The 143,801-nt window shown below is 45.9% G+C and overlaps 3 protein-coding genes across 7 annotated transcripts in view; all 3 read left to right on the top strand.

Moving 5' to 3' along the window:
* The window catches only part of prpf3 (PRP3 pre-mRNA processing factor 3 homolog (yeast)), a 25,253-nt gene extending 24,278 nt beyond the window's left edge, over positions 1 to 975 (top strand). Inside the window, exon 16 of the mRNA XM_041179788.1 lies at positions 1 to 975. This exon is cut by the window's left edge and continues 797 nt beyond it. The gene's annotated coding sequence lies outside the window, so the exon portion shown is untranslated.
* A 6,259-nt stretch (positions 976 to 7,234) lies between these two features.
* Positions 7,235 to 73,799, top strand: LOC121272909 (regulation of nuclear pre-mRNA domain-containing protein 2-like). Of its 4 annotated transcripts, none has more exons than XM_041179767.1 (12): positions 7,235 to 7,549; positions 40,668 to 40,797; positions 48,213 to 48,313; positions 50,273 to 50,311; positions 50,402 to 50,470; positions 51,584 to 51,636; positions 55,699 to 55,825; positions 57,419 to 57,594; positions 58,813 to 59,101; positions 60,919 to 61,137; positions 65,378 to 65,596; positions 69,145 to 73,799. In XM_041179767.1, the coding sequence occupies exons 1-12, from the start codon at positions 7,252 to 7,254 to the stop codon at positions 72,180 to 72,182; spliced, it is 4,758 nt and encodes a 1,585-aa protein (XP_041035701.1). In that variant the 5' UTR covers positions 7,235 to 7,251; the 3' UTR covers positions 72,183 to 73,799. The 4 variants fall into 4 exon arrangements, with proteins under 4 accessions (XP_041035701.1, XP_041035702.1, XP_041035704.1 ...); XM_041179768.1 differs by having other exon boundaries at positions 60,922 to 61,137; XM_041179770.1 differs by lacking the exon at positions 65,378 to 65,596.
* A 21,411-nt stretch (positions 73,800 to 95,210) lies between these two features.
* On the top strand, positions 95,211 to 136,671 carry LOC121272915 (threonine--tRNA ligase 1, cytoplasmic-like). Of its 2 annotated transcripts, XM_041179775.1 has the most exons (19): positions 95,211 to 95,358; positions 99,655 to 99,735; positions 99,970 to 100,160; positions 101,760 to 101,883; positions 103,037 to 103,158; positions 104,010 to 104,127; positions 104,226 to 104,290; positions 106,839 to 106,917; positions 112,282 to 112,428; positions 115,312 to 115,410; positions 116,191 to 116,357; positions 118,154 to 118,316; positions 121,649 to 121,786; positions 124,486 to 124,563; positions 125,217 to 125,317; positions 128,375 to 128,479; positions 128,711 to 128,783; positions 134,488 to 134,602; positions 135,275 to 136,671. In XM_041179775.1, exons 1-19 carry the CDS (start codon positions 95,269 to 95,271, stop codon positions 135,421 to 135,423), a joined length of 2,205 nt encoding a protein of 734 aa, XP_041035709.1. In that variant the 5' UTR covers positions 95,211 to 95,268; the 3' UTR covers positions 135,424 to 136,671. The 2 variants fall into 2 exon arrangements, with proteins under 2 accessions (XP_041035709.1, XP_041035710.1); XM_041179776.1 differs by lacking the exon at positions 128,711 to 128,783.
* The last annotated feature ends 7,130 nt before the right edge of the window (positions 136,672 to 143,801 follow it).

A 143,801-nucleotide genomic window follows, 5' to 3' on the forward strand; every position in this document is an offset into this window, starting at 1 on the left:
TGGCGCGTGGGCAGTGAGGGTCGGCAAGCTGTTCAAGCGTGTGTGCCTCGTACTTTATCCCCAGCTTGCCCTCAGCAGACATCTGCATGTGGGCATGGCGTCGCGATCGAGCCCGGGGTGATTTTTCACACTCCTGACAACCCCAAAGGTGCCGAGGGTAAATTGTATCGCGTGCAGCATCTGCTTCAGCTGAGATTGGTTGGCTAGGCTCCAACCCAGGCCTGGTGAGCCCCATGTTCGATTCGCCCTCTGAGGGGTGAAATCAAATGTAGAAAGTTGATCATAGAGTTTACCTTTTTCAAAAAGGGGGGCTGGTCAGTGCTGAGACCCTTTCTATAAACGATTTCAGCAGTGAGTGCGGTTCTTTAAATCTGGTACTTCTGCCTACAGTATCTCTGTACTGTCCTTCCGAACCACAAGATAAATGCAGTTTGTGCAAAGTCTGATATGACAAAGTTCTGCTAAAAATGCAGTGTTTTTACTTCCAGGTCAGTCTGTCTCATTATTTTATTTTCTCCGTGTGACCCTGCTGCCTCTACACGTTCTTGTTCTTGTTGCATTGTATGCCAGTGAGTGGAGGCTCAGTTACAGAGTGTGCAGTGGTGACAATGCTGTTTGCCCAGGGAAGGAACTGGGATGAAAATCTTTCACCCTGATAGCTTGTAGGGTCCCCAGGTTTGAGGGCAATCGCAGCCCTGTGAGGTTGGGAATTTTAGCACAAATCAGCATGGCCCACAGACGTTTGTGTTCGAGCTCTAAATGTCACAGTCACATTGTTTCCGATGCTAAGGCTAAGGCAGGTTGTTCAGGCAGCATAGGAAGAGCTTTAATTGACCTGGGAATGTTTCATGTAGGGGGAGCTTTACTCTATCTAACCCCGTGCTGTACCTGTCCTGGGAGTGTTTGATGTGGACAGTGTAGAGGGAGCTTTACTCTGTATCTAACCCCGTGCTGTACCTGCCCTGGGAGTGTTTGATGGGGACAGTGTAGAGGGAGCTTTCCTCTGTATCTAACCCCGTGCTGTACCTGTCCTGGGAGTGTTTGATGGGGACAGTGTAGAGGGAGCTTTACTCTGTATCTACCCCGGTGCTGTACCTGTCGTGGGAATGTTTGATGGGGACAGTGTAGAGGGAGCTTTACTGTATATCTAACCCCGTGCTGTACGTGTCCTGTGAGTGATGGGGACAGTGTAGAAGGAGCTTTACTCTGTATCTAACCCCATGCTGTACCTGTCCTGGGAATGTTTGATGGCGACAGTATAGAGGGAGCTTTACTCTATATCTATCCCCATGCTGTACGTGTCCTGGGAGTTTTTGATGGGGACAGTGTAGAGGGAACTTTACTCTGTATCTAATCCCGTGCTGTACCTGTCCTGGCAGTGTTTGATGGGGACAGTGTAGAGGGAGCTTTACTCTGTATCTGACCCCCTGTTCGCTGCCTTGGAAATATATTATACTGGCCTTGGGGAACAAGAGGAAAGATGCTTAATGTAGAAAATTGTTCCAGTTCTGACACGTCCTGAGTTTGACGAGCAGAGAATTGTGTACTCTGAAGATTGTTGGTATTACTATGTGGCCCTTAAGGTGACCCTCCCATTGTTTCCTTTTGTCCTGTGCTCTACCTGAATAACCTTCACATTAACAGCCAGTTGTTACCTTTAAAGAGAACACCTCAGGGTGTCAACAGCCTGTAAAAAGACAAGGAGCTGCTCAGATGTGATTTCAGTGCTGTAGAGGGTTACAGCTTGGAGTTCCACAATAAAGACTAATTATTTTTTTGTAAAGTGACTGTGTGGTCTTTTGAAGGTTGTGTGGTTCATCACAGTTGCATCATACCTGAACCAAAAGTAAATTTCAACTAGTCCTTCAGCCACAATTTCATTGGATCTTGTACCTTGACCTCATTCATCCGCCTTGTTTCTGCGTTCCATAATACTCTCACCCGACAAAAATCCATCGACCTCAGCCTTGAAAACTTCAGTCGACTCTGAGTTGATCAGAACGATCCCAAGTTTGATCCTCCATCTGTGCTGAATTAGCGCCAAGCAAGTTTTTAATGAGGATGCTATGTCCATGGGTGAGGGGGTGGAAGCACAGTACAGTGTGCGGTGGCTGAATAAGACACAGGTATGACCAGTTGGACCAGGACAATTTGTGCCTGTGGAGCATCCTGAGAATGATTTAGTTTATTATATCTGCCCTTCTGTGATATTTTAGTCTGAGCTGACTCGGGTTCAGGGACCAGAATGGTATTTCTCTGGCAGCTATCAAACTAGCCGTCAGCCCCTCATTTTGTCTGACCTTGTCCACACGTGTGTCAGATGGTAGCAGTCTTGCCTCTTGAGTCAGAAGGTTATGGGCTCAAATATGAATGGGCTGACACACACACTGCAATATTGAGCGAGGGTCAGTACTGAGGGAGCGCCTAGATGTTGACAGGACCATGCAACAGTCAGTCCAGTCCTGGCGCTGGTGTGTAGATTTCGTGCTCAAGTGAGACTTTACTTTTAATATTTGCTTGGCTTTACAGCGCTTTAGGGTATCCTAAGGTGCTACAGAAAGTCAGCTTTTATTTTCATGGAGGCCCACAGGACCTTACACTCTTTCCCCCATATCCAGAACATATCAACTCCCAGTAGGATCGGCAGTGATCCTTCCTCTCCAACCTAGCTCAGTACATCTGCAGGTTCAGGACCAGTGTCCTCTCTGATTTTAACTGACTCAGCATGAACTGAATGTAGAACCTGGTACTCTCCACATCTGGCTGGCTCAGTCCCACACAAGCCCACAGAAATGATTGGGGGAACCTTTAGTTTTACTCCGGTTCCCACAAATCACATGGATCAAAAGTATTAAATACCAATAGTTGACATCAAATGGGTAACCTTACTACAAGGTGCCTTCTTTGGAAACCAATAACTTAAATTTACATAGTGCTTTTTGACAGAACAAAAGTATCTCTGGTATAATGAGAATTATGTTGTGTCTAAGGCTGGTTAGGAAAGATTCTTTTTCTCTACATCTAACATAAGTTTTACTTGAACTAGGACTGCTTGTGTTGAAATACATCTGTATAATTCTTTTTAAAAAATTAACATCGTCACTCACTTCCTGTTAACTTCTTCCATGGTGAATGCTCGTGCTTGCAATGGAAACTTCGTGAACATGTCACATTGTCGTTACACCCTCCTGCCAGAGGTGGGGTGCTAACACTTCAAAGAGAGAAAATTGCAGGGCTGTGCAAGAGGAACTAATTGGACAGCTTTTGCAAAGAGTCAGCACGGGCCGAATGGGCTAAATGGCCTTTTCCTGTGCTGACTGAACAGCTCCTCAACCTATGCAGCAGAGAACCTTCTGTGTTGCAACCATCTCTACTTTCCAAATTGTTACACTATATATAAATAATACCAAATATTACATTAAAAATTAAGGTCAAAATAAAAAAAAGGCAATGGCAAAAGACCCAGAGTTTTTTTAAGCACAGTGAGTTGTGCTCTGGAAGGTGCTGCCTGAAAGGGCGGTGGAAGCAGATTCAATAGGAACTTTCAAAAGGGAAACTGGATAAATACTTGAAGGGGGAAAATTTGCAGGGCTTTAGGGGAAAGAGCAGGGGACTGACTGGATTGCTCTTTCAAACAGCCAGTACTGGCATGATGGGCTGACTAGCCTCCTGTGCTGTATCATTCCATGTGCGATTTCAAACTGGGCACAAATTATGCCACGTTCCCTGGTCCAACTGCTCTCTAACGATGGATGCTACCTGAAAACTAGATGTCATCTTGATTACCCTTATATCGTTAAAACCGGCTAGTTGGGTAGCAAAGATTTAAAATGCTTCCAGGAATGTCACAGGATACTGCAAGGCTCCAGTTCTACAGATAGTGGGAGATAGGCCTACTGTGTGGATCCTTCTGTTAAATACCCAATTTCAGGTGGTACTGGATGCCATTTTGTTGTAACTATCAATAAATGTTTTTTTGTATATGTTTTATTTTCATAAAGTATAAACCTAGTTGGTGTGAAATCTCAAAAAAGGCAGAAGCAAGGAGTAAATACATTTACCAAAGGATTATGGGGCTCATGCTGGTAAAAGTTGAGGTACAAATTGAATGATGCAAGCATGCTCAATGGTCTTTACTGTTCCAATGTTCCCCATTGAGCTATACAGACCAGGATGTCTGTTTAGAGGGCATGGTAGTGTGGCGGTTATATTGCTGGACTAAAATTCTGCAGATCGTGAGTTCAAATCCCACCGTGGCAGTTTCAGAATTTGAATTCAGCGTTATAAACACTTAAAGGGGGGAAATCCTGCAGGGTCGGGGGGAAAAAGGCAAGAGCGATGGGACTCATTTTATAGCTCTTTTAAAGAGCTGGCACAGGCACGATGGACCGAACAGCCTCCTTCTGTGCTTTATCGTGCTACGATCAAACCGTGTTTGTCATTGAATAAGTAAATGGTACATGTGGCATTTTCCACAGTTGACTTGAATATTTTGTGACACAGGGCGGCACCAGAGATCACAAAAATGCTCCATTGTACTAGCCATTGGTCAGAACCTTCGGCTGCATCTCTTGTGAAATACGTACAGGATTTCCAGTCCCAATATTCACACAGAACGCTTCAGTATTAAACATTGACAAAAACACAATCACAAATCATGACAACAGGAAATAGGTGAATGCTTTTTATGTTTTATTTGTTTTTACAGACACGGCTGCTGTTATTGTTTTTATGCGATTTCGTATTTCTGATGATATGTCCTGCTAAACAGGTAGAACAGAAACGTAGAAAAGAGGAGCAGGAGTAGGGCATTCAGCCCTTCGGGCTTGTTCCACCATTCAATATGATCATGGCTGATCCTGAATGGTTTGAAACTTTCTTTCACAGATCTCCTCTTCACGTAATACTGCCCCTTGTTGGGGGACAGTTCTATAGACATTCTGGTCTCCTCCAGCAGCTCGTCCAAATGACCATTCTCTGTGTGCTTGAGGGGTTCCAGTCTGACACTATGCTCAAACCTGTGTTTCTTTTCTGTACACATAGTCCAATTCCCCATTTTAAAGCTGTCCGTTCATGTACATTACCATATATTCACACTTATCCACTGGAAATGGAATATGTAAACCTGTCATTTCCGGCACACCAAAAAGCCATTCACCTGAAATGTTGGCCGCTTGCTTATCTGCTGCCTGACGTGGATTACGGCACAGAGGATGGTCCATTGGGTCCCTGCTGGCCAAAGTATCATCATCTGGCCAAATCCCACCTTCCCTGTAGGTTTATGGAGCCTCAAAGGCAAATCCAAGTGCGTTTAACAAAAACGCGAGGAGGGGTTTCTGACTCTACCACCCTTTCAGGCAGTGAGTTCCGGAACACCCCCCATATTCTTAGGTGACTTGTTGCAACAATTTCCTGTCTAGTTTTTGCAGGGTGTCTGTAGGATGAAGGGTGCAAATCGTTAATAAAAATCAGACGGTGAGAATGCACAAAGGGAAAAGGCGACTGCCAAGGAGTGCAGGCAGGAGGATTGACAACTGTGATTAAATGTATTCCTGGATGCTTCATCACATACCCTGCCCCCCACACTCCAGACTGACACATCCATCCTTGTGGCACACTGCCTTCCCATGCTAATTGGAAAGCAAAAAGACTCAGATGCTTGACTTTCCACCCCATTTTAAATATTTTTATATCTGGTAAAAGAGATGTGCTGTTGAAGCTTGCACTCATCAGGACAGATTCGCAAGAATACCAATTGCAACGGGAACAACAATTTGTACTGCATGGGAAGAGAAGCTGATTGGGTATACTCAAGCTCTGTACTACCAAACAACTATTTTTATATCTGGTAAAGAGAAACGTTCAAATATAGTGTAAAAATAAACTATCTTTCTTTACGTCCCGATGATTTTTCTCCAGGGTCGCACTCAGCAATGCCCTAGAGTTTGATCTTCACTGCCTGGAAACTCCAGGCCAATCCTGGAAGGATGTTTTGAAAAGTTCCATCCGGGTGGTTGCGCCTTGTGAGTCACATGACCCTCGCGTTTTTCAGGGGCACAGGCGCCGTGTCCGGCTCTGACCTCGCGGGGGCGCCATAGATCGGGGGGGTGGGGGGCATACCATCAGCCTCAAACAGAAGGGTGTTTCTCCGCATTTCATCCCTTCCCCCCACCCCACCCCCTACGATAAGGGCGCGGATGGTGTGGTCGAGGCCGCCTTTTACACCCCCACCAGTCCGCGCATGCGTCCTCCCAAGGTAAAATGGCGCCGCTCCGAGTCGGGCTGTCGGCGCCTCGCAGTCCCTGACGGCAGCGGGGAGGGTTGAGAGGGAAGCGGGCGGGAAGATAAAAAGGAATCGCGACTGGAATTGCCGCCGGAAAGAAAGGGGGAGAAATACACAAATACTAAATATAGCCAGCCAGCCAGCCGCAGCGGGGGAAAAGAGAAAAGAAGCCACGGCGAGGGGTGATTTGAGAAGGAGTCGCAGGAGAGCGCGCGCTCGGCCGGGCTTTGCCTCCTTATTTTCTCCCTCACCTGTTAAATAAAACAAAATTTCCTCAAAAAAGATCAATCAATCCGCTGTCGCCCACCGCAGGCATCTTTAAAGCCCCCCCCCCCCCCCCCCCTCCAAGTTCCGACTGGTCGTCGTCGTCCTCTCCAACCGCCGTCGGTTGGCGCTCGCCACCAGCGTGTTGTTGTTGTTCGGGGGGGAGGTGGGTGCTGCTGCGGTGGGCATCGCGCATGCGCCAAGTGTAGGTGGGGGAGGGGGGGTGTGAAGGAGAGCGTCCCGCCCCCATTCACTCGCGTGCGCAGGCGCGGATTGAAACCCCCTCCTTACCCCCCTTTACGGTTTCCCCTTTTTTTCCCCTATCCGCTCGTGAAGCCATTCCAATTGGGGCGGCCCGACCAATCGGAAGGAAGAACCGTCGTCGGCTCGAGCGCGGTCCGTTGGGGTTTTTTTTTCGGGGAGGGAGGGAGGGAAGGGAAGGGGCTGGCGGGGAGGGTCACGTGATTGCCTGGCCTCCGCCGCCTCTTCCTCTTCCTCTAGGCGCTGCGTCACCGCCTTCGGCGCGTATCTCCTCTACGCGCGCGCTCCTTCCCGCCCCACGCCGAGTGCGCGCACGTATAGCTGCGTCCCGTCCTGTCCCTCCTTTCCCCCCCCCCCCCCCACCCCAATTCCAGGTGACGCGCGCCGCGTTTGTCGGAAGCGGGGGGGGGGGGGGGGGGGTGGGGGTTAGAAAAGGGAGGAAGATGGCGGCTGTCGCAGCAGCAGCGGCGGCGGGAGGAGCAGGAGGGGCCGCTGTGGCCGGTTCGTCTGCCTCTTCCACCACCACCACCACCTCCACCTCCTCCTCCTCATCTTCCATCACCACCACCACCTCCTCCACCACCTCCTCTTCCTTGGCCGCCCTGGAAGCGACGCTGGAGAAGAAGCTGCTGACCGTCACCAACACGATGGACGGCATCCAGGGCCTGTCCTCCTGGATCCTGGACAACAAGAAACACTACACCTCCATAGTCAAGCACTGGATGAAGTGCATGAGGAAATGTGAGTGCAGAGACCGTGTGGAGATTATTAGATTGTCTCCGTGTGAATGTAACGTACGGATAGATGCTCGTATTGTGTCAGACCCTTGAAGATCCATCTATTTTTAATGCTCTATCAAAGTTTTTTCTCTCCCCCCCCCCCCCCCCCCGCATCTGATTGGCTAGTTACCTGTCACAAATTGTGTTTCCCCGAGCCAGTTATTTCTTGCTAAAAGAGAAGCAAAATACTGTGGGGTGCTGGAAATGTGGGGGGTAAAATAATCTGAAATAAGAAAACAGAACCTGCTGGAAAGACTCAGCAGGCCTGGCAGCATCTGTGCAGAGAGCAATGGGTTTTGCGTTTATCGTGGAGTTGACGTTTCGGGCCCAATCTCGAGTCTCCAGCTGAACATCACAGTCCTGGTGAAAAGTCACTTTAGGCTTGAAACGTTAAGTCTGTTTTTTTTCTCTCTCTCTCTCTCTCTCTCTCCACACTCGTATTGGACTCGACCTCGCTGAGCGGCCAGGCTATTAAACACGAGGGGGCCAGCAAAAGCAAGGAATAACTGGAATAAAAGCAGAAAATGCGGGAAAATCTCAGCATAAAAGCAAGTTACTGTGGATGCTGGAGACCCGAAATAAAAACAAAAAAGTGCTGGAAAAACTCAGCAGGTCCGGCGCCGTCTGTGCAGAGAGAAACAGAGTTAACGTTTTCAGGCCAGTCTGACTTTTCAGAACTCCAGTTGTACATCAGTTCTGATGATGAGTCACATTAGATTCAAAACATTAACTGTTTCTCTTTCTCCACAGAGGCTGCCAGAGCTGCTGAGTTTTTCCAGCGTTTTCTGATTTTTATTCCAGTTATTTCTTGCTTTTGTTCCCCATGTGTTTATAACTGACCTCTCTAAGGTTTGCAAACACTAAAAGATGTACTAAAGTAAAATACTGTGGATGCTGGAGATCCGAAATAAAATTAAAATGCTGGAAAGACTCAGCCAGCCTGGCAGCATTGGGGGAAAGAACGTGTTAACGTTTCGAGTCCAATAAGATATCTGCAGAAGAATTCCTTCGCTGTCACTGGGTCAGAATCCAGGAACTCCCACCCCAACAGCACTGTGGGTGTACCTGCACCACATGGACTGCAATGATTCAAGAAGGCAACTCACTGCCACCTTCTCAAGGGGCAATTGGGGATGGGCAATAAATGCTGGCCTAGCCAGTGATGCCCACATCCCATGAATGAATAAAAACTGTTTCTCTCTCTCCATAGGCGCTGCCAGATCTGCTGAGTTTTTCCAGCACTTTGTTTTTTGTTGTGTTATTAGATTTACAATTGGCTGCCAGTCTGTGGAAACCAGCTTTAACTGACTTCAGGGTGTGTCTGTTTAGACAGCTCTACCCACTCCCCCCGCACCCGGGCTTCCTTAATAGTGGGTGAGATCAGATTGAAAGACACCTCAATATTCAGCAGCTACTTGAATGTCAAACCACAAACTGCATGTGAGCGATGTTATGGGAAATCAGTACTTTCCAACAAAGCTTTGATTAGCTGTGTTTCAAGAAGTACCTGTCCTTGGCACGCACAGGGTAAATAAATGTCAGTGGAAACAGTGCATAGTAAGAAAACTGTTTTTAAAAATTGGATGATTGGATACCAAAATCATTGTTAGATAGGGAAAACTGAAATGTTAACGTTTTGTTAACAGCTTTACTTCCTAGTGCGGTGTCCAGAGTCACAGGTGTTTTGTGGTTTTGTCACCGGTGGGAATTGCAGAAATCTCACTATAGTGAGCACATTTGCAGAATTTCTACACTTTGTAAGCTGTCTTTGGTCTATTCGAGTGATGTTTTAAATGTTGAACAGGTAAATCCCTGATGTCAGATCTGATTTACGCAAGTGATTGCGACGAGATGGTTTCTTTTATGCTCCTTAAATTAAAAGTGATTTCTCCTTTTTTTATATTGGTTGAGGCTCATGATCTGCAGTCACTTCTCACTGCATGAGTCTCATGGCGCTGGCAGTAATACAAAAGTAGACATACCAAATTTGTGAAGGCAGGTGTCTGGGAAGTCCTGTGTTTTTATTTAACTGGGTCTTGCTCGTGCTCTACCTTAGTGATTTTACTTTGGTGTTAGCTTGGTTGCATGAGACCTGCTTGTTGAGAATTGATAGCATTAAACAAATACAAAGGCACCTTTAAGTTGCCAAGTGTGATAACCTGTCCCAGTGGCTATGCTATTATATAATGGCTTCATGTTTATAGGTTAGGGTGATATGCCCTCTAGTACTCCCATTCTCCATATGAAGTAATTTCTTTACCATCTGATAGAATAACTAGATCTGAAGATAACCAAGTTGAGCATTAGGACTTAGATTCTCCATATGCTGCGTTGCACTGGAGTTATGGTGCTTTTAGCAGCTGTAGACTCATACTCTAATCTCCCACTTTTCTTTAGAAATAGCCCCATTTCAATGGTAATGAATTGACCACAAGTTGTATATTTGGCTGAGAGAAAATGCAAACAGCCACTATCATCATTATGATTTCGGTAAAATATAACATTGAAATATTTGTGCTATGCCCAATTGAACTCTACAAAACACTCAGATGTAAAGTTCAATAATTTCTCTTTGACACTAGTGTTTGGAGAGCATCTTTTGAGCTGGACAACCCTAGCATGAAGTACCATTATCACCCTTTGTATCACACATGGGAGTAATTTGTGCTTATTAATTGAAAGCTTATTGATACATTAGCTTGATAATGTGGTACCAATGTGCTACATGAGCCTAATGACAATACCTCTGTAAATAGTATTGTATAATGCTGCAGTGGGTTTGCCATGGTTTTGTATGCTGAATTATGCACTGCAGACAGAAAGTGATGTCTATTGTGAGCATTTAGAACGGTGTTCTCAGAGTAGTTTTTTTTCCATGGGAGCTGAAGGAATTTTTACAAGAGGGTAGTGCAGTGGGACACGACAGTTGGCATTAGTGTATCAGGGATAGGGGAAGGTGAAAATTATTCAGTGATCCTGCTGAACAGTTGCACATGAGAATAGACTTTGAATGAGAGCTGATTTGTACTCGGCTGTGATATCTCTCTTCATTTGAAGAGCATGTTATTGCTCCCCATCTGGGTCTCCTTATTAAGATGTTGGTTATTGGCACCAATAAATTTGTACCCCAACTTAAAAGAAGACTTGCATTTCTACAGCGCTTTTCGTGACCATTGGCTACCTCAAAGCCACTTTAAAGCCAATGAAGTACATTTGGTAGTGTAGTCACTGTTGTAATGTAGGAAATGTGGCAGCCAATTTGTGCTCGGCAAGCTCCCACAAAGATTAATGTGATAATGACCAGTTAATCTGTTTTTGTGATGTTGATTGAGGGATAAATATTTACCATGACACCAAGGCTAACTCACATCCCTGCTCTCCTTTGAAATAATGCCATGGGATTGTTTACATCTAGCCCAGCAGGCAGGTGTGGAGCCCCAGTTTAGTATCTCATCTGAAAGAAATTAAAGGTATTTTGCTATAGAGTTGTTCTATTTCTTCAACTTACCTCAGGACTGTAAAATTCCACCGCTCAGTGTGTGCTCATGCTACGTACCTCCTCATACTTTTTCTCCTTGGTTTATGGTTACCCAATGTGCATCTCCGACAGTGCAGCACTCCCTCAGCAATGCACTGAAGAGTCAGCCTTGATTTTTGTGTTCAAGTCCCGGAATGTGACTTGAACCTGGAACCGTGTGATTCAGATGCAAGTGCACTATCGACCGAGCCATGGCTGACGCAGTCAGTATCTTTAGGAGAGAAATGTGGGGGCCAGGAAAGACAGCATGCTTTCTTGAGTTAATTGTGTAAGTTCTCCAACCCTATAAAAGGATACTGACTAGATTTTTTAAAAATACCCAGCCGTTTGGACTGAATGGCCTCTCTCTCTCTCTCTCTCTCTCTCTCCCTCTCTCATTTGTGTGTCGCTATGGCTCTTGACATTTATTGAAAGAGCTTGTGTTCTTACTGTTTGTCAATAATCTTTCTAACACAAGCTCAAAGTTGCTGCAAGTACAGAGGAGTGAGCTATAATCAGCTAGAATTTGGATTTGCAGCTCCCTCACATAACCCCATAGTCCATCACTAAACTGAGAGACAGACAAACATCTTTTATAGTAGTGAGTTGAATCTGTTGCTGTACTTCCGAGCAAAATAACTCAGTGCATGTGGAAATTCCCTGTCAGATTTTCAGCAGCCAACAATTGTATCAGCTCTCAGCAAAATGCATGTTAACACACAAATGAAAGGACTGATTGGAAATAATGTTTTTAGTCACTGTGATAGTGTGAACACTGCTGTAGCCTACAATTTCAGAATGTGCGCAGCGTTCACAAAGGGCAGTACCAGGGATTTGAGTTAAAATCAAATGGTACAGGGGAATTGGGATGTGTGGGTTTCTTTTGAAGACCTGAATCCAGTCTTGCCCTTCAGTTGACCTGGCTGTTCTAACTTTTCGGTATAGTACAGGCAGGTACCCATGGCTACATATTACCCCCGTCTTTGATGACCTCCATTGGCGCAACATTCTCTAGAACGGCCGACTTCAAAATCTTTGTTCCCGTTTACAAATCCCTGCATGCTCTCTCTCTGCCCTATCTTTGCAATCTCCTCTGTCCTCTCGCCACTCTTCTGACTTGTCTCCACCCCATTGAACTTCGTTATCAGTGGTAAAGCCTTGCCATCAGACAGCTGTGATCATTTGCCTAAGCTACCTACTGCATCTCTTCTTGTCAACATTCCCAAAACCTACATCTTCCTTCCCTCCGCCCTGTACAATTCTCCCCACTCCCGCCGCCACACTGCTCATCTGCATCCTGGCCAAATTCCTATTTGTGAACCTTGAATGCTTTGCGAAATTAAAGGCGCTTTGCGAAATTAAAGGCACTTTGCTATAGAATTGCAGTGTATTTCTTTAACGTGCCTCCAAACGTTTCTCCACTCGGTCTGTGTTCATGTGACAGACCTCTTCATACTCTTTCTCATTAGTTTATGGTTACCCCATGTGCTAAGCCAAACATCAGAGGCACTGGTTCACAAATCATGTTCCTGAAATTGGCCTCATGATTGTGATCTGAATCTTAATTTAGCTTACTTTTTTCTTTGGGTGAGGGGGTGCTTCGCACGTATGGGTGGGTGCTCCATGCATGCATATGTGGGTGGGTGGGTAGGGGAATGCGCAGGTGGGTGAGTAGGGGAATGCGCAGGTGGGTGAGTGGGGTTGTGGGTGGGTAGGGGAATGGATGGGTTGGGGAATGCGTGGGTGGGGGTGTGGGTGGGTTGGGGAATGCGCGGGTGGGCGGGGGTGTGGGTGGGTAGGGGAATGCGCAGGTGGGTGGGTAGGGGAATGCGCAGGTGGGTGGGTAGGGGAATGCGCAGGTGGGTGGGTAGGGGAATGCGCAGGTGGGTGAGTAGGGGAATGCGCAGGTGGGTGAGTAGGGGAATGCGCAGGTGGGTGAGTAGGGGAATGCGCAGGTGGGTGAGTAGGGGAATGCGCAGGTGGGTGAGTAGGGGAATGCGCAGGTGGGTGAGTAGGGGAATGCGCAGGTGGGTGAGTAGGGGAATGCGCAGGTGGGTGAGTAGGGGAATGCGCAGGTGGGTGAGTAGGGGAATGCGCAGGTGGGTGAGTAGGGGAATGCGCAGGTGGGTGAGTAGGGGAATGCGCAGGTGGGTGAGTAGGGGAATGCGCAGGTGGGTGAGTAGGGGAATGCGCAGGTGGGTGAGTAGGGGAATGCGCAGGTGGGTGAGTAGGGGAATGCGCAGGTGGGTGAGTAGGGGAATGCGCAGGTGGGTGAGTAGGGGAATGCGCAGGTGGGTGAGTAGGGGAATGCGCAGGTGGGTGAGTAGGGGAATGCGCAGGTGGGTGAGTAGGGGAATGCGCAGGTGGGTGAGTAGGGGAATGCGCAGGTGGGTGAGTAGGGGAATGCGCAGGTGGGTGAGTAGGGGAATGCGCAGGTGGGTGAGTAGGGGAATGCGCAGGTGGGTGAGTAGGGGAATGCGCAGGTGGGTGAGTAGGGGAATGCGCAGGTGGGTGAGTAGGGGAATGCGCAGGTGGGTGAGTAGGGGAATGCGCAGGTGGGTGAGTAGGGGAATGCGCAGGTGGGTGAGTAGGGGAATGCGCAGGTGGGTGAGTAGGGGAATGCGCAGGTGGGTGAGTAGGGGAATGCGCAGGTGGGTGAGTAGGGGAATGCGCAGGTGGGTGAGTAGGGGAATGCGCAGGTGGGTGAGTAGGGGAATGCGCAGGTGGGTGAGTAGGGGAATGCGCAGGTGGGTGAGTAGGGGAATGCGCAGGTGGGTGAGTAGGGGAATGCGCAGGTGGGTGAGTAGGGGAATGCGCAGGTGGGTGAGTAGGGGAATGCGCAGGTGGGTGAGTAGGGGAATGCGCAGGTGGGTGAGTAGGGGAATGCGCAGGTGGGTGAGTAGGGGAATGCGCAGGTGGGCGGGTGGGTAGGAGAATGCGCAGGTGGGTGGGGTTGTGGGTGGGTGGGGGAATGGGTGGGTTGGGGAATGCGCGGGTGGGCGGGGGTGTGGGTGGGTTGGGGAATGCGCGGGTGGGTGGGTTGGGGAATGCGCGGGTGAGTGGGGTTGTGGGTGGGTGGGGGAATGGGTGGGTTGGGGAATGCGTGGGTGGGCGGTGGTGCGGGTGGGTTGGGGAATGCGCGGGTGGGTTGGGGAATGCGCGGGTGGGTTGGGGAATGTGGGGGTGTGGGTGGGTTGGGGAATGTGGGGGTGTGGGTGGGTTGGGGAATGCGCGGGTGGGTGGGGTTGGGGAGTGGGCAGGGGTGTGGGTGGGTTGGGGAATGTGCGGGTGGGTTGGGGAATGCGCGGGTGGGTTGGGGAATGCGCGGGTGGGTTGGGGAATGCGCGGGTGGGTTGGGGAATGCACGGGTGTGTGGGGAATGCATGTGGGTGGGGTTGTGAGTAGGTTGGGGGATGTGCAGGTGGGCGGGGTTGTGGGTGGGCAGGGGAATGCGCAGGTGGGTGGTGGGTTGTGGGCGGGTGCACATGTGGACGGGTGAAGGTAATGTGTGTGCGCGCATGCATGGGCGGGGGGCTGCTCTGTGCGCGTGCGTGTGTGAGGGGGTAGGTGAGGGGGTGTGCGTGTGTGAGGGGGGTAGGTGAGGGGGTGCGCGTGTGTGAGGGGGGTAGGTGAGGGGGTGCGCGTGTGTGAGGGGGGGTAGGTGAGGGGGTGCGCATGTGTGCGGGGGGTAGGTGAGGGGGTGCACGTGTGTGAGGGGGTAGATGGGGTGGTGCACGTGTGTGAGGGGCTGCACGTGTGGGGGGGGGGGGTTGCACGTGTTGTGGGGGGGAGGTGGGTGTGTGTGTACGCCTGAGGTAGCCTGGCCTTTTCCCTTCATATACTTTCTGTTCAGGAGCAAATTGAAAATATTCTTTAAACTCACCTTTCTCTTTAATTGTGTCATTATATGGACATTGACATGATTAGGAGAGGTGGGTTGGAGTCGGTTTTTAACTGCTTTCAGATAACACATGCATAAACAAAATGGAACTGCAACGGTGAAGGTTACAATTGTGGTCTGATTTTTCCTTTCTCATTTCAGCAAAACTTCAAAGATGCACAAATTGTTGTTGACATTCCCCATATCTTCATGGCATTAACTTGGGGCGTGTTTCTCGGTATCACTCTTGCCCGGGCAGTTCATTGTGAAGCACTTTAACCCCCTCAGCCTTTCCCCTTTCCATTCTGCAGCCTTTTGGAACTTTGAGTCTGATGTGCTTTGCTCCTTGGCCTTTACTGGAATATTTCAATGTTTTTAAAAAAAGCTTTACAGAAAAATCTTGTCCTGCTTTCATTTTAAATTTGTCAGTAAATACATGGAATTTCAAGTAGACACCTGGTAAAGATAGAGAAAATGAGACATAAGTTTATATCAGGCAATTTGTAAGACAATTTTTGACTGAATTGGATAGTGGGTTGGGGAGTGAACCATTATTATGGATTTGGAGGAAGAAGCTGCAATAGAGATCACGTGAAAAATGACTGCCACGTTTTATACCGACTTTACAAATGGTATCAGGAAGCTTATCCATGAGTACCTGAGCCACACAGGCAAAGATCATCCCAAATTGAAATACTGTCATGTAATGAGGCCAATTGTCATGCCCAACTGCTGCTTAACAGAGATTAGCTTATTGCACTGACCAAGAATTAAACCAGGGACGACCTCATTTAAATTGCTCAGCAGCTACTTTACCAACTGAGCCACTAGAGAGGTTTAGTTTCGGGTGCGTACAATCTGTAATCACTTGAGTGTTCTAATAGCGAGGTTCTGAAATTTAACTAATTTGCACAGAGCATAATAAATTTGAAAGATAGAGGTGCCAAAGCTGACAGGTGTAGAAATTAATAATATTAGGACATTGCCAAAAAGAAAAGTTTAGAGCCTACCTGATAGATTAATGGGGAGGCGGTGGCGTGGTAGTTTGTCACTGGACTCATAGTCAAGACATAGGGCAATGCTCTGGATACATTGGGTTCGAATCCCATCACGGCAGACAAAGCCCCACCTTCTCATTGAGGATACCCTCCATTGTGTTGTGTGGCACTACCACTGCTAAATGGGATAGATTTCAAACAGATCTAGCAACTCAAACCTGAGCGGCAGAATTGTACTGGACCATAATCTGTAACCGCATGGCCGAGCATATCCCCCACTCTGCCATTATCACCAAGCTAGGGGATCAACCCTGGTTCAATGAAGAATGCAGGAGGGCATGCCAGGAGCAGCAACAAGTGTGTCTAAAAATGAGGTGGCAACCTGGTGAAATGACAACACAGGACTACTTGCGTGCCAAACAACATAAGCTAGACAGAGCTAAGCAATTCCGCAACCAACGGATCGATTTAAGCTCTGCAGTCCTGCCACATCCAGCCATGAATGGTAGTGGACAATTAAACAACTCTCAGGAATAGAAGGCTCCACAAATATCCCCATCCTCAATGATGGGGGAGTCCAGCACCTCAGTGCAAAAGTAAGGCTGAAGCATTTTCAACAATCTTCAGCCAGAAGTGCCATGTGGATGATCCATCTCTGTCTCCTCTGGAGGTCCCCAGCATCACAAATGCTAGTCTTCAGTCAATTCAATTCACTCCATGTGATACCAAGAAATGGCTGAAGGCACTGGATACTGCAAAGGCTTTGGGCCCTGACAATATTCTGGTAATAGTGTGGAAGACTTGTGTTTCAGAACTTGTCGTGCCCCTAACTAGGCTGTTCCAGTACAGCTACAACACTGGCAACTACCCAGCAATATGGAAAATTTGCCCTGGTATGTCTTGTACTCAAAAAGTAGGGCCAATCAGTCCACGCTCCATCATCAGTAAGGTGATGGAAGGGTCAGCAACAGTGCTATCAAGTGACACTTGCTTATCAATAACCTGCTCACTGGCGTTCACTTTGGGTTCCACCAGGGCCACTCAGCTCCTGACCGACCTCATTACAGCCTTGGTTCAAACATGGACAAAAGAGCTGAGCTTTCGAGGTGAGGTGAGAGTGACTGCCCCTCATATCAAGGCAGCATTTGACTGAGTGTGGCATCAAGGAGCCCTAGCAAAACTGGAGTCAATGAAAATCGGGGAAAACTCTCCACTGGTTGGAGTCATACCTAGCACAAAAAAAGAAGGTTGTGGTTGTTGGAAGTCAATCATCTCAGTTCCAGGACATCACTGCAGGAGTCCCTCAGGATAGTGTCCTTGGCCCAACCATCTTCAGCTGCTTCATCAAAGACCTTCCTTCCATCATAAGGTCAGAAGTAGGGATGTTCGCTGATGATTGCACAATGCTCAGCACCATTCGTGACTCCTCAGATACTGAAGCAACTCGTGTCCAAATGCAGCAAGACCTGGACAATATCCAGGCTGGGCTGACAAGTGGCAAGTAACATTTGCACAATGACCATCTCCAACGAGAGAGAATCAAAGCATCGCCCTTGACGTTCAGTGGCATTGCCATCATTGAATCCCCCACTATCAACATCCTGGAGGGTTACCATTGACTAGAAACTGAACTGGACTAGCCATATAAATACTGTGGCTACAAGAACAGGCCAGAGGCTAGGAATTGTGCAGCGAGTAACTTGCCTCCTGACTCCTAAAGCCTGTCCACCATCTACAAGGCACAAGTCGGGAGTGTGATGGAATACTTCCCACTTGCCTGGATGAGTGCAGCTCCAACAACACTTGAAGCTTGACACCATCCAGGACAAAGCAGCCACGTGGTTGGCATCCCATCCACAAACATTCACTCCCTCCACCACCGATGCACAGTGGGCAGCAGTGTGTGTACCATCTACAAGATGCACTGCAGGAATTCTCCAAGGCTGCTTTGACATCACATGACCGCTGCCATCTAGAAGGACCAGGGCAGCTGATGCATGGGAACACCACCACCTGGAAGTTTCCCTCCAAACCACACACCATCCTGACGTGGAAATATATCGTTATTCTTTCGCTGTCACTGGATCAAAACCCTGGAACTCCCTCCCCAACAGCACTTGTGGGTATACCAAACCACATGGCCTGCAGCAGTTCAAGAAGGCAACTCACCACCATCTTCTGGAGAACAATTAGGTATGGGCAATAAATGCTGGCCCAGCCAGCGACACCCACATCCCATGAATGAATTAAAAAACTGCACTGTGTTGTACTCTATAATGTTGATGAGGCGTATCCAAGATCTGACCCATGGTCTGAACCAAGCTAGTTGGCCTAAGCCATGGAGGCATTACAATTGGCTTTTGTTCCTGAGCAAAATTTTGAAAAAACCACATGGTGTTTCTACTCATTATTGTTGGAAACTAAATGCTGGTACTGATCCCAGTTTCATCCGATGTCCTCCATGGCCTCAGAAGGAAGAACAGGCAGGGGAGTGGCACTAGGGTAAAACGCTCCTGCAGAGAGCTGAACAGACATGACAGGCTGAATGGCCTCCTTCTGTGTTAAGTAACTCTTTACTGTTCATCAGCTAGGCTCGATGATATACTGGGTGGCAACCGGTGCCTGTGAAGTTGTACCATGGAGGATAGGGAGAGAAAATTGTGTGAAATGGGAACACCATAAATGAGGTCACAACATTATACCAGGCAGGGGAAGAGATTAAAAACACTTTAAGTCAGAAAATGGATCATGACCTTGGGATGAAGTTGATTTCTGAAAGAACTGATGCTGAGTAGCAAAGCAGCTAACAAATTGGATTAGTGTCAGAGTATAGCCCTCCTTCACTTACAGTAATGCTGCTGGGCTCCGCGTGAATTCACAGTTTGAGTAGCAACCCCTCGATGGAAAGTTTTCCAGATAGAGGTACAAGTGATGATGCTGTTAAATAGATAAAGATTAAGCTGGTGGCGAGGCTCATTTGTGCTGTCTTAGTCTGATGTTTAGTGGGATACTCTTTATTCTCCTAATTACCTGAAGCCAGAGCTCTGTAGGCATTGCTTATTCTTTCATTGCTTTCCATGTGGCCATTTTTCCATTTAATTCTGGTGGATATTAGACAAGCCTGATCCCATGTTGGATGAAAGTGCGTTTTCCAGCAGGGGTCACCAGATAGCTGTTATACTTCTATCCTGTTCACTGCACCAAGACTACTTGTAACATCCTAACCAATGTCCTCAGTAAAATGAGTTAACTTAGCAGAGGCAGGAAATTGGAGCTAGGACCTACTGGCCTGCAAGTTGAGTGGTGCTTTCGCACTGCACGCATTGAAGAGCTGGGATATGACAATGTATTGCATAGAGAGTAACATAAGCACAGTGTTCCTTCAACTACTGAAGAGCTTCTTAAAATTTTGGGGGGGTGGTGGTCAGCATATGTTGTATAAATTAAAGATTGATTTCCAATTTTAAAAAGAATGCATTGCATTGTATCTGGAATATGGTGTGCTGCATCAGTTCTTTGTATGCAGAAACTATGGTAGCTTATCCTAAAATGGTTGTTTCTCTACTGTGTACAACTGTGAAGAGATTATATAAGTTATTTTTGGCAGTATTTAGATTTTTACGGCAAATAAATGTTTATACAGATTTAAAACAAGTTAAGTCCAGGGAAAGTACTTTATATAAAAAAAAGTATTCCCCTACTTTATACTGGAAAACAATTGGCTTCTCAAAATCTGATCCCATTTTTAAGTGTTAATTTTCTTGGGAGTAGAATCCCTGTATGAATTGTCCTATTTAATTCCTGGGCATAGGGAAGTCAATTACAGTGCCTCCTTGCCTGGTAGGTTGCTCGATGATGTCACTGATGGGGAATATCCCAGAGTGACTGCATTGGAAACAATGGGGACAGGATCCTACAAAATTGCACTCTAAGGATAGAATGCATGGACATGTATTTATATGACACTTGATCCCTCGCACCCAAGGTGCTTTCCAACTAATGGATCTCTTTTTGAAGTATAGCCAGGTCAACTGAAGGGCAAGACTGGGGGTTCATATCTGGATAGAGTTGTTAGTACATCATGGTTCTCTGCTGGAATGCTGATCCACTCAAATATCAACATCAAATGGTGTAAATTAATTCTTGGAGATTGCATATTGTTATGGTCTATTGCCAGTGCATATTTTGGAGTTATTTCCCATTTCCCTCTTCAGCTCTCCCTACAACATGCAGCTCTCTTTCGGTGACCTGCCTTCAGGCATATACATGACATCTCCTAAAGTTGTGCAACAAAAATTGGGAAATTGCTGCATGTTGGATTATGTGTATTAATCCGTTTCTGAATTTATGTTGACGTGTGCATTTAAGCACCAGTATGATAGCTGTTTTTGAATTTTAAACAGGGATTTTTTTTTTAAGTATGAATGTTATGCTTATTGAAGAGAGGGATGTCATTTACTGGGGAATTTTCATTTTGAACAATTTGGTGTCAGCAACAAGAACTCCTAGATCAATTATATAATAGTTAGTGTCAAGTAAGTCTTTGCTTATCTATCCCAACAACGTGCTTCAGCTTCAACAGAAGATCTTGTGGGGAGTGAATTGCCTGTTCTTCACAGATTTAATGTAGCCACATATGTATGCTAACACCGCCAATCTCTAACTCTCTGCTATCTCCCTCTAACCTTCCATTGTGTCTGAGTTGTCAGATTGCTAGGCTGCTAACCTGTCTTGGATGAGCTGCATTTCCTCCTGGTAAACATTGGAAAGAACAGAGCCATCATTTCCGGCCCCATTGGTGCTTTTGCCACTGATTTCATTCCCCTCTCCGGATGCTGATTGAGGCTCAGTTAGACTGTATGCAATCGCAGTGTCCTCTTTACCCTGAGTTGAGCTTCACTATCACAAAGACTGCTTAGTTCCACCTCTATAACATTACTGATATAGTGTATATGCTGCTGAAATCCTCACCCATGCTCTTGTCACCCCCAGGCTTGACTGTTCCTCTGTAAACCTCACTTAATCCGAAATTCTACTGTCCGTAACTGACCCTGCATATGATCCTGTTTGCCCATAAGTCCTGTCCTCTCTGACCTACATTGTCTTCAGTTTCCACCAATGTCCCTGATTTAAAATTCTCGCCCTGGTGTTTGAAACCGGCCTTGCCTGTCTCTGTAACCTCCTCCAGTCCCTCTTCCTGACTTACGCTTCTTGTGGAATTGCCCCACCCCACTTTATTATGCCTTTGATGGCCTAGGCTTCTTGCCCTGAAATTCTCTGTTTAAAACCATTCTGCTTATCCACCTGCCTTTCCGCCTTTAAAACCTGTTGAAATAATTGTTCTTCCAGCAGTTAGCTTTATTATTCTGTTTATTATTTTTAATTCATTACCCCAAATCACACCCTTCGCTACTGCTATTAAGGACAGAAGTTCTGTAACCATCAGTACCTCAATCTGTTGCTGTATAGATCAAAATGCTCTGTCCTGACCCCATGAAAATTTTAAAGGGCAAAATTTATAATTGGACTGCTGCTCTTATTAAAATCAAATCAGCTTCACTTTTCACTATCTTGGCTCCCTGCTAGAAGCTAGATCTAATGCCCTCCTACTGAAACATGGTTAATTGGAATCACAGCCATGGTATCCTTTGTAGTTGGAATAACAAAAGCAGAAACTTGCATTTTATATAGTGCCTTAGAAACCATTCTAAGGTGCCTCATTAAAGCTTGATCAGGTAAAGAGCGCTGCAGCAAAATAATTGATACTGTTGGAGTTTTTGGGATGGGTTTGATAGGCCAGTGGAGTTTACAAAGATAGGCTGACACAAGGGTACAAAGGGATTTAAGCTAAGGACACTCTCCCTCTCTTGTTGATATTATCAGGTTGAATGCTCTTCTGAACTGCTCTCTATCGTTCCTCTTGTAGTCCCAGTACACAATCCAGCTCTCTATTCCTCCTGAGTACAAGTTTGTTATATTGAACTCAAGAATTGTCAAATAGGTATACTCTAACCTCTATAGCATGAAATCCCTTTGCCTCACTTTTTCTGTAATCTACAATTCTTAAAAACAAACTTGATAATTAGTGGTTTCTTATTTGCCTTGTCTCTTTTTTTTTTGCTGCTTATCTATAATATGAAAAATTATTAAAATCAAAATTGTGCAACCACAATTATTCTTTGGTCCTTTCCTTTGCTGGGTAAGGTTCTGTGGTCTTTGACACCTTTTGGTACCTCATCCAAGAGGCTATTTTCCTTGTACGAGCCTGAGCAGTGCATCCTCTGACCTGCACAGGCTGTTCAACTGCTGGAGAGGGTTAGGATTTACTGCCTGATCCTATCCCTCCCTCTGTCAGTGCCTTGCTTACTCACTTTCAGCAGGATAATGATCATGAATGGGAACTAATCAATCTTCCCCCCTCCCTAAACCATGAGCCTTAACACTGATTATCACAGCCATGGCTGACTTCAAATGATTTGTCAGACTGGCGATTGAATCATATCTAATTGAGCTATTTGATGTTTCCACTCATTGGGAAAGCCAGTATGATCAATTTCAAGAGTTTTTTTGATAATGTATGCTTAGTGTGAGTGCCTTCTTCCCTCTTGAATTTGCTTTCACCACATAACTGCATAAGCTGTTAATTGACGTTTGTTACTTATCATTGCCGATTGCAAACTATTACCATAAAATGTTTAAATCTCTAATTTGCTTAGTTTTTTTGTGATAGTGTTGGGAGAGCTCAAGGATGATTATGTTTAGCAGTTGTTGCAGAAGTGTAGTTAAATGCACCTTCTGACGAGTGGCAGGTTTAAATCCACCAAATCAGGAACCTTTTGTCTCAAAAAATGCATATGGCCATTTGTTTTTACCACCTCGTAGCATCACGGACAACCTTGCTGCTCTAGGCTGCCGTGTCTGCCAGTCAATATATTTCTTGAAAACGGCTGCAGAGTTTAGTGCTTTTTCCTGGTAAATGTTGACATTTCTGCATCTCCAGGGCAACTGCATCAATCTTCAGGATCTGGGCCTACATTTTGAAGACTTTTGTGCCTTTTTTTAAAAAGAAACTTCTACCACCATGCAATGAATGGTAGCACCAGCAATGCAGAAATAAGCAGATTAATCAGGACTTTGTAAACAGTTTTTTTAAAAAGTGGCTGTTAGCATTCATGAAGACTCTTGGAAAGATTAAAGTTGAATCAAAATACTGAATTGGAGAAATAGGGACAGTGATGAGCATAGATAAAGAGTTGATGTTATGTAGAATTGTATTTTAGGTATGCGTTTGGCGTCGTATACCTCAGCAGTTTTGTTACTAGGATGGGATTTTTTTTAAGTGCCATGGGTTTTGTACTTGATAAAACAATTCCCCCAGTGAAGGAGGCAGTTCCTTGAATCTGCTGACAGTCTAAAAGTGCTTTTGCATTTCAATGCCAGTTTTGAAGGGTGGTACTCTGAGCCTCTTAGTTATGCTCTCCCCATTAACATTTTTGTCAGATCCTGGGCTGCAAGTAAATTTGATGTTGGGCTTTGAAGCCCACAAAAAGTGAGTCTGTCTTGTCGTTGGAGCTCGGGAAGTCAGCAAGATTATATCAACTTATTTGCTACAGTCAGCAGTAAAAAAAAATGCCATATGAGTTAATTCACCTCAGAACAGACTGAACGTCAGGAAAGATATATAAGGATTCAAAATTTTGGTGCTTGGTACCTATCCTCTGACTTGCTTTTTATATCTTTATGATACTTAAACTTGAAGTTATCTGATCACCCACTACACGATTTATACCTTTCTTTTTCCCGGTTTGTAATGATGATAGTGTCCTGAATTGTAGGGCTTGGTCCTCCATATAAGTTTTTAAAAGTAGGAGATGCAACTGAGCATTTCTGGGGCAATGTGGACCCCTTGGAATTATAAACAAGTCGTTTTGCTCGATTTTCTTTGTTCTACGTGCTGATTTTTCTGATTCTGACATTGATACCTGTTATGATACAGCTCCCACCTGGTACTTTGCCCAGGTGTCCATTCTTAATGTTGTTAGTTGTTAATTTACCCTTTGCTTTGGGAGGCATGTAAGCTAAGGTCTGACCTACCTTCACCTGATGTATGCACAGTATACTTTCCAACATGATTCTTTGCATAGTGATCAGGAGCAGAGCCTGGATGGTTACCTTTCACCTCCTTCCCTGCACCCCCAGATGCGCACAGGCAGGCACAGATACACACGTAGTGACAAACAAACGCATGTACATGCAAAGTGCTGCTGAGGCAATTTTTCTGACAACTGGCCTGGGTCCTGTTAGATCAAGAATTGAATATAGGATCACTTTCAACTAGGGGGCTTCCTAGAGTACTTGTTTTTTTTCGTTGCTATGAGCAGTGGGATGTAGACAGTTTTCTAGATGTGAAATAATGGATGTCTGTAATAACAATGAAGACTTCAACAGGGAGCAGTGGTGCTGTTTTTGAAGTAATGTGTGGCATCAGTGATTTTTGATGTAAGTTTTAAGTTACAAATGCTGTCATGTATTTATATGGGTACTGCACCAATGTAATTAGTTATAAAGCTGCTTGGCCCCACAAATATAACAAACTTGCTTCTGTTGCACTCTCAAAATATTTGTTCTGAGAGAAATTATTTCCTTTTAATTTATTTACGGGATGGGGATATCGTTGGCACGGCCAGCATTTGTTGCTCATCCTTAATTCCTCTTGAGAAGATAGTGGATGGTGGAGAGCCAGCTTTTTAAATGGCTGTGGTTCGTGTGGTGAAGGGACACCAATGGCGCTGTTAGATAAGTTCTGGAATTTGACCCAATAAAGATGAAATGGAGATGTATTTCCAAGTTGGGATGGTGTGCGAATTGGAGGAGAGCTTGCAGGTGATTGTGTTCCCAAGCGCCTGTTGTCCTTCTAGGTGGTAAAGGCTGTGGCTTTAGGAGGTGCTGTCAAAGAAACCTTGGTGAGTTGCCGCAGTGCATCTTGTAGGGGGTAGTCATAGGGGGAGGGACTGAATGTTTTGGTTGGTGAATGGAGTGCCAATCACATGGGCTGCTTTGCCCTAATGTTTTGAGCTTTTTGGGTGCTGTTAGAACTGCACTCATCCAGACAAGCGGGAGTATTCAATCACACTCCTGACTGTATATATAGTGGAAAGGCTTTTGAGTCAGGAAATGAGTCATTTGCCACTGAATACCCAGCCTCTAAGCTGCCCTTGCAGCCACAGTATTTAGGTGCAAATCCAGTTTAGTTTCTGGTTAGTGATGACCCTGAGGAAGTTGATGGTGGAGTATTCAGCAGTTGTAAAACAATTGAATGTCATGAGGAGGGGTGTAGCCTTTCGCCTATTGGAGATGGTTATTACCTGGCACTTGTGTGGCATGAATATTACTTTGGTGCTTATCAATGCAAGCTTAAATGTTGTCCAATCTTGCTGTCACAGGTGGCTTCATTACTTAAGATGTTATGAATAGAACTGAACCCTGCAATCATCATCATCGAACGTTTTCACCTTATTAAAAGTTTATACTTTATTGACTTGCAAGAGAATGTAAAAGTTGTGATTTGTTGAGCAATTTTCAGGTCTCAATGGTGAAAAATAGCATGACAGCATAAAGCCGTATCGAAAAGTTAGAATCCCTTCTTATGATTCAAAAGGTTGAGGGTTCAAGTCTCACTTCAAGAATTGAGTACGCATTCTGGGCTGAGATTCTCGTGTAGCACCTAGGGAATACCGAAGTGTCAAAGGTGTACTCCTTTGGATCAGATGTTAAACCAAGGCCCTGCTATGCTGGTTCATGTGTATCTTGTAGCAATATTTAGAGTAGGACTTAGAATTCTTCTGGTACCCTGGATGACATTCCACCCTTGAACAGAAGTAAGCAAACTATTCATCCCTGTCCTTGCTGTTTGTAATATCTTGCTTTGTGCCAAGTAGCTGCCATGTTTGTTTACTTAGCAACCGCCACTGCATTTCAAAGTAATTTGTTGGCTGTCAAGCTCTTTGTAATATTTCTGAGACTTGATAGAGTGCTATAGAGATGCAAGTTTGTTTTTACTCTCTCTCTGAGTGGGTCACATCTCAGTGACCAGGTTTCTCTGTCTGTACCATGTAAGAATACTTCATTAGCTGTAAAGTATTTTTAAATGTCTGAGATTGTGAAGGGTACTATATAAATGCAAGACTTTTTATCCTTGAAGATAATTTTTACAAATTTTGAGATTTTGTGAGGAATAATATTCTCTTGGCTCTAGGATTTCCGTGGTTTGAGAAGGAGATTTAATTAATTATTTATTTAGCGTGTGTCCACAGTCACAGAGCCAAGCAATAGCTTCGTCAATGGCTAGATGGAGTTCTTTAATTCCACCTTGAAGTTTAGTCAGTGGATGAGAGTCGTCATTTGGACTCATTAGAGTCCAATTTGTAGTCATTGTTTTGGCAGCCGAAATGGCCTTGGAGACCCCACTAGTGTTGGGCGGCTGCACAGAGACTTTGGCTAGTCCAGAGATGGTTTAAAAAGGCCCACTGTTGGTGTTTGAGATCAAAGCTGGTTGGATGAGTAGTGTGGTTTCTGGTGGATGTTTTCTTCTGCCATTGTCCTCAACTGTTACTCCTTGGCGAGTTGGGTTTAACCATATGGGGTGGCATGAGGGTAGGCATACTGCTGGTGGTTTGAGAAGGTCCTTGAATGTGAATAAGGAAGGGTTGGGTTGGAGTAGACCTTCTCCAGTAGCTTGCCTGTTACAATTACTCTCCTGATGTTGGGGAAGGGCACTGTTGCTCAGGACTGGGAGCCGGGAGAGATGAGTTTGTCAGAGTTACTGTGCTGATGTGCATTGTTGAGTTACACATTGATAAGTCTGGTGTGGGCAGATTGGTACCCTATTGATACACAGTACTCTGCAGTTGAGTACTTGAGTACTGCAAGAGCAGAGGGTATTGAGAGGGAGAGAGAGGGATCCATAAGCTTGCACCCCCTTCTTAACTCCACCCTGCCCCCATTTTTCTTTTTTTAGAAAAAGTCAATGTAACTTTAAAGATGGTGCTGTAAGTACATCAGTGACCCATGGATTTCTGTGACTTGCTTTTTATTAGAGGATGCTATGGTTCAATGAGTTTTAAAAGCCTTGATTTGATATCACTTACTCATGTATTACCGTCAAATCACAGTCACCTAATATTCATTATGAAGGCTGATTTTGAGATTTGGGTTGCTGTCTTGTGCTTTGGATCTATTTAATTTTTATTAAAAAAAATGGAATGGGGAGAAAGCTACTGTATGGAACACCACCAGCATTGAAAGGGGAAGGAGATGAACCTGGATGTCATCCTTGTGATGCTAAGCTTGGATTTTAGAAGCCTTTAGAATATTGTAGGATGAAGGTAAAGAGTTGAATAATTTTGGATAGTGGCAAAGGATTAAAGGAGAGCAGGGCCAAAGAGGAAAAAGTGGATGATGAACTGAGAAACCAAAGGGGTGTAAGGTTGGGAGAAGGGGGAAGCAAGTTAAAGTTTGAGAGTAATGATAGCAAGATAGATGGGGGAGAGGAGATTGAATGACAAGGCCCAATAGCTACTTCATACAGGAACATCCTTGCTGAACTTGTATTTTAAGCACAACAATACAGCTTCTCTCTCTTTGAAAAAGAGCAAGCATTTGAAACTCTTGATTTAAATTCTTGGCAAGCACAACCAATGTTCAGAAATTGAGTGAAATTTGATGGAGTTCACAGAATCTGGCCTTTTCTTCAGTGAATTCTGGCTGTGCATCAAAATGTCCATGATATAGCATTATTCAAATTAGCTGAAATGTTGTTAATTTAAAATGGCTGAAGGATTTGTTCCCAACATTCCAAACCACAAGAACAACTTCTATTTTAATAACACCCTGACATTGGTAAGTAATTCACACAGGGAAGCAGAGATTGTGAGGGGGTGGAGGCAAACTTAGAGCATAGTGAGATCTGACATGGAAACATTCTTTATTAAGAGTATGAAGTTCTTGAAAACATATATGATCAGTGTCTGTAGAAAGAAAATACATTATGATACCTCAGGTGTTTTCTGGCTGCTTTCAATTTAATAGTTTGTAGGTCATTTAACCCAACAACACCACCTGTGAAGTTGCATCTGTTGACTCCTCCAGCTTTTCCCCTCTCCTCCTCCTCCTCACCCCCCGCCCAGTCTGTCTGCTCTCTCTTCCTCTGTTCCCTCTCTTTTCCCCACCCCTCCCAACCCCACCAATCTCAAAGTTTATTAAAATATTTGTCTTCAATACTAGCAAGTCAAATGGTTTTGAGAGTGTGTGTCAGGGGCTAAACTCTGTGAAAGGCAAAAAGGTGGATGCTCGATACAAGCTATAATCAAATGTTGCAGCAATGCCCAATTTAAAAAAAATCACTTAGGTTAACTTTTGTCATGATGCTAGCTGTGAATTAGCTGCTGCAAGGCTATAAATCATTTTTTGCCAATCAGATGAGCCAAATGTGAACCAAAATACATTCCGTACTATGTCTGATCATTGTTTAATTTATATTGAATTGCGAGTGAGTGAAATAAATGGATGGAGTAACACAATAATGTGAATAGTGTTAATTGCACAGCATTTGAGTTAGACTCAATAACACCGTATGTGAATATTCCAACTGTTCTCGGTATTTCTATGAGAAACTTTGGAGCTGTTTGCACCAAAAGTACTTAGTAACTTTAGTCACTCATCACCGCAAGTTAGAATTTTTAAATGGTTGCCAATTCCACCTAGAGGGCTGCAAGTATAACTGAAAAGCTGCACCCTCTGTACATCCCTGAGTGCTCAGTAAGTTTCTGCTCTGAGTGGCTAAGTCACGTAGACCAAGAAGACTTTTGGATTTGATTCCTGGTCTTTGCTGTGTTCCTAATCTCACTCAACCAGTGCAGTGACATATTTAGTGTTGATTATGAAGAGAAAGCCAACCGCTGTTATCTCTGGGTCAATGTCCAGTGGCTCCTAGTGTGGATGTTTGGTGAAGGAAGACAGGATTGCATTTAGCTGGATTAGTCTGCTGACCCTGCTGTAAAAGATTTGTGGAAGCAGAGCACTGATTAGTCATCCCAGCATAATTGAGCAACCTTAAGGGGGGAGGGGGTGAAAATTGAAGAAAATGAGAAAAATAGAAAATGGTAAATTATATAAATTATGGTAAACCTGTACAAAGCACTGGTTCGGCCTCAATTGGAATATTGTGTCCAGTACTCTTTAGGAAGGATTTGAAGGCACAAGAGAGGGTGCAGAAAAGATTCACAAGAATGGTTCCAGGGATCAGGAATTTCAGCTGCATGGATGGATCAGAGAAGCTAGGGCTGCTGTTCATGGAGAAAAGAAGATTGAGGGGAGATTTGACCGAGGTCTTCAAGACCTTGAGGGGTCTGGGCAGAGTAGAAAGAACTAAACCATTGTGGTTGACAGAAGGATTGACTGCAACGATTTAAGGTTAATGGCAAAAGAAGTAGTGGTAATGTGAGGAAAATCTTTTTTGTGCAGTGAGTAGTTAGGATCTGGAATGCACTGCCTGAGAGTGTGATAGAGGCAGATTCAATTGAGACACTTGATAGAGAGTTGGATAATTACCTGAAAAGAAAAATATTGCAGGGCTACAGGGAAAAAGGGAAGAGCGGGATCAAGTGAGTTGCTCTTGCAGAGAGCCAGCACAGACATGACAGGCTGAACGGCCTCCTTCTGTGCTGTAACCATGCTATGATTCTATCTAATTCTGTAGAAGCAGGCTGCAAGTCGTCAGTCAACATCTGAGGAGACAAAACTTTTCCAGAAGTGAGACTGAAGATGGATTAGAAAATATTTGCATAGCTAGTGTCTCAAGAGAACAATATCCTCAGACCTCTAGCATTAACTGAGAAAACAGCGTATTCAGGAATGAGACTTCAAGAACTGTAGACAATAAATAAACCTCCTGAAGTTAGTTTGGCGCCAATACAGATAAACATGGTTTTAAACAAATCTTGGACATGGATCCAGGCCACAGGGTGAGCAAAACTGGATGGAGATCCTTTCCTTCATTCTCTCCCACTACTGGTGTTGGGAGCAATTTGAGGTGATAAAATTAATGCGTACAAGATGCTTTAAGTCTGGTTGATGTGTTGCAGAAACAGTTTTCTACAATTGGCATGTTGATGCAGACAATATATTTAACAGTATTTACTTCTAGTGGTGCAGGAGTGAGCCATGGTTTAGATCCTGTGGTGGAGCATAGTTTCTTTCAGCTATACTTGAATCACCTGGAAATCCATTCTGAAAAACCTTCACTGCACAATGGCTTTGAAAAGGAAATCATTTTCATGGCCAGTATACTGCAATGTATTTGTGTGTTTTTATTTGGAGCTATCAGTAATATTTGGTTCCCTGGGCCAGAAAAGAGGAAGATCAGCTTGGCATCTGTCACCTTTTATACCTCCTGGTTTTTTGTAGCTGTTGGATGAGCATAGAATAACACTTGTAGGAAGAGTAAATTAGAAGTTAAATTCCCTCATGAAACAAAAATACTCATTTAAATTTTTAAGTTTTACTTTCATTGTTAATGGTGGTTGATACGGATCTTCAGAGCTGATCTAAAGTAGAATTCATGATCAGTATATTGGCGGGGCAGTGCTTTCACTGGATTTTAGTTAGATAAATGTCACTCCTACACATTTGTCAGCCAGACTTTTGGGCTTGATTTTCCCTGGTGTTTCAGTAAAGAGTAATAATAAAGTTAGTAGCATGGAACTTGAGTCCACTTTAATTTAAACATCCAACCCAACAGTTGTAGAACAGAAACAAAATACTACGGGATGCTGGGATAAAATCAGAAAATGCTGGAACTAGTCAATAGGTCTAGCTGTGTTAATGGTGCAGGTCTGTGATCTTTCAGAGCAGCAATTGTAGTCTTCACATTTAAATTGTGTGTGAAGTGAGCGGTTGAAGATGAATTCAAGTATCACATAAGTGCATTGCACAGCTATTAAAATGTGATTTTTATGAAACATATGTATTTATGGCAAATAAGCGATTGACAGAAATGGAAAAGTACATGTTGTTGCTTAAAGTCCTTGATAGAATTAGGGCAATATTTTAAATGCAGATTAAATTTTTGCCATACCTGACCTAAAATGCATTTACCAAGGGCACCAGTTTTTATCAACGAGTAAGTAGTTTTCTTCAGTTCAGTACCACGACCACTAATCCAGCTATGTATGGCCTCTAGTTGAATGAGAATTCGGGTCATGCTGCAAGATAAATTACTAATTGTTTTTTATGTAGGACTTCTCTTGTTCTGGTAATGCCTTAGGGCATAAACCCACAGCTGCTGGTAGATCTTCGTAACTATGCTTAGCAGGACATCTTTCCTCATTTTTGCCCAGCCTGACCAAGGGCTGACATCTTCTAATTCATCTCAAACTAGGATTGAACTTTGAATCTTGTCTGAATAGCTGCACTAACTATATTGTTGGGGGGGTTCTTTGAGGTGGAACTTGGAAAATTAGGGACTCTTTGATTTTACCATTGATTTACCAGTAGAAGTATATAGTGAGTGAAAATATTACCCGTACAAAAGAATGGAATGTAATTTTCAGTGTGGAGGTAGAGCTGGAATTTGGAGTTGAGTAGTGCTAGAACCAGTCACAAAATATAGCCCTATCAAGAAAACTGAGCCAGAAAGGATTGGTGACTGAAGAATAATCAATTTTTGCATCTTCAGGCATTTTAGAAAGTTGCTCATCTTTTCTGCTCATGAAAGCTGATGAGTGAGTAACCCTCCCTTGGCTCTGACTGCCTGAGTAAATAAACTGGCCAGTGTACTATGAACAGTGTACACTGAACCATGCGCACTATAATACGATGTTTTGTCTATATGTGGAGTTAACGGCATCGACTCGAGCAGCAGCAGATGTTACGTTTGGCCTTTGTTTCTCTGTGCTGTGAGAAAAACAAACTGATTCAGAATCTTGTCAAATTATCTCTCTTTCACATGGGTTACACCTTTTGGCGCTATTACACTAATTGTCAAGTACACAAGGGGAAAAATGTCTTTTGTGTGTTCAATGTAACCTTGTTCCCCTTGTTCCCAGTTTGCTGCAGGACAGATTTGAGTGACTAAATTGTGTCGTCACTGAGTTGGCAATAGGTTAGTTTAATTGGATGAAAAACATTTGGAGCATGATGCGATTAATTGTAAAAACATCTTTATTGTTTCCCTTACTTAAGACTGGTGCTATCATTTTTCAAATTCTCAAGCAAAGTGGATGGTCTCTGCCCTGGTCCAAAGCAAGTTCAGGGTTATTGGAGCAGAAAAAAACATGTTCTGGCAATGACATGCTCTTAACCACAACCAGTGCAGATTTTACATTTGAGCCAGCCATAGTCTTTTAGGATTCTTTATGTTCAGTTTATTTTATAAGCTTGTTTAACATATTGGTGGAAAAATTGCTCTTCAGCCAGCTGGCCTTCATGCATGATGTGTACCATTTTGAATTTATCATATTAAATTGACCCCTTCATTGCCACTAGCAATGACAAAGCTGTAACCACAAGTGGCTTCACATAATTGCTGCACAGCTCAAAGTGCTCTCTCTGGTCACAATCCCAGTTTGAAAGAATACCATTTAAATCTATTGCTAGGGTGTTCTCAGTTCAAGTAGTTCAAAAATAGCAATCTCACTCTTCTGTTTTAGTAACTTTAGTGTTGATACATGGTGATGCGAGTGAAGTTGTACCATGAATACATTAGGCATTGTGTAACCTTTGCCCCCCATTGTTGCTGGTCTTGGTTAGCTCTTAAAGTAGTAAACAAAATTTGTGTCTCATAAGGTGCCCCCTTACTAAAATTGGATTAGGACAGGAGCAGACAGGATTCAGCCCATCAAACCTGCTCTGCCATTTATTACAATCATGGCTGATCACCTACTTCAATGCCTTTTCCCCCTCACTATCCATATATCCCTCTCTGTCATTGGTATTTAGAAATCTGTCAATCTCGGGGCTTTAAACATACTCAGGACTGAGCTTCCATAAGCCTCTGGGGTAGAGAATTCCAAAGGTTCACAACCCTCTGAGTAAAAAAAATTTTCCTCATCTCAGTCCTAAGTGGCTCCTCTCTTATTTTGAAATTGTCCCCGGATTCTAGACTCCCCACCTAGGGAACATATCTTACCTGCATCTACCCTATCTATCCCTTTAAGTATTTTGTAGGTTTTGATGAGATCGCCTCTCTTTTTTTGAAACTGTAGAGAATACAGGCCCAGTTTCTCCAGTCTCTCTTAGGACAGTCCTGCCATCCCAGCAACAAGTCTGATGAACCTTTGTTGCACTCTCTCTATGGCAATAATATCCTTCCTAAGGTAAGGACACCAAGTGCACAGTACTCCAGATGCGGTCTAACCAAGCTTCTATACAATTGAAGCAAGACCTCACTACTCCTGTGCTCAAATCCTCTTGCGATAAAGACTAACATTCCATTAGCCTTCCTATTTGCCTGCTGCACTTGCATTTTAGCTTTCAGTGACTTATTGAGGAAAACATCCAGGTCCCTTTGTATATCTACACTTTATAACTCTTACCATTTAAGAAATACTCTGCACATCTGTTCCTCCTACCAAAGTGGATAACCTCACATTTTTCCACATTATATTTGATCTGCCATGTTCTTGCCCACTCACTAAGTCTGTCCAAATCCTCTTGAAGCTGCTTTGTAACTTCCTCACAGCACACATTCTCACCTAGCTTTGTGTCATCGTGAACTTGGAAATATTACATTTGGTTCCCAGCTGGGACCCAAGTACTAATCCTTGTGGTACCCCACTAGTCACAGCCTGCCAACGCAAGAATTACCTGTTTATTCCTACTCTTTGCTTTCTGCCTGTTAGCCAATCGTTAATCCATGCCAGTATATTATCTACTATCCCATGTGCTGTAATTTAGCTAACCAACCTCCTGTGGGGGACTTTATCAAAAGCCTTCTGAAAATCCAAGTATATTACATCCGCTAACTCCCCTTTATTAATTCTGTTAGTAACATCCTCAAAAATACTCCAACAGGTTTGTCAAGCATGAGTTCCCATTCAGAAATCCACGATGACTATGCCTAATCAGATCATTGTTATCTAAGTGTCAATTTATCGCATCCTTTATAACAGATTCCAGCACTTTTCCTACTACTGATGTAAGGCTAAGAGGTCTGTAGTCCTCAGTTTTCTCTCTCCCTTCCTTCTTAAATAGTGGAGTGACATTTATTATCTTCTTATCCACAAGACCCATTCCAGAATCTGTAGAATTTTGGATGATGATTGCCAGTGCCTCCACTACCTCCATAGATTAATACTACAGTTGTCTCTCCAGCATTCCCATAGCAGCCTCTAGTTCTGGAAGTTAACCAGATGAGTAAAGCAGTGCATTGCAGCCAGTGGCAGAGGCAAAGTAGTGAAGGAGTTAAAATCGCTAAGCAAATTAAGAGAAGCTGATTACAGAACAGTAGAATTTTTTGTGGTTCTTGGAGGATGTTTCTGTGGTTTCTGTTCTGACTGGATAGTTAAGACCATTTGGAGTGTAGCTATTTCTTTTTTGGGCGTTGCAGCATTATCAGATAAAGCCACACTGAGGGGCACAGTTAGCGAGGTCCGGTGGCAGTGCATGTGTAACGAGCCTCTGTGTGTCAACATCGTGGACTCTTAAGCAAAGTACAACATTGATCAGAGGCATGTTAGTGGGGGAACTTTACCCTGCAGTCAAGCCCACCCAACTTAGCCACAGTGTAAAGCTCCCTTTACACCAGTGACATCCAAGCTACGGCCCAGAACCTCATGCAGCCTACAATTCCCAACACACCTGCCCACTTAACCTGAACAACTCTGTTCCATTTCCACTTATGACTTGTTGTTTTGAATATTGTGGTCCTGGTGGTTTGGAAAAAGATGCTTTTCCTTAAAGGCTGATAAATCCTGATCCAGATCTGTGAATACCTGCAGCTTGAATGGCATATACTACTGTGGGAAGGTTGATTTAATCTTTACATATGGCCTGTGATTCTTCATGTTATGCACTGAAATGGCACGGTAAGACATAAAACCCGATTATTGTACCTTTGCCATACTCCAGTGCAGTACTGAGAGATTGCTGCAATGTCAGAGGGGTTAGCCTTTTAGTTGAGACATTAAACTGAGGCCCCTCTGTGCCCTCAGGTGGACATAAAAGGTCCCATGGCACTGTTTTGAAGAAGAGTAAGAGGGTGTTCTTCCTTATGTTCTGGCCTATAATTATCTTTCAACCAATATCGCTAAAACTGACTATCTGGTCATTATCTTGTTGCTGTTTGTGGGACCTTATTGTGCACGTATTAGGTGTTGCATTCCTACATTGGACCACATTGCACTTCAAAAAAGTATTTCATTGACTGCAGAACACTTTGGGGTGCACTTGGGTTTTAAAAGGTTTCATCTAGATATAAGTCTCCTCTCAGTAGAGAGCCTCCTGTTGTAACTGTCCAAATTTTTCTATTTCACTCATTTGTTGTATCTTGGAATTGTTGTTTTTGGTTCTAAATGAAAATCGATGCCCACCAGGATCTGGGTTTAAGAGAACTCTTGCATCTAGTAGAGACTAATCCATCACTCTGAGCTGGATTTAACTCCGGTTACAGAGGTGAAAAGCCAGCACCTAAACCACTGAGTGTTGCACCTATTCCTAGCTCCATTTTCATTTTGACAGAAAATGCTAGAGAAACAGCTGGTCAGACTGCACTCTATGGAGAGATGTGGGTTAACTCCTGCCATTTAACTATCTCTTGTCCTCCACTTCGTCACAGACCATTCGTTTTGCTTTTTTACTCTCCACTCCCCATTTTCATTCCTCCTTATAAGCTGTTCACCTGTAATGTTTTTACTTATGATTTAATTGAGCTGAAATATTCACCATACCCTCCTCTACACAGATGGTGCCGGGCCTGCTGTGTTCCATGTTTGTGCATGGATTTCTTGGGGGGGGGGGGGGGCATGTTTAATTAACTTGGAGTTTTTTGAAGAGCTGACAGAGAGGGTGGATGAGGGTAACGCTGTTGATGTGGTGTACATAGACTTTCAAAAGGCATTTGATACAGTGCCACACAACAGACTAGTGAGAAAAGCTATAGCACGTGGAATGAAAGGCACAGTAGCACCATGGATGCAAAATTGGCTGAGTAATAGGAAACAGGGGGTAATGGTCAATGGATATTTTTCAGGCTAGAGGAAGGTTTATAGTGGAGTTCCCTAGGAGTTGGTATTGGGACCCTTGCTTTTACTGATATGTATTAATAATCTAGATCTTGGTGTGCAGGGGACAATTTCAAAGTTTGCGGATGATAAACTTGGAAGCATTGTAAACTGTTAGAAGGGCACTGTAGAACTGCAAAAGGACATGGACAACTTGGTCAAGTGGACAGATAGGTGGCAGATGAAGTTCAATGCAGAGAAGTGTGAGGTGTTGCATTTTGGTCAAAGGAACATGGAGAGACAATATAAAATATGGGGTACAATTCTTAAGGAGGTGCAGGAGCAGAGGGAGTTGGGTGTATATGTGCATAGATCATTGAAGGTGGAAGGACAGCTGGGGAGAGCAGTTAGTAAAGTGTACAGTATTATGGACTTTATTAATAGGGAAATAGAGGACAAGAGAAAGGAGGTTATACTGAGGGCACTAGTTAGACCTCAGCTGTAGCCACACTATAGGAAGGATGTGAATGTATTGGAGAGAATGCAGAGGAGGTTTGCAAGAATAGTTCCAGGGATGAGAAACTTCATTTATGGGGATAGATTGGAGAAGTTGGGACTGTTCCCCTTGGAGAGGAGAAGGCTAAGAAGAGATTTGATAGAGGTGTTCAAAATCATGAGGGGGCTTGATAGAATAGGGAGAAATTGTTCCTGCTCATGAAAAGCTTGAGAACGAGAGGGCACAGATTTAAAGTGATTCGCAAAAGATGCAAATGGGCTGTGAGAAAACACTTTCACGCAGAGTGGTCCGCGACTGGAATGCACTGCCTAGGAAGTGTGGTTGAGGCAGGTTCAGTCGAGGCATTCAAGAGGGCATTAGGTAAATATTTGAATAGAAACAATGTGCAAGGGTACAGGGAAAAGGAAGGAGAATGGCACTAAGTCATAAAGCTCATATGGAGAGCTGGTGCAGACAAGGTGGGCCGAATGGCTGCCTCCTGCGCCGTAACAATTCTGTGACTGTGATTTCAGCTTTCAGGTGCCTGGCCTGCAGTAGTAGTTTATTGGACTCAGTTTATCTTCATGCAGATGTAACCTAACTTTCCCTCAGCAGCTTTGTCAAACTCACTGTGGATCATTATTCTCAACTTTCAAAGACTCACCTTTAGATGGGTATATTTTACAGAACTTTGTCTTGTTTCTGGAATATGACCATACATCATTCCCTCTTTTCACATACTTCGTGGGATGCTCGGCTCTATAGCATTGTAGGACCACATTGTATATAGGTACCAGTTCCAAGAAAATTTGCATCTGTGAGCCTGCATTTATTCTAATTAAGCAATTGGCTGTACTCCAGTTTTTTAAAAGCAGCTATCGTTACATCTCCAGAAAAACATTAATAGGTGTTCTTCCCCCATTCTAAAGGAAACTCCTGGTCATAACTGCAGCCTGGTTAAACTGCTGGTTCTTTGTGCACATAAACTTATCTAGTTGTAATGGTATGCTCTTTTCCCATTCACAAACTGGACACTGTACTTCTGTGGATCTTAGGTTGAACCTGAGTATAATCTGCTGTTTATTCTAGCAACATAACTGCCAGTTGAAATTGAGGATGGGACGTTCCACCTCTTGTGCTTCACTATTAGTGATGCTAAATAATTTCCAGCTAATTTGCCTGAAAGTCTCATGTTCAGTGGTGGATCTAACACTTTTCATGCCTCCATTTTCACCTTGACCCTCAGCAGACATGTATCTCTGCACTCCTTTGGACTTCTATTTATGACTGCAGCTTGCTGTGCACTGGGATTATTGTTCTTCCTTCTCCTTTTTCATGCTGTCTCACAACAGAAGGCAAGGTAATGCCTGCTTAAGGAGGCTGGGCATCCATACAAATGAAAAGACGCAATTAAGATAATAGACTAATAAAATTACTCTCCTACAGTTCTATTTCCTCCTTGGAGATGCTCAGTGACTACCCATAGTGATAATTTAAATAATGGTATAGGAAATTGCAAGTGCAGGCCTATGGCCCAGCTCTGCAGTGAAGCGTTACATCATTTGAGTGAACCTTGATCCAAGATGTTGGTTACTTGGCCCTTACCAAAAAATTAGTTTTTCTATATTCTGTCAAACAATGCTAAATGGAAGCTGAGCTGTTTGGATGTTTATGATTTAGTTATTATACTAGATGATTCATTTACTTAGCTGTCGGGCAAATTGCTTAAGTGGTTGTATTTAACTAGTGCTAGTCTATATCCTATAGTTAAGCACACTGTAACAGCTTAATTAATTATTCTGTTAATTTTCCTTCTTTCCCTTGGACTCAGTGCAGGACTTGGCTTTCAAGTACCATTTCCACAAGCAGCTTTGATGATTTTAAGGAAGTTTTCACCTTGTGAAATCCTGGGTACAAATCTGCATCCCGAGCATTTAGACGTGATGCATTGCAGGATACTACAATACTCACAGCAGGCAGCTGCTTCATACTTGTTTCTGTAATCAGGGTGTAGAACAGAACAATGTGATTTTTAATTTTAGAGGCTGTGCATTTACAATTGAAAGTATGTAAAAATAGTTTGAACACAGCAGTTTCAATAATCTGTTCTGAATTTCTGATTAGCAAGTAATGTATTGTGATAAACGGTTCATATTTTATAACTTGAATTATTAATCTGCATTGTACAGCTGTATCTAAACTTAAACACAATTTAATTGCATATATACCCAGGTACAGGATTAGAAATTTAGGTCACCTCTTGTAATGTGGGTGGGGGTAATGGTGGTGCAGTGGTGTGAAAGTAGGGGGAAATGTAGATGAATCATGTTGGTTGGTTACATAATTACATTATTATATTCTAAATTCTCCCTCCTCCCCGTGTCCTTCCATTTTAGCTTTTTTTTTTGTAAAACTGTTTTTCACCTGTTTCATCTCTTTCTTTTTCTTCCTTCATGTCTCTAACTCTCCCCACTGCCCCCCAGGCAAGCAGCTGCTTATTGTATACTGAGCAGCAGCTAAAAGGGAAATAAAATATTTTAGAACGGGATTAGGGAACAGAAGGCTTACAACTTTATATACTTATCTGACAATTTAACTAACAGTAAAGGGGTGGTTATAACTAATTGCGTTTGGGTTGAATGACAGTGGTTGCTATTCTACTGCGGTTTGCAACAGGTGACTTGTATTTAAAATTCCAGTTGCTGGCCAATCAGTCCAGTTCACATTGTAATCTAATGGTTTCTTCCTTATTCCAAATCTAACAGCTTCAGTATTTGAAGCTACTATCAAAATAGGTGGCTGTCAGACATCCTGATGAGTGAATATTATGGTAGGGCTTAGATTTTGGTTGTTTTACATTTGACAGAGTCTTCAAGTTTGTTTTTTAAATCTAAAAGAGCAACCTGTTTTAAATGGGTTTTGCAATACATTTTGATGTATTGAGTTTTCCCACAGTTTTCCATTTCTTCATCTGGGGTCGATGGTGCTTTACAACTGCTGAATGTAAGAGCCTTTTGCAGCAATAGCTTTTGGTGCATGCACTTTTAAAATCTGTGGTGATCTGGGCAAGGCAATCATATCGACAGTCCGAGGGGATTTGGGACAGGTGACAAAACATTAAAGTAGCTGCTACAAGTTATGACTGGAAATGCACTGGAAGAGTGGTGGAAACAGACTCAACAATAACTTTCAAAAGGAAATTAGCTGATTACTCGAAGGGAAGACATCGTTGGAGCTCTGAGGAAAGAGCAGAACCTCATTAAATAACTCTTCAGAAGAACGCGCATAGGCACAAAGGGCTGATGAGCCTCCTTCTGTATTGTATGATCTTATAGAATGTGTCGTGGGATTTTAATGCTTTAAAAGTCTGTCCTTGTGGAATCCACAATCCTATTGACCCATAGGAAGAGTGAGCTCAAAGCAAATAGAAGTCTAAAATGGCAAACACTTGTAAATTAAGTACTAAGTAGCTAGTTAAGGAAAGAAAGACATTTGCGAAGAATGCAATAAGTTCAACTCAATTCCTGTGCAAAGACTTTGGCTATGACTGTCACCTGTGGATTACCTTATAAGCTGTCGCTATGCCAATGAGAGGGACAAACCAGAATCATTCTGATGGATAAGTGCAGTCTTCATCTTAACAATTATTATTGTTAGGTGCCATATGAGTAAGGCTTGAAAATGTGTTTGTGTAACTAAATACCAGAGCTTTCTGTGGCTCTACTTTAAATCTTGGGCTTGAAAACACATCAAATGAACCAAGCTTGTTATATACTAAACATAATTTTGTGTGTAATTGAAGATTGAAATTGTTAACCACCTGTCATTTACTACCTGTGCCACAGGCTATTTGTGTTTCGTGCCTGTGCTGGCACTGTCTGGTGTAAAGTATTTTGGTAAATTAGGAAATTGCTCTTCTCAATGTAATGTACTTTCACAAATTAATAAAGCTTTCTGTTCTCTCTTTAATTAGCTTCAATCCCTCATCGACTGAACCTTTTCTATGTTGCCAATGATGTTATTCAGAACTGCAAAAGGAAGAACGCAATTATTTTTCGAGACGCTTTTTCAGAGGTTCTGATTGAAGCAGGCACGTTGGTGAGGTAAATGTTGCTTTTTATTTTGTAGGGTGTTATTAGATTTGTGGGGGAAAATTTGAACTTTCTTGTGCTTGTTTGACCCAGAGCTTGCTGCCTATGAGGGTGGTAGAAGCAGAATCAATCAATGATTTTGAAAGGAAATTGGATGGGCACATGGAAGGAAGTAAACTTGCAGGGTTACGTGGATCGCGCAGGGGATTGGGATTGACTAGCTTGCTCCACATAGAGCCAGCATAGATTCGCTGCGCTAAGTGGCCCCCTTCAGTGCAGTAAATGACTCTGTGCCTAATTTTGCTTGATTGAGTATGTTGCCTGTATGAAGCACCCTTCCTCCTTGCTATGTGAAAGGTATCTGTAGCCTGCAAATAACTTTCTTGTAGGGTTCTTCCAGTTTTCCCCCTTCTCGTGAAGGTGCTGAGTGTTGCTGGGGTATAGTTTCGGAGGGGGCTGACCACCCTCCACTACTTCACCCAAGTCACCTTTGTTCATGCGAGTGAGTCTAAGCAGATTGTGTTGGCAAGCTGTTTAACTGTAGGGGACATCATAGACAAACTTGCATCTGCTCACACATGACTTCTACATGTGCTCACTTTTCAGCATGGGTAACTGAATGGGGATTGGTAGCAGGAACCTTGAATGTTTTTTCTCCCTTCTGCATGAGAAGCTGTCCCAGCCACTGGATTCAGATTCTGTTCCTTCTCCCCTGCACGCTGTGGCTGCAATATTTATTATCTACAGTATGTCCTGCAACAGCAAGCCAAGGTCACTTCAGTGGCCTTTCCTTGCACCCCAGCAAATGTAGCAGTGTTATGGGAACACCATTACCTCCAAGTTCCTGTCCAAGTCTCGCACCATCCTAACTTGGACAAAGGTTGCTATTCCTTCGTTGTAACGGAGTCGTTCCCTGCTGGGAACCATCACCACAAGGACTGCAATGGTGCACTACATCCTCAGAGCATCTACAGCAAAAAAAAATGAGATCTTGCTAGTGTTAGCTCCGGCGTTAAAAAGAATGGAAATACTGATGCCAACTGTAGTGTCCTTACTGCCTGAGAACCTGCTAACTCTGCAGAGATGAGGGATTGAAGTTGGGGCCTTCTTGGTTTGTGTGACTTAGCCCTGGACAATGCAGTTACCTGCTATGCTAAGGAATTTAGATGGATCTCTGAATGGTATTATTTGGAATTATTTCCTGTTTTCTCAGACATATTATAAAAAATGAAGAGTTTCTGAAGTTTTTTAAAGTTGCCATTGGGACAGATTTGCAAATTTACAAAGTAAGATGCTTAAAATTATAAGAGCACTGAACAAGAACCGATTGGGATGTTATAAAGAGTAGAGTGGATCAGCATTTGGAGTTTGAGGTATCCTCAGCAAAGACTGTTTGTTGATTTGAGGTTATATTGTATCCTGTGGGCAGGCTTTAAGTTTGCATGCCCTTAGACTACAGTGGTTATATCTTAGTGTTCTTGCAGTTAGGTAATTTCACCCTTTGTCAGTTTTCTTGCCTCCTCTCCTGAAGGTATTGAGTTCTGATGGGTTCAGTCCTTGTCATACCATTGTTGTCTCAAGTAAGGGTCATTGGATAGAAAGGGTGACTGATTTTCTCTGTCCCTTAAGTCATCAGTTATTAGTTTGCAGGTGATAGAATAAAGATGAAGGCCCCATGTTTGATTCTCAGCCTTTGTTGATCTAACTGATCTCAGCTGGACTGCCTTTGAGAATGCTAAGAAATAAGAAGGGTGTAATTACATTGCTTGATGTAATATATAGACCACCATCTAGTGGGAAGGATATAGAGGATCAAATGTGCAAGGAAATTACAGAGAAGTGTAAACTTCATAGAGCTGTTATAATGGGGGACTTTAATTACCTGTATATAGACCAGGTTAGTGGTAGTGTAAGGGGCAGTGAGGGACAATCGTTCCTAGATTATGTTCAGGGAAATTTCCTACAGCAATATGTGTCCAGTCCAACAATAAAGGCATTGCTAAACCTGGTTCTTGGGAATGAGGTGGGCCAAGTAGATCAAGTGATAGTGAGGGAACATGTAGGGGACATTGATCATTGTATCCTAAGGTGGAAAATGACATTGGTCAATCCAGAGTAAGAATAATCAACTAGCAGAAGTGGACTTCAATGGGGCAAGAACGGAGCTGGACTGGATAGACTGGAACCAAAGGTTGGCGGGAAAAATAGTAGCTGAACAATGGGCTACCTTCAAAGAGGAGATAGTTTGGGCACAGTCAAGGTATGTTCCCTCAAAAGGGAAGGGTAGGACAAACAAATCCAGAGCTCCCTGAATGATAAAGGAGATAAGAATTAAGTTAAAGAAGAAAAAGTGTGCTTACGACAGCTATTAGGTAGCAAATACAGTTGAGAACCAAGCTGAGTTCAGAAGGGATGTGAAAAAGCAAAGAGGGATTATGAAAAAAGACTGGTAGCTAACATAAAAGGAAACCCCAAAGTATTCTATAAGCACATCAATAGTAAAAGGGTGGTAAAAGCACAAGTAGGGCTGATTAGGGACCAAAATTAGGGACCATGCGGCAAGAGGCATAGCTGAGGTGTTAAATGAATACTTTGCATCTGTCTTTACCTACGAGGTAGATGCTGCCCAGGCCATGGTGACAGGAGAGGAAACTCAGTCACCAGAACGGTTTAAAATAGATAAGGGGGAGGCATTGGATAAGCTGTTTGCAGTTAAAGTTGATGAGGTGCCAGGACTGGATGAGATGCATCCAAGAATATTGAAGGAAGTGAGAGTGGAAATTGCAGAGGCACTGGCAATAATATTTCAATGTTCCCTGGATTTTGTGGGGGGCTGTGTGGATACAGGCCAGTCAGTTTAACTTCGATGGTGGGAAAAGTTCTACAAACAGTTATTCAGGATAGAATTGATAGTCACATGGCAAAATGTGGATTGATTCAGAAGAGTGAGCATGGATTTATTAAAGGAAAATCATGTCTAACTAACTGGCTGGAATTTTTTTGAAGAGGTAACAGATGGTCGATGAGGACAAGGCCTTTGATGTGGTGCATATGGGCTTCCAAAAGGTGTTCGATACAGTGCCACACAACAGACTTGAGCAAAGTTACAGGTCATGGAATAAAAGGGACAGTAGCAACGTGGATACAAAATTGTCTGAGGGATAGGAAACAGAATAATGGTTAATGGGTATTTTTTGGGCTGGAAGAAAGTTTGTTGTGGAGTTCCCCAGAGGTTGGAATCGGGGCCCTTGCTTTTCCTGATATATATAAATGATCTAGATCTTGGTGTGCAGGAGACAATTTCAAAGTTGGCAGATGACACAAAACTTGGGAGAATTGTAAACTGTGAGGAGGACAGTGTAGAGCTTCAAAAGGACATCGACACGTTGGTGAAGTGGGCAAATAGGTGGCAAATGAAGTTCATTGCGGAGAAGTGTGAGATGAGACACTTTGATACAAAACATGGAGAGACAGTATAAAATAAAGGATACTATTCTAACGGGTGTGCAAGAGTAAAGAGACCTGGGTGTATTTGTACATAAGTCATTAAAGGTGGCAGGACAGGTAGAGAAAGCTGTTTCTAAAGCATACAGTATCCTAGACTTCAGTAATAGCGTCATAGAGTATAAGAGCAGGGAGGTTTTGATGAACTTATCTAAGACATTGATTAGACCTCAGCTGGAGTATTATGTACAGTCCTAGGCGCCACACTTTAGGAAGGATATGAATGCATTGGAGGGAGTGCAGAAGAGTTTTACGAGAATGGTTCAAGGGATGAGACACTTCAGTTGTGAGGAAAGATTGGAGAAGTTGGGACTGTTCCCCTTGGAGAGGAGAAGGTTAAGAGGAGACTTGATAGAAGTTTTCAAAATCATGAGGTCTGGACAGAGTAGATGGGGAGAAACTGTTCCCGCTCATAAACGGATCAGGAACCTGTGGGTACAGTTTTAAAGTGTTTTGCAAAGGAAGCAAATGTGAGGCATGAAAAATCTTTTTCATACAGCGAGTAGTTGGGGTTTGGAATGCAGTGCCTGGAAGTGTGGTGGAGGCAGGTTCAATTGAGGCATTCAAGAAGACATCGGATATTTATTTAAATAGAAACAACGTGCAGGATTAAGGAGAAAAGGTAGGAGATTGGCACTAAGTTAAAATGCTCAGGGAGCCGGTGCAGCTGTGATGGGCCGAATGGCTCCTGCACCATAACAATTCTGTGGTTTCACCTGACCACTCGGAGCAAGGAGGGATTTGAACAAAACATCCACAGTTCCCACTCATGAGCATTATTACCTAGTAGCGAGTATGCGTGTGTGTGTATGTGCGAACACATCGATTGGGAATAATACTGCGCTTGAATCTGACTCACCACCTAGACTCTTACTTTAAGGACGGTCCCTTGGTCAAGTTGTATTTGGCCTGCCGCTTTTTTGTGCATGTGTAGCCTGGTACCAGTCAGCACCTTAGGGAGAAGAGAGGAAATTGGAGTAAGGCAAGGCTTCAACTATGTACATTAAAGAGCTGCCTCACACAGTTGAACTGGGCAGCACTGCATTTGGATGAATTAGGAATATTTTAAATCAGTCTGTTTATTTGCTGTAATTGCTGTTTCTTGACTGTAGTGATCGGTATTTTTTCACTCTAGTAAGCTGGAGATTTGTCACTTGAACTTAATGAAATCAAGTAAAGATTATATTGCATTACTACAGAGAGGAAAAGTAACTTGTTTTAAAGAGCTTAAGTCAGAATGGGATTGTTCAGTTAGTTTAACATTAGAATCCCAGGTGTTTGAAAGGTCAAGTATCTTAAGAATGGGTGTATTTTATTAAGGAACTGAGCTTATTAAAATTTGGCAGTGTTTCTTGCTAAACTGGGCTTTTTACATCTGCCCAAGCTGCTTGCCTCCGACATGACAAGTTGAAATATGTATTTTTTGAGTATTAATCTAACAACGTTGTCACTGAGATTTCAGTGAAATGTAATGATCATGTGTGAGAGAAAGTATCCAATAATAACCTTTGACTTTTCAAATGTTATGACAGAAGATGGGCACTTGAAGCAGGATACCAACTCTTTTACGTTGCTGCAGCATCTGAATCTTGAAGAGATGTGCCACTAGCCTACCCTATTTGAGTAATTTCAGCTTCCACACACACAGCACCCCCCACCCCCCAAAAAACAAACAGCATCCCACCAACCCACTCAAAGAAACTTGTCTGTGTGTATGGGTTCCTTGAGCTGGTAGTATGACCCGCTCAGCACGGTGACTGCATGGCTGTGAATCTGATTGCTAGTCCTGTGCATCCACATTCTTATGTCACAGATGAAGGGAAGGCAAGTGGATGTTCGAACATCAATAAGCAGTTAGCACAATGAACAGCCTAGCACCAAAAAAGAAAGATGGTGTCTTTCATGTCCCCAAACTACTTTACAGCCTATGAGGTATTTTTGAATTGGAATCACGGTTCTAATGAAGGAATTTGGAGATCTCGTGATGGACCAGAAACTTACAACATTGCATTAAAAGCATTAAAAAAACCAATTGGAAATTGGAAATCATTCCCATTATAAGTTGTAAAGGATGATTAGTAATTTAATGTGCTTGGGGAATAGAAGGGAACTGGTTGATGTGATAAACTGTTACACGATGAGGTTTGAATATTATTTCAATGAGCCTGCCACCTTTAGTTAAATTTGAGAAGCTTGTTTGCCTTTGCATGTATATATGCACCTTAAGCTTGACAATGGCAAAATGAAGTTTGAGAGGTTCCCTGCACAAGTGATAGCACCTACACAATGATATGGCAGATGGTGTACCACGAGCTGAATTACCTCCTTGTGTGTTATGGTATCTGTGATTTAAGAAGAGTAGGACCAGCCTGAATCCTGTAGCCAGACGGTAGCAGAAATGAATTATGAAAACACGTTTTTGTTTTCCCTGTATTGAGCTGGTAAACATGTTGTTGAATTTCATCCCTGCATTTATATCAAGTATCTTCTATTAGCCAGTGGAGCACTTCTCATACTGTGGCCACCTATTTGTCAATTGCGCATTATGTTAAACTATTAATGTTCTCTCAAACTTTTCTTAGTTTGCTGCACCCCCTAAATTCATCTTCATTGTTAACAAACTTGTTCCTTTTCTGTCTATGTCCAACTTCCATTTGTAAATTGCAACAAGGAGGTCTCAAAATGGGACAGATTACAGTCTACCTCACTTTATTTCCAGTCCAGTGGCTATCTCAACCCATTTGACTACGTTCCCTTGTCACTTTTTGTGACAAGTCTTTTAAATAGCACCATATTAAATGCCCTCTGAACATCCATTGCCTTCCCTTCATCTGTACGCACCCATTCCCTGAAAAAAAATTCAATCAGCTTAGTGGTCTGTTGCAAATCTATGCTAGGTGCCCCTGACTAGGCCATTTCTCTTCAAATGTTCATTAATTCTACTGTGTAATAATGGTATCTAGAAATATGCCCAGAACCCAGGTGGGAATAACTGGCGGGTCCCTTTCCCCTCTTTTGAATGGGGTGTACCATTTGCTACTTTCTTATTTCTGCGATTCATGGAATTTATAGAAAATTGAAGCTGCACATGCATGGATAACTGACATAATTGCTTAACGTTACTTTTTTTAAGAATCAAAGCTTGTCAGGGGTTGGAGCAAACATAGAATACTTGGAGAGAGAAATTTGGGATATTTTAAATAATGTTCAATGAACATGCCTACCGCATAGAGTGCTGGCAACTGCTTAACTTAACATAGCTCTGAAATATATATAAATATCTTGCAGTGCTGGGCTTAAGTTTCACGTACCGTTTGTACTGTACTTTCTTAGTGTTATTCTAAACTGGGCCAAGGCACATGTACTGAAATTAAAACAGAAAATGTTAGAAATGCACAGCAGGTTAGGCGACATTAAAAGAGAATTTTTAAAAATGTTGTGTTTGGGTGTGCACCCTTCATCAGAACTGAAGCCTGAAGATAAACAGGCTCTTTAGGAAGTTTGTAGGATGGTGGGGCAGGGAAGGAGGAAGAGAATATGGTGGGGTGGGGAGAGAGAGAGAGAGAGAGAGGTGAGCAGATCCACTACTCTCCAAGAGGGTGTTAATGAATGAGTTGATCTGTAAAATGTGGAATAGAAAGTGAAAGATCATTAAGTGCAGAGATATAGAAAATGAGAAAATAATGTGAAAACGAGGGAATAGCGTCAGGACAAGAGAGATCAACACAAACAATGTGCACATCCTTTTGCCCCTGTGATAGCAAACATGGACACAACACTAGATGAGTCTATGACAAAACTCCAATAACAAATTTTAAACCTTGTTCAGTTGCCAAGTGTAAAAAAAAATCTAAATAAAACATTTTGTGGTCCAAACCTAGCACCAATTCACAAATATCCTCTTACTTTTTGGCTTTCTTTAGGGATCCTTCCATTCGTAAATCAGTGGAGCGGATATTCACAATATGGGAGCAGAGGAGCGTCTACCCGGAGGAATTGATTGTGGACCTGCGAGCTGCTCTTGGTGAGGGTCACCTGTAATGTGTAATGAATAAAGACTATACTGTGTTAATTTAGCAACGTTAAGATGTTTTTCAAAAGCAGGCTACATCACTCTAAGCAGTAACACACCTCAGTTATTCAAGTCTATTCTTACAGCTGGTGAGCATTACTGTAAGCTTGTACTCCCTTTATGCTGTTTTCTGATCCCTTTCACTCCTCAAGTAAAACCCCGTTTCCCAGAGAAGATAACTGAAAGGTGACAGTGGAAGGTACAAGCAACCTCATGCCATGTGGCAAAGCAAGTATTTTACCAGTTTGTTGGAAGCTACATGTGACTATTCGGCACCTGAGCTCTCAGCCCAGCTACCTTATTAAATAGGTGTTTTGCATGGACATAGTTCCGTTATAATACTGTACTCTGGAGGATGCCATGGTCGAGAGTTCCATGTCTTTCAGTAATGTCATGGTGTGGAATTGTAGCACACCACACGCTTTCTGGGATTCGGCCTTTAGAACTTTGGACCCATCCTACATCAAAACCTCTAACCCTGAGTGCCTGTATGTTTGGAACTTGGCCTGTAGGAGTTACTTGTGTTCTGGAGTGCAGCTAACACTTTGAAGTTTGTGCGTACACCAGCTGATGTGTTGCTAACTCTCCTCTGGTGCTCCTGGATGTGCATGTTATAATGCATTTTATGTTCTCAAAGGTCAGAACATGGCAGTCGCAGTTACTCGTGGGAAGATCGCAATTCGTCATGAAGATTCCTTAATCCCTAACATTCCCCACCTCTACCTTAGCCCATCTGCCATTGAAAACGTCACGAGTGCCTTTTATTCCTCGAAAGTGAAGTACTCCATTGCTCTCTGGCTGGGCTCACATGCTCCACCCATCGTAAACTTCACCCTATCTTTGTAGCTTCCTCAAGGTCTATACCTGGCTCCTTCCAATTCTTTGTTACACTGATTGTGGCCTCTGAACATTCCTCCCCTCCCTCCTCTCCACCCATGACAGTTACTGAAGTTTGTTCTGATGACTTTTAACCTTGGGGAAAATTCAAACTGCAGCAGATTACATATTTTTCCAATGTCACTTGTCTGTGAATTGCAAAAATGCCCTGGAGTCTCCACTACCCCAGCAGCTGTGCATTTTATCTCCCCTTAAATGAAGCTGTGCAACTCATTTCAAAACATCAGCCACCAATAAGGGTGCAGTTTATACATGAGTTAATTCAACCATTTTTATTTCATCCTCAAGGTGCTGATTCTGGCTGGGAAATGGCATAACAGACCCCAACCACCCTTGAGTATTTCCCCAAGGGGTCATTCTTCTTTCCTGACCCTAGACTGTGAGCATTGACAGGCTATTAGACTGTGGAGGACTTAACAGCTGAACCCAGGCAAGACTCAACTGACCCTGTGCAGCTTCCTGATCAGGAATGAATTTTCTTCTCTCCTTTCTCATGCACCCTAGAGGCCACTTTCATGTGTAATTGTGATTGAAATTACCCACATCAACCCAGATTGGGTGCGGAGGGGACATACTAGGTTGGGTTCACCCACAGGGCTATTCCTTTTTGGTTTTGAAATTTTGTGAGAAAGGAAATATTGCACTTTGTATATAGGACTCAAGAGGGCATCGAGCTGAACAGAATTTTGTGGACTAACTGTAGGAGCAATTGAAGACCAGCCTGTGCAGACTTTGTATATTAACAGGGGAGTGGCGTTTATTTAAAAATGAATGGAGATGGTGGGGGTGAATGGAGATGGTGGGGGTGGCCTCCTCTTTTTGCCAGTCTTCAACAGTTTAAACCGTTTAATGAGGCCCGTTGCTTTGCACAAAATGCTTTTAGTAGTTGGCATTTCCCTTACGAACGAATGCAAATAAACCATATCACCATGCCGTCTGGAGCGATAGTTGCAAGGGCTTCAGACTAAGCAAACAGGAAATTCACTATTTTTCACTTGTTTCCATTCATTTTAGTGGGACGAAAGCCAGCTGAATTTACAAAAGTGAAAACAGGTATGGAACACATTTTGGGCAGTGGGAAAGGTGTGTTCAGAATCTCACGATTATTTAATAAAACACCACTTAATCTTTTGTGACTTTCAGACAGTACCCTACTTGTACATTCCTCATGCACTCACAGTGCTGATGGACGGAAGTCAGACATCAGGCATTGTAAGTGCACCGGGGATCTTATTCTCCTATCTTGTTACAGCTTAACCTGGTGAAGTGTCTGTTCATATATATTTAAACCTTTGGCTGTGGGTAGTTAGTTGAGCATTCAGAATTGAACTGTTATCTGATAACCATGCACCTGTGCCTGTCTAACGTGGGGGCATTCAAGCTTTACAGGGAAGCTGTGCAATATATGGACACGCTCCAGGAATCCATTGTACTAATGCCCAAAAGACATGGTCAGTGGCTAAGGAAAAATTACTGCAGGGTTTTTCTTTGACTGGTCAGCAGAAATAATAGAGAATTGTCAATGCTCAGCTCTGTGCTCATTATCTTCGTCATCCAGATCACAGGCGCTCCAGCCTGTTGCAGGTCAAGGGGTGCCCCTGGTACCTCTGTCAAATGGCCATTGCCCTTGTGAGAGCCATGGGTACTGGTGTAGGATATCCATTTTGGGGGTTGCAGGGGTTGGGGGGGGTGGGAAACCTGTCCTCTCCTGACATCATTTTGGGAGCACTTTGCTGCAGGAGATGCTGGGTGTTGGAGCAGCAACCTAGGTTAACTTGCATCCTCCTTCATAATCCATTGGGGTCAGGTGAAACGCACCTGCTTCCCTGGTTTTGATCCAGGAGTCTCAAATCTGTGACCCACTGCAAAATCATGGCTTTAACACAATGCTAATGCTGCAGTGTATAATTTTATATTTATATTTTTTTTTATATATGTATATATAGCAAAGATATGCTAGTATGTCAGTAACAGAGCAGCGGTATAGACATGGGTTTAGATAACATCCAAACCACAGGAACTGAGCTTCGTAGACAACTTTATATTCACTTCTGAGCCCTGGGGCAAAGGTGCTGCCATCTATCCGTTATTTTTTTCAGAACTTCGTATTGTGAAGCTTTGCTCTCATTTTTGGTCGACAGTATTTCTCGCTACGGATACCAGTGAGTGGCTGTGCATAACCTGCGCACCAAAAGATAAACACTGGTGATGTATTTGATGTGCCCGCTGTTATAATTCGCTGAAATCCTAGTAGAATCCCTGCAGAGTGGTGCATAGGTGAAACTACTGTCCACACTGCTGACTCCATTTTCCCTTTCTTTACAGTGAGCAACAAGACACGAGTTGTGGTAAAATCCAAGATACTCGCTGAATTCAGGGTGAGTGCTTGTGTTTTATTTTCCCTATTTTCTGCCCTTTTCACCCAGCTGCTGGGATACGGTTTCCAGTTTCCTCTGGTGCCATATGTGGTGTGCAAACCTAGACGGCCAATGCCACTGTTGGACCACGAGGGACATCGCAGCTGAGCCTAACCCTGTCCTCCCCAGAAACCCACTTTCTGGTTGGGGGTTGCTGAGTAATGGTAAGGTGAGGCCAGCTTTTGTTGCCCATCCCTAATTACCCGAGTGGTTTGCAAGGCCATTTCAGAGGGGCAGTTAGAGTCAACCACATGGCTGTGGGGTCTGAAGTCACATGTAGGTCAGACCGGGTAAGGGCAGCAGATTTCCTTTCCTAAAGGGCATTAATGAACCAGATGGGTTTTTACAACACTTGATGATAGTTGTCATGGTCGCCACTACTGAAACTAGCATTCAATTCCAGATTTAAATTCCACCAGCTGCCGTGGTGGGATTCGAACCCATGTCCCCAGTACATGGGCCTCTGGATTACTATCCTGATGACATTACCTCTACGCTACTGTTTCCTCCTTAATTTTTCTTTGAATAATTGGTCACTTTTCTAATCCTGGGATAGAGAGATGGATTTGTAACATCCTTACCCACCCTTCAGCTGCAGATCAACTAACTCAGAGCAGCCCAGAGATGGAAAATGGGGATAATTCTGATTTGTGTAGCCAGTGTATCTCCCTGAACAGCACAATTATTCACTTGGCCATGTGGTTTTAATGTGACTTGCAGGAGGGACTTGTTCTTTTTCTGTTTCAGTCTGTATGGACACTGAAGAGGGATTGATCACTGACATCCCTCACCTTAACACAAAATTCAGAGCCCTGTTTTTAAAAAAGGTCACGTGTAGAAATTAAGAATAGATTTTATGTTTAACTCCCCTCAATCACTGAAAAGCGCATTCACATAATGATCTTGAAACTGCCGATTTGTTATAAAGATATCTGGTTCACTGATGTTCTTCAGGGTAGGAAACCTGGCCTATAGGTGACTCCACACCAACAGCAATGTGGTTGATTCTTAACTGCCTTCTGAAATGGTCTAGCAAATCAGTCAGTTGTGGGCGACTCACCACCACCAGCTCAAGGACAGTTGGGGATGGCCAATAAATGCTGGTCTTGACAGCGATGCTCATGTCCCCAAAACAAATGTATTTTTTTTAAAATCCTCCCCAGCCTCTCCCTGCTTCCTTGATGACAGGAGTAAAATAGCCCAGCTTTTTTGTGGTTGAAATTGTGCTATGCAGTGTTTGTGGCAAGTGTTTGCAATGAATGTATTGTCATTTTTTTTAGTATTAATATTCCCTCATCTCGCTGCCTCGCGCACCCCCCCCCCCCCCCGGTCAAACCCACTGCCCACCCCACCTCTCCTCTAGTGATACAATTTGATGCAGCTTCATTAGTTCTGGAAGCCCCTCATACCTTGCCTTACTTGACTTGTGACTCTAATCAGTGGGTCTTGCCAGGCTGTTTATCAGTAGAGCCTGATCCTACCTTCACCCCTACACCCACACATGAGTGTCATTCCAACAGGGATTAGGAATGGGAATTGAGACTGATGTTCTTTCCCCCTTACCCTCAGCCCAGTGGCATTGAGGCCAGTTATTGACCCCTGTTGCTTGTGCTTGAACTCAGGGCAGGGAGAGCCTTGACCTTCCTGGCCTGTATAATGTGGAGCCACATCTGGGGGTATTCCAAAGCACTTTACAGCCAATGAAGTACTTTCTGAAGTGTAATCACTGTTGTAATGTGGTAAACACTGCAGCCAAACTATGCTGCTACTTGACTCAGGAAGCATTATTTCACACAGAGGCATATCACAGAATAGTTACAACACAGATGGAGGCCATTCAGCTCTTTGTGTCTGTGTTGGCCCTCCGAAGGAGCAATTTATCTAGTGCCACTCCCTGATCTCCTCCCCATGACCCTGCATATTTCTTCTTTTCAGATAACAGTGCAATTCCCTCTTAAGTGCCTCAATTGAATTGGCCTCCACCACAGGCAGTGCATTCCAGATCCTAACCACTCGCTATGTGAAGAAGTCTCTCCTCGTGTCTCCATTGCTTCTTTTATCAATTACTTTAAATCGGTTCCTTCTTGTTCTCGATCCTTTCAAGAATGGGAGCAGTTTCTCCCTATCTACTCTGTCCAGACCTCTGATGATTTTGAATATGTCTATTAAATCTCTCAACCTTCTCATCTCCAAGGAAAACAGTCCCAACTTCTCCAATTTAAATATGTGACTGAGATTCCTCATCCCTGGAACCATTCTCATGAATCTTTTCTGCACTTTCTTTAATACTTCACATCTTTCCTAAAGTATTGCTGAATAAAGACGTTTTGTGGAAGCTTTTTGTCTTGCACTCATTAGGACAATCGTAAAAATACCAGTGTGGGGGGAAGCAACAGCTTTATACTGTATGAGAAGAGAATGTTGATTGGTTGGCAAGTGGGTCTGGTAGAGACGTTGCCGTGGAGAATGCACCAGCTAATGGTGACTGACCATTAACTGCCAAACATTGTTTGGTACTTAAATCAGGCATCTTGACTGTGGTCAAGGCTTTGCCCTGAGGAATGAACCAGCGAATGGCAGTCACTTATCATGTTTAGCTGAAACAGGAGCAATGTGTGTACATGTTCTTTCTGTCTACAAAGAACAGGGCCCTGTGTATTAATGTACGTAACTTCCAGTACACGCAAATGCACCACATTGCGAGCCCGACTGACAATGTTAGATTGGTTGTCAGTATAGCACACTGAGGATTATTTTTAGCACACTGAGGATTATTTAGTAAATGTTGTCCAATCAAGGAATCACATCTAATGTTGGACACTGTTTTGAGTTTTGCAATTACGTGCTGTACCTTGCCCATTGCAAACAGTGGAAGGGACATGCTGTTTGATACAATCCGCCAGTCTTTGGGACATACAACCTACATACCTAGCATCACGCTGCCACTGAAATTCGAATACCTCATTACTCATTTGTGTGTTAGGCAGAACGTCTCATTGGCTTGACAGCAGCATCCTGTTGGTGGCGAGTAGCACTCGTGTTGCTACTGCATAGTGGCAGCGTGAAACTCTGTCACCATTAACTGGTGTATTCTCCATAGCAACGCCTCTACCAATCAGCATCCACTTGCCTATCAATCAGCATTTTCTTCTCATACAATCTAAAGTTGTTGCTTCCTCTGACATTGGTATTCTTGTGATTGTCCTGATGAGTGCAAGATGAAAAGCTTCGACAAAATGTCTTTCTCAGCAATGCTCAAGCTTTGTGCTACCAAACAACTTTCCTAAAGTGCGGCACCCAGAACTGGACGCAGTACTCCAGTTGAAACTGAACCAGTGTCTTATACAACTTTAACGTGACCCCCTTTGCTATTAATAAAAACTAGGATGCTTTATTGCTATACACAACTTTTTGAAAAGCAAAGCTGATGAAACTACTCTTCATAGTGAAGAATTTTATTTGCCAATTTGTGCACAGCTTGATCCCAGAAGCAGTGATGTGATAATGATCAGATAACTTTTCCTTTTAGTGACTTTGTTTGAGGGATAAATATTGGCCTCGGGACAATGGGGAGAACTCTCCCTGCTCTTCAAAACTAGTGACATATGATCTTTCTCGAGCACCTAAGAGGACAGACGGGGCTTTGGTTTAACATCTCGTTTGAAAGGCGGCACCTCGTACAGGGCAGCGCTCCTTCAGTACTGGCGCAGTGTGTGTTAGTCTAGATTGAATGCTCAAGCCTGAGTGGGATTTGAACCCACGGCCTGTTGACTCCGAAATGAACGCTGCCACTGAGCCATGGCTGGCAGATAGGAAAAAAAATAAACTTGATGAGTGTCCTTTTGTCAGCAGCGTGCATTTATTGTTGCAATTTTCCTTTACTTGTACTTGATTTTACTATCACATTGTAGTATTTAGTGTGCATTGCAGTTTTCCTTGAATGTAAATGGTTCTGGGGAACAGTGGGAGTACAGTCTCAACCTCCACAGAACCTGACTGTACACTCCTCATTTTCCACTGCAGCCGCAGGCATTGATTGATCAGCTGGGGTCTTACAAACAAGCTGAGGATGAGCGAGAGTTCAAAGAGAAGCAGCTTGGGACCCTCCGTGTGGATGTGTGCAGCACAGAGACGTTGAAACGATTGAAAGGTAGAGTATAGAAATAAACATGCAGCTGGCAATGAATACTTGGGAGGGGGTTTGGACCTTACTTATTTCACGAGCTACAGGTGTGCCTTTTTAAAAAAAAAAATTTTAATAGACTAGGAGTTGTCTACTGTTGCATTGCTTGCTGTGTCTGGATACAGTGGGATATGGTGCTACCCAGTGGCTGCAACCTGCAATTACAGTGTCACTGAGACCTCTTGAAGAATTGCAGTTATAGAGCACTTTACATCACCTCAGTACTTTCCAAAGTGATTCACAGCCACCAAAGTACTTCTAAAGTGAAGTCACAGTTATAGTGGCAGGAAAAATGGCTCCATATTGATATAAGCATGACCAGAAGTCATAACAGTAAGTGCTGATTAAGGACAATAAATGTAGACGTAGCAAGGTTTTACATCTAATTTATATAGTTAGAAATAGTTATTTGGGATCTGTGTACTTGATTTTTAATTTGTTTTTTTTTTGGAATAATCTTGAATGAGATTTTATGTGTTCTACATACAGACATACGAATTAGGAGCAGTAGTAGGCCATTCAGCCCCTTAAACCTGTTCTGCCATTCAATAAGATCATGACTGACCTAATTGTGGCCTCAACTCCATATTCCGTCAACCCCTGAAATCCTTCAACTCCTTTGTTAGTCAAGAGTCTATCTACCTCAGCCTTAAAAAAAAGACATTGACCCTGCCTCCACAGCTCTCTGAGGAAGAGAGTTGCAAAGATTCATGATCCTCAGAGAAAAAACGTCTTCCCATCCTACTCTTAAATGGGAGATCCCTTATGTTTAAACTGTGCACCTTAGATCTAGTCTCTCCGTCAAGGGGAAACATCCTTCCAACACCCACCCTGTCAAGCCTCCTCAGGATCTTATATGCTTCAATAAGGTTACCTCTCATTCTTCTAAATTCCAATAGATACAGGCCCAGCCTGTCCAACCTTTCCTCAGAAGATAACACCCTCATCCCAGATCTTGGCAGGAAAAATGTGTTCATCCATCTAGTCTAACCTTCTGATCCTCCGGTTGGCCTTCATACAGTAATTCTAAATTAATAGCCCTGTGTCTCCTTTCCTAATAGTAGTTCATCCGGTCCTTTTTTTTTAATGAAAACAAAAATGCTGGAAAAACTCAGCAGGTCTGACAGCGTCTGTGGAGCGAAAGACAGAGTTAACGTTTCGAGTCCGTATGACTCTTCTTCAGAGCTCTGAAGAGACATTTGGACTTGAGACGGTAGCTGTCTTTCTCTCCACAGATGCTGGAAAAACTCAGCAGGTATGGCAGTATCTGTGGAGAGAAAGACAGCTTCCGTCTCAAATCCATATGACTCTTCAGAGCTCTGAAGAAGAGTCATACGGACTCGAAACGTTAACTCTGTCTTTCGCTCCACAGATGCTGTCAGACCTGCTGAGTTTTTCCAACATTTTTGTTTTTGTTTCAGACTTCCAGTATCCGCAGTATTTTGTCTTTATCTTACTGTTTTTTTTTAAACTCCGCTGTGATTCCCTGTTCCATGACTCCAGGTAATTTGTGCAGGCCAGACAGTTCAATCATAGGAACCCCTCATTCTCTTTTTGTAGATCGTGCTGGAGGCAAACGATTTTCTAAAGACTTTGAAGAATCTAGCTCCAAGTTGGAAGACTTCTGTGCTGAGCTCGAGAGGGAGGTGAAGAAGACCCCACCATTGATTGAAGCTCTCGAAAATGCAGAGATATTTTACGAGGCTCAGTACAAGGAGGTGAAGATCGTAGCAAATGTAAGTGCCTTATCTTTCTTTAACTCAGACTTCTGCGTGGGGACGTGGGCCGCATTTGTGTTCACGTTACCAGAGGATTCGCTCAAAAATGTCTCCTAAAACCTGTCGGATTACCTCATGAGACCAGTTCCTATCTGCTCCATTGTTCTTCCCTGGTAACTTATTCTATAGCTCTGTCACCCTTCGTGCAAAAGTTAGTTCTGCCTTGCTCCAGGGGTCTTTGCTCTTCACCCAAAACCAAAATACTGCGGATGCTGAAAGTCCGAAATAAAAACAGAAATTGCTGGGAATGCTAAGCAGGCCAGGCAGCATCTGTAGAGAAAGAAAAACAGTTCATGTTTTAGGGCGATGACCTTTTCATCAGAACTGGGGATTAAAGCGGGTGAAAGGGTGAGAAAAATAGCGAAAGGGAAGGCATGTGACAGGGTGGAAGGCAGGAGAGATGAAATCAGTCCGGAAGCCGGCCTTATTGAAAGATGACATGCTGTTCCTCGAGCTTACTTTGAGCTTCATTGGAACACTGCAGGAGGCCAAGGACAGAGAGCTCAGTGTGAGAGCAAGGTGGAGAATTAGATTACCAGGCGAACAGAAACTCAGGGTCTCTTTTTTTATGGGCGTCGCTGGCTAGGCCCAGCATTTATTGCCCATCCCTAATTGTCTTTGTTTAAGAGTCAACCCACTTTGCTGTGGGTCTGGAGTCACAGGTAGGCCAGACCAGGCATGGACAGCAGATTTCCTTCTCTAAAGGACATTAGTGAACCAGATGGGTTTGTTTTATCACCAATGGTTTCATGGTCATTATCAGACTTTTAATTCCAGATTTCTATTGAATTCAGATTTCATCATCTGCTATGGTGGGGTTCGAACCCAGGTCATTAACCTGGGTCTTTGGATTACCAGCCCAGTGACAATACCACTATGCCACCGCTTCTCCATCTTGTGGACTGAACAAAACTGTTTCACAAAGCGGAGACCCTGGAGCTGGTAGAACTGGCAGAGGATGACTGTGTCCGTCCTGTTTTCTGCTCTTCTGCTCTCACCCTTCCCCTCCCTCCCTCCCTCTCAGAACCAGGATAGGGTTCCCCTTCTTCATAGCTTTCGCCCCACTAGCATGGACTGGTTGGGCTGAATGGCCTGTTTCTGTGCTGTATATTCTATGTAATTGTGTGTGTTTGTTTTTTGATTTGATCACTAGTGCCATTGACTATTTTCTCACAGGCATACAAGACATTTGCAAACAGAGTCAACAACCTGAAGAAGAAGCTGGACCAACTGAAAACCACCCTCCCAGATCCGGATGAGTCTCCTATTCCGTCTCCCAGCATGGATGCTCCGTCACCAACTGGCTCCGAGTCCCCCGTTCGGCCAGTAGAGGATGTGGTTGTGGAGCCGAAGAAGGTAGAGGAGAGCCCCGGGCCGCCGACACCGGAAGCCTCGGGCGATAACTGTGATGTCGAGGACATGGAGCTTTCTGATGACGAAGCTGCTGGAGCAGTAAACATCATAGGTACTCGGCTTGGAAATGGCAGCAAGTTGTGGTTCCTAATTCAAGGAATTACAGAATCACAGCACAGACTCAGGCCATTTTACCCAGCTAGTCTGTGCTGGTCTTTATAACTCCACAGGAACCTCCTCCCATTCCATTTACCACCTCTCAGCCTTCCAGAATACCTTTCCTATCTCTTTTCTCTTGTATTCTTGTCTAGTGTCCTTCTAAAAGCATCTAAAATTGTTCCACACACTAACCACCTTCTCAGTAAATTAGAATTCTCCTCCTCTCCCTGTCGGATTTATTAGTAACTGTCCGGTATTTATGGTCCCTAATTTTGGATTTTCCCACAAGCGGAAACATCCTCTCCTTATCTACATCCCATTCAGAATTTTATTGACCTTGACCGGGCCACTTCTAGCTCTTCTCTTTTCTAAAGGGAAAAGCCCCAACCTGTTCAATCTTTCCCAATCACTGTACTATCTCAGCTTTGGTATCATCCTTTGTAGATCCCTTTCTTCGCTTTCTCCAGTGTTGCTGTGTCCTTTTTACAGCATGGAGATTGCAACTGTGCGCAGTTATCCAAGTGCAGCCTGACCCACGGCTCCTGTACAAGTTTAACAAAGCGGAGTTAACATAACCACCGCCGAATTCTACACCGCGAGAAAGGAGGCTGTGCTTTGGTAGAATTGTTAATTGTTTTTCTGACCTGCAATGCTGCTTTTGATACAAAAACAGAAAATGCTGGAAAAACTTAGCAGGTCTAACAGCATCTGTGGAGAGAAAGACAGAGTTAACGTTTCGTGTCCGGATGACTCTTTACAGAGCTTTTTGCTTTTATGTTGCTTTTTGATGACTTGTTCACTTGTGTCACTCATAATTTTACAAGATTATTTTATTCCATCATAAATTATGATCCATTTTAATATGTGCTTCAAATAAGCCTTCTATTTTCAAATGAAAATGTTCCTTTCACCACCTACACTGACTGCTGGTATTAATCAGTTCTGTCAGCTTTATCTCTTACTCAGTCTTCTCTCCTTTTGATCTGGGTTTCAGTTCCCCAGATTGGGCAACTCTCCAGTACCTCGACCTTAAGAAGCCTGCTTTATGCAGACACGAGACCATCAGACAATCCCGGTTTGGTCCTCACCAGACATCTACAAAGCTGTACATCCCAAAAAGAGTAATTTGATAGAAATGGGAATTCTGCAATAGTGCAGGGCACAGAAGCCTCTCATAGTGACCTTATCACTGCCCCCCAGCTAAGCCTGTTAATGCAGCACAGAACAGGAATTTAACCTGGAATTATTGCAGGACCACATGGTGCATTTGCCTACTAATCATTGGGGAACCCAGACAACTTTGCCTTCAGGTGAACACTCGAGCTCACTGCTTAACAAATGGTGGCCCCAAATCAAGCTAGACCTCTCCTGGTGACCCAGAATGTATCCAGTGGGTAGCTAAGCATGCAGATCACAAACTTATCTCAGCTGTCGGATCAGTTAGGGTATTATAATTGGCTTCAGTGCCTGCTGACAGGTGAAAGGGGAAAGTGAACAGGGTTCATATCCGTGGTTCCTGCTGGAAACTGAACACATTCACAATTGGCGGGGTGGAATTAGATCTAATTGTGACGTTATATGACATCCTAATGTTCAACAATCTGGGCACGTGAGGGACTTGAAAGCACTCAGAATGGATGGGAGAAAGTGAACAGATAAATCAACCGTGGACCATTGGGTAAAGCGTGATTCCAATTTGATTCTCTTTTCTTCCCCCCACCACCACCACACCCGCCCCTCCCCCCACCCCTCTTAATTGTTGCTCTTTAGCAGTAGAGAGCGAGGAGAAAAAGGAGGAGTCCAGTCCAAACGCAGCAGCAACAGCAAGCGTGAGCCCCCAACCGGAGAAAGCATCCGTCCCGGCAGAGACTACGCAGGCAAAGAGCAACACTTCGACACCACCCCTGGCCCTTCCAAACCTGGCAAACATTGACTTGGGCAAAATTAGCTCCATCCTTAGCAGCCTGACAACAGCGATGAAGAACACAGGTGAGAAATGTAGGAGCTTGCCAGAGTGAGTGCACAAGTCACTGCAGGATTTGTTCAAGGTCGGGTGGGTCGCAGGTACCTTTATTATATACTCCTGCAAATAAATAAAACTGAACAGGGAGACTATTAGTTAAGTCAGAAGGTGTCTGTCAGCTTGACTCGGTGGTTTGCACACCTGCCTGTGTCAGAAGTTTGTGGCCTCAAGCCCTCTGCGGGAACTTGAGCACATGTTCAGAGCTGGCACTCCAGTGCAATAGTGAGTGAGTGCTGTGTTGGCCTAAGTGTGCCTTGAATGAGACATTAAATTGCCACCCACCTCAGCCTTTTCTGGTGGTTCAGGTGGCTGTTGAAGATCCCATGGCATTGCCTGAAGCAGGGAAGTTTTGTCCTCCCCATAAATCCAACGCTGGTTAACACCACCCAAAATGGATCAGCCGATTACACACCTCATTATTTGTGGGAACGTTATTTGTGAAAAATGGCAACTCTTTAAATTTGAAGCACTTTACGTTTTGGAGAGCTACCACATGGAACAATATGAATATAAGTCCTGTTTTTTTCCCATTTGATTGTTGGGAGTCAGGGAAGAGAGATCGTTCAACAAATACGCTTTTGAAATGAGCTTTTGTCAGTCAACAGGAAACAGGTACCCTAATTTAGCACCAATCAGATTGTCAGTCTCTGAGGGAGGATGCAGAAAGCTCAATATGGGCAATTGTCACACTGCTGTGCTCTCGCCTGAGGCCACCGCTGTGTCACATTACAGGGGCAAAGTGGAGGGAGCTTTATTCTTTGTTTAACATGGCTTGTGCCACATTGGAGAGTGCTAAATAATGACACTGGACTTGCATGTGCTTTTGTTTGGAATTTCCTCTCTCCTTTCTCTTTGAAGCTGGATATGAACTGAAACCTGCCTCTTTACTTGCTGCCGTGTGTGCGTATTGGTGTAGCCTTGGTTTAACAACAAGCCCTAAATTACAGCAAATCACTTGCTGGAGATTACATGAGGTGCTCAGCTTGGTAATTCATCACCTCAAATGTAGGAAAACGCACTGCAAGCAGGCCAAGGCTACACTTCTGTATTTATTTACATATGCATACTTAAGCAGAAAGGTGTTTAAAATTTAATACAAAATCCAGTTTTATTCCAACACAAACTGGGTGGACTTGGTAAACCAAGACAGTGTCCACAATCTTGCAGCTTGGTAACACAGTCTAAATAATGCAGACGTTGAATGATTTGTGACAGAGTTCCTATTCACCCCCTTCCTTAAAAAGAAGCTAGGTGAATAGAAGACAGAAGATCCCGAGAAGGACCCTGGATTAGAAGCAGTCTCTTTCAAGATTCTCCTTAACAAAAGATGTCCAAGCAGGTATCCTCCACAGTAACAATGTGTCCTTATCTAGGAGATGTGCACCACCTCCTTGAGGTTCACAAGAGTGATAACCACCAGGCCTGATCAAGATGTATTCCCGTTAACTGATCCTGCAGAGAATTCCCTGGACGCTTGCGCAGATCGGTCAATCCATGTTTCACTGTTTTGGAAGGAAGCACCAAATAAGTTTAATTTGACAAAAGTAGAGTGAGGAAAAGGCTCTTTACATGGGCACCCCAGCAATGCAGCTGCCTGAAACCGCTTTTAATTCTGTTTTATCCTTTCTGAAAGTCAGTGTTACTGTCCTCATAGTTTAAAATGAGGAAACATTGATTTGACCTTGGATTACATCTGTAGAGAGTACGATGAATTATATAACAGGGTGAATTGCTTACAGGTATGTGAAAAATCACTCCCGTCTTATCAACATTATCTCCTGTTTTTTACGAGTGCTGGAATCGTTAAGCAACAACTATACATTTTGCCTAGTATTGCTTCATCGATCTAATTATATGAGTTGCAGCAGAGAAATTTTGGCAGCTTATTTTCAGACTGTGACCAGACATAATGGTTGCAGCACGATCATTTGGAACCAGTCTCTTAATTGAGCTTCTAACAGCAACTAAAAGAAAAAAGCTGCCTTAGAATTCTGTAAATTAAAATTTCCCTCTTTAATTATTTTATGGGAGGGGAGATGAAAGAAAACTGCTGAAGCATTATTTATTACTGGGGGTAAGAGTATAAAATGGCATTTTTATTTCCCATTTACTCCATCTATAGATTTCCTTCCTTTAGAATTTATTTCAAATGGACTAAATACTCTATCAGAGTGAAATATTCCTTTTGTGAGTAAGTTTGTCTCTTCGGTTACATTGTACAGATTACCACGCTTCCCTAGTGGTTGTCGGCATATTATTGAACCATCCAAGCTACGAGGTACCACTAGTTAATTGATCTCAACTCAGGCTTGGCTGCCACGGATCTTGGTGCTCAGGACCCATTGGTTCAAGACCCACGCCAGAGCACGTAATTTAGGCTGACCCTTCTGTGCAGTATTGAAGGAGTGCTGCACTGTCAGAGGCGTTGTGTTTTGGATGAGGTGTTAAAGCAAGGCCCCATCTGTCCCTCAGGTGGACATGGCGCCATTTTGAAGAAGAGCAGAAGTGTTATACCACCCTGGCCCAACATTTATCCCTCAACCACCATGACTTAAAAGGAATGCAAGATATCTGTTCATTTGTCTCATTGATTATTTTTTTGGTGGGACCTTTTGGCTATGCCCACATTGAATTGCACGTTTCACTACATTACAGTGGCGACCACGCTTCAAAAGTACCCCATTGATTGTAAACATGTTGTGAAGCCCTTCAGTCGGTGAGAGTGTGTTTTAGAGTGAGCCCACAACTGAGCTCAGCCCTTGTGCCCTAGCTGGGTCAAAGATCATCCAGGTTCACAAGCGCACACGGTACCTGTAACCCAACAACAGTCAGTGCCTTTGGAAAAGATGGAGTAAATGTGGAGACAGATGTGCATAAGAAGCAGACAGTGTGAAGTTTGACGTCCAAGAGCCATGTCTTTGAGAGTTGCTGTGCTTCTTTAGCTTTCTATCACTTGTTGTTTGGAAGTGTTTTTATCCTCCTGTTCTTTACAGGAATCTGATCACTTAGTACCAGTAGGAAGGAAGTGAATCTGGATACAAATGAGTTTTCTTTTTCTTAGCAACTTGAATTTATTGTGAACAGATATGGATTGTGCTAACTAAAATTGGAGTTGACTATCCAGTTGTGTCCAAAAGAAGTCTCTGGCTCTAGGTAGGCTCTGCAGTTTCTTGTCCTGTTAATGGTGACACAGGTGAGTCGGATAAATCTCAGTTCTATTGTTGCACTTTAATCCAATAATTAAAATATATGACTGATTTTTCAACATAGACTTGGCATTGCAGAACCATTGCTGGCATTCCAGGGCTGTGGGTAGGACTTCAGCCAAGTGTAAAGTTGAGCATGTCAAATGTTTATGCTGTGTTTGTACTTGAACTGTAACAGTTTAATTCTTCCAAACATGGATCGTGTCTGGAGCTGTGAGGTGAAGCTCTAGGGGGGGTGTTGTGAGTAATTTGAAGGGATGAATTAAGAGCACCACACAAGAAGCACGTTGAACCACTTTTCTTTACCATATTGGTGCTAATAGAAGGGGCTTGGTCAGCGACTGAACTGAGCTTAGCAGACAACAATTAAGCTACAACTGACTTTAATGTGATTGGGGGAGGGCAGGATCAGACCTTGCTGTGTTTGCTCCCTCTGTACATTCTCTTTCTCTCTCCCCCCCCCCCCCCCCCCCGCCACCAAAATCCCCCACCCCAAATAGAATCACAGAATTGTTACAGCGCAGGAGGTGGCCATTCAGCCCATTGCATCTGCAGCAGCTCTCTGAGCATTTCACTTAGTGCCATTGTTCTGTCTTCTCCACAAACCTTGCACATCGGTTCTTTTCAAATAATCATCTGATTCCCTCTTTAATGCCTGGATTGAACCTATTGAACAATAGTCATGTACCCTTCTAAATTCTTTCATAACTGGCTCCTTGTGACATGTACGAGGGTGAGCAACCCTGCACCTGCCCTCCCATCCCCTCAAGCAAGTATCAGCATGTTTGGATAGTGACAACTTGGGCATTACATTCCTAGGATAATGTTTTACATGAGATGGCACCAATTGAATATTATTATGAGCTCTTTGGTCTCGAGGAAGCCTAAATGACACTGAAACCATATTTACCTGTTTTAAAAGTTTGTTGCTGCATCATGTTGCTCAGCTTGTCTATGACTGAACTTGTCAGATTTTGCTTTTCTCTCCTTCTGTCTGCAGTCAGCCCAGTGGTTGGTCAAACGCCTGTGCTTGCAGTAACGTCAGCAGCTCCTTCTTCTGGGTTGCAACTCAATAGTGGCATGAAGGCCCCCGTTCAGAAGCCTTCTCCAGTTGCTCCCAATCCTCTGGCAAGCATCCTGTCAAAAGTTGAATTAACTCCAGAGAGCATCCTGTCAGCACTCAGCAAGACACAGGGGCCCTCTGCTCCAGCTCTGCAAGGTACAAAATCCATCTTAGCAGACCCTGATTCTCCTCCTGCACCAGATGGTCCCAACTCAGCATCCTCGTCCCTGAGATTCGGTAACTTCAAACCCAGACCACCCCTAGATTATTTCTCTAAAGCTTCAAGTTCCATCCCAAGGCACATTGCATCTTTTCCTACGTTTAACTCATTCCTTTCCAGGACCTCAATCTTTAATTCCCACCGTCTACTTGTAACCCACAGGTTTTTATCCTCAACTTTGTAACCTAATTATTATCTCTTTGATTTGTGTTGCTGCTCCCCTCTTCTTTTGCACCTTACTGACCTGCACTATGGGCCCTGACACTTATCGGTTTAATAAAAAAAAATTGCAGAATTGAATTGGCTGCATTGTAACCTTAGAAATAATCTCTAGAATTGTACTCAAGAGCTTTCAATTTGGTTCTTTTCTAATGTGTCACGGTTAGCATTTTTAAAAAATTCATCCATGGGATGTGGGCTTCACTGGAAGGGCCAGCATTTATTGCCCATCCCTAGTTGCGCTCCACCTTCTTGAACCTTGCAGCCCAAATGGTGTAGGTACAGTGCTGTTAGGGAGGGAGTTCCAGGATTTTGACCCAGTGACAGGGAAGGAATGGTGATATATTTCCAAGTCAGGGTGGTGAGTGACTTGGAAGGGAACTTCCAGTTGGTGGTATTCCCATCCACCTGCTGCCCTTGCCCTTCTAGATGGTAGAGGGTGTGGGTTTGGGAGCTGTTGTTTAAGGAGCCTTGGTGAATTCCTGCAGTGCATCTTGTAGATGGCACATACTGCTGCTACTGTGCGTTGGTGGTGGAGGGAGTGAATGTTTGTAGATGTGGTGTCAATCAAGCGGCTGCTTTGTCCTGGATGGTGTCGAGCTTCTTGAGTGTTGTTGGAGCTGCACTCATCCAGGAAAGTGGGAAGTATTCCATCACACACCTGACTTGTGCCTTGTAGATGGTGGACAGGCTTTGGGGAGTCAGGAGGAGAGTTACTTGCTGCAGGATTCCTAGTCTCTGACCTGTCCTTGTAGCCACAGTATTTATACGGCTGGTCCAGTTCAGTTTCTAGTCAATGTTAACCTCCAGGATGTTGATAGTGGGGGATTCAGTGATGTTGATGTCATTGAACGTCAAGGGGCGATGTTCATTGGAGAATGTCATTGTCTGGCACTTGTGTGGTGCAAATGTTAGTTACCACTTGTTGGCCCAAGCCTGGATATTGTCCAGGTCTTGCTGCATTTGCACATGGACTGCTTCAGTATCTGAGGAGTCACAAGTGGTACTGAACATTGTGCGATCATCAGCGACATCCCCACTTCTGACCTTATGATGGAAGGAAGGTCATTGATGAAGCAGCTGAAGATGGTTGGGCCGAGGACACTACCCCGAGGAACCCCTGCAGTGATGTCCCGGGACTGAGATGACTGACTGCCAACAACCACAACCATCTTCTTTTGTGCTAGATATGACTCCAACCAGTGGAGAGTTTTCCCCTGACTCCCATTGACTCTACTTTTGCTAGGGCTCCTTGATACCACACTGTCAAATGCTGCCTTGATGTCAAGGGCAGTCACTCTCACCTCACCTCGGGAGTTCAGCTCTTTTGTCCATGTTTGAACCAAGACTGTAATGAGGTCAGGAGCTGAGTGGCCCTGGTGGAACCCAAAGTGGGCTTCAGTGAGCAGGTTATTGCTAAGCAAGTGCTGCTTGATAGCACTGTTGATGACCCCTTCCATTATTTTACTGACAATTAAGAGTAGATTGAAGGGGCCGTAATTGGCCGGTTTGGATTTGTCCTGCTTTTTGTGTACAGGACATACCTGGACAATTTTCTACATAGCCGGTTACATGCCAGTGCTGCGGCTGTACTGGAACAGCTTGGCTAGGGGCACAGCAAGTTCCTGGAGCACAAGTCCTCAGTACTATTACCAGAATATTGTCAGGGCTCGCAGCGTTTGCAGTATCCAGTGCCTTCAGCCATTTCTTGATATCACGTGGAGTGAATCGAATCAGCTGAAGACTGGCATCTGTGATGCTGGGGACCTCTGGAGGAAGCCAAGATGGATCATCCACTCGGCACTTCTGGCTGAAGATTGTAGCGAATGCTTCAGTCTTATCTTTTGCACAAATGTGCTGGACTCCCCCATCATTGAGGAGAGAATATTTGTGGAGTCTCCTCCTCCAGTGAGTTGTTTAATTGTCCACCACCATTCACGACTGGATGTGGCAGGACTGCAGAGCTTAGATCTGATCTGTTGGTTGTGGGATCGCTTAGCTCTGTCTGTCCCTTGCTACTTATGCTGCTTGGCGTGCAGGTAGCTCTGTGTTATGTTGGAACTGCAGGTCCAGGCTACTTGGGGCTACTTTAGATTCACTTTTGACTGGTTATGGTGCCTGTTGTCAACTATCCACTAGATCATACTGTTCAGGTGAAATCTTTTAAATCCTACTGAAGAATAACAGCAACATTGGGTTCTGTTTGTGCAAGTGGACTTCCTCAGCATATATACAGTTGTTGTTTGTTGGTGTCTGCAGCACATCCGCTCACCTGCGCCTCCTTCAAATCCCACAAAAGCTTTGCACATACTTACCTCTGAAACTTCCTCCAGTCCTAAATCATATTTCTATTGCCTCCAGCCTTAGAATTTGTCGCCTCCTATCTTCCACCCTCCATAAACTTGAGCTCTTCCATAACCCACAACAAATTCCGTCCATCACTCCTGAGCTCATTGACGTAGATTGGCTTCTAGACCACCAATCCCTCAAATTTTACCTTATCATCCTTATACTGAAACTACTCCATGGCTTTGTCATTCCCCATCTTAGCAACCACTTCTAACTCTACAACCATTTGAGAACTCTGCATTCCTCCAATTCTGGCCACTTGTATATCCCTGACACCCCTTGTCCAACCATTGGTTGGCTAGGCCCTGACTCTGGAATTTCCTCCCAAAACCCCTTTGCCTCACCAGCTTTCTCTCTCTTGATTTAAATCACTCCTTAAAACCTACCTCTTTGACCCAGCTTTTGCTTACTTGAGCTAATATCACCCCCTTTGACATGTCACTTTTTTTTTAGTTAATCTGCTCCTGTGAAACGCCTTGGACATTTTGCTATGTTAAAGACGTTATATAAATGTACACCTCACTCTTTTGACTCTAAGTATAAAGCCTTCTGCTTTTTCATTCCTCCGACTGATGGCGCAATCATCAAAGTTTCCAAAACATTCTCTGACATCTCTCTTTCCACCTTCAAAGCCTCCAAGTACTGTCCCAAACCCTCCTCAGAATCTAGCCCCACCTGCTTTTATGAAGAACTTTGGGTATTTATGCTATGGTAGAGTTACTGTATAATCACATTGTTAAGATGAACACCAAGAAAAAAAGTAACAAAGGGCAATTAAAGGTGTAATTTTTTAAAACCGAACTTTAACCTATTGCTTATTTGCTTTGGAGTAGAATAAAATTAGTCTGTGGGTCTACAAAAAAATGTACTGAAATATCCTTTTTTTTTTTTTCCCTTTTCCTCTCCCCGATAATAGGTCTCTCGTCGTTGCTTCAGAGTGTGACAGGAAACACTTCTGTCCCATCCAGCAGTGCCGCTCCAAACACTCCTACCCCAGCAGTGACGAATGTCACCAGTCCAGTAGACAAAAGTGTCCCCATTATTAATGCCAGCACTCAGTCTCTGATCCAAGGGCTTATTGGTTGCTCTCCAAATTCACCTGCATCAGAAGTTTCCTCTGGTTCTTCAGTGAACTCAGCCCCAGTAAACCATAGTCCTGCTCTATCCAATACAAGCCTGAAGGCCCCAGCCAACACTACAGTGCTCGAAAGCTCCCTTCGCAGTACCACCTCTGGATCAAGGGGAAGCATGATCAGTCAGAAGTCATCCACTGAGGCAGTCACAGCCGAAGCCGAGGCAGAGCCGTCTTCCCCATCAAGTTTGGAGTTGAAAATTCACAACTTTCTGAAAGTTAATCCAGGCTTTAAGGCGTTAGATCTTAATATCCCTCTTCTGAGCAACTTGGGCTCCAGTGACTCTAAGAGTCTCTTGCAGCCATCAGAAGGAAATCGTAATCCCAGCAGTACCATACTCGACAACCAGGATGGCACGCCAGTCAGAGACGAGCGAGGTGGAACTCCGACCCAGGATGAAATAATGGACAAACCAGCAACCCCAGGCACTATTGATCCAATGTCCTTACTGTCTAAGCTAATCAGTCCACCCTCCTCTTCAACCAGCAGCACAATCTCCCCACCGCTTTCACTCCCACAAAACAGAGATTCTAGTTACTCAGAGATTTCCAATACAGTGCCTTCTTACCAAAGCAATGCTTCATATAACCGTGGAAGGAGTCCATTTCCTTCCTCTTTCAAACCCTCAGAGATGTGGGAGGAATCTTCTCCCCACAGAGATTCCCCTCAAGAACAATTTTATTCGGGTGAATCCTGCACTGATTTTGACTACGCTGGACCACCACCTTCGGTGAAGCAGCCCCCAAAATCTATTCTCAAATCAAATAAACCAGCAGACCAGATACAGAGTCCTAATGAATACCAGTCTATTTCCACCAGTTACAGTCGTCTGAAGTCTGTGTTCTCCAAGCCCATGAAATCCATCCTTAAAAAGCAGGAAGCGTATGGCAGTAGGTCAAGTAGTAGCAGAGGGTATGGAGATGATGATCAGGGAGTTGAGCATGAGAACCTGCCTTCACCTGGTCAAAACAATCAGTTCTTCCCAGAGTCTAATAACATCATATTACAGCCCTCCTTCTCAGATTTGTCTCGCACAGGGTCGCTTCAGAAAGCATTTTCTGACACTCTGTGTTCTGCTCCTTCCCACCAGCCTTCCTCCTCACAAAGTGTTAGCTCTTTTAGCCGCACGTCTGTCGCCAGCATTGAAAAAGCTGTATCTTTAGGCTCTCCTGTCTCTGCCACTTCAACCATCGAGTTTAAAAACATGTTAAAAAATGCCTCCCGTAGACCTACTGATGACAAGCCTTTAGAAAGCCCCATTAGTCCTGCTCCAACAGGAGGCTTGAGCGAGAAAGGGAACCTACCAGTTTTTGGACAGTCTGGGATTGTGGAGAATGTGGATGAAGAGCAGCATTGTATAGAGACTCGTATATCTACATCTGATTTATCTGAGAGCATAGAGGAAAAAGGAGCCCCCATTGAGACACTAGGTTCCAGTACCCCGTCGGCTGGGAGACTGATGTTTGGGGAGCCCATTCAGACCCTGGACTCTAGCCGAGGGTCAGGCAGAGGCAATATGAGTCATGGGAGAGGGGGCTCCAGGAGCAGTTGGTTTGACCAGAGTGAAAGCATTTCAGACTTTGAAGATGATTCCTCCTCTATTGATGTTTCTGAGATGACTCAAGGTGTTCCTCCCAGTTTTAGAAACCAGTTTGAAGAGCATAGACTCCAGTTCCCAGACACTTCAAACAGCTTTAGATCCAACAGCTTTAACACCCCTTTTGAACGGCAGACTCAACAGATTGGACTTCCTCCTGGTTCGCTGCACGATCATATTGGGCCACCCCCTGTTCCAACCCGAGACCACATTGGACACCCACCTGGTCCTCCTCCAGATCATGTACTTGCCCCATGTCCCCCACAAGATCACATTGGACCACCTCCTGTTCCCTTGCGGGACATTGGACTGCCACCTGTGCCCCCAAGAGATCACATGAGTCTACCCCCAGGTCCACCACCTGTTTCTCATGATCATTTAGGGCCTCCTGGTCCACCACAGGAGCATGTGGGTGTCTCATCAGGATCTCTGAGAGACCATGGTTCATTCTCTGGTCCTCCTCAGGACCATAGTGGTCCACCTCCTGGTTCTACCCATGAGCAGATTGGGCCGCCACGAGATCATGTTGGACCACCTCCTGGAACCTCCGTTGACCACATTGGGCCACCCTCTGGACCTCCGCCTGACCGCTTTGGTCCTGCTCTACCACCTGGCCCTCCTCCAAGAGATCATCTAGGTCCCCCACCCCTGGATCACCTTGGACCTCCTCCTGGCCCCCCTGTGCCACCTCCTGGTCCCCCTCCACGGGACCACCTTGTCCCGCCTCCTGGGCCGCCTCCAATTCCCCCTCCTGGTCCACCACCTGGTCCTCCTCCTCGGGATGTTCTTGGGCCACCACCGGGCACCCTTCCACAAGACCACCTTGTCCCACCTCCCGGCCCTCCTCCAAGGGATCCGCATGTCCCACCTCCTGGCCCCCCTCCGCAGGATGTTCTTGGTCCATTACCTGGATCTCCAAGAGACCTCCTTGGCCCATTAGCTGGACCCCCAAGAGAGCTACTTGGTTTACTCCCATGCCCTCCAAGAGACTTCCTTGGCTTAACTAATAGGCCTCCAATGCAAAGGTCTCCAAGGGATTACTATGGGCAGCCCTTTACACCCCAACGAGACTACAATAATCCTGGTAGGTTCTTCCAGAGAGACTTCAGAGGGTCCTTCAGGCCTCGAGAATCATTTCAGAGTGGAAAACGACCTGGCCTGCCATTTGGAAACCCCCCTTATTCCACCGCTCCTAAACGACCGTACATGCCTCCTCGGTACTGAAAAGGAAAAGAGCTGCAGACAAAAGTGAATGTTGTATTGGAGATTATGTGAAACTCTTACTTCATCTCTGACCCTCTCTCACCGAGCAACTCTGTGGTCATAGCAGCGAAGGTTCGGCGTGGTGCTTTTAGGTCATCGACATGTCTTTTGTGTCCTTGTCTGTTCTCCCTCCTAGCTTGTCTCCCGTTCTTCCACCTGCCCTCCCCAAAGCTGACCTGCTGTGCTAGGTCAAACGTATACGTAAGGGTAACCTTTCACTACAGTGTCATTACAAACTACTGCACAATAAGCTTACATCAAAAGAGCTTTGAAAAACTTCAGTGATGCATAGAAATCTTTCTTGGAGCTAGAGAACCATTTACTTTTTGCAGAAAGTAAAACTTTTATAACGATGCAAAAATTGTCATAAATACAGTCTTAAGATGCTGTAGCTTCTCTCCAGACCCTTTGTTATTTTGTTTTGTTGTTTTTAATTACAGTTTTACCTTTTGTACCAGTTGTGGAGGAAAAAATGAGGTTAAATGCAAATGTCTCTGTCGTCATTGAAAGTTTTTTTGCGAAGATGCCCCCCCCAATAGTCAAGTTTCAGTGCCAGACTTTGAAAAACCTGACGTCACATTGTTTCTGAGTTAGTGTGATGAACGCCACTTGTACAGGGTTGCATGTTGCTTGCGTCGGGTGACTTCAGTAAGGCAAGTGTGGTCGGGGAGGTGTTAAGTTTACAATCCATTTCCTGCAAATTGGGAGATTGTCCCTTGTGCCAAAAGCTCTTTTTTTTCTTTTTAAACACGCGAAGATGTGCCGCTTCGGCCACTTTGCTGAATATTGGGAATAGTCCTTGCGTAGACTGTGTGATGCTTTGATGTAGCCAGTTTTTTTTTCAAAGAAGTGTGTAATCTTCCCCCTTTTCTCCCACACCATTTTAATTTTTTCTCCACAGCAGCAACCTCAGCCACTAGGATGGAGCGTCTTCCCCTTGGCAATTCCACTGCTGCTCGATAAGATGCCAAGGAGAGGGCAGGCAAGCTTTTGGTGGAATCAGAAGCCCACTGTCCTGGTTGTCCTTCCCAGAAGTGGGAATGGTGGAAGATGCTCCATCTAATAACCTGGCTGACAACCTCATGAGACTCCAAGCAATGAAGGAAAGAAGATTAAAAACATAGTGGGCAGGACTGGAACCTGTGGACTGTGCCGTGGGCACAGTTTTAACCTGTTATGCTACCAGGCCTCAATGAGATTTGTAGTGTTTCTAATGACAGTGTAGTAAAAATTTGGTTCATTTCACTTAGCCTACAAAAAAAAAAGGTAACTCTTTGGAATAAATGTTCCTTGGGCATATTACAAGCCTTTTATAATTGACTGACCAACCAATGATATACTACGAGGCCACATAAAATTACTTTTGTTCAGCTTGTTAAAAGTTGATTATTTCTGTCCCAAGGCTGCTGATCAGCCGTTAAGCTACCTAGTGTGCTTCTGATTGCCTTTTTCTGTGACTCGTTCTGTGCCAGTCACTGTTTTGTCAAACTGACGTGCTTGACCTGGAGGAGCACCTTGCTGACTAACATTTGTTCTCTTTATATATTTAAAGAAATAGAGGGAAAGGGAGGAATAGGATAGGATGGGGGGGGGTGGTGGGGGAGTAGGGGAGGGAGAAACAACATCAAGCAGTGACTGGAACAGCTTTGTAGAACAGTGTCTTTTATGACCGGTCTGTTTCAGAGCTCATTTTTGCTTAATTGAAGGTGACTTTGAAGAATTAGAATGAATCGAGATGGATACAGTGTAACCAGACTTGGTTCCATACAGTCCAGTTCATGCTGATACTGAAGACTGAATCGCTGTGTTAGTAACTGAGTTTTGAATTTTTTGAAAAATATATCAATACATGGATATGCACACACACACACACTTGCAAACACACTCTTACTCTATGGTTACTCCCAGATGAATTGTACAATGTTGTATGTAGCAAGAACGAAGAAAAAAAAACCTTTTTTTGTTTCCTGAATTAAAAAGTGAAGATCAAGTTCTCCATTTATTTTTCTGAAGAGTTTGTAAGCATTTAGCAATTTTTATTAATTCTACACGATAGATGTAAAATTTGGATGCAGTGTGAAGTTTAAGCTGTGAAGATTCCTTTCAAGTTGCGCTACTGGAGCTAAGTTGTACAACTGTGCTGATCTATCACCACTTCTTGATAATGCTGTTTTTTTTTTCACGTGAATGTAACTTCACTGGAGGGAAAGGGTAACTTTATAGACCCAGTGGTTTCCAAACAGAAAGCTATACTTCTGTAAATATGTCGTCTAGTTAACACATTTAGATTGAGATGTCTTCACTATCTGTGTTGGAAACAGTCAAACTGAGTGAAAGTTTTGCTTGCTTTTAGAGAGAAAACTGAAATGCTTTTGAAAATGATCTGTAATTACTTTAATAAAAAAAAACCTAGTCTACTTTTTTTTTTGAGATGAATAAGGATTCAGCATTTTGCCGCAAGTAATGAACCTTGAACACTGCTAAAGTGGGAAGGGTCTGGTGAAATCTATTTTCTGAAGACTTGTATAAATTTGCTTTTGTCTGCATTTGGCTCAATGTTGTAGAGTTCTTTTCTTACCTATGTACAGATACATATTAAAACTGACGTGTCAGGCAACCTGGTACATCTTAAAGCAAAGTCCTAATCCAAGGGTTGTGAAGCTGATTTGCAACCTTGACTTGAATTTGAAGATACCAGCCTTTTTTGGGCAAGTCAGTCATTTCTTGACCAAGTGTCACCAGCTGCTCCTCCCACGTGACAGTACGATGTACAGTCTGTTGTTGAGGAAGGTGAAGCAAAATGCATATGCCCCAGTTGGCCATATGTTGTTGAACATGTGCAGCACTGGCCACCGATTATGGAGCAAAACATATAACTTAGATGCTCAGCTGGAACTGCCCTTCAGCTAGACAGAATAAGCTTAGAAGCATGAAACAGCAGGAAAGAGTCTCAAATATTTTTTAAAAAAAAGGAGGGTCAAGCGATTCTAAGCGCCATCGTGGTTGTTTTTCAAACCATTTTATGGAATTGTGGCCATAGATTTGAATCGTTACTGTCGTGTCACCAGTCACATCATATGTTTTTTGGGATCTTTGGAAGTTCTCAACTGAGCTGGTGTCCTGCCTCAGGTGGGGAAAACGGCTGACCTATGTTTAGCCTCGTAGCAAGTACACTGCGCAGAGTGTGGTGTAGTATAATCATTATGATGAAGCCCGAGCCCACAACAGATTTTCTGCATGGGAACATCCTTATGCTCATATGTCTCCTACCACTGAAAACTATCACTTAAGACTGAGAAGGGTGGTGGTAACCAGATGACAGAAGTTTGGGTAACCAGGGCAGTTATAGGTTATTTCTAGATGTGATTCCCATTGATTCTAAATCAGTAGTGTTTTACTGACAGCATTTTCAAGCTGCTGTAAGGTATTGCACACACTCAGCTGCTTCAAATAATACACACCCTGCCACTATGAATTTTGGCAAGGAAAAACAGCTACATGGAACAAAACTTTACCATTTGCCTTTTGTGGTTGGTTTTCTTGCAGAAATGGAGAAGAAACTTACGAATACGTAACTCTGACTAATGTTTTTCTAAAGAGCCAACATGAAGCTGTAATTGAGAAGGGATCAGTTTGGCATTTCCCTTCAAAGTCTTTAGATGTAATATGTAGAATTTGACTGGCAAATTAAAAATGCTCACAAACTATAATTATTTTCTCCGAAATGTGATGTGCCATCTGTTTCTGCTGACAAAGGTTGGGGTTCGACTTGTGTTGGCATTCCTTTCCAATCTAGCACCGAGACCCTCCCTGCATAAAGTCCTCTGTAGGTACTTGTTACCTTGCTGATGGATGTCTGTGCACATTTTAACAAGACAGAAGGCTTGCTGCAACTTTGCCTCGTTGTGCCTACTGTCCCATATTTGGCACTCTGGTGTGAAACTTTTATTTCTCCCAGCCCTGAAGTTTTACTTTCTAATTTTGTGTGAAAATTCCGTCATCAATTCCTACAAGATGTAATCAATGACCAGTCAGCAATGTCTGGACGTTTTGCTGGTAATCTGGTGCCAACTCATCCTATTGCAGAGTGTGGGTCTCCATTTTGTAAATGTTTCGTACAACTGCCTGCCTAGTTATTCAGCTTTACTGAATTTGGCTTTGGGATCAGTGTCAATGGGAAACCAGTGACAATGTGGATATGCAGTCCACTTCATCCATAGGTTAAGTGGACATTATGTTTCAAAGTGTTCCCCCCCCCCCCCCCCACCCCACCTCTGAGAACAAATGTCTTCACTTTCAATTATAAACTTGGGATACCTGCTTCTTTTACATGTTTCTGACCCAGCCTCTCATTCTGATTATAATGTGAATTGCCCATGTCTAGGAGGCTGCCATTTGGAACATCTCCAAACATTCAATGTTTTCATGACTCATAATGAAGACCTTGTACTGAATGGATTTGTTTCAGGCTCTCCCAAGAAACCAATTTGATCCTGTTTCATTGATAAGTTGTTTGCTCTTCCTATCAATCTTGCTACTTTAAATTGGGGGTGTAGAGGCATGATATCTTGCAAAATATTGCTAGTTACCTACTTACCTCTATGATCTTATAAGAGATTCATTGTCTACGTTATATTCTGAGAATATAGGTTAACCGTTCGGTCCATATTGGAGGAATGCACTAATTCTGAACTTCAGGTCACCTTTGATGCCTTTGATAATAGGTCTTAGTATTTCAATCATTTTGGATGCACGTTGTCCAGACTTATTTGATATTTGGTGAAGGAAGATTGAAAAGCATTTTGAGATTGTTTGGATCTTTCATCTTGGCTGTGGTTATTCACCAACAGTGTGGAATACTGGAGTTATGAGTTCACTTTATTTTTGTGAAGTAACCTCTTCTGGCTGAACTTCATAAAGAGCCATCAAGAGGCTCAGAAAACTGGTAGATCAATTGATCAGAACTTTGGCCTCAAGTTTTTGTTAAGGACTGTATGCAAATATTTTATCATTCTTTTGGGTGGTAGATTCACCCACTTTCTTTCTGAAGATCCTTTTGATATCCAAATTGATGTTCTTTTACCTACCATTTGAAAAGCTCCTTGAAGTAGGGTGAGCATTCAAAATCAACACGACAGCCAAGATTTGTTGGGGGAATGGAAAGTTTGCATGAATTATTCCTAAATCTTAAAACATCACAAAGTTAAACTTCCTCTTTACACAAAATTGAAAATTCATAGTCCCCATTGGTATCTTCTCCAGGCAATTGTTTTTCTATAAAACAGAACTGATCTACTTTCAGGAGCAATAGAATATATACATTGAGAAATGATTGCTCCTCCCAAGCTTCCTTACTAAAGATTGACAAGGGCTTGTCTTAAGACCCTTGCATAAACTTGCCTGCACAGGCAAATATGAGTTTCACCAAAACAACAGATGGTGTTCACCTAAGATAAATGTTACTTTGAAAAAAAATACAGCCATACCAACATGCAAGGGAATAGAAAATTAAAAATGTGGCTGCATTCTAATTTGAGAAGCCCAACAGAGTTCCTGCAACTTAACTGTCGAAGGAGTTCTTTGGATTGATACTTGTGGCTTAACCATTCACAGGAACATAAGACCCAGGAGAAGGCTACTTGGCCCTTCAAGAAATCAAGATCTTGTTGGGCCTTTAACTCTTATTTTTTTGTCTCCTACTTGTGTAGCTTTTACCTAGAGAATGAAGGAATCTTTTGGAGCCTTTGAAACCTAACCTACTTGGCAGATGTTTGATCTGTTTGCCCAGAGCCTCATAATGTCAGGAAGAGTGCCTGTAGGTGTGTTCCTTTTTCTGTTAGAGGGATATTCCAGCAGCAGTTCATAATCTTGTACATTTCAATCCTATGTGTATCATTGGCACACTGTTAGCCTTTACAAAGATGTATTGGTGATTTGTGTTTCCGGCCAACTTAAAATTGATAGACGAGTCCTACCAATGCTGTTCAATGGTAATGCTAGATTGCAAAGCCAATGATCCATGAATTATGGGAGGATGGTGAATGCTCTTGGACCCTGCAGCAAAATAATGAGCAGAAACCTCTGTGTGGGCGTGGAAAGTTGGCCTTCTACCTTAATTAAGATATTCAATTTCTTACAAGGATGAGAACAGCTAAATCTGTTTTCACTTTTGCTGCTATTATATCCATTTATGACCATCAGTTAAATCCGTCTTTTGAAGGTGGGCCCTAGCCTTAAAACTGTTTTGAATTAGCAATGAATTACTACATTAAGTTTGTTATTAAAAAGGCATTTTCCTGCCAGATGGAATGGTGAGCTGTGCAGTTGATTTATTTTTTCTTACTCCCACCCCAAATTTGACATCATGTTTCAGAAGCTGGTTGTCCTTATCCTACCACTTCTTATCCACTTTAAGTTGCTGCCCAATGCTTGCAGACTTAATATGTACCAATCTTGACTATAAATTATACTCCTTGGATGGACTGAAATGTTCTCCTGAATCCAGTGATGAGCAAGAAAGACCGCAGGAGGTATTTATTTACCTCAGAGCTTTACAGCTACAATAGCCCACAATGTTCACTTGCACATTCAATCCTTGTAATAAAGCTGTTTGTTTAGATAATAGAACAAAAGAATTCTCATCACCTTGCCAGTTTTATTTGCTTCTTCTGTAAGGCAGGGTACCAGAATCACTAAACAATGGCTCCCAAAATTTGAGTTGTGGAAAGTTATTTTACTAAATTTCTGGTCTATTCTGAATTAAGAATTACTAGAGTAATCTGCCCATGATGACTATGTTTCCGTTAGAGCAAATGCAAAAGACAAATATGCTGTTTTGCATGTCGTCTGCCAAGGCATATTCAAATTAAAAGCTTTGGAACTAGTTACAGCTATGTGTAACTTCCTTTCTACAACCCATTTACTTCCTCTGATTTCTTTTTTAAAATGCTTTCAATTCAATCAATGCTGCTTGATTTATTGCATGCAGATATTGGTGTTGAGTGTGATTATATTGCTATAACTGAAGAAGCATCAATTACCCAACCTTCCAAGTTTCCTTATTTTCCCCAATTCATCTTTGTATGCCATATGTTCCTGTTTGTTACGCAGACTCTCTTTCTGAAGAGGGTTGTTGAAGGCAGGATTTGAATTGCGACTGATGTGGAGGTGTTCTGCAAACCTGCAATTTCTAGAGAGCCACTGGAGGCCAAGTTAAAGTCAGAACTACTTGTGTGGAACATTGATCTGTTAAACTTTTAACAGGTTTTTAAAACCATGACACCGAAACCTTAATGAGGTGGATCTGACCATTCTATCATGGCCCAATTAGTTGAATTAAGTATATCCATCTTCTTCTTCTTAGGCTGTCCCTTGGGTCAGGGATCGCTTGCTTCCACACTAAAAATGAGTTCTCAGGTGACTGAAGAGTCCAATGCACGACCTACAGTCTCTGTCACAGGTGGTGGTAGGGGGATCTGTTGGGTGGGGTGCCTGGGTTGCTATGTGCTCCTTCCACTGTCGACACTTGGCTTCAGCTAGCCCTTGGCGATGAGACTTGAGGTGTTCAGCTCCTTCCCGAATGCTTTTCCTCCATTTTGGACGATCTTGGGCCAGGGATTCCCAGATGTTGGTGGGGATGTTGCACTTTTTCAAGGAAGCTTTGAGGGTGTCCTTGGAGCATTTCCTCCGACCTCCTGAGGCTCGCTTGCCATGTTGGAGCTCCGAGTAGAGTGCCTGTTTTGGGAATCTTGTGTCAGGCGTGCAGACGATGTGGCACGGCCGGTGGAGCTGATCAAGCATGGTCAATGCTTCGATGCTGGGGATGTTGGCGAGAACACTGATGTTGGTGCACCTATCCTGCTGATGGATTTGCAGGATCTTGCGGAGGCAGCGCTGCTGGTACTTCTCCAGGGTATATATAGTCATAAAGACTTACACAATCTTCTTCCTTCATAGTAGCTGTAGGCGATCATCACAATTGTTCAAAAACCATGCAGGCTACCCAACTTGGTTACGTATAGCTTGGACTAAGTTTCAAAAAGAGTAAAAAGGACTGAGTGATGGCAGAGGGTTTGAGTCCTATTTTTCCTGTTCATTGCCAAATTAGAACAATCAGATTAAAATTAAAGCGCTGAAGTCATTTTCAGGGTCTGTCTGCTCCCTCTTCATTCTTCCTTCTGTGGAATTACGATGTCATACACCTTACCAGTCAAAAGCACAGGGAAACCTGTTTACAAGCCTCTCACCCCAATGACATTCTTGCTACCAGTCATGAGAAGATTTGGGTAACGCTTCCATCATTCTCTTCCTTTGCTACATTGAAAATTTCAAGCTTGGATCACTGACCCTTTTCTTTGCAATAGAGCTCTAAAATGCGTCTGTTCCTCATAGCTAATTTTGAAGCTTGTAGCATCCATTTGTGCATTCAGCAGCAGTTGATGTCCTTCCTATGATGCAAGAGGTTAAGTGGCCAATGCCATTACCTCAGGCTTTTTGATCAATAATGTAAAATATTTATTTTATGACTGCTTATTGGTATTTTGGCAGAGTATATTGGCACACCATGGTGTGCCGTATTGTGCCATTGATTTCCAGAATGGTCAGCTGTGGTTCTCAGTCACAGTATCAGAAACCCTGGTGTTTTCTAGCAGGGAGGAGATACTCAGGATACGGTAGCATTGCTTTGTGAACTTACTGATGATTCCATCAACACCTGGAAACCTACTTCATGTATTCTTAACTGCAGGATGGTACATTTTGACTGGGGGGAGGAAAAACACTTTGATGAATGAAATATTGCTTACCATAGTTTAAGTATTATTGAGATTGTAAATGCCCAAGGTAGTTTAAAATTAATTTGGGAACCATGGCAATTCATTGGAAACCCATTAGGCTGAAGATTTCAATTTGGTAATTAAAGTATTTTTCAGTTTGCTAGTCAGATGGAAGATATTAGCTGTGTTGTCGAATATGTTGCTATGAAGTTTCAGCCCAATTAATTGTGTGACGCGAAAATTGATTGGAGAGAAAGGGAGAAATTTTTAGTCACCAGATGGTGTTGGGAGAAAGCGTGCAGAAACTGGAAATGTAGTTAGCGGTCTTCTCGTGATGAGAAGCTTACTACTGCTTCAGACCAACTAATAACCAGGTATGGTGAGGGAAACTGGAACATTTAAAGGATATCTTCAGTGGTTTATGTTTTGATAAGTTATTGCATTAAAACATTTTAAATGGCTATTCTGAAAATGAATGGGTGTCAGTAAATTCAAAGCCAGGATTAAGATTTTCTCTGGTGGTGTGTTCAATATACTGTAAACAGCATAGGAACATTTCCTATGTTTGCTATTTCTCTGAAGTTGTCTAGAAAATCTACTCGATAGTAATTGGAGGAAGTTGCCATTGTTTACTAAGAAAAATAGAGGAGCAATTAACTACTGATGGTTTTCCAAATGTATGCTGCTATTAGTAAATAGAAACAGCTCAAAAAGAAAACCATTAAATAATTTTTCATGAATGTCCTACCTGCTAAAAAAAAATGTTTTCTTTTTAAGAAACACATAAGGGCTATATTGTTACCCTCACCCCTCCAGAGAACCACATTCTACAGGAAAAGTGCTACTAAGCTGCGCCTGAACAACAGTATGCGCTTAGAAACAGAGGTCTGGGGAGACCCCATTGTATGCATGTGTTTCTTATGTGCAAATACTCAATTTCCTAGATTGGAGATTAAACAGACAGGGAGCTAAACCAAGATAATTTTTTTTCCAACTTGGTTGAGAAAAGCTTCGTTCTTGCCCTTTCCTCACCACCACCACCACCACATCCAGCTTCCATCCCCCACCACCAAGTCTTTCATTTTTGTATTTCTAAGTCTCATTTTGTTATCTTTCTTATATATTCTCATTTTTTGCTTCTAACTCACCATTTTATCTTTCTCTCCCCCTTTCATTCCCCCCCCCCCCCCGCCACAAATGCTTTATGCCATGCACTGTTAGTACCTGTGGTTGATCTGCTGATGGACATCTGGATTTAAGTGAGCACTAAAAACCCAGAGATGACCTGATTTAATCGCCCCCTTCCCTATCAACCGTGTGCACTTTGCCTTGCCTCTGGTCAGCAGGGCTGAGAATTAAGACCACAGAAAGTGAGATGTGGGCAAACACAAAACAACACATATGGTGCAATGTGTTTTCTGTTCAAGAACCTGTGCTTCCTAAGAGAGTCAATTTTAACTTGAGGAGGACCAAAAAATGAGAATTTCTCCTGACCTGTGGAATGATTATGTTCCCAGCAACCTGAGACTTCGGAAGCAATACGTTAACCTCACCTCAAACCAGTCCACTATCCCTTTCAGGTAATGTCCGCTTGGCTAATTTATTGCCCTGCATTTTATAGGCATTATCATGTTGCAGATTAATTTAAAGTGAGTTTGTAACATGCAGGAACAACAGCAAATATCTAATGACCCTCAGCATTGGCCAAAGATACCCACAGACCTCCAATTGCTGTCACATGACCACTGACTATCACTGGGAATGAGGGGAGAGGGTAAGTGGCTCAAATATAACTACTGTAAATCAGGTCATTTTCACAAGCTATCTTAAAGAACCATTTGTTGCTTTAATTCTGCGCCTGATAACTTGCATGCAATTTTGCAATAAATTCAACTTAAACATTCAGTTTAATTTGATAAAGGTGCAGGCCAAATGGGGAAATAACCTGATTTGCGGTTTAATATGCAAAGGGAACTTTGGAGCTATTTTTTTTCAGTTTTGAATCTGCAGCCCCAAACCAACATGGGACAGCACATGTGGTTAGAATAAAAGCAAAATACTGTGGATGCTGGAGATCTGAAATAAAAACAGGAAGTGGTGGAAAAACTCAGCCAGTCTGGCAGCTTCTGTGAAGAACAGAAACAGAGTGAACATTTCGAGTCCAATATGACTCTTTGAAGTTTTCTCCTCCACACAGATGCTGCCAGACCTGCTGAGATTTTCCTCCACTTTCTGTTTTTATTTCACATGTGGCTAGAATCCAGTGTTATCTGATAAATCTAGCATATTTTATTTGGAAAAGGGATCAGAACGGTACCTGGCAAGGAACAATTTGGCAATAAACTTGTGTGTGTGTGTGTGTATGCATATGATGTATTTGCAAATTATAATGGCTGGTCATTAGCTGAAATTTAATCTTGTGGTTCCAACATTGCAAATGACTTGATTAAGTCTTGGGTGCTTTATTTTATAAAATTCTTGGGATATGAGCAACACCAGCACGGCTATATTTATTACCTATCCAAGTTTCTCCAAGGGCATTTGGAATTAGCCACATGTTGGCCAGCTATTGATGAACCGGCTGGGCTTTTACCACAACCCTAGCTGCTTTCATGTTTACTTTTCTGGGACAAACCGGGTTTAAGCAATTCGCAAAGCAGAATATTGTGGATGCTGGGAATCTGAAACTGAAACAGAAAATGCTGGGAAAACTCAGCAGGCCGGCAACCTCTGTGGAGAGGGAGAAACAGAGTTAACGTTTTGGGTCGATGACCTTTCATCAGGAACTGGGAGAAGCTAGAGATGCTGCCTGAGCTGAGTTTTTCCAGCATGATTTAACAAATTCAATGCTGTAATGTTGGGATCTAAACACACAACTTCTGTACATTTCTTGTTCTGTATCATAGAAGCTACACTACTGAACCTGAGCTTTGAGATTTTATTACAGCCTTTCAATGCTCTTTACTGTGTATATATTTTTAATTATATGTCCTGTGGTCTCAATTAAAGGGATAGCGATGTTAATGGCAGCTCCAAAAAGAACTGAAATTTACATTGGCTGCAAAGCTGTTTGATATTATCATTGAGTGTTGCTGAAAAAGATGTAATTAACTTTTTTTTTCCAGTTCTAAAGCAAACCTAAAGCGCTTTGACGTATGTTCAGAATTTGGAATTATAATTTTGATAAAGGAATCCTGTTGCTGGTCAGAATTTGGAGGGGCGGAGAAATATGAACATTTGATATTTAGTAATAGATAAGTCAATGAGTTACTCTGAGGACTGGGACACTTTCTTAATTGCATGTCCTACGTAGCAGTCACTACTGTATTGTCTATAGTATTGCAAATGTTTACTTTCCTAAAGATAGTTGGAAGTAGCAGAACACAATTTGAACATATCAGTGTTAATGTTGGATCAAAGTAGCTCTGTGCTCACATTGAAATAAAATTTATTTTTATATGTATGTGGATAAATGATGTGTGTCTATATTCAATGTAGCAGCTGCTTTAATTTGTCTGCATATTTTGCTGAAAATTGTTATTTTTTCTGCCAGCGGGAGGAAATTAGAAACCTTGTGATTTTGTGTCAGTTGCCATGCTGCTTGTTTGTTTGCTAGTATCTGACATGTGCAAATCTAAACGTTCTCCTTGGTATCTAAGAGCAGCATGAATGCCAAAGGATGTTAACCTCATCATAGAATGAGACAGGACACTCATCAGCTCTTTGAAAGAGTGATTAATTCATCCCACCCTCCCTGTTCTTTCTCCCCAGAGCTCTGAAAATTGTTCCCTTTCACCTACCTGTCCAATTTCCTTTGAAGGTTTTCTTTTCTCTTTATTCTTTCATGGGTTATGGGTGTCACTGGCAAGGCCAGCATTTGTTGCCCATCCCTAATTTCCCTTGAACTGAGTGGCCTTGCTGTGCCATTTCAGGGGGCAGTTAAGGGGTAACCACATGGCTGTGGGTCTGGAGTCACATGTAAGCCAGACCGGGTAAAGACAGCAGATTTCCTTCCCTAAAGAGCATCAGTGAACCAGATAGGTTTTTACGACAATTAGATGATAGCTGCCATGGTCATCATTACTAAGACTAGCTTTCAATTCCAGATTTTATTCATTGAATTTAAATTCCACCAGTTGCCAGGGTGGGATTTGAACCTTTGTCCCCAGAGCTAGTCCAGCTAGTCCCCAGCAAGCAGTCAGAAAGATCCCAGGTAAGGTGGCAGTGTTACTTTTGTGGGAACATAGAGGAATTATGTACTTGGGGGATGGGGGAGTTTATATATAAATACTCTCAGAATTTGTTAGACTTTTGCTTGCAAAATTATCTAAACAGAGAGAAATGTGTTTATTTAAGATTCTTCAAATGTGTAACATATTATCTTTTTATGCCTAACAAATTGCTTTTGTTCCCTCCTGTGTTTGCAACTGGAGTAGTTATTGTTTGAGGATTCTCATTTCCAAGCCTTAATTTTGCCGATGACTGCAGTGTTTTGCGGTGCTCTCTGAGAATGGGTAAGTTGCTGTTATTTCTTTTCAAGACCTTCTAAAAAAAAAAGTTTTCCACCTCCCCTCTCCAGAAAGCACTGATTTTCCTTAAGGGGTGTTTCGACAAACTGTCCAAATAAACAAAATTTTAACGAAAAGAAAGATTCTTGGGATGTGGGCGCCACTGGCGAGGCTGGCACTTGTTGCCCACCCCTGGTTGCCCTTGAGAAGATGGGGGTGAGCCACTACCCTAAAACCCGCCACTGTCCCCGTGGTGAAGCTACTTCAAAAGTGCTGTTGTGTAGGGAATTCCAGTATTTTGACACAGCAACAATGAAGGAACGGTTAATATGTGTCCCAAGTAGGAGGTGGAGTGTGCGTGTGAGAAAGTTGGGAAGTGATGAGTTTTCCCATGAGCTTCTAGTTGGAGGTTGAGGGTTTGGGAGCCATCCCCAAATGTCTCAGCTTTTTTTATTTTTTCACAGGACAAAGGCATCACTGGCTAGGCCAGTATTTATTGCCCAACCCTAATTGCCCCTTGAGAAAATGGTGGTGAGCTGCCTTCTTGAACCGCTGCAGTCCATGTGGTGCAGGTACACCCACAGTGCTGTTAGGGAAGGAGTTCCAGGATTTTGACCCAGCGACAGTGAAGGAAAGGCCAGTGCATTAGTAAAGACAGAGAGTCTTGAAGGTTGCGTTGCCTACGTGGTGCCAAGATTAAGGACATCTATTCTGGGCTGAAGCGGCACTTGGAGTGGGAGGGGAAGGATCCAGTTGTCGTGGTCCACATAGGTACATAGATAGGACTGGGAAAGAGGTTCTGCTGATGGATTACGAGCAGCTCGGGGCTAAATTAAAAAGTAGAACCACAAAGGTAATAATCTCCGGATTACTTCCTGGGCCACGTGCAAATTGGCACAGGGTACATAAAATTAGAGAGGTAAATGTGTGGCTCAAAGATTGGCATGGGAGAAACGGGTTCCGATTCATGGGACACTGGCACCAGTACTGGGGAAGGAGAGAGCTGTTCAGTTGGGATGGGCTTCATTTGAACCATGCTGGGACCCAGTGTCCTAGCGAATCATATAGCTAGGGTTGTAGATGGGGCTTTAAACTAGTTAGGTAGGGGGAGGGTTCAATTGAAGGGAAGTTTAGAAAATCAAAAATAAATGAGAGAGCAGAGGTGCAGGGTACTGAAGAGGCAAACGATAATTAAAGTGTGGCAGGAAGGGGCAGAAAATATAAGCAGAAGAGTGCAGCAGAAATTAGAACCAGAATGAGTAATAATGGTAAAAAGTGAAAGCTTAAGGCTCATTTTCTGAATGCATGTAGCATTTGTAACAAGATAAATGAGTTGATGGCACAAATAGAAATAAATGAATATGACTTGATAGCTATTACAGCGACGTTGTAGCGTGACCAAGACTGGGAATTCAATATTCAAAGGTATTCAACATTCCAGAAAAACAGGAGAAAAGGAAAAGGAGGTGGGGTAGCTTTGTTAATAAAGGAAGGCATCAGTGCAGTGGTGAGTAGTGCAAAAAATTGTGATGTGGAATCAGTTTGGGTGGAAGTAAAGAATAACAAGGGGAAGAAATCACGGGTGGGAGCTGTCTATAGGCCCCCCGAAGAGTTGCCTCACTGTAGGGCAAAGTATAAATCGGGAAATAATGGAGGTGTGTAAGAAGGGAGCTACAACTGTCATGGGTGATTTTAATCTGCATATTGACTGGACAAATCAGATTGGCAGGGGTAACACGGAAGATGAATTTGTAGAGTGCATCAGGGATTTTCTTAAAGCAATACAGTGCAGAACCTAACTGGAACAGGCTATTTTAGGTCTAGTGTGTAATAATGTAGGATTAATAAGAGATCTTTTTGTGAAGGATCTCTAGGGAGTAGCGATCACAATATGATAGAATTTCAAATATGAGGGCGAGCAACTCGGATCTCAAGCCAGTGCCCTCAACTTAAATAAGAGCAATTACAGAAGTATGAAGAAAGGATTGTCTAAAGAGTGCTGGGAAAATAGACTAAAGGGAAGGTCAGTGGATGAGCAGTGGCAGACATTTAAGCAGATATTTCATAACACTCAGCGAAAATTTATCCTGGTCAAAAAGAAGGACTCGATGAGAAGGATGAACCACCCGTGGTTAACAAAGGTGGTCAAGGAGAGTATCCAATCGAAAACTAAGGCATACTAAGCGGCGAAAACTAGTGGTAGGCCAGACAATTGGGAATTTTTTAGGAACCAGCAGTGGATGACTGAAAGGCTAATAAAGAGGAAGAAAATTGATTATGAAAGTAAATTGGCAAGAAATATTAAAACAAACAGCAAGAGCTTCTATGTGTATATGAAAAGAAATAGAGTAGCTAAAGTGAGTGTGGGACCCTTGGAGGATGCGACTGGAGAATTGATAATGGGGAACAGAGAAATGGCAGATAATTTAAACCAATATTTTGCATCTGTCTTCATTGAGAACACTATAAACATTCCAAAGATATCAGATAAGCAAGGAGCTAATGGGAAGAAAGCTCTTGTAACAGTCTCTATCACGAGGGACAAATTATTTGAGAAACTAATGGGACTAAAGGCAGACAAGTCTCCAGGACCTGATGGTCTGCATCCAAGGGTTTTAAAGGAATTGGCTGCAGAGATAGTGGAGGCATTGGTCGAAATATTCCAGAACTCATTGGATTCCCGGAGGGTCCCAGCGGTTGGAAAACTGCTAATGTGACACCCCTGTTCAAGAAGGGAGGGAGACAAAAAGCAGGAAACTATAGGCCAGTCAGCCTAACATCTGTCATTGGGAAAATTCTAGAGTCCATTATTAAGGAAGAAATGGCCAGACATTTAGAAAAGCTTCACACAATCAAACAGAGTCAACATGGTTTTGTGAAAGGGAAATCATGTTTGACAAATTTGCCAGAGTTCTTTGAGGATATAACAAGCAGAGTTGATAAAGGGGAACCAGTAGATGTAGTATATTTGGATTTCCAGATGGCATTTGATAAGGTGCCACATAAAAAGTTATTGCACAAGATGATTGCTCATGGTATTGGGGGTAATGTATTAGCATGGATTGAGGATTGGTTAACACAGAAGATAGAGAGTCGGGATTAATGGGTCTTTTTCAGGTTGGAAAGACGTAACTAGTGGAGTGCCACAAGGATCAGTCCTAGGACCTCAATTATTTACCACCTATATTAATGTCTAGGAGGAGGGGGCAGAGTGTAATGTATCCAAACTTGCTAACAATACAAAAATAGGTGGGAGAGCATGTTGTGATGAGGACATAAGGAATCTGCAAGGTTGAGTGAGTGGGCAAAAACTTGGCAGATGGTGTTTAATGCAGGAAAGTGTGAAGTCATGCACTTCGTGAAAAAGCAAAAGGCAGACTATTATTTAAATGGAGAGAGATTCCAGAAAAGTGCAGCACAGAGAGATCTGGTGTTCTTGTGTATGAAACACAAAAAGTTAGCATGCAGGCGCAGCAAGTAATTAAGAACGCAAATGGAATTTTGGTCTGTATTGCTAGGAGGTTGGAGTTTAAAAATAGGGAAGTCTTGTTACAACTGTACAGGGTGTTGGTGAGGCTGTACCTGGAGCACTGTGTACAGTTTTGGTCCCCATATTTAAGAAAGGATATGCTGGCATTGGAGGCAGTTCAAAAGAGATTCACTAGGCTGATTCCTGGGATGAAGGGGTTGACTTATCAAGAACAGCTAAACAGGTTAGGCCTTTTCATTAGAGGTTAGAAGAATGAGGGGTGATCTTATTGAAACATATAAGATTCAGAGGGGGCTTGACAGGGTAGATGTTGAGAAGATGTTTCCACTAGTGGGGGAATCTTTAACTAGGGGACATAGTTACAGAATAAGTTACTCATTTAAAACTGAGATGCGAAGGAACTTCTCTGAGGGTAGTGAATGTCTGGAATTCTCTACCTCAGAGAGTTGTGGAGGCTGGATCACTGGAAGTATTTAAAGAGGAGGTAGATAGATTTTTGAAATATCGGGGAGTTGAGGGCTATGAGGAGCTGGCGCGAAAGAGGAGTTGAGGTCTGAGGCAGATCAGCCATGATCTTATTGAATGGCGGGGCAGGCTTGAGGGGCTGAATGGCCTACTCCCTCCCCACCTCCCCCCCCCCCCCCCCCCCCATTTCTTATGTTCAAACCAGGGTGGTGTGTGGCTTGGAGGGGAACTTCCCATGCTCCGCTGACCTTGTCCTACTAGGTGATAGAGATCGTGAGTTGGAAGGTGCTGTTGAAGGAGCCTTGGTGAATTACTGATGTGCATCCTGCCACTTGAGCAACGCTGTTGGAGTGAGTGGATGTTTAAGGTGGTGGATGGGTATTGGCTGATAGGCAGTACGCTAAATATGGAACTGAGCCACACTAGGATAATGGCTAAGTTTAATCCCTGGGTGGTGCCAAATTACCTGACAGTGTGATAACCTGCCTCATCACCCCCCCGGACTGGGGAGAGGTGTGAACAGCTAGGGGTCCATTGCTTGTGCAAGTCCCGCTACCATTCGTCTGTGCATGCTGATTGGCGAGGACTTTAGAGGTACTGGAGAGCTCATGGAGAGAAACCCAGAGTCGAAACCTTCAGGAGAGGGGGGGGTACAAAATTGGAGGGTGGAGCCGATTACACATTCTATTAGAGTCCAAGTTCGGTCAGGGAGAAAGAGAGGGATTTATATGTTTCTTGAATAGAATGCACTTTTCGCTCTTCCAATCTCGAGAGGATACGAGGTAGTCTAATTGAAAAGGATTAAAATTCTTAGGCTTAACAGAGTGAATGATTTCCCCTGGTTGGAGAGTGAGAACTAGGGGTCACAGTCTCAGGATGAGAGGTTGCCCTTTAGGCCTAAAGTGAGGAAAGATTTCTTCAGCCAGAGGGTTGTGAATCTTTGGAATTCTCTGCACTCTGAGGGCGGCAATTGCACAGTCATTGAGTATGTTCAAAACTGAGATCAATAGATATTTGGGCACTCAAGGAATCAACGGATGTGAGGATGGGAAAGTGGAGTTGAGGTAAAAGATCAGCCATGGTCTTATTGAATGAAGGAGCAGCTTGAGGGCTGGTATGGCATATTCTTTTTAATCCTTTCATGGGATGTGGACGTTACTGGCAAGGTCAGCATTTGTTGCCCATCCCTAATTGCCGTTGAGAAGGTGGTGCTGAGCTGCCTTCTTGAAGTGCTGCAGTCCCTGTGGTATGGGTACACACACACTGCTGTTTAGGGAGGGAGTTCCAGGATTTTGACCCAGTGACAGTGAGGGAACGGCCGATATGTTTCCAAATCAGGATGGTGTGTGGCTTGGAGGGAAACTTGCAGGTGATGGTGTTTCCATGCATCTGCTGCCCTTGTCCTTCTAGGTAATAGAGGTCGTGGGCTTGGAAGGTGCTGTCGAATGAGCCTTGTTGAGTTGCTGCAGTGCATCTTGTAGATGGTACACACACTGCTGCTACTGTGTCCGGTGGTGGAGGGAGTGAACGTTTGTGGATGGGGTGTCGATCAAAGGCTGTTTTGTCCTGGATGGTGTCAAGTTTATTGAGTGTTGTGGGAGCTGCACTCACCCGGGCAAGTGGGGAGTATTCCATCACACTCCTGACTTGTCTTGTAGATGATGGACTGGCTTTGGGTTGTCAAGAGGTGAGTTACTCACCACAGAATTCCTAGCTTCTGACCTACTCTTGTAGCCACAGTATTTATATGTCTTCAGATTCTGGTCAATGTTATTGCTAAGATGTTGATAGTGGGGACTCTGCTGTTATTTCCTTTCTTTTGGAGAGAAAAATGCTGAGAAGAGCAGCCAGTTGTTATTTTAAAGTGGATGTCAACTGGATTAGCCATATAAATACTGTGGCTACAAGACAGGTCAGAGGCTCGGAAGTCTGCGGAGAGTAACCCACCTCCTGACTCCCCAAAGCCTGTCCACCGTCTACAAGGCACAAGTCAAGAGTGATGGAATACTCTCCACTTGCCTGGATGAGTGCAGCTGCTACAACACTCAAGAAGCTGGAAGCCATCCAGGACAAAGCAGCCCCGCTTGATTGGCACCACATCCACCACCTTAAACATTCTCTCCTCCACACAGTAGCAGCAGTGTGTGTACCATCTACAAGAAGAACTGTGGCAACTCGCCAAGGCCCCTTCTACAGCACCTTCCAAACCCACAACCACTACCATCTAGAAGGACAAGCAGATAGATGGGAACACCACCACCTGCAATTCCCCTCCAAGTTCCTTACCGTCCTGATTTGGAAATATTTCGGCCGTTCCTTCACCGTCACTGGGTCAAAATCCTAGAATTCCCTCCCTAACAGCACGGTGGGGTGTACCTACAGCACATGGACTGCAGCGGTTGAAGAAGGCAGCTCAGCACCACCTTCTCAAGGGACAACGTATTTTCTCTTTTATTTGAACCCTGGCAGCTGAGGGGTGATCAATTTTGATTTGCTGTTTCTGGTCAATTTTCCCCTCCAGTTTTGTTTTTTTTTGTGTGGGCATGTCCTTGATGCAGGGAGCTGTGAAAATTCAGAGGAACGGGATGTTGGAAGGATGAATGCGGTGTCGGGAGGATCGAAGCGAATTGTATATGTCCTAGTGCATTCATTAGCCTCGACAAAGTTCCCCTGAACCGTGTCATCGTCTTCTGAAAGCACCGTGCACCTCCTGACCACAAGCAGTACCCCAAAGTTTTCCATAATAATTTTTCAAGGCTAGTTTTGAAAATTGGTTGTGGTGGGAGGCAATGGCTTGGTGGTATTGTCACTGGACCGGTAACCCAGGGGTAATGCTCTGGGGACCCAGGTTCGAATCCCGCCACGGCAGATGGTGGAATTTGAATTCAATAAAAGCCTGGAATTAAAAGATCTGATGATGACAGTGAAACCATTGTTGATTGTCATTAAAAACCCATCTGGATCACTAATGCCCCTTTAGGGAAGGGAAATCTGCCATCCTTACCCGGTCTGGCCTACATGTGACTCCAGACCCACAGCCCATGTGGTTGACTCTTCAACGCCCCCTGAACAAGGGCAATTGAGGGTGAGCAATAAACTCCCATTCCTCATATAGAAGCAAAATACTGCGGATGCCGGAGATCCAAAATAAAACCAAAGTGTTGGAAAAACTCAGCAGGTCTGGTGGCATCTGTGGATAGAGAAACAGAGATAACGTTTCGAGCCCAATATGACTCTTGGAAGACTCCTGATGGCTGCTGAACGGCACAAACTCTGCGGTGACTCTCCCTCTCTAGGGTTATGCGAGGAATGGCGAGGTCCAAAGGGAAGCCAAAAGTCACAAGGCATCCCTGCCCCAGCAAGGAGAAAAGGAGGAGAACAATGAAAGACCAAAGACACAGGCTGGTTGGTCTGGAGTGGCTCACAGAGTGGGATGTGTGTCAATGCCCAAGTGTTCTCTACAAGTGAACAACACTGGCAGACTCTGGATAATCAGACCAAGATATGCAGTTATAAAGCAGCCCTCACTGAATGTCTTCTGTGTAGTGTTTATTTACAGGACTTAACTTTTTGTGTTTGAATTTATCTTGCTCTGAAGAAAGGTCATTGGCCTGAAACACAATGTTTCTCCGCACGTACTGCCTGACCTGCTGAGCCCTCTCTGTTCTTGAATTCAGATTTCTAGCATCGTCACCAGTGTGTTACTTTGCCCATTGTGAGTGAATTGTGGAATTCATAATCTGGGGAAAATTGACGTGAAGCAGGTGAAGATGGAATCCAGCCTTTTTTCATTTTAAATTTGAGGCTAACGTTTTGCTGCCCCTAGTTCTCCGCAGTACCACGGTGTTTGGGATGGGATGTGGCATGGGTAATTTTACCCCAAGCTTCCAAGATGCATAACATTCAGCAGTTGTGGCGCAACAGAACCTGGATGAAACTTGCTACCGAATGGAGGGGTTGAGGTTAAGAACATGGTTGCATTTAACAGGAAACTAGAGAAGTGCACGAAAGAAAAAGAAATAAAGACATCGTCTTATTTTTTTTAAGAAACTCCCCCTGCTCTCCTTCCTCTACAGGTCTGGGGCCTTTGTTTAAAATCTCATCAGATTGTGGCCCCTCTAACAATGCAGCACACCTACATTTCTGATCCTCTACCCTTTCTGTGCCTTTAAGGACATAGGGTGGATAGGAAGGGACTTTTTCCATTAGTAGAGAGGCCAATAACCACGGGGTTTAGATTTAAGGTAAGAGGTAGAAGGCTAAGAGGGGAGGTGAGGAGAAATATTTTTCAACCAGAAGGCTGTGGGAGTCTGGAACTCACTGCCTGAAAAGGTAGTTGAGTCAGAAACTCTCTTAATGTTTAAGAAATATTTAGATATTCACTTGTGTTGCCATAGCCTCCAGGGCTATGGGCCAAGCGCCGGAAACTGGGATTAATGTAGTCAGTTCTCTGTTGACCGGCATAGGCACGATGGGCTGAATGGCCTCCTTCTGTGCTGTAAACATCTATGACAGTGCGGTGCTCCCTCAGCACTGACCCTCCGACAGCGCGGCGCTCCCTCAGCACTGACCCTCCGACAGCGCGGCGCTCCCTCAGCACTGACCCTCCGACAGCACGGCGCTCCCTCAATACTGACCCTCCGACAGTGCGGCGCTCCCTCAGCACTGACCCTCCGACAGCGCGGCGCTCCCTCAATACTGACCCTCCAACAGTGCGGCACTCCCTCAGCACTGACCCTCCAACAGTTTGTGCGGCACCCCTTCAGCACTGACCCTCCGACAGCACGGCGCTCCCTCAGCACTGACCCCTCTGAGAGTGTGGTGCTCCCTCAGCACTGACCCTCCGACAATGCAGCGCTCCCTCAGCACTGATCCTCTGTCAATGCGTCACCCCCTCAGCACTGACCCTCTGACAGTGCGGCACCCCCTCAGCACTGACCCTCCGACAGTGCAGACCCCTCAACACTGACCCTCCGACAGTGCAGCGCCCCCTCAGTACTGACCCTCCGACAGCGCGGCGCTCCCACAGCACTCACTTTCCAACAGTTTGTGCGGCGCCCCTTCAGCACTGACCCTCCGACAGTGTGGCGCTCCCTCAGCACTGACCCTCCAACAGTTTGTGCGGCGCCCCTTCAGCACTGACCCTCCGACAGTGCGGCGCTCCCTCAGCACTGACCCTCCGACAACGCAGCGCTCCCTCAGCACTGACCCTCTGACAGTGCGGCACCCCCTCAGCACTGACCCTCCGACAGTGCAGACCCCTCAACACTGACCCTCCGACAGCGCGGCGCTCCCTCAGTACTGACCCTCCGACAGTGCGGCGCTCCCTCAGCACTGACCCTCCGACAGTGCGGCGCTCCCTCAGCACTGACCCTCCTATAGCACAGCAACCCCTCCTCCCTGGCACCATCACCTTGGATCATGGGGTCCAGCTCTCTGGAGTGGGATGTGGAGCTACAATGATCTGACTCAAGAAATGGGGAGAGAGGGTGCTACCCATTGAGCCATGGTGGACCTTTACAATGTTGACAGGGTGGGAGAGGAGGCTCGTGTGGTGCATCTTTGAGCAGATAGGCCGAATGGCCTGCTTCTGTGCTGTGAAATTCCATGCGAAATGACAATGAAGGGTTAACGTTTCCCCAGGAACTGCAATCCGGAAGTTCTGGCCTTTGATTGATGGGGCCACTGACCAATCGGGGGACGGGCCGCGGAAGTTGCTACATTGCCTGGGCCAATAGGCGGCGAGGGGGCGGGCACTTGCAGGGACAGGAATGGCTGCGCCCATGGAGGTGACATGAAGACTGGTCAGAATGGCTGGGGCTGCTTGGACTCTGTCTGCCAGGAGGTTGGGGCTGAGCCGTTTCAACAAGGTCTCAAAGCCTCACCTGAGAAGCTGCTGGGTCTGTTGAACTGCTGCTTTATTTACTAAATACGAATCCTGTTACTCTGCTTGAAGGCCTGAAATAATTTAAATCCTTTGTTGTTGACTTTCGTTTCACAGTCTTAGGAAACACTGTTCTGTACTCACATGATATGTTGTGTGGTGGGGGGGTGGGGGGGGGGGGGTGGAGAGAGAGTTGCATTTTGTACCTCTAGGATACAGCTGAGCAAATCCCAAGCTCCAGCCCTGTTTAACTGTTCTTAACAGCCTTTAGTGTGGAAAAGCTGGCCCATTGTGCCTCTGTCAGGTCCTTACTGGAATAATCCCAAACCCAGCTCACTGCCTCGTTGTCCCCCCCCCCACCCCCTCACTATTTTGTCTTCATCTGCTTCGTAAGCTCATAAGAAATTGGAGAAGGCCATTCAGCCCATCGAGCCTGCTCCGCCATTTGATAAGTTCATGGCTGGGCTGGCTGTGGTCTTAATCCCACTTTCCTCCCATAACTCTTGTCCCGCTTGTCAATCAAAAATCTGTCTAACTTGGCCATGAATATATTTAATGACCCAGCCGCCACTGCTCTCCACAGAAGAGAATTTCAAAGTCTGAACGACCCTTTGAGAGAAGAAACTCCTCCTTATCTCTGTCTTAATTTTGAAACTGTGCCCCTAGTTCTAGATTCCCCCATGAGGGGAAACATCCTCTCAGCATCTACTCTGTCAAGTCCCCTCAGGACCTTTTATATGTTTCAATCACATCTCTTCTCATTCTTCTAAACATTGAGTAAGGGGCCCAACCTGCTGTTGTCATAAGACAACTCCTTCATCCCAGGGATCAGCCTAGTGAACCTTCTCTGAACTGCTTCCAATTCAAGTATATGTCCCCTTAAGTAAAACTGTACGCAGTACTCCAGGTACAGTCTCACTGACCCATGTACAGCTGCATATTTATACTCTATTACCCTTGCAATAAAGGTCCACATTCCATTTGTATTTCTAATTATTTGCTGTACCTGCATGCTAACTTTTTGCAATTCATGTGCAAGGACGCCAAGAGCCCCCTGTTCTGCATTCTGCAGTCTCTCTTCAGTTAAACTATATTCTCTATTTCTATTCTTCCTGCCAATGTTGACTACCTCACATTTCCTCATGTACTACACCTGCCAAATTCTTTGCCCGCTCACTTAACCTATGTCCCTTTGCAGACTCTTTGTATCCCCCCAACAACTTGCTTTCCTACTAATCTTTGTATCATCAGCAAATTTGGCTACAATACAGCCTGTCCCTTCACCCAAGTAGTTAATATAGACTGTAAATTGTTCAGGCCCCAGGACTGATCCCTTTGGCACTCCACTGGTTGCAGTTTACCAACCTGAAAATGACCCATTTATCCTGACTCTGTTTCCTGTCAGTTAGCCAATCCATGATCCAAGCTGATATATCATCTCCAGCACCTTAAGCTCTTATCTTGTGCAGTTAACCTTTCTCGTGGCATCTTATTGCCTTTTGGAAATCCAAATACACCGCATCTACTGGTTTCTCTTTATCCACCCTACTGCTTACACCCTCAAAGAACTCTAAATTTGTCAAACACAGTTTCCCTTTTGCAAAACCATGTTTTCTCTGCACGGTTGTATGATGATTTTCTAAGTATCCTGTTGCTGCCCCCTTAATAATGGGTTCTAGAACATGGCCAATGACTGATGTTAGACTAACTGGCTTATAGTTTCCTGCTTTCTGTCCCCTGCCTTTCTGGAATAGAGGTGTTACATTTGCGGCTTCCCGATCCAGAATCTAAGGAATTTTGGAAGATTACAGCAAATGCATCCACTATCTTTGCAGCCGCTTCCTTTAAGACCCTAGAATGCTGGCATTCAGGTTAGCCTTGAGTACCATTAGTTTTCCTAGCGCTTTTTCTCGTGATTGTTTTTAAGTTCCTCCCTCCCTTGTGCCTCTTGATTTTCTACTTTTCTTGGGATGCTTTTCGTATCTGCTGTGAAGATAGATAAAAAATGCTAATTCTAAGTCTCTGCCATTTCCTTGTTTCCCATTACTAATTCCCTAGTCTCATCCCCTAAGGGATCAATGCTTAGTTTAGCTACTCTCCTCCTTTTTTATATACTTGTAGAAGTTTCTCCTGTCTGTTTTTATATTTCTTGCTAGTTTCTCTCATCTCCAATTTCTCTTTCAGCTATTTTTTTATTTAGTCATCCTTTGCTGTTCTAAAGTTTTCCCAATCTTCTGGCCTACCACTAATCTTTACAGCACTGTACAACTTTACTTTTTTTATATACATTCGTTCATGAGATGTGGGTGTCACTGGCTGGGCCAGCATTTATTGCCCATCCCTAATCACCCCTTGAGAAGGTGGTGGGTGAGCTGCCTTCTTGAACCGCTGCAGTCCCTGTGGTGTAGATACACCCACCGTGCTGTTAGGGAAAGAGTTCCAGGATTTTGACCCAGCGACAGTGAAGGAACGGCCGATATATTTCCAAGTCAGGACGGTGTGTAACTTGGAGGGGAACTTGCAGGTGGTGGTGTTCCCATGTGTCTGCTGCCCTTGGCCTTTTAGGTGGTAGTGGCCGAGGGAGTCTACAATAAAACTCCTAAATTAGGAAGGTCGGAGGATTGGGTGGGGGGGAGGAAGGTGGGAAATCAACCACCCTTGATCGTTACCCCTTCTACATTAATAGAACATCCCCAGGAGCTCACTAAAACAACTGAGTTTACCGTAGTGCCTGTAATGATACAAAACCTCAGCGTTTTATGAGTGTCGAGAGTCAAGGTCAGAGGAAAAGTGTCGGAACTCTTGGAATCATTGCATCATGGAATGATATAGCACGAAAGGAGGCCATTCGGCCCATTGTGCTAGTGCCACCATCGTGCCTCCATCATGGAGCTATTCAATTAATCCCACTCTCTGGCTCTTTCCCTACAGTTTTCCCCTTTAAATATCTATCCAGTTCCCTTTTTGAAAGTTACAATTACATCTGTTCTGTTTTCCAAAAAGATACTTCATTCATAAAAATATCTAAAAGAGCATTCCAAAACATTTCAAAGTGGTCATGAATATTCAGTAATATTCAACTTTTCTCCACAGGGCCTGTTGCACTCCCAGTTGCCTCAGTACAATTGTATTTACTGTATACATTCAATGGCAAGCATACAGCCGAAGGGATTCTACACAGTTACCAGCCCCTTGGTGCACTACGGCTGAAAGGCCTTAGACGGCTTTTTTCCCCCCATTGCGTCCCTGCGGCAGCTGCCCCCAAGCCTTAGTGCATCCCTCAGTATGTGGTCCTGGACCTTGGAATGTGCCAGTCTACAATACTTAGTTGTGGACATCTCTTTAAACTGGAAAACCCCAACAGGTTTCGGGCAGACCAAAAAGTGCCTTTCACTGAGTTGATGATCCTCCAGCTGCTGTTGATGTTAGTCTCCAGTGTGTGTCCCTGGGAACAACCTGTAGAGCACAGAGTCTTGCATCATGTAGCCGCACAGGGTGATGAAAACCACCGCATCTCTCTCCGGACCTTCTTTGCGAAGGCATGTTCCAGAAGGCGGGGGATGGTCCCTTCCCCACCGCAGCCACTTTGAAGGCAGCGTGTGGTATTTGTTCATGGGATGTGAGTGCCTGCAAGCTCATTTGTTGCCCATCCCTAATTGATCTTGAGAGCACTTGAGTCAATTTGGCCTGGAGTCACATGGAGGCCAGACCGGGTAAGGATGGGAGATATCCCTCCCTAAAGGACTTTAGTGAACCGGATGGGTTTTTATAACAAATCGATGATAATTTCATACACAAAAACAGAAAATGCTGGGGAAAAACTCAGCTGGTCTGGCAGCATCTGTGGGGAGAGAAACAGAGTTAACATTTCGAGTCCATGTGACCCTCCTTCAGATGGTCTTCTTCAGTCGTACAGACTAGAAACGTTAACTCTGCTGCCAGACCCGCTGAGTTTTTCCAGCATTTTCTGTTTTTGTTGCAGATTTCCAGCATCCCCAGTACTTTGCATCTATTATAATGACGACTTCATGGTCACCATCACTGAGACCATAACTTTATGTTCCAGATTATTTCATCAATTGGATATAAACTCCACCAGCTGCCGTGGTGGGATTTGAACCTGTGTCCCCAGAGCATTCACCCGGGGTCTCTGCGTTGTTAGTCCAGGGACATTACCACTACATCACTGTGTCCCCTCCACACACACACACACACACACACACACACACACACACCACACCCCCCCCCGGCCCCACTTAAGGCCACACTGCCCAGATCGCACATAATGACCCCCTTCTCTTTTCGTTGACAGCGGACAGCAGAAGTTGCACCTTGGAATGAACACGTGGGCAAACGTGACAAAAACCACTGTGAGGATGGTGGTGGCACAGAGGTAAGTGACACTGGGTCAGGGGGACGTGAAATAACAATTGAAGCCTTCGTTTCCCTTTCATTGAGCGATGCAGAACAGAATGAGGTCCTTTAGTCGGGCACACTCCAGCCTCTTTGGTGAAGCTCTTCCATTAACCTCACTTTTGCCGATTTGAGGCAGGCTGTGTTTCCTCCCCTCTCCGGCTGTCCTTGCTTGGAGATTTAAGTTCTTCTTGTTCCACCCCCCCCCACCCAGGGGAAGCCTTGGCCCTGGTACGTCACCGAGCGACTGCTGCGGTTTGAGAAGCTGAAGGCGGCTCAGGATGAAAGCCTGCGCGAGAGAGTTTCGAGAGAGAGCCGGACGATTGAGGTCAGGCTGTCGGACGGGAGGAGCGTGGAGGGCGAGTCATGGAAAAGCAGCCCGTATCAGATCTCCAGAGCGATCAGGTCAGAATATTACAAAGCATTTACAGCACCGAAACAGGCCACTCGGCCCCTCTGCTTCACCCTGGTATTCATGCTCCACACGGCCCTCCTCCCACCCCCCCTCCCACCGCACCCCCCCCCCCCCCCCCCCCCACCCTCCTCTTCACCTCACCCCTCAACATATCCTTCTATTCCATTCTCCCTCATGTGTTAATCCAGCACCACCCCCCCCCCCCCCATATTCTCTGGAGTTTCGAAGGATGAGAGGTGATCTCATTGAAACTTACAAAATTCCCCCAGGGTGGAAGTGGATAGGAAGTTTCCCTTGGCTTTATGAGTCTAGAACGGGGGTGGGGGGGAGAGACACAGTCTCAAAATAAGGGGCAGACCATTTAAGACTGAGATGAGGAAGAGTTTCTTCACTCAGAGGGTGGCGAACCTTTGGAATTGTCTGCCCCAGAGGGCTGCGGAGGCTCGGTCATTGAATATGTTGAAGACTGAGATGGACGATTCCTACATATTAAAAACTTATGGGGATACTGGGGCAAATGACGCCGAGGTAGATGATCAGCCACAATCTGTTTGAATGGCGGAACAGGCTCGATGGGCCAAATGGCCTACTCCTGCTCCTATTGCCAGTGTTCCTATAATCTGTTTGAATGGCGGAACAGTATCGATGGGCCAAACGGCCTACTCCTGCTCCTATTTCCATTGTTCCTATAACCTCAATAGAGTGGCTCCAGGGGACGTGTGACTTCAGTTATGTGGAGAAACTGGGGCTGTGCCCGCCCCCCCCAACCAAATAATCCCCCCCCACACCCCCTACACAGAGCAGAGAAGGCCGAGAGGAGATTTGCTGTGTTCAAGATCATGAAGGGTTTGATAACATCAATAAAGATAAATTATTTCCACTGGAGTACAAGAGGCCCCCCCCAGATGATTGGCAAAAGAGCCAGCAAGGAGATGAGGAAGCTCCTGTTTTACACAAGAGTTACTGCGACCTGGAATGTGCCGCTCGAAAGGGCAAAGGTGGCAGGTTCGCTAGTGACTCGGAATGGGATTAGGGGAAATACTGGAGAAGGAAAATTTAATAAGGCCATGGAGAAAGAGCGAAGCGGTGGGGGTGGTGGTGTTGCAGCAGGTCACACAGGGAGTCAGAGTTGCTCTGCACCTTTCACGTGCCTGCTCCAGTCTGGAGCTATGGATAGTGATGGTGGAGGCTCCCGGCTTTCTTTCCATCACGTGGACTGACTGGGAATCTCTCCCGCTCTTACCGCCCGCCTCCGGCGTGCGTTGGACGGATTTGCAGGCTGACACTCAACCTGCTTGCCCGCGTTACGGGCGCACCTTCCTTGACCATCAAGCCACGGGGCGGGACTCCAACCAGGAACCTGCAGCTCAGAGACAGGGACGCTCCCCACTGCGCCACAGGACCTCAGAGAGAGAGAGAGAGAGAGAGGTGGGGGGGGGGGGGGAGGAGGAGCGGGATGAATCAGGTGGCACCAGAACAGGCACGATGGTCCAGAAGTCTGCGGTGTATCGTTCGCGGACCAGGAGGGAAAGCTTTTCATTCCTCTTCTCGCTCTTTTTTTTTTATGTATTGTTCTGTTGGGTTGTCAGTCAGGGACTGTCGGACAGTGCGGTGGTAGCCCGTGTAAACGGAGAGCTGTGGGATCTTCACCGCCCCCTGGAGGGCGATTCGACTCTGGAGCTTCTGAAATTCGACAACGAGGCCGCGAGGGCGGTGAGTGCGGGGGTAAACTCGAATCCCAAACTGGCACCTGCGTGGGGGGGGGGGGGGGTGGGGGGGGGGGGCGGGGGGTAAGAGCTGTAGAAGCGTGGAAAACTCTGCATAAGATCACGAGGAGGTTGTTTAACCCCCTCGAGCTTGCCTTATAGGAGCAAGAGGAGACCGTTCAGCTCCTCAAGCCTCTTAAGCCCCACTAAAAGCCCCCTCTTCCCACAGCCTCCCCATCCCGTTAGATCGTGGCTGATCTGCATCTTCTCTGTCTGTCTGTCTGTCTGTCTGTCTGTCTGTCTGTCTGTCTGTCTGTCTGCTTTGGTTCCGTGGCCCCCTCAACACACGAGGCAAATCAGATCAAGACAAAATGGTTCTTATTTGCGCCCGTTCATCCCTCCCTCTCCCAGTGGAACATTTGCAGACAGCACGTAACAGTTACAGCATGGCTTCCTGTTCCGATATATATGAATGTCCTGTGAAGTGGATTAATTAAAGGAAGGGATTTGTGAGGCATGCAGCACAGGGATTGAATTTACTGCAGTCACTAAGCACTGCGATCTGGAATTGGTTAGAGTACATTTTACTGAAACAAATCACTCAAACCCTATACTTGAGCCTTCCCCCTCCGCCCATCCCCCCCCCGCACCCCCCCCCCCGCACTGCCAGCCCCTCTTCATCTCACCCCATCAACATATCCTTCTATTCCTGTCTCCCTCACGTGTTTATCCAGCTTCTCCCCCCTTCAATGCATCCCTGCGATTTGCCTCGATCACCCACTGTGGGAGCGAGTCCCGCATTCTCCCCGCTCCCCCCCTCGCGGGAGCGAGTCCCGCATTCCCCCCGCTCCCTGGGTAAAGAGGTTTCTCCTGAATTCCCCATGGAATTTATTAGTGGCTGTCTTCTATTGACAGTCCCCAACAAGTGGAAACGCTTTCCCTAAGTCTACGCTGTTGAGTCGATTCATCATTTTAAAGACTACTAATCAGGTCACCCCCTCAGCCTGCCCTTTTCTAGAGAAAATATCCCCGGTCTCTTTCCTGATAATTATATCCTCTGAGTTCTGTTCCTGTCCTTGTCGATCTTTGAGCCGCTCCTTGTTCTGGCGTTGACCTTTCGACTTTGTGCCCCTCTTGTTCCCCACCCCCACCCCGGGCAGGTATATTGGCATTCCAGTGCCCACCTGCTTGGCGCTGCCATGGAGCGTCTCTACTCGGGCTTGCTGTGCCGTGGGCCGAGCACAGAGCACGGATTCTTCTACGACATGTACATGGAAGGCAGGTGAGTACGATATCCCCCCTCGGCTGGGCGGAGAGCTCGACTCTCCTACCTCGCGTTGCGTCGTCCCTGTTTTGGAGACTGCCTCCCTCGGCTGTGTAGGGTTCCAAGGACCTCTTTTCCCCCCTCCCCCCACCCCAGCCCTCTGCCGCCTGACCTGCTGTGGGTGGGGAGACCTGTGGTTTGTTTTCCTTGATATCCATCGCTCCACCATTGGCGGCCGTGCCTTCAACTTCCTGGGCTCTGTCCTCTGGAATTCCCTCTGTAAACCTCCCTGTCCCTGTCCTCCCCTCCCTTAAGGCGCTGTGTAAACCTCCCTGCCCCTCTCCCCGCCCTCCCTTAAGGTGCTTTGTAAACCGACCGCGATGACTGAACTTTTGGTCACCTGTCCTCAATATCTCTTTATGTGGTTCAGTGTTTGGAAAAAAAGAAAAACCTTTTCTGTGAACCTCATTTGACTACGTTAATGGTGCTACGTAAATGCAGGTAGCTGTTGATGCCGAAGCCTCGTCTGCCTGCAACGTTGGCAATATTTACTGAAGGGAGGGGAGTCCACCTGAGCCCTCGTCTCAAACCCCAGCCCAAAAAAACAGATGTACCGGTCATGCATGAAATTTGCCGTTTATGGGATCTTGCTGTGCACAAATCGGCTACGTTGCTTCCTATGTTGCAACAGTGACTATGCTTCAAGAAAGTAAACTCATTGGCTGCGAGAACCTTTGGGATGCCTACGGGGGTGTGATTTTACGCTGGATATAAATGCCTGTACTTATTGTTTAGAGCGCGCGCTGTGTTCACTGCCAGCTCAGCTCAGCTCAGCTTCACCTGTCCTTCCCCCTCCATCCCCCAAACAGACCTGTCCCCAGTCGCGATTTCCCAGAACTGGAAAGAATCTGCAAGTCAATGATGGGAGAGAGGCTTCCTTTCGAGAGAGTGGAGGTGCGTAGGGAGGAGCTCTTCGAACTTTTCAAGGTATGGACCGGGGACGGCAGAGAAGATTTGTGAGTTTCCGCACAATGGAAGGGCGATCTCGTTTGAAAAAAAAAAAAAAATTGTTTTTCCTCCTTTAGTACAGCAAGTTCAAGTTACGATTCATCGAGGACAAGGTGACGACACCGACAGCCACCATTTACAGGTAACCCAAACGTGACACACCGGCGCTGATTTCCAACCACGGGTTGTAAAAGTATTTTGACGTGCTACTCTTTTTTGGTCTCCGTGCCTCCATCTCTCTTCTGAAGGTTACAGGCTCTTTGGTGGGCTGCAGGCTCCCAGAGGCATTGCTGCCCTCGGGTAACTCGCCCAGGAAAGCCAGGCTTCACGTGCAAGCCTAGGCTGTTCGACCGTGGGCAGCAACGCACCCGAGCCTGACCCTTGTCTTCACCTGGACTGCTACTTTTGAGCGGACATCACCGCCTTGTGGTCAGGCGCTCCGAGCGATCTTTCCCTTTGTCAACCCAGGGATTATCCAACCATTTCCAAGCCCCACAGCTACTGGACCGAGGTAGGCTGACACAGCACAGGCTAGGGACTGAACCTAAAAGGCCGTGGTCTGCCTGACTCTTAAGGCTGTGATGGTTATTTGGGAAACCCCTCGAGTGTAACGCCTTTAGAGTAGTAAAACGCCCCAAGGCACTTAACAGAAGCACCGTTAAACAAAGCATTGATGCCGAGACACACGAGATATTAGGGACAAAAGCTCAGTCCTAGAGGTCGGTTTTAAGGAGCATCTTAAAGGAGGAGAGAGAAAGAGAGGGGCAGAGAGGTTTAGGGAGGGAATTCCAGAGCTCAGGGCCCCCCCCAGGCAGCTGAAGGCACGGCCGCCAATGGTGGAGCGATGGAAATCGGGTGGTGGGGGGTGTGTGTGTGGGGGGTTGGTGGGGGGGGGGATGGAGCAATTTCAGAGGGGTCGAGGGGTGGAGGAAGTTGCAGAAATAGGGAGGGGATGAGGACCATGGAAGGAATTGAAAAAGAATAATAAGATTTTTAAAATTTGAGGCATTGTTGCAACAAGAGCCAACCTTATTCCTGATGAGCACAGAATGGGTGAACAGGACTTGGGACGAGTTAGGATACAAGGGACCATATTTTTTGGATATTTTTATGTTGCCCCTCATGGGGGATTCTATAACAAGGGGGTACAGTTGCAAAATTAGGGGTCTCCCATTTAAGATGGAGATGAGGAACTTCTCCTCTCAAGAGGGTTGTGAGTCTGTGAAATTCTCTTCCCCGGAGAGCAGTGGAGGCTGGGTCACTGAGTATATTCAAGGCCGAGTTAGACAGATTTTTGATCGACCAGCGAGACGAGGGTTATGGGGAGGGCAGACAAGAAAGTTGAGTTGAGACCACAACCAGGTCAGCCATGATCTTATTGAATGGCGGAGCAGATTCGAGGGGCCGAATGGCCTACTCCCCCCGCCCCCCCCCCCGCCTAGTTCTTGTGTCCTTACTTGTGGAGGTTGGAAGGTGGGAAGCTTGGCCAGCAGAGCATTGGAATAATTGTGACTGGAAGTGGCAAAAGCAAGGCCACAGTTTCAGCAGCAAGTAGGTGCTGAGGGATGATGGGCAGGGATGGTGTTGGAGAGGGTGCGCGGTCAGATTGGATGAATCACGTCAGTAAGAGATAGGACTGAGTATCTTCCTGGCCTAGTTCCTGACAAACTCAACACCTCATTCTTCAAGAATACCAAACTGCTAATTGCGCTGTTCAACAGGTAGAAATTTAGCAGATTAGTTCTTGACTGAGCTTATCATCCTCGTGTTGTATCAATTGAGCCCAGTCAAGATGGGCGATGGCCTGAATGGCTCCTTTTTACTGCTTCGTTTGTGGGTGACTTTATTGAAAAATTCACTCTTGGGGTTATGGGCATCCTGAATTGCCCACCCCCTAGTTGCCCCTTGAGGAAGATGGCGATGAGCTGGGTGGTGAAGATGCGCCTATGGCTCTGTTGGGCGTGGAGTTACAGAACTTTGACACAACGACGATGAGCAAAGGGCGATAATATCCTCGATTCGGGCTGATGTGTGTGTGGGGCCCGGAAGGGGGAACTGGGAGCGGCAGTGCCCCCCTGTGCGCCTGCTGCCCTTGTCCCTCTAGGTGGTGCAGATTACGGAGCTTGGGTGATATTGTTGAAGAAGCCATGCTGAATTGGTGTGGGGCTTCTTGTAGTTTGCACTGGCTGCAGCCACGGTGGGAGTGGGTTGTTAATAAAATATCAATTGGGTGTTTAGCTGTATTCAGGTGGGTGGGTGTTAACTGGACACTCACCTATGCTCAGACATCCATAGGTGAACAGGCTGAAACTGTGCTGGTTGGTTTGGCGATACACAATGTGTGTCTCTAAATAAAAGATGAAGTGTGTAAAGACTTGGCTCCAGAGTTTTAACCTTCACTGCCTGGCTGTAGAATTCTAACATGGGTGGTGAATGGGGTGCGGATCAAGTCGGCTGCTTTGTCCTGGATGGTGTCGAGCTCCTTGAGTGTTGTGGGAGCTGCACTCACCCAGGCAAGTGGGGAGTATTCCATCACCCTCCTGACTTGTGCCTTGGAGATGGTGGACTTCCTGGCATGAAGACGCAGAGTGGCGTTAAATAGGTAGCATCTTCTTCTCTCAGTCCCGTTAATGAGGATCCATTCCTATTCCCTATTCTCATCAATAACCTTGACCTTGATTCGCCCTCAGGTGTGGTTCGTTGGTTGATTTGTGTCGAGGACCTCATATCAGACACACAGGCCAGATCAAGGCTTTCCGCATCGAGAAGGTGGGTCTTGGGCCATTCTATGTCAGATACACAATCCCTCTCTCTACCCACCACCTTTCCCTCCACACACGCACGCACACGCACGCACGTGCACGCACACACACACACACACACACACATATACGCACACACACACACACACACACACACACATATACGCACACACACATACACACACACACACACAAACACACACACACACACAAACCCCCCCCCACCACCCCACACACTTACTTAGGCAGTCAATGTAGACGGAGCTTTGCCCTGTATCTAACCCCGTGCTGTACCTGTCCTGGGAGTGTTTGATGGGGACAGTGTAGAGGGAGACTTACTCTGTATCTAACCCCGTGCTGTACCTGTCCTGGGAGTGTTTGATGGGGACAGTGTAGAGGAAGCTTTACTCTGTATCTAACCCCGTGCTGTACCTGTCCTGGGAGTGTTTGATGGGGACAGTGTAGAGGGAGCTTTACTCTGTATCTAACCCCGTGCTGTACCTACCCTGGGAGTGTTTGATGGGGACGGTGTAGAGGGAGACTTACTCTGTATCTAACCCCGTGCTGTACCTGTCCTGGGAGTGTTTGATGGGGACAGTGTAGAGGGAGCTTTACTCTGTATCTAACCCCGTGCTGTACCTGACCTGGGAGTGTTTGATGGGGACAGTGTAGAGGGAGCTTTACTCTGTATCTAACCCCGTGCTGTACCTGTCCTGGGACTGTTTGATGGGGACGGTGTAGAGGGAGTTTACTCTGTATCTAACCCCGTGCTGTACCTGTCCTGGGAATGTTTGACGGGGACAGTGTAGAGGGAACTTTACTCTGTATCTAACCCCGTGCTGTACCTGTCCTGGGAGTGTTTGATGGGGACAGTGTAGAGAGAGCTTTACTCTGTATCTAACCCCGTGCTGTACCTGTCCTGGGAGTGTTTGATGGGGACAGTGTAGAGGGAGTTTTACTCTGTATCTAACCCCGTGCTGTACCTGTCCTGGGAGTGTTTGATGGGGACAGTGTAGAAGGAGCTTTACTCTGTATCTAACCCCGTGCTGTACCTGTCCTGGGAGTGTTTGATGGGGACAGTGTAGAGGGAACTTTACTCTGTATCTAACCCCATGCTGTACCTGTCCTGGGAGTGTTTGATGGGGACAGTGTAGAAGGAGCTTTACTCTGTATCTAACCCCGTGCTGTACCTGTCCTGGGAGTGTTTGATGGGGACAGTGTAGAGGGAGTTTTCCTCTGTATCTAACCCTGTGCTGTACCTGTCCTGGGAGTGTTTGATGGGGACAGTGTAGAGGGAGCTTTACTCTGTATCTAACCCCGTGCTGTATCTGTCCTGGGAGTGTTTGACGGGGACAGTGTAGAGGGAACTTTACTCTGTATCTAACCCCGTGCTGTACCTGTCCTGGGAGTGTTTGATGGGGACAGTGTAGAGGAAGCTTTACTCTGTATCTAACCCCGTGCTGTACCTGTCCTGGGAGTGTTTGATGGGGACGGTGTAGAGGAAGCTTTACTCTGTACCTAACCCTGTGCTGTACCTGTCCTGGGAGAGTTTGATGGGGTCAGTGTAGAGGGAGTTTACTCTGTATCTAACCCCGTGCTGTACCTGTCCTGGGAGTGTTTGATGGGGACAGTGTAGAGGGAGCTTTACTCTGTATCTAACCCCGTGCTGTAGCTGTCCTGGGAGTGTTTGATGGGGACAGTGTAGAGGGAGCTTTACTCTGTATCTAACCCCGTGCTGTACCTGTCCTGGGAGTGTTTGATGGGGACAGTGTAGAGGGAGCTTTACTCTGTATCTAACCCCGTGCTGTACCTGTCCTGGGAGTGTTTGATGGGGACAGTGTAGAGGGACCTTTACTCTGTATCTAACCCCGTGCTGTACCTGTCCTGGGAGTGTTTGATGGGGACAGTGTAGAGGGAGATTTACTCTGTATCTAACCCCGTGCTGTCCCTGTCCTGGGAGTGTTTGATGGGGACAGTGTAGAGGGAGCTTTACTCTGTATCTAACCCCGTGCTGTACCTGTCCTGGGAGTGTTTGATGGGGACAGTGTAGAGGGAGCTTTACTCTGTATCTAACCCCGTGCTGTACCTGTCCTGGGAGTGTTTGATGGGCTCAGCTTAGAGGGAGCTTTACTCTGTATCTAACCCCGTGCTGTACCTGTCCTGGGAGTGTTTGATGGGGACAGTGTAGAGGGAACTTTACTCTGTATCTAACCCCGTGCTGCATCTGTCCTGGGAATGTTTGATGGGACACCGAGTACTGATCTTAAAGGGCTAAACTTTGAGAACAAGCTGTATAAACCGGCTTTAGTGTTCCCTCGAGTATGAAGAGATTGAGGGGTGAGCTGACAGGTATTTAAAATGTTAGGAAGGGTCATTGGAGAGTAACAATTTCCTCAATTAGGAGAGCCCTGAGCAAGGGAGGAGGTCCTCAAACTGAGAGCCAGGCCGTTCACGGGTGATGTCAGGAAGCACCTCTTCACACACAGGGGAGTGGGAATCTGGAACTCTCTCCCCCAGGAAGCTGATGAGGCTGGTGACTGGGGGATGGGGGGGGTGGGTGGTGTTTTGGGGGGGGTTAATTGTAAACCTCAAAGCTGAGATTCCTGTTTGATAAAGGCACATGCTGTAATGGAACAGCAGAACAGGCCCAAAGGGCTGAAGGACTTCCTCTTGTTCTATGTGTATTTCCCCACTATTTGCAATCTTCACCTTGAGGACTGCCGAGCCTTCCCATAGAAGCTGACGACTTCTGTCTGATAGAGAACGCAAACCAAGCTCTCGCTGGGGGGGGTTGGGGGGGGGAGTAGAATTGAAAAGCAGGGAGGTTTTCTTCACCTGGGTGAGGCTGCACTTGGGAGTTACTGTGACCAGCTGTAACATCTGTATCACAAACAGGATATAGAGACACTGGGGCAAGTGCAAAAAAATGATTGGCACGATGATGCCAGTTTGATCTGAGGGGTGAGCAGATTGAGACCTTGATGACCATGAAAGAGTTTGACAGGGTAGGTGTCCAGATGTTTTCACTTGTTGGGGTTGGGGAGACCATAAATATAAGACAGTCACTAATAAATCCAGTCGGGAATTCAGGAGAAACTTCTTTACCCAGAGAGTGGGGAGAATGTGGGACTCGCTCCCGTGGGGAGTGGGGAGAATGTGGGACTCGCTCCCGTGGGGAGTGGGGAGAATGTGGGACTCGCTCCCGTGGGGAGTGGGGAGAATGTGGGACTCGCTCCCACGGGGAGTGGGGAGAATGTGGGACTCGCTCCCGCGGGGAGTGGGGAGAATGTGGGACTCGCTCCCGCGGGGAGTGGGGAGAATGTGGGACTCGCTCCCACAGGGAGTGGGGAGAATGTGGGACTCGCTCCCACGGGGAGTGGGGAGAATGTGGGACTCGCTCCCACGGGGAGTGGGGAGAATGTGGGACTCGCTCCCGCGGGGACTGGGGGAGATCGTGGGACTCCGCTCCCACGGGGAGTGGGGAGAACGTGGGGACTCGCTCCCACGGGGAGTGGGGAGAATGTGGGACTCGCTCCCGCGGGGAGAATGTGGGACTCGCTCCCACGGGGAGTGGGGGAGAATGTGGGACTCGCTCCCACAGGGGAGTGGGGAGAATGTGGGACTCGCTCCCACAGGGAGTGGGGGAGAATGTGGGACTCGCTCCCACGGGGAGTGGGGAGAATGTGGGACTCGCCCCCGCGGGGAGTGGGGAGAATGTGGGACTCGCCCCCGCGGGGAGTGGGGAGAATGTGGGACTCGCTCCCGCGGGGAGCGGGGAGAATGTGGGACTCGCTCCCACGGGGAGTGGGGAGAATGTGGGACTCGCTCCCGCGGGGAGTGGGGAGAATGTGGGACTCGCTCCCGCGGGGAGCGGGGAGAATGTGGGACTCGCTTCCGCGGGGAGAATGTGGGACTCGCTCCCACGGGGAGTGGGGAGAATGTGGGACTCGCTCCCGCGGGGAGTGGGGAGAATGTGGGACTCGCTTCCGCGGGGAGAATGTGGGACTCGCTCCCACGGGGAGTGGGGAGAACGTGGGACTCACTCCCACGGGGAGTGGGGAGAATGTGGGACTCGCTCTCACAGGGAGTGGGGAGAATGTGGGACTCGCTCCCGCGGGGAGTGGGGAGAATGTGGGACTCGCTCCCACGGGGAGTGGGGAGAATGTGGGACTCGCTCCCGCGGGGAGTGGGGAGAATGTGGGACTCGCTCCCACGGGGAGTGGGGAGAATGTGGGACTCGCTCCCACGGGGAGTGGGGAGAACGTGGGACTCGCTCCCGCGGGGAGCGGGGAGAATGTGGGACTCGCTTCCGCGGGGAGAATGTGGGACTCGCTTCCGCGGGGAGAATGTGGGACTCGCTCCCTCACGGGGAGTGGGGAGAATGTGGGACTCGCTCCCACGGGGAGTGGGGAGAATGTGGGACTCGCTCCCACGGGGAGTGGGGAGAATGTGGGACTCGCTCCCTCACGGGGAGTGGGGAGAATGTGGGACTCGCTTCCGCGGGGAGTGGGGAGAATGTGGGACTCGCTCCCACGGGGAGTGGGGAGAATGTGGGACTCGCTCCCACGGGGAGTGGGGAGAATGTGGGACTCGCTCCCACGGGGAGTGGGGAGAATGTGGGACTCGCTCCCACGGGGAGTGGGGAGAATGTGGGACTCGCTCCCACGGGGAGTGGGGAGAATGTGGGACTCGCTCCCACGGGGAGTGGGGAGAATGTGGGACTCGCTCCCGCGGGGAGTGGGGAGAATGTGGGACTCGCTCCCACGGGGAGTGGGGAGAATGTGGGACTCGCTCCCGCGGGGAGTGGGGAGAATGTGGGACTCGCTCCCACGGGGAGTGGGGAGAATGTGGGACTCGCTCCCACGGGGAGTGGGGAGAATGTGGGACTCGCTCCCACGGGGAGTGGGGAGAATGTGGGACTCGCTCCCACGGGGAGTGGGGAGAATGTGGGACTCGCTCCCACGGGGAGTGGGGAGAATGTGGGACTCGCTCCCACGGGGAGTGGGGAGAATGTGGGACTCGCTCCCACGGGGAGTGGGGAGAATGTGGGACTCGCTCCCACGGGGAGTGGGGAGAATGTGGGACTCGCTCCCACAGGGAGTGGGGAGAATGTGGGACTCGGTCCCACGGGGAGTGGCGGAGGTGAGTCGCAGAGATGGGTTGAAGGGAGGGGGAAGCTGGATAAGCACGTGAGGGAGAGAGGAATAGAAGGATATGGTGATGGGATGAGATGAAGAGGGGGTAGGAGGAATCTTATGTGGGGCAGCAGCGCCAGCACGGGGAAGAGGGGCTGAATGGCCTGTTTCTGCGCTGTCAGTTCTATGTACGAAGCTGATGATTCTTCATTCCTTATTTATGCTCAACACCTCAGAGTGCGGCTGTGCACTGGGCTGGGAACCTGGACATGGAGCCACTGCATAGAATCCATGGAATATCCTTCCCAAATGACAAGGCGCTGGCTGAATGGGATCGATTGCAGGAAGAGGCGAAGAACCGAGACCATCGGAAAATTGGAAAGGTGAGAGACCTCCTGTTGGCAGAGAGGGTAACGTGAGGGGCTGTGGGGTCGGTGAGGGCTACACAGACATATGGAGCAGGCCCTTCAAGCCTGATCCACCACTGAATAAGACCAGGGCTGATCTGACTGTCACCTCCTGCCTACCCCCAATAACCCTTCACCCTCTTGTTAATCAAGAATCTATCTCGCTCTGCCCTAAAAATATTCAAAGACTCTGCTTCCACCACCTTTTGAGGAAGAGAGTTCCAAAGACACTCAATCCTCTGAGAGAAAAATTTCATCTCATCTCTGTCTTAAATGGGCGACCCCTCATTCTTAAACAGTGACCCCTAGTTCTATATTCACCCACAAGAGGAAACATGCTCTCCCTGTCCACTCTGCCAAGGCGTCTTGGGATCTTATACGTTTCAGTCAAGTTGCCTCTTACTCTTCTAAACTCCAGCGGATACAAGAATAAACTATCTGACCTTACCTCATAAGACAACCTGCCCATTTCTGGTATTAAAGTTAGTACAAGACCATGTGAGTGTCACTGGGGTCAGTGAGGATTATATAGGGTCGTGTGACAGGTTTTGCGGTCAGTGAGGTTTATACAGGGTCATGTGCGAGGGTTTGGGGTCAGTGAGGTTTATACAAGGTCATGTGAGAGGGTTTGGGGTCAGTGAGGTTTATACAGGGGCGTGTGAGAGGGTTTGGGGTCAGTGAGGTTTGTACGGGGTCGTGTGAGAGGGTTTGGGGTCAGTGAGGATTATACAGGGTCGTGTGAGAGGGTTTGGGGTCAGTGAGAATTATACAGGGTCAGTGAGGTTTATACAGGGTCATGTGAGAGGGTTTGGGGTCAGTGAGGTTTATACAGGGTCGTGTAAGAGGGTTTGGGGTCAGTGAGGTTTATACAGGATCGTGTGAGAGTGTTTGGGGTCAGTGAGGTTTATACAGGGTCATGTGAGAGTGTTTGGGGTCAGTGAGGTTTATACAGGGTCATGTGAGAGTGTTTGGGGTCAGTGAGGTTTATACAGGATCGTGTGAGAGGCTTTGGGGTCAGTGAGGTTTATACAGGATCATGTGAGAGGGTTTGGGGTCAGTGAGGTTTATACAGGATCGTGTGAGAGGCTTTGGGGTCAGTGAGGTTTATACAGGGTCGTGTGAGAGTGTTTGGGGTCAGTGAGGTTTATACAGGGTCATGTGAGAGTGTTTGGGGTCAGTGAGGTTTATACAGGGTCATGTGAGAGTGTTTGGGGTCAGTGAGGTTTATACAGGATCGTGTGAGAGGCTTTGGGGTCAGTGAGGTTTATACAGGATCATGTGAGAGGGTTTGGGGTCAGTGAGGTTTATACAGGATCGTGTGAGAGGGTTTGGGGTCAGTGAGGTTTATACAGGGTCGTGTGAGAGGCTTTGGGGTCAGTGAGGTTTATACAGGATCGTGTGAGAGGGTTTGGGGTCAGTGAGGTTTATACAGGATCGTGTGAGAGGGTTTGGGGTCAGTGAGGTTTATACAGGGTCGTGTGAGAGGCTTTGGGGTCAGTGAGGTTTATACAGGATCGTGTGAGAGGGTTTGGGGTCAGTGAGGTTTATACAGGATCGTGTGAGAGGGTTTGGGGTCAGTGAGGTTTATACAGGATCGTGTGAGAGGGTTTGGGGTCAGTGAGGTTTATACAGGATCGTGTGAGAGGGTTTGGGGTCAGTGAGGTTTATACAGGATCGTGTGAGAGGGTTTGGGGTCAGTGAGGTTTATACAGGATCGTGTGAGAGGGTTTGGGGTCAGTGAGGTTTGTACGGGGTCGTGTGAGAGGGTTTGGGGTCAGTGAGGTTTATACAGGATCATGTGAGAGGGTTTGGGGTCAGTGAGGTTTGTACGGGGTCGTGTGAGAGGGTTTGGGGTCAGTGAGGTTTATACAGGATCGTGTGAGAGGGTTTGGGGTCAGTGAGGTTTGTACGGGGTCATGTGAGAGGGTTTGGGGTCAGTGAGGTTTATACAGGATCGTGTGAGAGGGTTTGGGGTCAGTGAGGTTTATACAGGATCGTGTGAGAGGGTTTGGGGTCAGTGAGGTTTATACAGGATCGTGTGAGAGGGTTTGGGATCAGTGAGGTTTATACAGGATCGTGTGAGAGGGTTTGGGGTCAGTGAGGTTTATACAGGGTCGTGTGAGAGGGTTTGGGGTCAGTGAGGTTTATACAGGATCATGTGAGAGGGTTTGGGGTCAGTGAGGTTTATACAGGATCGTGTGAGAGGCTTTGGGGTCAGTGAGGTTTATACAGGATCGTGTGAGAGGGTTTGGGGTCAGTGAGGTTTATACAGGATCGTGTGAGAGGGTTTGGGGTCAGTGAGGTTTATACAGGGTCGTGTGAGAGGGTTTGGGGTCAGTGAGGTTTATACAGGATCGTGTGAAAGGGTTTGGGGTCAGTGAGGTTTATACAGGATCGTGTGAGAGGGTTTGGGGTCAGTGAGGTTTATACAGGATCGTGTGAGAGGGTTTGGGGTCAGTGAGGTTTATACAGGATCGTGTGAGAGGGTTTGGGGTCAGTGAGGTTTATACAGGATCGTGTGAGAGGGTTTGGGGTCAGTGAGGTTTATACAGGGTCGTGTGAGAGGGTTTGGGGTCAGTGAGGTTTATACAGGATCGTGTGAGAGGGTTTGGGGTCAGTGAGGTTTATACAGGATCATGTGAGAGGGTTTGGGGTCAGTGAGGTTTATACAGGATCGTGTGAGAGGGTTTGGGGTCAGTGAGGTTTATACAGGATCGTGTGAGAGGGTTTGGGGTCAGTGAGGTTTATACAGGATCGTGTGAGAGGGTTTGGGGTCAGTGAGGTTTATACAGGGTTGTTGGAAACTCTGTAGTCTATGTTGTTCTCGATTCATTGCCAAATGTGTTGCTTCTCTCATAGGAACAGGAGTTGTTTTTCTTCCATGAGCTGAGTCCTGGCAGCTGTTTCTTTCTGCCTAAGGGAGCTTACATCTACAATACCCTCACTGACTTCCTCAAGGTAATATATCTATGGACCAGGCACTAGTGTGAAAGTAAAAGCCGGGCACTCCTTTCAAAAGCACCTAAGGCTCAAAATGCTCATCCTTTGAGATCAACTAACAGGACCCCAAGCCTAGGCCATATCCTTCAGTCAGTTCCCTCTCTGGAATTGGCCAATGTATCTAACCCCATGCTGTACCTGTCCTGGGAGTGTTTGATGGAGACAGCGTAGAGAGAGCTTTACTCTGTATCTAACCCCGTGCTGTACCTGTCCTGGGAGTGTTTGATGGGGACAGTGTAGAGGGAGCTTTACTCTGTATCTAACCCCGTGCTGTCCCTGTCCTGGGAGTGTTTGATGGGGACAGTGTAGAGGAAGCTTTACTCTGTATCTAACCCCGTGCTGTACCTGTCCTGGGAGTGTTTGATGGGGACAGTGTAGAGAGAGTTTTATTCTGCATCTACTCCTGTGCTGTACCTACCCTGGGAGTGTTTGATGGGGACAGTGTAGAGGGAGCTTTACTCTGTATCTAACCCTGTGCTGTACCTGTCCTGGGAGTGTTTGATGGGGACAGTGTAGAGTGAGCTTTACTCTGTATCTAACCCCGTGCTGTACCTGTCCTGGGAGTGTTTGATGGGGACAGTGGAGAGGGAGCTTTACTCTGTATCTAACCCCGTGCTGTACCTGCCCTGGGAGTGTTTGGGATGGTGGTGAGAGTCTAACCATTCCATCATGTAAAAAAAGGTTGACTGCTTCTCTCTCCCTGTGCGATCTGACTGCCTGAACCTACTGACGTTTCAGAGTGAGTACCGGAAGCGTGGTTTCAAGGAAGTGGTGACCCCCAACGTGTTTAACAATAAGCTGTGGGAGCAGTCTGGCCACTGGGATCATTATCGTGACAACATGTTCTCCTTCCAGCTTGAGAACGAGTCCTACTCTTTGAAACCCATGAACTGTCCTGGGCACTGGTGAGTATTTTGGCAATTATGTTGGCATTGGCTATAAATTGGCATTTCTTCTTGCTGGCTCTGCTCTCGCTCATGCCCTCGCTTGCTCATTCTCTCAGTCCATGTACTCATTGGCTCCCTCTCTCCCCAGAACTCCCTTTCTTCTAGGAGTAGGCCATTCAGCCTCCTGAGCCTGCTCTGCTCTTCAGATAGATCATCGTTAATTTACCTCAACACCATTTTCCTGCACCATCCCCATAGCCCTCGACATCTTTAACATCTTGGAATCTATCGACCGCTGCCTTGAACATGCTCGATGACTGAGCCTCCACAGCCCTTTGGGGTAGCGAATTCCAAAGATAAACCACCCTCTGACTGAAGAAATTTCTCCTCATCTCAGCCCCAAATGGCTGACATCTTATTCTGAGACTCTGCCCCCAGGTTATAGGTACCCAACCAGGGGGAACATCCATCCTGCATCCACTGTGTCGAGCCCTGTAAGAAATTTGTATACTTCAGTGAGATCAGCCCCACTCGCCCACTGCCCCACCTTCTCACTGATTGATTGACACAAGCTTCCATTCAGAGGTGGTTCAGTTTTATAATTCTCATTCTTGTGTTCACATCAATTCCATGGTCTCACCCTTTCCCTATCTCTGTAACCTCCTCCAGCCCCTACACCCTCCCTATCTCTGTAACCTCCTCCAACCCCTACACCCCTCCCTATCTCTGTAACATCTTCCAACCCTACACCCCCTCCCTGTCTCTGTAACCTCCTCCAGCCCCTACACCCCTCCCTTTCTCTGTAACCTCCTCCAGCCGCTACACCCCTCCCTATCTCTGTAACCTCCTCCAACCCCTACAACCCTCCATATCTCTGTAAACTCTTCTAGCCCCTACACCCCTCCCTATCTCTGTAACTTCCTCCAGCCCCTACACCACTCCCCATCTCTGTAATCTCCTCCAGCACCTGCACCCCTCCCTATCTCTGTAACCTCCTCCAACCCCTACAACCTTCCCTATCTCTGTAACCTCCTCCAGCCCCTACATCCCTCCCTATCTCTATAATCTCCTCCAGCCCCTACACCCCTCCCTATCTCTGTAACCTCCTCCAGCCCCTACATCCCTCCCTATCTCTATAATCTCCTCCAGCCCCCACACCCCTCCCTATCTCTGTAACCTCTTCCAGCCCTTACATCCCTCCCTATCTCTATAACCTCCTTCATCCCCTAAACCCCTCCCTATCTCTGTAACCTCTTCCAGCCCTTACACCCCTCCCTATCTCTATAACTTCCTCCAGCCCCTACACCCCTCCCTATCTCTGTAACCTCCTCCAGCCCTTACACCCCTCCCTATCTCTATAACCTCCTCCAGCCCCTGCACCCCTCCCTATCTCTGTAACCTCCTCCAGCCGCTATACCCCTCCCTATCTCTGTAACCTCCTCCAATCCCTACACCCCTCCCTATCTCTGTAACCTCCTCCAGCCCCTATACCCCTCCCTATCTCTGTAACCTCCTCCATTTCCAGACTCTTGAGTATCCCCCGATTCCCATCGCTCCACCATTGGCGGCCGTGCCTTCAGCTGCCTGGGGGGCCCTGAGCTCTGGAATTTCCCCCCTAAACCTCTCCGCCTCCCTCTTTTAAAATGCTCCTTTAAAACCAAGCTTCTGACTTCCTGCCCTGGCACCTCTTTAGGTGGCGCGGTGTTGAATTTTGCCCAGCTTCCTTTCTGGTGAAGCAGCTAGGGATGTTAAAGGCGCTGTACGAGTGCACGTTGTCGCAGGTGTAATGACATGCCTTCCTTTTCCCCACTCAGCCTGATGTACGACCACCGCCCCCGATCCTGGCGGGAGCTCCCGCTCCGGCTGGCAGACTTTGGCGTCCTGCACAGGAACGAGTTTTCGGGGGCCCTGTCGGGTCTGGTGCGAGTGCGTCGCTTCCAGCAGGATGATGCTCACATCTTCTGCACCGTGGAGCAGGTAAGCAGAGAGCGGCCTCTGCGAGCTGGCATCGGGCTCTGTGAGCTCGGTTTTCCGGGAATAATAAGGACACGGCGGAGATTGATCCCTGGGAATTAACATAGGAACTGGAGAAGGCCATTTAGCCCATCGAGCCTGTTCTGCCATTCAGTGATCTGTATTGGGACTCCCATGCCCTTGGCTTTGTCTCTCTTAATCCCCTTGACTAACAAAAATCTATTGACCTCAGATTTTAAATTACCGAGTTTATCAAGTCCTTTTTATGTAAGTGAGTTCCATACTCCTGCCTCCCTAAACAAAAATACCTGGGAAATCTCAGCAGGTCTGACAGCTTCCGCGCAGAGGGACACAGTTAACCTTTCGAGTCTGTTTGACTCTTCAACAGAACTAAGGAAAAATAGAAGAGAGGTGAAATATAAGCTGGTTTAAGGTGAGTGGGACAAGTAGAGCTGGATAGAGGGCCAGTGATAGGTGGAGATTGCCAAAAGATGTCATAGACAAAAGGAGAAAGAGGTGTTGAAGGTGGTGATATTATCTAAGGAATGTGGTAATAGGTGACATTAAGGGTAGAAAGCAGGATGAGCAAGGTACAGATAGCCCTAGTGGGGGTGGGGTGGGGGGGGAAGGGATTGAAATAGGCTGACCTACCTCCCTATGCGTGAAGAAGCTTTTTCAAATTCATTCACGGGATGTGGGCTTCGCTGGCTAGGCCAACATTTATTGCCCGTCCCTAATTGCCCCTTGAGAAGTTGGTGGGTGGGCTGCCTCCTTGAACCGCTGCAGTCCCTGTGGTGTTGGTACACCCACAGTGCTGTTAGGGAGGGAGTTCCAGGATTTTGATCCAGGGACAGAGAAGGGATGGCCGATATATTTCCAAGTCAGGATAGTGTGTGGCTTGGAGGGGAACTTCCAGGTGGTGGTGTTCCCCATGTGTCTGCTGCCCTTGTCCTTCTAGATGGTAGAGGTCGTGGGTTTGGAAGGTGCTGTCTAAGGAGCCTTGGTGAGTTGCTGCAGTGCATCCTGTTGATGGTACACACACTGCTGCTACTGTGCGTCGGTGGTGGAGGGAGTGGATGTTTCTGGATGTGGTGCCAATCAAGTGGGGCTGCTTTGTCCTGGATGGTTTTGAGCTTCTCCAGTGTTGTGGGAGCTGCACTCATCCAGGCAAGTGGAGAGTATTCCATCACACTCCTGACTTGTGTCTTGTAGATGGTGGACAGGCTTTGGGGAATCAGGAGGTGAGTTACTCTCCGCAGGATTCCCAGCCTCTGACCTGCTCTTGTAGCCACAGTATTTATATAGCTGGTCCAGTTCAGTTTCTGATCAATGGTAACCCCAGGATGTTGATAGTGGGGGATTCAGTGATGGGAATGCCATTGAATGTCAAGGAGCGATGGTTAGATTCTCTCTTGTTGGAGATGGTCATTACCTGACATTTGTGTGGCGTGACTGTTACTTGCCACTTGTCAACCCAAGCCTGGATATTGTCCAGGTCTTGCTGCATTTGGACATGGAAGTCTTTCTTAACTTCTCCCCTGAACAGCCTGGCTCTGGTTTTAAGATCATGTACCCTTGTCCTGCACCTCACCACCAATGGAATAATGTTCTCTCTATCTACCTTAACAATTTAGTGGAGGCGAATTCAAGGGGAGCTAGATAAACATGAAGGAGAGAGGAATAGGATATGCTGACGGGGGGAGATAAAGAGGGGGTGGCAGGAGTCTTGCGTGGAGCACAAACACTGACATGGACCAGTTGACCTGTTTCTGTGCAGTGCGTACTTTGTAATCTCTTTCCTAATCGTAAAACACTTCATTCGGATCACTCCTTGGCCTCCCATGTGCCAACCCATTTTGTGTAATCTCTCCCCATAATGTAACCGTTTGGAGTGGGGAAATCTGATCTCCAACCTGCAAAATGGAGCACAGTTGCCACCAAATCTGATGACACAAGCGTGTGATTCATGGTCTGTACAGTTCCCTGGACTAGGGAAGGGGACACGCCCACTTGATTTGAGTGGGTTTCACTGTAATGCCTGCCCAAGCCAGACTAGCAGCAACTAAACACATCTTATCATCTGGCAAATGCCTCTTATTTAAGACCTGTAACTGGAGCGCGTTCTTGTGTAGAGGAACTCCAATGTTCGTGTTGCAATCCTGTCACGATGAAGTGCATGCTCCAGGTGTAAGTGAGAGCAACTGTTACCAATTAGGGTAGGGTTAGGGGTGCTCCCTGTGTCATCTATACTTTGTGTCTGGAATTCGCTGCCAGAGGAGGTGGTGGAAGCAGGTACAATGGTGGTGTTTAAGAGGCAACTTGACAAATACATGATTAGGATGGGAATAGAGGGATACGGATCCCGGAAGTGCAAAATGTTTTAGTTTAACAGGCAATATGATCGGTGCAGGCTTGGAGGGCCAAAGGACATGTTCCTGTGCTGTATTTTTCTTTGTTCTTATATACAAGAACCAGTTTCCACCTGTGTATGGAAAAGAAAAAGGAGTCTGTGCCTGTGTTCTCCTGAGTTTTGTGAATAAATCTACGTTCAGGAAAGACTGGCTCTAGATTCCTACTTTGCTCAGTGAATGAGCAGCGAATTATAACACCCTTTGTAGTCAGCCCAAGTTCAAAATCTTGTGGGCTGATTCAATCTGTACGTTTCTCTAATTATTTGCCCTGCAGGCTCCTTGCTGTCATCTGCATAATCGTATTCCTCGTAAATAAATTTGATTGACAGTTTTAGCCAGAATTATATGATTTGCACCTGGATGGCAAATCCCAGAGTCTACCCAGCAATCAATTATAAAGCCCAGTGATTGATCAACTATCTCCTTAGAGCATAGGTGGCTTAGAGTGTGTTTGATAAAGGGTTTTAAAACTATGAAATGTTTAAGTAAGAGTAATAAAGACAGATTGTTCCCAGTGACTGAAGGGTAATAACTAGAGGGCGCAGATTTAAGCTGATTGGCAAAAGAATCAGAGGCGACATGAGGGGAAAAAAGGGCTTTATGCAATAAGTGGTTAGGATTTGGAATGTGCTGCCTGATAGGTGGTGGATACAGATTCAATAAGGTCTTTCAAAGTGCTGTTCGAAGCAGGAAATTTTCGGGGTATGGTGAAAGAGTAAGGGAGAGGGACTGACTGGATTGCTCTTTTGGAAGAGCTGACACTGACTCGATGGGCTGAATAGTCTCCTGTGCTGTACTATTACTTGATTACACCGTGTGGCTCAAGAGTCTGAGGCTGCATTGTAATGTAGTGTCGTTTGAAGTGCTGCCTCGCCTCCTTTGTCTTCATATGTTGTAACTGCTTTCTCGCCCGCTCCTCCACAGATCGAAGATGAGATTAAAGGATGCCTTGACTTCCTGCAGGCGGTGTACCAGGCCTTCGGTTTCAGCTTCAGGCTCTACCTCTCCACTCGGCCGGAGAAATTCCTGGGGGACGTAGAGGTCTGGGAGCTGGCGGAAAAGGTTAGAGGGAGGGAACGTCTGTGTGCACCCGAGGCTCACCTTGTCTCTGTTAGCAGAAATGAGAGGTTAATGTTTTGGTGGGCACCCCTTTTTAGAATTCTAATAAGGAGCCAAAAGAAAGAACTTGCAGTTGTTATAATGCACTTTTCACAACCTGGGATGCGTCACAGCAAATGGAACACTTTCTTGAAGACAAGGCAAAGTCCCACCATCGTCCAGTCAGCCAATGCCTTCTTTCAGCAACTTTGCATGAAGGATGCATGTTGAGCCCAGGACACCGAAGAGAACCCCCTCCTCCCCACACCCTGTCCTAGATGCCGTGGAATCTTTTATATCCGTCTGAGAGGGCAGTTGTGTCATCTGGAAAACAGCACCTCCGACAGTGCGGCGCTCCCTCAGCTCCGACCCTCCGACAGGGCGGTGCTCCCTCAGCACTGACCCTCAGACAGCGTGGTGCCCCCTCAGCACTGACCCTCCAACAGTGCGGCACTCCCTCAGCACTGACCCTCCAACAGTGCGGCGCCCCCTCACGCCGACCCTCCGACAGGGCAGCGCTCCCTCAGCACTGACCCTCAGACAGCGTGGTGCCCCCTCAGCACTGACCCTCCAACAGTGCGGCACTCCCTCAGCACTGACCCTCCGACAGTGCGGCGCCCCCTCACACCGACCCTCCGACAGGGCGGCGCTCCCTCAGCGCCGACCCTCCGACAGGGCGGCGCTCCCTCAGCACTGACCCTCCGACAGGGCGGCGCTCCCTCAGCACTGACCCTCCGACAGGGCGGCGCTCCCTCAGCACTGACCCTCCGACAGTGCGGCGCTCCCTCAGTACTGACCCTCCGACAGTGCGGCGCCCCCTCAGCACTGACCCTCCGACAGTGCGGCGCTCCCTTAGTACTGCACTGGGAATGCCAGCCCAAATTGTTGCTTTTTTGTTATTCGTTTAAGGGATGTGGGCATTTATTGCCCTTGTTCAGAGGGCATTTTTAAGAGTCAACCACATGGCTGTCGGTCTGGAGTCACATGTAGGCCGGACCAGATGGGCTTTTACAACAATTGACGATGGTTTCATGGTTTTCCATGATATTTATTGAATTCAAATTTCACCATCTGCCAGGTCCCCAGAGCATTACCCTGGGTCGAAAAATACCTAGTCCAGCGACAATACCACTATGCCATTTCCACCCCTTCAGAGTCAGACTCAAACCCAGGACCTAACGAATTAGGTAATTCTGTTTTGTTTTGGATTTCCAGCATCCGCAGTTTTTTTGTTTTTATCCTAATGAATCAGAGGTGGGAGAGAGTGCTATTCCCTTAGTCACGGTTGACACCTAGAGAAGGGCCCTTAACTGAAACAGGAGCTATTTTCTTTTACACAGCCACTGACTTGGGGTGTACGGCAAAACACTGGTGTGGCGGTATTGCCTGTAATACCCGTTATATTGTCAAGAAGTTATATTTTTCCTCATATTATTGTGGGATATTTTAAAGCAGGCTTATGTTAGTGCGTGCGTGTGGATGATTTAATTAAACTAGAGATGATTAGACGGCAAGGTTTAAATTATCAAAGAAGTGAGGTGTAAAAAGGCTTTTGAAATGGAGATCACGAAAGCTAGGGTGAAGTCTCAGCTGAGGCGGCATGAATGAAATGTGCATTTTTAGACAAGTGGAGAAGTGTTTGATTTTCAAAGGGGCAGGGAGAATGTTTACAACTGACCAGATGAATAAGGTTATTATGTTGATTTTTCCCAAAAGTGCTGGCTGCAATGAGAACATGGAAGATTTTTATATCCTGGGTAAAGTAACTTCTAGAGACAAGTGGAAACAATGGGATTTACAGATCAAAAAGGGAGAAATATATTTAAAGAAGGATGGAAGGCTGTGTGAGGGGTGACCGGGTGAGATCTTGATAAGTGACTGTGTGAAACAGACTTGGGGAAAAAAACCTCTAGCCATCCTGAAGAAGTTTGCAGTTCCAGTAACCAAAGTTGTGTTAAAAGCCTTTGGAAGTTCATTGTCCAGTCGGTGCTTGTGGTAAAATTGCTGAATGACTTTATAAATTTGGAATCTATTTGGACTGTTGCCTTAAAGGAGGTGTGTAGTTGGGAGTCTGGTTCAGTAGAAATTTTGGGAACTGTTATAGCTGTGTAACTATAATCTTGTGTTTTAAGTTTGTTGTTCTTTTGTTAATGAATGTTTTAATTTAGCCTTTAAAATCTCTAAAGGTGGTAGTGGACTCATTGCTTCTGACTTCAGTGCACAGGTCTTCTCGCAGTAAGTACAAGTTGCTGAATCACTGTGATAGCGTGGCCAAGTTTCCCTTGTGGATTTGGTATGCCTGGAAAACAGCACCTGCTACATCCTAACAAAATGCTCCACTAATGTTCAGTTGTGTCATGCTCTACAGAATCAAATAGCAGGCGTGGGCTGTAAGAGGCAGCTGTTGCCATCTGGGATATATTTCCATTAGTTTTATTGGTTTGATTTCCAGAATCACTGTTTAAAGTCCTATTCTGTCCTGTTTCTACGTTGGTCAGTATTGTTGATGCACATACTACCACAGGATAGTTGCACATAGACTTTTGGCATCAGAGTACCCCAGTGTGGTTATGTGTAGACACGTCAAGAATGTTACCTCCCTGGGTGTTTTTGCTTGGGGTTTGCTGACTTCCCTCTTGACGTGACATCTCTTCTCTCTGTAGCAACTGGAAAACAGCTTGAAGGAGTTTGGCCAGCCTTGGGAGCTGAACCCAGGAGATGGCGCGTTCTATGGTCCCAAGGTCAGTGCCCACACTCTGTAATATGATTTCTCAGGACAGGCTTAACAGAACAGGGCGGGGAGAACTGGAGAGCGTCCAGAATACAGATTGACAAGGAGGACACCAGAGCTGAGAGGTTTCCTATCAGGAAAGGGCTGAACAGGCTGCGAGGCTCTGACCTACAGAAAAGGGAAAGCAGTGGGTTGACTCCCAAGGCCTCTGTCGACTTGCCAGTGGGAATTACAGGCTGGTGATCAGGAGCAAGAGCCCCAGCAGATAATTTTTTTCTTAATCCTTTCATGGGATGTGGGAGTCGCTGGCTAGGCCAGAACTTATTGCCCATCCCTAATAGTCCTTTGAGAAGGCGGTGGTGAGCTGCCTTATTGAAGCGCTGCAGTCTGTGTGGTGTAGGTACACCCACAGTGCTGTTAGGGAGGGAATTCCAGGGCTTTGACCCTGTGGCAGTGAATGGCCAATATAGTTCCAAGTCATTTTCCTCCTTAACCCAATAATGTAGGAGGAGGCCAAGCTTATTATGCTATTTGATTAGATCACGGCTGATCTGTCCCCTAATTCCATCTTGGCTCAGTAACCCAAATACATTTGTTCAGCAAAAACTTGATATTCATCTCAGTTTTGATGTTTGCATTTGAAGCCATTGCATGTTATTCCAGATCGACATCCAGATTAAGGATGCTATTGGGCGAAACCATCAGTGCGCCACTATCCAGCTTGACTTCCAGTTACCAGTCAGATTCAACTTGAGCTATGTTGGGTGAGTATGGGTGTGGCCAAGAGTTTAAAATATTCGCGAGGAAATTGGGGGTGAACAGGATCCAAGTTGGTGAAGCAGAAACCAGGACACAGAGCTTTTCTTTACTGAGAGAGTTTATTCACTTGTTCAGTCTCCCAGTTCTCCTTCCACTCCCCCAGTGTCCCAGCCATCCCCTATTTATATGTGCTCAAGGATAATTAATACCCATCACCTCTTTCTCTTAACCTGAACAATGTAACGTTCCTTTAAGGAGGTAGGGGATAAGTTACTGTCCTGCAATGAGCAATCTGGACAGCAAACCAAAATTCCATAATAACCCCATTCTTAAATATTCTTTCCTGCTCCCCCAGGGTACTGACTCTGGGGTACAGGCTCCATACGTTTCAACTGCGACCAAGTGATTCATGTTTTTTGAGTGTCAGCAAGCTATTCCACCTTAGGGTAATGTGCAGAGTTCCGATCTCCATATTATCGTTTAAAAACAAATGCTATCGCGGCATTGAAGTCGGCGCAAAAATGATTTGCTGGAATCATACCAGAACTGAGAGGTGGTAAGTATCGGGGAAGGCTGAAAAGGCTAGGATTTTATTCTCTAGAAAAGAGAAGGGGGAGGGGTGACCTGAATGACGATGGATGACAATAGGGCTTCAGCAGGCTAGGCATAGAGAGAAAGTGTTTCCCCTTGTGGGGTAGACTGGAACTGTGGGCAGTAAATATATGTTCATCACTCATAAATCCGATTGGAATGCAGGAGAAGCTTCTTTACCCAGAGAGTGGGGGAATGTGAAACCCACTACCGCAGGGAGAGATTGAGGTGAATAGCAGAGATGCATTTGAGGAGGAAGCTGGATAAAGGTATGAGGGAGAAGGGAATAGAAGGATATTGATGATGTGAGGAGATGGAGGGGGTGGGAGGAGGCTCATGTGGAGCTGAAACACCAGTACAGCGCAGATGACCTGTTTCTGTGCTGTAAATGCTTTGTAATTTTTTTGAGTTTTCACATTTTATTCTGCAACTACTGCACTTGAAGGCACAGTACCACAAGAGACCAATGTACAAGGTCCTCTCATGACCAGCATCCAGAGTGCCTCTAAATTGTTGGTTTTTGAAAAAGATGTATAAACAGAAGCGTCAGAGTCCATTTGCCATGTAAGATTCAACAAAACCTGATCAGTGCTGCACCTTCACTTGTTCACCTGGACCTCTGTCTCATCTTTCATCTTTTACGCTTCAGCCTGTGCATACACTCCTTCCACCACTTAGCTCTCACGTCGACAAGGACCTCAAAATCCCAGAGCTGAATAGCCACCCTGTTAATCTCTTGTCAATTACATTGTTGAGGTTTGTTAATGTCAATTACATTGTCTGGGATAAGAGAAACAGATGATGGATATTAATTGTCCTTGAGCACGTATAAATAGGGGATGGTTGGGACACTGGGGGAGTGGAAGGAGAGCTGAGAGACTGAACAAGATGATAAACTCTTTCAATAAAGAAAAGCTCTGTGTCTTGGTTTCGGCTTCACCAACTGGCTTGGATCCTATTAACACACCCCCCCAGTTTCCTCGCGCTTGCACTTTCTGGTAGGTGGGGTGCGTAGCCTGGATAGAGATTGACAGTACCTAATGGGCCTAATCCTGAGCCTAGCCTTTGCACAGTTAGCTGATCTCAACCCAGTCACTAAGTTGGAACTCAGTGTCCCAGGGCAAAGGGGTAGATAAGCCAGCCATGGTTCCTGCTGCTGATTGTGACCAGAAGTGGGAAATGCGTGTATAGATGTCGGATGGGCTGGTTGGCTATGCCAGTTCCTAGCCAGGCGTCAGCTACATCTCAGTGAGTAGTGCCGTCGTCTCGGAGCCAATGGGTTCAAATCCTGCTCCAGAGACTTGAGCACAAAATTCAAGCCGACATTCCCAGTACAAGTACTGAGGTAGTGCTGCGCTGTCAGAGGGGGCCGTCTTTTGAACGGGATGATAAAAGTGAGGCCTCAGTCACTATATCAAAGAACTTTTTTTTATTCTTTAACGGGATATTGGCGTCATTGCCCAGGCCAGCATTTTTACTGCCCATCCCTAATTGCCCCTTGAGAAGGTGGTGGGTGAGCCGCCTCCTTGAGCCGCTGCAGTCCCTGTGGTGTAGGTACACCCACCGTGCTGTTAGGGAGGGAGTTCCAGGATTTGGACCCAGCGACAGTGAAGGAACGGCCGATATATTTCCAAGTCAGGGTGGTGAGTAACTTGGAGGGGAACTTGCAGGTGGTGGTGTTCCCATGTGTCTGCTGTCCTTGTCCTTCTAGATGGTAGAGGTCGTGGGTTTGGAAGGTGCTGTTGAAGAAGCCTTGGTGAGTTGCTGCAGTGCATCTTGTAGATGGTACACACACTGCTGCTACTGTGCGTCGGTGGTGGACGGGGTGCCGATCAAGCAGGGCTGCTTTGTCCTGGATGGTGTTGAGATTCTTGAGTGTCGTGGGAGCCGCACTCATCCAGGCAAGCGGGGAGTATTCCATCACACTCCTGACTTGTGCCTTGTAGATGGTGGACAAGCTTTGGGGTGTCAGGAGGTGAATTACTTGCTGCAGAATTCCCAGCCTCTGACCTGATCTTGCGTTGTGGGGGAGAGTGTTTCTCCCTTCCCCCTCCCACCCCCCCCCCTCTCCTCCGTGCCCTGGGGGCAATATTAATCCCTCAGCCAGCATCACTAAAGCAGAATATCTGGTCGTTATCACATTCCTGTTTGTGGGATCTTGCTTTGCATGAACTCACTGTCGCGTTTCTGACATTATAACAGTGACCACACTTCCAAAAAAAAGTACTTCATTGGGTTTAAACCGCTCTGGGGGAGTGAGAAAGGCACTGTGTAAATACAAGACTTTGTTTTTTTTTTTATTTAATTGGCTGGCGATTGTGCCGGTACATTCGGGCGATCACACGGGATTGGCGTTCGGACCAGCTTCCGTGGGCACCAGACCCCAACCGGAGTGGGTGCTTTGAACCGGACCCCAGCCGGAGTGGGTGCTTTGAACCGCACGACCCTGACCTGCTCCGATTCTCTTGCAGCAAAGATGGCAGTGACACAGCGAGACCGGTGATGATTCACCGTGCCATCCTGGGATCGGTGGAGCGGATGATCGCTGTCCTCGCGGAGAGCTGCGCTGGGAAATGGTAAGTGAGCCTAGCTGTAGTCTTACCACGAGCATTTAAATCTTGAGTGAAGTCCCTGTTCAAATCAAGTCGAAGGCAAGAAGCCTGAAGATCCCTCCCTCTCGGATTGAGGACGGGCAGTATCTTTCCTTTCAGGCTGTTGCCATGAGAGGTATTAAATTGACATTTTAATGGAGATCCCCACTGGGGAACAGGTCAGGCCTTTCTCTATGTTTCTGTCTCTCTTTCCAGGCCCTTCTGGCTCTCGCCCTCTCAGCTCATGGTAATTCCCCTCGGAAACAGCACAGAAGATTATGCTCGACAGGTAAGGTTGTGAAGCCAAGTGTTAGCAGATGTTGGGTTAAACCGCACTTGGAACACTGTACACGGTTCTGGCCTCTCAAGTTGCAGAAAGTTACTGAAGAGGTTGCAAAAAAATTAAAAAGATTTACCAGAATGATACCAGAACTGGGAGGTTATAGCAGGTCAAGCAAGACTAAACAGACAATGGCTCTTTTCTCCAGGAAAGAGAAACTGTGGGGTGACCTCTAACATTGTGGATGGGTTTGGTAGGGGTAGAGGGTGGGAAGATATGGGTCGGATCAACGGTAGGGGCCCTAAATATAAGAACGTTGACAGTAAATCCAAGAGGCAATTTGGTGCATTTGAGGGGGAAGCTGGATAAACACATGAAGGAGAAAGGAATAGAAGGAGATGTTGATGGGGTGAAATGATGACGGGGTAGGAGGAGGCCCACCTGGAGCAGAAACACCAGCACAGAGCAGAGGGGCCGAATGGACTTTGTCGATTCTGTGGAAGGAGACAAGGAAGGAGCAGAGCTGGTTGGACCCCTCTCCAATACCACCCCCACCCCTTGGTGGAATATCCGCTGAAATACAGGTGGGTGTGGTGGAAAGGAAGACCCAGAGACAGTCAGCATCAGTTAGAGTGACGGGAGGGAGACCAAGAGACAGTCAGCATCAGTTAGACTGACGGGAGGGAGACCCAGAGACAGTCAGCATCATTAGAGTGACGGGAGGGAGACCCAGAGACAGTCAGCATCAGTTAGAGTGACGGAGAGGGAGACCCAGAGACAGTCAGCATCAGTTAGACTGACAGAGAGGGAGACCCAGAGACAGTCAGCATCAGTTAGACTGACAGAGAGGGAGACCCAGAGACAGTCAGCATCAGTTAGACTGACAGAGAGGGAGACCCAGAGACAGTCAGCATCAGTTAGACTGACGGGAGGGAGACCCAGAGACAGTCAGCATCAGTTAGACTGACAGAGAGGGAGACCCAGAGACAGTCAGCATCAGTTAGACTGACAGAGAGGGAGACCCAGAGACAGTCAGCATCAGTTAGACTGACAGAGAGGGAGACCCAGAGACAGTCAGCATCAGTTAGACTGACAGAGAGGGAGACCCAGAGACAGTCAACATCAGTTAGACTGACAGAGAGGGAGACCCAGAGACAGTCAGCATCAGTTAGACTGACGGGAGGGAGACCCAGAGACAGTCAGCATCAGTTAGAGTGACAGAGAGGGAGACCCAGAGACAGTTAGCATCAGTTAGACTGACGGGAGGGAGACCCAGAGACAGTCAGCATCAGTTAGACTGACAGAGAGGGAGACCCAGAGACAGTCAGCATCAGTTAGAGCGACAGAGAGGGAGACCCAGAGACAGTCAGCATCAGTTAGAGTGACAGGAAAGGGAGACCCAGAGACAGTCAGCATCAGTTAGACTGACGGGAGGGAGACCCAGAGACAGTCAGCATCAGTTAGAGTGACAGAGAGGGAGACCCAGAGACAGTCAGCATCAGAGTGACAGAGAGAGAGACCCAGAGACAATTAGCATCAGTTAGACTGACGGAGAGGGAGACCCAGAGACAGTCAGCATCAGTTAGAGTGACAGGAAAGGGAGACCCAGAGACAGTCAGCATCAGTTAGAGTGACAGGAAAGGGAGACCCAGAGACAGTCAGCATCAGTTAGACTGACGGGAGGGAGACCCAGAGACAGTCAGCATCAGTTAGAGTGACAGAGAGGGAGACCCAGAGACAGTCAGCATCAGAGTGACAGAGAGAGAGACCCAGAGACAATTAGCATCAGTTAGACTGACGGAGAGGGAGACCCATAGACAGTCAGCATCAGTTAGAGCGACGGAGAGGGAGACCCAGAGACAGTCAGCATCAGAGTGACAGAGAGAGAGACCCAGAGACAATTAGCATCAGTTAGAGTGACGGAGAGGGAGACCCAGAGACAGTCAGCATCAGTTAGACTGACTGAGAGGGAGACCCATAGACAGTCAGCATCAGTTAGAGCGACGGAGAGGGAGACCCAGAGACAGTCAGCATCAGTTAGACTGACAGAGAGGGAGACCCAGAGACAGTCAGCATCAGTTAGACTGACGGAGAGGGAGACCCTGAGACAGTCAGCATCAGTTAGAGTGACAGAGAGGGAGACCCAGAGACAGTCAGCATCAGTTAGACTGACAGAGAGGGAGACCCAGAGACAGACAGCATCAGTTAGACTGACGGAGAGGGAGACCCAGAGACAGTCAGCATCAGTTAGACTGACAGAGAGGGAGACCCAGAGACAGTCAGCATCAGTTAGACTGACAGAGAGGGAGACCCAGAGACAGTCAGCATCAGTTAGACTGACGGGAGGGAGACCCAGAGACAGTCAGCATCAGTTAGACTGACAGAGAGGGAGACCCAGAGACAGTCAGCATCAGTTAGACTGACGGGAGGGAGACCCAGAGACAGTCAGCATCAGTTAGACTGACGGAGAGGGAGACCCAGAGACAGTCAGCATCAGTTAGAGTGACAGAGAGGGAGACCCAGAGACAGTCAGCATCAGTTAGAAGGGCTGTGCAATTTGTGTCCATCTGAGCAGCCGTCAGAAATCAGTGTGGTTTGTTGCCGAATGGTTTGCTCGTTTATCTTTAAAACTCATCTTTCGGGGAGCAGAGAGAACCAGCCCTGACCTACTCGAGAACTGGCTGAGTTTAAAAAGAAATTGGTGACATAGGAAAACAGTAGGTTCACTGGTTGGGGAGAAACTACTGTCTTTAAATAGCTGAAAATTAGAAAATCATATTATTTTTAAGGAAGTAGCTACTTAGATTTAAGTAAGAAACACAAGCAAGAGGGAAGTAAAGTTGTGTTATGATCTGAGCTGAGGTTACCCCTGGATGAGTCTGATCCCAGAGTGGAACCCAGCTTGATGGATCCTAACTTCTAGTTTTGTTTGTGTAGATACGTGGAGAGTAGCTACTGAACAGAGTCACAGGAGTCCGCTGATAAACTTTTAACATAAGAATGAAACATTTATTCAGCAAGAAACGATGAACTATATTACAATTCTCCTTCACCCACTACTATCCCTTTACAGATATGTACGCATTTGTAAGGATAGCACAAGTTACAAAATATACTCTAATGTTCACGGTAAATACACAGTCCATGTAAACCTATGGCACCCTGTGGTCAGACACACCGCACTCTGAAATCAAGTGACAGATATCACGTCAAGCAGATGCTATGGATCTCTCCTCAACTCCCCCAGACGCTTGTCACACTGTGAGCCAACCAGTCTCACTGAATTCCATCCTTCACACGAGGGAAGGAAAGAAGAGCAATAGTGATAGGGGATTCATTAATTAAGGAAACAGATGAGCGTTTCTCAGGCTGTAGTTGTGTATGTCACAGAGTGGCTGCTGGACATTCTGTTGGGGGTGGGTGAGCAGCCAGCGGTCCTGGTTATGTTAGTACCAGTGACTTAGGTAAGAAAGGGATAAGGTTCCGAAAGCAAATTTTAGCGAGCTAGGAAGGAGATTGTAAAGCAGGGCCCCGAGAGCAGTCATCTCAGAATTAGCCCCTGCCCCACGTGCTGGCGAGCATAGAAATAAGAGAATTGAGCGATCGAACACATGGTAGGAAAGCTGGTGTGGGAGGGAGGGCATCAGATTCCTGAGGTATTGGGACCGGTTCTGGGGAAGGTGGGATCTGTACAAGCCAAGACGGTCTACATCCGAACAGGACTGGGACAAATATCCTCGAGGGGAGGTTTACTAGTGCTGTCGGGGAGAGTTTAAACTAGATTGGCAGGGGGATGGGAACTTGAGGAGAGTTTCAGACAGGGCAGATTCAAAGCAGGGAACAGGAGACAGAAAATTAGCGAGTTACTAAAGCAATGGTTAAAAAGTGTACAGCACAGGAACTTGGCTGTATTAAAAGCTATATATATAAATGCAAGGAGTATAGCAAATAAAGCCGATGAGCTGAGGGCACATGGCAGCATGATATCATCGCTATAACGGAAAGTTGGCTTAAAGAGGAACAAAAATAGCTGCTCAACATCCCTGGATATAGAGTTTTCAGGCAGGGTAGAGAGGGGGATACAAAAAAGGTGGGGGTGTAGCATTATTGGTTAAAGAACCAATTATAGCTGTGAGGAGGGATGATATACTAAATGAAGCATCAAATGAGGCCATATGAGTTGAGCTGGGAAATCACACTGCTAGGAGCTCACTATAAACCCCCAACTATTGAGAGGGAGGTAGAAGAGCAAATATGTGGGCAAATTTCTGAGTGCAGAAGCAACAGGGCAGTAATCATTGGGGACTTCAGCTACCCTAATATCAACTGGGAAAGGCACAGAGGGCACAAAATCCTTGCACTGCGTTCAGACTAGCATGTAACCAGCCCAACTAGCAGGGGCTCAATTCTCGTTTTAGCCTTAAGAAATGAAACTGGGCAAGTTAGTAAAGTAGCATTGGAGGGCCATTCTGGAGATAGTGGCCATGATATAGTTAGATTTAACATCACCATGGAAAAGGACAAAGACAGAACAGGAGTATAAGTTCTATATAGTTCTGTCGAAGGTTCATGAGGACTCAAAACGTCAACTCTTTTCTTCTCCGCCGATGCTGCCAGACCTGCTGAGTTTTTCCAGGTAATTCTGTTTTTGTTTTTGTTTAGTATAAGTTCTATATTTGGAGAAGTGTGAGGTAAGGTATTTGGGGAGGGCAAGCAAAGCCAGGGAATACAATATAAACAGGAGGGGTTGAGGGAGTGAGAGACCTTGGAGTGCATGTCCATAGGTCCCTGAAGGTGGCAGGATAGGTGGATAAGCATATGGAATGCTTTCCTTTATTGGACAAGGTACAGAATACAACAGCAGGGATGTAATGCTGGGACTGTATCAAACGCTGGTTAGGCCACAGCTGGAACTGTATCAAACACTGGTTAGGCCATAGCTGGAACTGTATCAAACGCTGGTTAGGCCACAGCTGTAATCTTGTGTAAAGTTCTGGCCACCACATTACAGGAAGGACATAATTACTCTGGAGAGAGAGTACAGAGGAGATTTACAAGAACCTTGCCAGGGCTGGAAACTTGCAGCTGTTAGGGAGAGATTGGATAGGCTGGGGTTAGTTTTCCTTGGAACAGAGGAGGCTGAGGGGTGACCTAATTGAGGTGAACAAAATTATGAGGGGCCGAGATAGAGTAGACGGTAAAGACCTGTTTCCCCAAGCTGAGGGGTCAGTTACCAGGGGGCACAGGTTGATGGTGATTGGTAGAAAGATTAGAGGGGACATGAGGAAAAACATTTTCACCCAGAGGATGGTGGGAGCCTGGGATTCACAGCCTGAATCGGTGGTTGAAGCAGAAACCCTCAACTCATTTAAAAGGTATCTGGACCTGCGTCTGAACCTGCAAGGCTGCGGACCAGGTGCTGGAAGGTTGGATTAGAATGGGCGGCTAGTTTTTTTTTTTAAATTTTGGTTGGCGCAGACACAATGGGCTGAATGGCCTCTTTCTGTGCCGTATCTTTTCTGTGGTTTCAATGGCTTCTGTGGCTGCAGGCTCAGTTGGGAGGAAAGGCAACTCGGGGATTAACAGGCAGTGCCCCCACTGCCACCATCCCCGCCCGATCAGTCACTATCTTCAGGAGACATAGATGGCGAGAAGGGATTGGAAGCAAGAAAGATTTAAAATAATGCCTGCTTGTTGCTTGCATCCATCACAGGTGCATCAGGAGCTCCTGGAGGCTGGGTTCATGGCCGATATCTGCCTCGACTCAGGATCCACATTGAACAGGAAAATCCGCAATGCACAGTTAGCGCAGTTTAACTTCATCCTCGGTAATGTACCACACAGCAAATCACTCCTCCCACGTTAGTCCTCACCAGGTCTTGAGGAATGTGATCGATAGAAATGCAACACTTACTGTTTCAGGCACCACCATCCCATCAAACACCCCCAGGACAGGTACAGCACGGGGGTTAGATACAGAGTAAAGCTCTCTCTACACTGTACCCATCAAACACTCCCAGGACAGGTACAGCACGGGCTTAGATACAGAGTAAAGTTCCCTCTACACTATTCCCATCAAACACTCCCAGGACAGGTACAGCACAGGGTTAGATACAGAGTAAAACTCCCTCTGCACTGTCCCCATCAAGCTTTCCCAGGACAGGTACAGCACGGGGTTAGATACAGAGTAAAGCTCCCTCTACACTGTTCCCATCAAACACTCCCAGGACAGGTACAGCACGGGGTTAGATACAGAGTAAAGTTCCCTCTACACTGTCCCCATCAAACACTCCCAGGACAGGTACAGCATGGGTTCAGATACAGTGTAAAGCTCCCTCTACACTGTCCCCATCAAACACTCCCAGTGTTGGGTTTTGGTCTATTGGGTTATGTCCAATGGGAGTGAATGGGAAGATAGCAGGCCCATTGATGCTCTGTGGCTGGGCCTCGTTTATACGGTGACTCTTATCCTGTAATTTCCCTCTCGTTATTCGGCACAGTTGTCGGAGAGAAGGAGAAATCCAGCGGCACTGTCAGTGTGCGGACGAGGAACAACAAACAGCACGGGATGAGGGATCTGACGGGCGCCATCCAGAGACTGACCGAGCTGAAGGAATCTCGTTGCAGAAATGCAGAGGATGAATTTTAACCTGAGGGGGTTGGGGGTGGGATGCGCAGCGTGAGCCATTGACCTAACACAGCCACTTTCCGATCATCCTGAGCCCACCCTCCGACTGCTTCCCACTAGCCAGCAACAAAGCAGCATGGAAGTGAAGGACTGCGCCCGTGATTCCGAGCTCTGTTCGTTTCAGGCTCTTGCGCAGGTGAGGGACTGAGGAGGAACACGCTTTGTGAAGAACCCTGAAGGATTGGGATTCTGAGCCATGAGAGCTCAGTCAGGAGCAAGACGGAGCACTTCAGAGTCAGGTGTTTGCCAGCTGCTGTTCCCACTTCCATGTGCTCCTCCAGGAGTCAAAACATGCCAGAGGCATGGGTAAGGAGAGACACTCCCCATATAAATGTGTCTCAGTGTCCCAAAGCTTCCCCCACAACTCCCCATGACCCTTTTTTTGGGATACGGCTCCACACACACCATGTATCTTCTGTATCAACCCAAGCCATCCTTCAAGTAGCATCAGAGACGCTGAGTGTTGGGAGGCCCAGTTCACCTTCAGCCGCCCCACATTTGAGTTTTGTGTCCCAGTGTCAGCCGGTACTAAGCAACACTCCCTTGGGTGCTCTGACAGGATACACACTGAGCAGCCTGGCACCGAGCAGACAGAGGGAGGGTGTGGTGAGTTTGGGAGATAGTCTGTGCTTCTGTGACTCATGAGTCACTGCCTTTGACCAAGATGGTGAGACCAATGTTTTCTTTTCTTTTTGTTTGTCTTCATAAGCTGCATATTTTTAAATTCATCGTAATTCAACTCTTGGTTCTCTGAGGGTAAGCCCTTGGTTTATGTGTCTGCTCATCAGCCTAACCGTTCAGTGTCAGGTCAGTAGGTAGCCCATCAGAGAGGAGTGAAAGAAAAGGGAGCTGTGTCTCTCTGTCTCTCTGTCTCTCTGTCTCTCTGTCTCTCTGTCTCTCTGTCTCTGTGTCTCTGTGTCTCTGCGTGTGTGTCTCTACCATGACTCAGTGATTGTGACAGAACAGCCACAGACACGCAATCACAAACCATTCTGGGCTCAACCCAAAAACTCCTACGGAATCGGGGGCAGAGGGGCTAGAATAATTAAAATTGGATTAACGATCCACTGACAGCATGGGGTTTACAGCGCTGGGCTAACAGTGGAAAAGCAAGCGAGAAGGTCTGTGAAACTCTGTCAGAGCGCTTTGGAGCAGACTGATGTAATAGTTGTACATTATCTCCAATAAATGTGTTCAGTTGAAAAAGGATTCAACCATTTAAATGATTAAATGTGCACCTTTTTTTTCCCTCTGACAAGCCCCTCACCACCTGATAGTGCCAGATGTTGCTGAGTTCAGAACGTCATGAACGTAGGCATCCTCCACCAACCTCAGCCCAGCATTCACACTTCACCGCAGCTATGGTGATGAGTGTCAGCAGGCTGTTTGACAGTGTATGTCCACTCTTCCACTGCAACTCTCACTCTAACTCTCTCCATCTGACGCAAGCCGACCAACCTGACCTCAAGCCCCACCCCCAACCACAAGCTCCCTCAACCTCCCCTCTTCTAGAAGGGGTTGGACTCACCGGATAGCGATCAGGAATATGATTTTTCCCTTCAGCCATATCCTCTCGTTTCCAGTCAAAGGTTCGAGTTTCAAGACCCACCCTCGGCTGGCACTCCCAGGCGTCGGAGGTGCTGTTATTTGGATGAAACGTTAAACTTTGCTCCCCCTCTGCCTCTTGAAGTGGTCGTAAAAGACCCCATAGAGTCTTGTAATATACCTTTAAGGGATTTCAGCATGATATCACTAGAAGGGAAGTGTGTCATGTGACCCAGTCTTCATTTCTCTTGAGCAGAGCATGCTCACAGCCCTGATGTTTTCTAGCTTGATACCTACAGGTACCTGTTCTCACATGCCTAGTCTTAATAAATGAATCCACAGCGTGTTTACCCAACCCCTTATGAGTGATTGGTGCCTTGTGTCTGGCACAATAAATAAGCCCAAGGTATTATTATTATAACACCACGTGGTGAGACAGGTGGCAGAAAGGTTGAGTACAGGTACGACATGGTGATCGTACTACATGGCATGAGAAGACCCTCGACGTTTTGGTTAGACCGTGGCGAAGTTGGAGAGCGCTGGAAACGCGGTGGGCAGCAACTGCGCAGTAAAGGCTTTGGAGAGAGAGCGCGGAGCTGGCGCTCGGACAGAAAGCCGGTCGGCAGACGGAGCCCCCGCGGCGAGACTGCAGCGCGTGACCCGTCATCAGCCCCGTGGGTGGGATGGTGCCTTGAGAGGACCAGCAGCCGGGGTTCGCTCCATCGGGGAAGGCGAGTGACCAGGGTGTGGGGTGTGGGCCAGACCGATAGCCAGCAAGGGAAGAGTCGAATGAGGAGGTCGGCGGTGGGAGGGGGAGTGGGGGGGTGGGGGGGGGGGGGTGGGGTGGTTGGTGGGGAGAAACCACCCAAAAAACCTGACGTAAAAATCAGGCCAGAAGAGGTTGCGATTTCCCAGGTGGCTTCGGAGGTTGCAGGACAATAAATTGAATAAAAAGCAGAAACACCATTACTCTGTGGTGCGTCCTCCCAACTCATCTTCATGGGCAGAGCTTCAGAAAACGCGCGGGAGTGGCTATGGTGACACTTTCCAGGCAATACCGAAGAAGGAAGGTCAAAGGGATATTGTCAGAATGTTCACAAACCCCCACCCCCTGTTTGAATTGGGATGCCCCTGACCTGCTAACCCAAGTACAACATGTATAAACAGCGTACAAAGCTATGGTTTCTTGATCCAGGCATGTCTGAACCAGACACGGCAAACCATAAAAATTCACCCAGGCTGGCCACATCAGGATTAACAGCAGAAGAGCTAAAGGGCCTCCAAATGATATGGACCACATTGGAAGACCGATGCAGAATCAGGTTAAACTTCTGTAATCGTCGACTGGAGTTCACACCATTTGGACAGCAGTTTACAGATCCATAGACCACTCCATCAGCAGGTGCAGAGAAAAGGGTTTCGAACAAAGAGCTAGCAGGCAGAATTGTTGAGTGGGTCCTTGCATCCGTTCCCATGGAAGCATTCCAGACAGACTTGCTAAAAAGGCCCAAAATGTATAGCATCGAAGAGCTTCTGAAGGATGGATGTAAGTACGAAGCAATCCTTGCAGGTCCACAAAGCTTACAGGCCCTAAGTGCAACCCCAGTTGTTGACGCACTCACTAGAACACCCAAACCTAGCAAGACATGTGGAAGGTGTGGCCTTTTGCATGCACCAAGGAAATGCCCATCTTTCTGTAAGGCGTGTGGCAGAAAGGGGCCATTGGCAGTGGCAGTGCACTAGAGCAAAGGTTGATGCAGCTACAAAGAGCTGGGCACTGGTCCAAACAGACCGTGCACAACCGGTACCTTCAAGCAATAAGAATAGCCATCTGGTATCCTGTCAGAAACATACATGGGGAGATCGCAGACCAGAAATGACGATGATATACATGCCGGGACAGAGTGGCAGTGAACACATGCTCCACACCATTAATCTCGTGGAAAGCATTGAGACCATTCACACCACACAAAGTGTTGTCCAAGATTCAAATTATCTGAAAGCTGGTAACTATTTGTTACTGGCCAAGATTGAAATGGGGGCAAGTGCCAATGTGCTACCTCTGCGGATTCTAAAAAGATGTATCCACCTATGTGGAAGGATATGGCAAAACCACCTTCTGTGAAACTTTCATCGTAAAAGAGTTCATGAATTCTGTGTGCAGGATTCATTGCCCTAGGAGTGCAAGTACAATCAACTCTCCTGGGTTTCCCAGATGTTCTACACCTTGGAAACTAAAGGCCCAGCAGTTGCAGGTTTACTGGCATGTTGTGATCTCACACTAATAACAATCGATGGAATCAGTCAGACATCACAAGGAGATCAACGTCAGAAATTGCTACTATCACCTCAGTTCATGACCTAACATCAAAATATCCAGCATGTTTTGACAAAATTGGCAGTTTCAAGGGAGATGCAGCATTGATTTGCAAGAGAATGCAAGTCCGTCAATTGATCCACCATGTAAATGCAGCATCCACATACAAGACAAATTGAAGACTGAACTAGGCAAAATATAGAAAGACAATCATTGGGAGAGTACAAGAGTACACAGGTTGGTTCATCTCAATTAAATGTCATAAAGAAGGATAATTTAGAGAGTGCTTCGATCCATGATGTTTAAACACAGCTTTGAAACATTGTCCTTACAAAATACCCACATAAGAGTTACATTCAAGATTTGTAGGTGCAAAATTCTTCTCGAATTCTTGATGCCAATCATGGTTAGGTCAGTACATCTTGCAGAGAAGTCCCAGGAGCTTACTACATTTTGTACCCCATTCAGACGTTACAGTTTTCAATGACTTCATTTCAGATTAGCCGTTAGGCAGGATCTCTTTCAAACTCACATGGACCACATTACATGTTGCACTGTGTCAGAATGCATCTGTATCGCAGATGACATAGCTGTTGTGGGAAGAATGTGCCCACAATCTGAATTTACTGTTGCAAGCTTCATGTACTGAAGGATTGGTGTTCAACAATCTGAAATGTGCCATCAACATGCAGCAGATCAGTTTCTTCGGTTCTGTTTATTCCAGTGCTAGCACATGTCCCAAAATAGAGGACAACCCTTCAAGATAAGGAGAGTCTTCAAAGGTGTCTTGGGCTCTTTAATTTCTAGTCTCCAGACTATCTCAATTTTGCTCAAAGATCCTCATTGCTAAGGGAATTGTTGAGAAAGGATGTGCCTTTTCTGTTCGTACGCAGGCTACCAATACCTCTTCGAAGCACTGAAACAGTCATTATCATAAGCATTGACATTGCAATTTTACGATCTTAGGGAGACGACTACCCTGGAGATAGATGCCTCATAGGCCTGGGAGCATGCAGACTACAAAAAGGCAAATTGATTGCATTTGCTTCAAAATCTCTGTCCATAATGCAATCCAACTATTCCAACATTGAGTGGGAAGCATTAGCTTTAGTGTTTGAATCATGTGTTTTCAAACCTATCTGTTTGGCAAAAGATTGGTGATGGAGACCAACCACAAGCCACTAGAGATGATTTGGCGAAAACCATTGACCGGTGCACTGCCAAGATTGCAACATCTCTTGATAAAGATTCAAGGTTACGACTGTGAAATTAGGTACAAACCAGGTACCTTGGTGATCACGTTGGATACACTTAGATTGCCTAACCTAGTGAAAACAGAAGATCTATGTTTCAGTCTGCAAGTTGACTTCATTGACATTGATCTTGAAGATGTTCTCCAATTTGATGTGATACGTTTTGCACAACGCGAATGCTAGCAGCTGCAAGAAGAAATGGAAGATTTTACACTTCAGAAACTGAAAAACCACCATCGAGGAATGGCCTGATTCATTTCAGCATGTCCACAATCATGAGAGACCATTTTGACCTTACTGGGACAAGTTAGGCATCTCCCGTGAAGTCATTTTTAAAGGCAGGCGGGTCGTCATATCGGAATCTTCGCAACCTGATATTCTTCAACAACTCTGTCACACTCTCACCGGCATAGATCAGACAAGAGGACTCACGAGAGACAGTTATTGGCTGAGGCTGGATATGAACAATGACATTGAAGTTGTTGTCAAGAGGTGTGGGATATGTCAAGAGCATTTGTCAAGTCAGCACTAAACACCATTGATTCCAAATGTTGTTCCTACCCACCCTTGGTCCAAAATTGCTTCCAACCTCTTTCATGTTCATGGCACTGACTTCATAGTTATCGTGGATTACTTAATCAAGTACTCCATCCTTCGACAATCGCACAATATGTTAAGCACAACTGTCGCGCGCACTCAAGTGCTGTTTTCAGTTTATTTGGCCTGTCTTTTATTGGTAAGCCATTTCTGTTTATCTATGAGAAGTGGAATATCGATCACACTACTTCTTCTCCTCATTACCCTAGATCTAATGGCTTAGCTGAATTAATGATTCGCACGATGAAATCCCTAATTCTCAAAGGTAGACAGACCAAGCAAGACCTACACGTTGCAATGTTACATCTGAGAGTGACACCTTTAAGAGCAACTATTCCATCACCGACAGAGCTCATGCTTGGGAGACCAGTGCGTACCAATTTACCCACTCTTACCCAGTCTCAGAAACTATAGAGCAACTTTTAAAACTGCAAGAGATGACGACCCACGTGAATGATAAAAATGCAGGTACAGAATTGCCAAGTTAACAATTGGGACAAGTTCCCATCCAGGACCTCACAGAAGGGATGTGGCAACCAACCGAGGTGACCAGAATATATTCAGAACCAAGGTCATTACACACAAAGGCGTAACCCGCAAACAAATCGGATCCATTTCAGCTGCTCAGCCACCATACAGCCCTATTGCGTTGAGGACAAAATCCCAAATGCAACCAGGAACACCCATCCCAAAAATGACAACCTCTCAGATTCATTCAGTTAGGCCGTTAGATCTAGGGTAATGAGGAGAAGAAGTAGTGTGATCGATATTCCACTGCTTGCACATATCCTGAAATGGCTTACCAATAAATTACCACTGTGAGCAGTTAAAGAAGCCTCCACACAAGGTCACCATCGCAAGATCTGGGTGCATCAGCAGATTACCTTCACGCTTTGCAGACTCATAGATTCGCCCATTCTATACACTTATGTAATGGTAACTAAACATGAACATGTAACGAGTAACACCTCTTTGAAAAGGGGGAAAGTATCTTTGAAAAGAGGGATGTAATATGCCTTTAAGAGATTTCAGCATGACATCACTAGATGGGAAATGTATCATGTGATTCAGTCTTAGTTTCACTATTGCTTGGGGTAGAGAACACGAACACAGCTCTGTCTCAGCGCATTTACCCAATCTCTTATGAGCGATTGGTACCTTGCCTTGTACGGTAAATCAGCCCAAGATATAATTATCATTATAATAACACGACAATCGCTATTAGTAGAGTTCCCCTCAACCAGCTTTCTGCCTGATCATTTATCACCGTGCTGTTGTAAGTGCTTGTTATGGACCAAGTGGTTGCCACATTCCCTACATTACAACAGTGCCTCTGTTTTAAAAAAAAAAGGTATGAAATGATGTAAAAGGCAAATTCTTCCCATTTCCGGCACACTAAAGCATTAATTGTCATATGACAATGTACCACATGATGGCACTGCTCACAGCTAGTGACCCCATTGAAATAATTTCAGCAAAAAATCTAGAGGTAATGTTCATAATGTGCATACTTGAGTTGCAATTATGTGCTTGGTCTTCCCAAATTTGGAGTGTTCCAGGGGAAGCATTTTGAGCTGGGCTATAGCACCAGCTATTGAGACAGACCCTTCACATGCAGCTTGAGGTCTGAGTGGTTAGGAATGGGATAGAGCGAGTACTGACTGGGGGGGGGGGGGGAGAATGGAGAGGCTCGAGTGGGCGCTTGGAGGCGTGTCCCGAGGAGAGGGGGAAGATTCTGGGAGCAGGATTAGAGGTGGCAAAGTGGAAGGAGAGGGGACAGGAAAATCTCAGAGAGCAGTAACCTGCTGCCTTGAGTAAGTCCCAACCTGCGCCAAGAGTGGATGGAGCGAGGGGGCACAAAGGCTGAGGCCTAAGGAAATGGGGCTTCAGGGGATGGCCGGCAATTGGGAATGAGGGGTAGACTGGGGTTTGGGGGCAGGGAGGGGGAAGGTTGGGATTTGGGGGAAGGGAGGGGGAAGGTTGGGATTTGGGGGAAGGTTGGGATTTGGGGGCAGGGAGGGGGAAGGTTGGGATTTGGGGGAAGGTTGGGATTTGGGGGCAGGGAGGGGGAAGGTTGGGATTTGGGGGCAGGGAGGGGGAAGGTTGGGATTTGGGGGCAGGGAGGGGGAAGGCTGGGATTTGGGGGCAGTGAGGGGGAAGGTTGGGATTTGGGGGCAGCGAGGGGGAAGGATGGGATTTGGGGGCAGGGAGGGGGAAGGATGGGATTTGGGGGCAGGGAGGGGGAAGGTTGGGATTTGGGGGCAGGGAGGGGGAAGGTTGGGATTTGGGGGCAGGGAGGGGGAAGGTTGGGATTTGGGGGCAGGGAGGGGGAAGGTTGGGATTTGGGGGAATGGAGGGGGAAGGTTGGGATTTGGGGGAAGGTTGGGATTTGGGGGCAGGGAGGGGGAAGGTTGGGATTTGGGGGCAGGGAGGGGGAAGGTTGGGATTTGGGGGCAGGGAGGGGGAAGGTTGGGATTTGAGGGAAGGCTGGGATTTGGGGGCAGGGAGGGGGAAGGATGGGATTTGGGGGCAGGGAGGGGGAAGGTTGGGATTTGGGGGCAGGGAGGGGGAAGGCTGGGATTTGGGGGCAGGGAGGGGAAAGCTGTGATGGGTAGCATATAGAGAGT

This window comes from Carcharodon carcharias, chromosome 36, assembly GCF_017639515.1.
Source record: "Carcharodon carcharias isolate sCarCar2 chromosome 36, sCarCar2.pri, whole genome shotgun sequence".
NCBI lineage: Eukaryota > Metazoa > Chordata > Chondrichthyes > Lamniformes > Lamnidae > Carcharodon > Carcharodon carcharias.

What these genes read in the sequence shown, in the direction of transcription:
- LOC121272909 (XM_041179767.1), top strand. Translation starts at nt 7,252, where the DNA reads ATGGCGGCTGTCGCAGCAGCAGCGGCGGCGGGAGGAGCAGGAGGGGCC. An exon ending in GGACCTGCGAGCTGCTCTTG is followed by an intron (nt 48,314 to 50,272) that starts GTGAGGGTCACC and finishes CATTCATTTTAG; the next exon opens with TGGGACGAAAGCCAGCTGAA. An exon ending in AGGTGAAGATCGTAGCAAAT is followed by an intron (nt 57,595 to 58,812) that starts GTAAGTGCCTTA and finishes ATTTTCTCACAG; the next exon opens with GCATACAAGACATTTGCAAA.
- LOC121272915 (XM_041179775.1), top strand. Translation starts at nt 95,269, where the DNA reads ATGGCTGGGGCTGCTTGGACTCTGTCTGCCAGGAGGTTGGGGCTGAGC. An exon ending in CAGATCTCCAGAGCGATCAG is followed by an intron (nt 100,161 to 101,759) that starts GTCAGAATATTA and finishes TTGGGTTGTCAG; the next exon opens with TCAGGGACTGTCGGACAGTG. An exon ending in CCGACAGCCACCATTTACAG is followed by an intron (nt 104,291 to 106,838) that starts GTAACCCAAACG and finishes ATTCGCCCTCAG; the next exon opens with GTGTGGTTCGTTGGTTGATT.